This window comes from Manis pentadactyla, unplaced genomic scaffold (genome assembly GCF_030020395.1).
Source record: "Manis pentadactyla isolate mManPen7 unplaced genomic scaffold, mManPen7.hap1 scaffold_164, whole genome shotgun sequence".
Classification (NCBI taxonomy): domain Eukaryota; kingdom Metazoa; phylum Chordata; class Mammalia; order Pholidota; family Manidae; genus Manis; species Manis pentadactyla.
In genome coordinates this window covers 371024-515202 of record NW_026644630.1, presented here as the reverse complement: position 1 = coordinate 515202, position 144179 = coordinate 371024, and the positions used below count along the sequence as shown (strand labels likewise).

General features: G+C 47.2%; 1 protein-coding gene across 1 annotated transcript; it reads left to right on the top strand.

Annotated features, from left to right (window-relative positions):
- The first annotated feature begins 74422 nt into the window (after positions 1-74422).
- Positions 74423-136811, top strand: LOC130682325 (actin-binding LIM protein 3-like). The gene is made up of 15 exons (XM_057496707.1): positions 74423-74441; positions 76743-76951; positions 84045-84132; positions 95086-95144; positions 97864-97935; positions 101963-102118; positions 103519-103548; positions 104067-104196; positions 111070-111117; positions 113441-113572; positions 115082-115146; positions 116003-116147; positions 117356-117385; positions 117965-118023; positions 134717-136811. The coding sequence occupies exons 1-15, from the start codon at positions 74423-74425 to the stop codon at positions 134828-134830; spliced, it is 1356 nt and encodes a 451-aa protein (XP_057352690.1). The 3' UTR covers positions 134831-136811.
- Positions 136812-144179: the final 7368 nt, after the last annotated feature.

Here is a 144179-nt window from a genome sequence, read left to right as displayed (position 1 = left end):
CTCTGCCTACAATCTCAGTCCTCCACATCCTGCTTTTCATTCTTCATAGTGTTTGTTACCGGCTAAGCTACCGGAAAACTTACAGATGTTCGTTGTCTCTTTCCTCCCCTCCAACTAGAACGTGGTCTCCACAGGTTAGGAATTCTGCGTGTATTGAGTCTGGTGGAGACCCTGCAGACTCTAGGGTCAGCGAGAAGTGGGCACAGTTGTAACTCAGCGTGGCTTGACATGTTAGCAGTTTAGGTTAGAGTCAGGCCAGGCGGTCATTAAAGAGGACCTTTTCTGATATTACTAAGCTACTTGGTAAATTCTAAGTAAGCTTACATTTTCAATAATCACACAGCAGGCAGAAGCACTTCCTTCTGTCGTTCCTCCAGCCTCGAGGACCTGGATGCCAAATCCGTTCTCTCGTGGGGAAGTGGGAGTGTGTGAGGATGATCGGCCAAAGTCTTAAGTTACACAAGGCACACACATACAGAATTAAACATGTTTAAAAACCAAAATGATGAGAGAGGTTGCCTGTGTCACAGCAGGGATTCCCTAGCCCCCAGTGAGCTCAGAGCAGTGGGAGAGGAGAGGGAAGGGGCCACATAAGCCAACCCGGTCTCCTTCCTCTGGACTTGCCTCCCCCTGGGTTGTCATCCATTAAACGCTCAGCACGCAGACCTCGCGGTGAGCACGCACAGTCATAAGACGCGGCTACTTCCACATCCCAGTCGCTGGGGCACGGAACACGTTGCGTAGTTGAGTGTGGCTCAGAACACTATCACTCATGTATGTGTGTTCTTCCTCTGTCGCCGAGTCAAAGAGTAGACAGAGCAGAGGCATACTAGCAAGAGCAGGGTTTAGTGTGAATATATAATATACGCACATACTGTGGGAAAGATTTTGTTAAATGGATAGGAGGACATAGGCCTTGTCTGGAGCCGGGGGAGGCCTGTAGGTGCCGTTGGCAAGGGCTGTGGCGTGTCCACCGGGTCGGAGGCCGAGTTAGGGGTAGGGCCGAGGCCGTCGGCTGTGCCTCCCACGGCATCGTGTGGGTCCAGGGCTGACCGGAGGATGACCGCCCGCGCGGTGGGTGTCTGAGGTGCGCAGGAGGCCGGCGGTGGCGCCGCCCACGGCCTCGTGCGAGGCCGGTGGGGACCGGAAGATGACGGCCACCGAGGGTGGCGTCGTGTCCATCGGCTCGACCCGAGCGTCATCGTCGGCCTTCGGGCCGGCGGTGGTGCTGCCCACGGCCTCGTGTGGCGCCGGGGGAGACCGCAAGATCACGGCCAGCCAGGGTGGCGTCGTGTCCACTGGTTCGTCTTGAGCGTCAGCGTCGGCCTTAAGGCCGGCGCTTGTCCTGCCCATGGCCTTGTCTGGGGCCGGGGATCAGTTGTAGGTGCCTTTCCCGAGGGTGGTGGCGGGCCCATCGGGTCATCGTCCGACTTGGGGGTAGGGCCGAGGCCGTCGTCTGTGCCTCCCACGGCATCGTGTGGGTCCAGGGGAGACCGGACGATGACCGCCCGCGCGGTGGGTGTCTGAGGTGCGCAGGAGGCCGGCGGTGGTGATGCCCACGGCCCGGTGTGGGGCCCGGTGGGGACCGGAAGATGACGGCGAGCGACGGTGGCGTCGTGTCCATTGGCTCGCCTTGAGAGTCAGAGTGAGCCTTCGGGCCGGCGCCTGTGCTGCCCACTGCGTCGTCTGGGGCCCGGGGGGACGAGTAGGTGCCTTTCCCGATGGCGGTGGCGTGCCCATCGGGTCCTAGTCCGACTTGCGGGTACCGGTCCGAGGCCGTCGTCTGTGCCTCCCACGGCATCGTGTGGGGCCAGGGGAGGCCGGCGGTGCCGCTGCCCACGGCCTCGTGTGGGGCTGGGGGGGGGGGGGGCCGGAAGATGACGGCCATCGAGGGGGGTGTCGTGTCCCATCGGCTCGTCTTGAGCGTCAGCGTCAGCCTTCGGGCGGGCGCTTGTGCTGCCCTGGGCCTTGCCTGGGGCCGGGGGGGCAGTTGTAGGTGCCTTTCCCGAGGGCGGCGGCGTGCCCATCGGGTCCGAGGCTGACTTACGGGTAGGGCCGAGGCCGTCGTCTGTGCCTCCCACGGCATCGTATGGGGCCAGGGGAGACCAGACGACGACCGCCCGCGCGGTGGTTGTCGGAGGCACACAGGAGGCCGGCGGTGGTGCTGCCCACGGCCCCGTGCGGGGCCGGGGGCGACCGGAAGATGACGGCCATGGAGGGTGGCGTCGTGTCCATGGGCTCGTCCCCGGCGTCATCGCCGGCCCTCGGGCCGAAGGTGGAGCCGCCCACGGCCCCGTGCGCGGCCGGGGGCGACCGGAAGATGACGGCCATGGAGGGTGGCGTCGTGTCCATGGGCTCGTCCCGGGCGTCATCGCCGGCCCTCGGGCCGAAGGTGGTGCTGCCCACGGCCCCGTGCGGGGCCGGGGGCGACCGGAAGATGACGGCCATGGAGGGTGGCGTCGTGTCCATGGGCTCGTCCCGGTCGTCATCGCCGCCCCTCGGGCCGAAGGTGGAGCCGCCCACGGCCCCGTGTGCGGCCGGGGGCGACCGGAAGATGACGGCCATGGAGGGTGGTGTCGTGTCCATGGGCTCGTCGTCCTGAGCATCAGCCTTCAGGCTGGCGCCTGTGCAGCCCACGGACTTGTCCGTGGCCAGGGGGCAGTTGCGGGTGCCTTTCCCGAAGGCGGTGGCGTGCCCATCGGGTCGTCGTCCGCCTTGCGGGTAGGGCCGAGGCCGTCGTCTGTGCCTCCCACGGCATCGTATGGGGCCAGGGGAGACCAGACGACGACCGCCCGCGCGGTGGTTGTCTGAGGCGCGCAGGAGGCCGGCGGTGGCGCTGCCCATGGCCTTGTCTGTTGGCTGACTCTGGATGGCGGTTTCACAGAGGCAGGACACCTCGAGGCGGGCTGGTAGTGGTGCCCGTGTGCCCTGCAGAGGAGGAGCTCGTCTGGGTGGTCTCTCTCCAGCCGTCTGCTGGGAGCCTAGGATGGTCCAGAGGCCCAGGACTGCTCCCCGTGGAAGTGGGAACTCTGTTGGGAAAAGTGGGAAAAGCCAGCCGCTAAGGGCACAGGATCCCGGTGGAACAGCCTGTGACCAGGGCAGCGGGCAGGTGCAGGGTGCTCCCTGGCAGGAGGGGTAGGGGCCAGCGTCCCGGGGACGGGAAGGACCGGCGGGCGAAGAAGGTGGGGCTGGGGAGGCGGCGGGCGGGGTGGGGCACGAACCTTAGGAAGGAGGAAACTGTCCACACGGGAAAATGGGTTGTGGTGTGCGCCAAACGATCCGAGGAAAGGGTCTGAAGCTAGGGAGAGGGTCTCCTTTGCCACTAACTCCTTCTCAGGCCAAGCACGCACTGAGCTGCCCAGCTAGGGCGAGCCTGGTATGTATGTCAGCCAGGGGACGCATCACAAAGCGGCCTGGGCCGCTGTGACGTCACCCAGGGGCCGCATCACCAAGCCCCCCCCCCCCCCCCCCACTGCCTTAAGCACACCGGCCCCGCCCAGAGGAGACCCTGGGCCAAGGCCACGGCGCGGCCCCAAGGCCAACCCCAGTAGAATCCCTAGCCCCCGGGACTGCCCGCTGAGGGCCGTGCGGGTGTTCGGACCGACGAGGCCACCGTGCGGACCGTCGAGGGCTGCAGTGCCCGCGTCTGTCGGAGCTCAGCCCGCCCGGGTGCCGGCTCTGCATGTTCTCGGCACCCGGGGTGCGGCGGGCGGCAAGTGCCTTGCCCCCCACCCCCACCCCCCCGCCCGCCCCCCCGCGCTCCCGGAGGCCAGGGCCTGCTCACGGCCCGGCGCGGAGCCACCCAGAGGCTGCCCGGGGCACGGCCCGCCCTTTCCCGGGCGTTCCCAGCTTCTCTGGGACACCGGGAGCCAGGCATGCCTTCTCGGCCATGGCCAGCCAGGCGGCTGACTTCTGAGGAGGGCGCAGACCCCATGACTTGCCGTCCTAGCTAGCGGGCAGGTTCTTTCTTTGCTTCTCACAGAAAGCGTAGGTCGGGGACCACCGGGTCTCAGCATAGCCACATCCCGCATTCTGACTGGGCCTGGCTGCCCAGATTTTCTCTCTCTGATCTAGTTTTGGGGGCCTGTGTCTCGTACGTGAATAACACAGCAGAGTATAAACTGGGAAACACTTTTTATTTTTAAAATGCTTCTCCTTTAGACTCTCGGTCTCGATGGCGTCGCCGTTCCTGCCCGTCAGCCAAGCTGGAAGCTTGCGGGGCGACCTCGCCTCCTCTCAGCAGTCAGCCTGTCCATTCCCGATCCCGACTGTTCATCCTTTACGTTTTGTTTTGTTTTGTTTTTTTTTAAACTCTACTTTTTATTTTTATTTTTATTTTATTTATTTTTTTAGTTTATTATTTTTTATTGAAGGGTAGTTGACGCACAGTATTACATTACGTTAGTTTCAAGTGTACAACACAGTGATAAAACATTTATATACATAATTCTAGGTTCCCGCTATCGCCCTACCAAGCTGTTACAATATCTTGACTATATTCCTTACGCTATCCATTACATCCCGGTTACTTATTTATTTTACCATTGGAAGTCTTGTCCTTTTTTTTTTTTTTTTTTCTGTGAGGGCATCTCTCATATTTATTGATCAAATGGTTGTTAAGGACAATAAAATTCTGTATAGGGGAGTCAATGCTCAATGCACAATCATTAATCCACCCCAAGCCTAATTTTCGTCAGTCTCCAATCTTCTGAGGCATAACAAACAAGTTCTTACATGGAGAACAAATTCTTACATAGTGAATAAGTTACATAGTGCAGAATAAGTACAAGGGCAGTCATCACAGAAACTTTCGGTTTTGCTCATGCATTATGAACTATAAACAGTCAGTTCAAATATGAATACTCATTTGGTTTTTATACTTGATTTATATGTGGATACCACATTTCTCTCTTTATTATTATTATTTTTAGTAAAATGCTGAAGTGGAAGGTAGATACAAAATAAAGGTAGAAAACATAGTTTAGTGTTGTAAGAGGGCAAATGTAGATGATCAGGTGTGTGCCTGTAGACTATGTGTTAATCCAAGCTAGACCAGGGCAATAAAACATCCACGTATGCAGAAGATTTCTCTCAGAACGGTGGGGTGAGGTTCTAAGCCTCACCTCTGTTGATCCCCAATTTCTCACCTGATGACCCCCCTGCGACTGTGCCTGTCTTAGGTTGTTCCTCCCTTGAGGAATCTTACCCGTCTCTGGCTAACCAGTCATCTTCCGGGGCCATACAGGGAAATGTAGAGTTGGTAAGTGAGAGAGAAGCCTTATTGTTTGAAATGGTTAGCTTTCTATTTCTTTGCATGGTTATGCCCTGTAGCTTCTATGCCCAGCATCTGTCTTGAGGTATCTTTACCACTTGGAAGAATTATGATACTCGGTAAATTTGATATGAGGCACGAATTCTATTTAAGGGTTGTAATTAGGAAGGAAGAAGAAAAGCTATAGAAGTAGCAGGCGGAAGAAAACATGGGAAGATTGATTATTTCTTTGACATATCTTCTTGTAGAGTAACTTCAGCATGTATAGGTTTTAAGCTACTACTTAAATTGCGCACACACATTAACATAATAGGAGTATAGTTACATAACCAAAGCGTATCTGTAATTACCAGCCATCTCCAGTGAAACCGAGAAAACCAGTTAGGCACCTTAGGCATTTGTGAAGACTTATCTATGATGTGGTGGATATTGTCCAACTGAACTTGAACAGTCTTGAGAGAAATCAGACAAATTAAAACAATCCATTCCTGGGGAATGTTCACATCCCTTATGTTCTTTTAACAGTAAATAGTCTGTAGTTGTAAGATTTTGGAGCGCTACAATTTGCACTTCTAATTCTTGGTTGAGTTCCAACAGTATAGATCCAGTCAAATTTGTTGTTTTACCGTATGCACAGGCCAGCTTAGATGTCTCCTTCATTCCCATGGCAAGTCCAGGAACTGGTGGGATGAGTGCATCTACAGCTGTAGCAGTGCGTGGATCTTTGTTGGGGTTTTTTGATGATCATCTTTTGGCATGAGTCTTCCAGAGAGTGCTGATGTTGGAAGTTCTTTTTCATATCGTATCTTAGTTCATTTTCGGGGTAGCCCAATTAGGCTTTGATCCTCTGTATAAACACAAACAGACCCTTTGCCTACACTTTTATATGCCCTTTATACCCTTGTGTAGAACTCATTGGCGGTTACCACACAGGAACTGCCCTTTTTTTTTTGTTTTTTTGTTTTGTTTTTGGTATCACTAATCTACACTTACATGACGAATATTATGTTTACTAGGCTCTCCCCTATACCAGGTCTCCCCTATAAACCCCTTTACAGTCACTGTCCATCAGCAGAGCAAAATGTTGTAGAATCACTACTTGCCTTCTCTGTGCTGTACAGCCCTCCCTTTTCTCCTACCCCCCCCCCCCATGCATGCTAATCTTAATACCCCCCTACTCCTCCCCCCCCCCCCCTTATCCCTCCCTACCCACCCCTCCTCCCCAGTCCCTTTCCCTTTGGTACCTGTTAGTCCATTCTTGAGTTCTGTGATTCTGCTGCTGTTTTGTTCCTTCAGTTTTTCCTTTGTTCTTATATTCCACAGATAAGTGAAATCATTTGGTATTTCTCTTTCTCCACTTGGCTTGTTTCACTGAGCATAATACCCTCCAGCTCCATCCATGTTGCTGCAAATGGTTGGATTTTCCCTTTTCTTATGGCTGAGTAGTATTCCATTGTGTATATGTACCACATCTTCTTTATCCATTCATCTATCGATGGACATTCAGGTTGCTTCCAATTCTTGGCTACTGTAAATAGTGCTGTGATAAACATAGGGGTGCACTGATCTTTCTCATACTTGATTGCTGCATTCTTAGGGTAAATTCCTAGGAGTGAAATTCCTGGGTCAAATGGTAAGTCTGTTTTGAGCATTTTGATGTACCTCCATACTGCTTTCCACAATGGTTGAACTAACTTACATTCCCAGCAGCAGCGTAGGAGGGTTCCCCTTTCTCCACAGCCTCGCCAACATTTGTTGTTGTTTGTCTTTTGGATGGCAGCCATCCTTACTGGTGTGAGGTGATACCTCATTGTAGTTTTAATTTGCATTTCTCTGATAATTAGCGATGTGGAGCATCTTTTCATGTGTCTGTTGGCCATCTGTATTTCTTTTTTGGAGAACTGTCTGTTCAGTTCCTCTGCCCATTTTTTAAATTGGGTTATTTGTTTTTTGTTTGTTGAGGCGTGTGAGCTCTTTATATATTCTGGATGTCAAGCCTTTATCGGATCTGTCATTTTCAAATATATTCTCCCATACTGTAGGGTTCCTTTCTGTTTTCTATTGATGGTGTCTTTTGCTGTACAGAAGCTTTTCAGCTTAATATAGTCCCACTTACTCATTTTTGCTGTTGTTTTCCTTGCCCGGGGAGATATGTTCAAGAAGAGGTCACTCATGTTTATGTCTAAGAGGTTTTTGCCTATGTTTTCTTCCAAGAGTTTAATGGTTTCGTGACTTACACTCAGGTCTTTGATCCATTTTGAGTTTACTTTTGTATATGGGGTTAGACAATGGTCCAGTTTTGCCAGCACCACCTGTTGAAGAGACTGTCATTTTGCCACTGTATGTCCATGGCTCCTTTATCAAATATTAATTGACCATATATGTCTGGGTTAATGTCTGGATTCTCTAGTCTGTTCCATTGGTCTGTGGCTCTGCTCTTGTGCCAGTACCAAACTGTCTTGATTACTATGGCTTTATAGTAGAGCTTGAAGTTGGGGAGTGCAGATCTCAGCATTTTTTATCCCCCTAGGTTCACTTACACTTTGGAGGTCTACCTCCCATCCTGGTTACAAGGTTCCTTAATTGATAGAGGGGCTGGAAGAAGCAGAACAGCATGTAGATGAAGTTAAAGTATAAAGTGGGCTTTTTCTAGCCTGAGTATATTTCACAGTGTCATGACCCTCATCCCATTTCTGTGCTTTGTCTCACTGCAAATGCAGAGAGTGGATTGAGAAGGTGTCTCCAAAATTTGCACTTTTGTTTTGACAGTCAAAACTTCCTAGTAACATCCAGCTAGTCCTCATCTTGGTCACCAGAGGCAGCAGCGAACGGGTAACGTGGGTGCTGTCTCTCAGAAGTGGAACCTGCTGCTTAGACATTCTTTGTTCTCCAGTGTAGTCAGAGCAGCAGAAAGTCTAGTCATCATACTCAGGAAATTAAAATTCTAGATTTGGGAATTTTCCCCCTAACTACACCCTATCGTGCTGCCTTGCAAGTGCTCAGAGACAGCCAGGAAGCATCTCCAGCGGAAGTGGAGCTTGCACTGCCCCATTCGACGTGGCAACGGGGAGTCGCTGGACCACCTCATCTTCCCTGTCGGGTTTTTCCAGTCTGAACCCCGAGAGGAGTGGAACCCCTCGCATTGCAAAGCTGAGCACACACGGCAGCTGTTCAGCTGCTCTGACTCCAGGATTTTTTTCTTCGCAAGCCCCTGTGTGTCAGGCTGGGTGGTGAGGTGACAGCTGAGGCTGGGGGAGTGGAGAGCGGCTGACAGGAAAACAGACTCCTGAAGCCATTTCTCCCATCTCTCTGCCCCGTGTCCCTGGGGAGGAGGGCCTCCTTGGCCTTGGCATTATGCCGGAAGCCTTCACTTTATCCTCCTGAAAGGGATCGTCCTTGGTGCAGATCAATGTCATGACTGTGAAGGAAATTATGGTGGAAGCGGGAAAGCTCTGTGCCTCGTCTTGGGGAGAGGGAGGTCCCTGCAGGCATTATGGGTATGTGGGGACACCTGTTGTGATATGACTGATGATAAGTAAATATTTGGTAATTGAGATGACCAAAATACATTTCCTAGGTATTTTTGCTCCTCGTGCACAATTCCTGAAAATCCTTCTGAGCCATAACTGTCCAATGGGTGTCTTGTTAGGTTAATGCAGAGGCTTTGGGGCCCTATCCTAGGTTAGAGGCTGGTTGCCAGGGGCACCAAGCTTGTGATTAGAGGATTGAAATTATTAGCCCTCAGCCCCCAGGGAAGAGGAAAGGGATGAGGGCTGGAGGCTGAATCAGCAATGGCCAGTGATTTAGTCAGTCATGACTCTGCAGTGAAGCCCTCACAAAACCCTAAGAGAAGAGCACATCTCTCTCATCTCCTGTTTCTCTGTCAGAGCTTCCATGCCTGGGGAACCAGGTGGCCTGCACATGCCACCAGGCCAGGCCCCAAGCACCCCAGGAGGATAGAAGCTCTTTTATTTGGGACCTTGCCATATGTGTGTGTTCATCCGGCTGTTGTGTCCTTTATGGTACTCTTTGTTAAACGTGAGTGTTCTTCTGAGATTCTGAGGCACCTTAGCAACTTGGGCAGACCTAAAGGGGAAGTTGTTGGAACCCGCAATCTTAGCCTGCAGGTGGGAAGCACAAGCTAATTGCGTGGGGCTTGCAGCCAGGCTCTGGAGCTGGGGGAGGAGGGCAGTCTTGAGGATAGAAACCTTACCCTGTAGAATCTGGTGTTGTCTCCGGGCAGATAGCCTCAGCATTGAGTTCTCAGACACCCTGCTGGTGTTCAAGAATTGCTTGGTGGTGTATGCATTGGAAACAGGTCCGGTATCCTGAAAGGAGTTACACTGCTGTGTATGAAAAAGAACGCTGGGTCACATGAAACCGCTATTAATATATGTAGGAACCACCACGCTGTTTTCCATAGTAGCTGCACCAATTTACATGGTCACAAACAGTGCATGACGGTTCCCTTTTGTCCACATCCTCATAAATAACTTGTTATTTCTTGTTTTTTGGGGAACTAGCCATTCTGAATGCTGTGAGGTGATAGCTCGTTGTGATTTTTTTGTTGTTGCCATTAGAGTACAATTACATGAGCAACATTGTGGTTACTAGACTCCCCCCCCCATCATCAAGTCCGCTCCCCGCACCCCATTACAGTCGCTGTCCATCAATGTAGTAAGATGCTATGGAATCACTACCTGTCTTCTGTGTGTTACACTGCAATCCCTGTGGCCCCCCACCCCCTACATTATGTGTGCGGATCGTAATGCCCCCTTTACCCCCTTATCGCTCCCTCCCCACCCGTCCTCCCAGGTCCCTTTCCCTTTGGTAACTGTTAGTCCATTCTTGGGTTCTGTGAGTCTGCTGCTGTTTTGTTCCTTCCCGTTTTTGCTTTGTTCTCATACCTCACAGAGGAGTGAAATCCTTGGATACTTGTCTTTCTCCACCTGGCTTATTTCACTGAGCATAACACCCTCTAGCTCCGTCCGTGTTGTTGCAAATGGTGGTAGGATTTGTTTTCTTCCTATGGCTGAGTGATATTCCGTAGTGTGTATGTACCACCTCTTCTTTATCCCTTCATCTCCCGATGGACACTTAGGTTGCTTCCCTTTCTTGGGTATTGTAAGTAGTGCTGTGATCAACATAGGGGTGCATCTGTCTCTTTCAAACTGGGCTCCTGCACTCTTAGGGTAAATTCCTAGGAGAGGAATTCCTGGGTCAAATGGCATTTCTGTTCTTTGGTTTTTGGGGGAACCTCCATACCGCTTTCCACAATGGTTGAGCTGACTGACATTCCCACCAGCAGTGTAGGAGGGTTCCCCTTTCTCCACACCCTTGCCGACATCTGTTGTTGTCTGTCTTTTGGGTGGTGGCCATCCTAACTGGTGTGAGGTGATACCCCGTTGTGGTTTTAGTGTGCATTTCTCTGATGGTTAGCGATGTGGAGCGTCTTTTCCATGTGCCTGCCGGCCACCTGAAATTGCTTCTGTGGAGAAGTGTCTGTTGAGAGCCTCTGCCCATTTTGTAACTGGATTCATTTGCTTTTTGTGTGTTGAGGTTCGTGAGCTCTTGATACATGTTTTGGATGGCAACGCCTTATCAGATATGTCATCAGTGAGTATATTCTCCCATACTGAAGGATGTCTTTTGGTTCTACTGATGGTGGTCAAACAGAATCTTACGAAACCCCCTACCACTTCATTCCAAATCTGACTAATTTTTTTTTTTTTTTTTTTTCCCCAGAACACCAACCAGCCGAGAAAACGGGAACGAAGAGGAGAAGCTGTGATGCGGGAACATCTGGCGTAAAACTGAGAGGTGAGGCGGTGTGGAGACTGGTAGGTTGTATCTTTCCATGTGCTGCTTTCAAGGGTCATAGGGAAAAAAGATCGCCAAGGAGATGAAGCCCGGGGTGTTGACGTCACCTGGTATCGGTGGAGCCACGTAGCCTCTAGCCATTGACGGGGAGGCTAGCATGCGGCACTGTCGTCTTTCCTGCGGAGTTAAGACGAGCGGCGTCCCCCGTTTGCAGTTCAGTCAGAGCCCGTGTGGGACTGTCCTGGCACCGGCCGGGGTGGACCCGAGAGCTGTGCCGTTCCTGCTGGGCTGTCGCAGCACCCCTCTCGGAACAGGGCCTCAGCAGCGCTCCCGGAGAGAGAGAGAGAGAGAGAGAGAGAGAGAGAGAGAGAGAGAGAGAGAGAGACAGACAGAGAGAGAGAGACAGAGAGAGACAGAGAGAGACAGAGAGAGACAGAGAGAGACAGAGAGAGAGAGAATTGCGCTCGAGAGACAGGGGCAGTTATATTTTCTGTAGCTCCCTGAGCATGCTCCTGGTGTTTATTTTGAGATCTCTTTCTCAGGAAGATTGATTTGAGTCCAGTTACCAGGTTCCTTTGAAGGTTCATATTTGTAGGTGGCGCCCTCTAGCTCCCAGAAGCTTTACTCTCTGGAGATGCTCAGCCCTTGGGGTGGGTGGGGGGGTGGGGTGGCAGGGGTCCCAGGGGAGAGGTGCCGGTGCCCACCCCCGCCGGGAGGAAAGAGGTCTTTCCTGCTTCCCGACCGCAGTGCCCGTCTCCACTGCCGGGGCCAGTTTGCGGAGCACGCGGGGAGAAGCTGCCGTAGGTGGGGGCGGCCGTTTTGCAGGCCGGTGCCGGCGGGGAGGCAGGCCGTGTACCAGTCACAGCACGGTAAGGGGCCTCGGAGCTGCGAGGCCAGCCAGGGGGATGGAGCGCCCGGAGCTCCTGAAAGCTCCCCCGCCTGCCGGGCAGAGTGCACCCGGGCAGTTTGGCGCACCTGTCCTTTCTCCTGAGCGGCAAGCCCTGCGGAAGCCTTGCCCCTTTAGCAGTTCTCTCGCTGTCAGGAAGTCTCTCAGACTGTCCGCCTTTCTTTTGTCCCACAGCGGCCGGATGTGGATCCCTGTGTTGTCCCACAAGTGGCTGGAATCTCAAGTCTCTCGAAGTCTTCCGCCTGTCTCTGCTTTCCAAGCCCACCGATCCTCCAGAGCGCAGCACGTGGACGGTAGGTTCGTGCTCCCAGAGCACATCTCCGGGGCTGTACGTCACACTTCTCCTCGAGGTGACAGCCTGCCGCAGCAGCGTTCTTCCCTGCTGCTCTTCCAGGATTTGGTGTAGTTGTTCTATTTCCATATAGTACGTATGTATGTGGTTTTGGTTTTGGGAGGAGGTTTCCGCCTCCCCTCTCACGTGAGCCGCCGTCTTTAATCCCAGCAGCACATCTTTTTTCTTCTTCTTTTTTTTTTTTCTTTTCAGTTTCACTTGTCTAGGGTACCTGTCCCCACCCCCTCAACTTCTGGTTTGTCTTCGTCCTTGGATCTCAAGTGAGTCTCCTGTAAGGGAGCACGTAGGTGGTCTTGAGTTTTCATCCCTTCTTTTAACCCTGTGTCTTTTGATTGGAGCCCTCAGAGCCTGTCCTTTTATTCTGACAATTGAGAGCTGTGTCCTTATTGCACTTAAAAAATTTTTTTTGTTATCATTCATCTACAGTCACGTGAAGAACATGATGATCACCAAGTCCCCCCCGACACACCCCGTTACAGTCGCTGACCATCAGCGTGTAGTAAGATGCTGTAGAATCACTACTTGTCTTCTCTGGGTTGTACAGCCCTCCCCATGCTCCCCCCGCCCCACACGTTATACATGCGAATCCTGATGCCCCCTTTCTTTCTCCCCGCCCTTATCCCTCCCTTCCCACCCACCCTGCCCAGTCCCTTTCCCTTTGGTAACTGTGAGTCCACTCTCGGGTTCTGTGAGTCTGCTGCTGTTTTTTTCCTTCAGTTTTTCTTTGTTGTGATACTCCACACATGAGTATAAAGACGGCGTGATCGCCGCTGATCGGAGGGAGGGACAAACAAAAAGGAACACCCAATTTCTAGACAGGAGCAGTTGGGAGCAAAGAGTGTGTTGTGGACTGACGTGTTTATTTGAGTGTCCAAACTTCCCTCTTTATGTGGCTATTACTTCTTTACATTCGTGAACATCATAAAAGCCACTGATTTCAAAGGCCCAGACGCATACTGAGGTGAGAGAAGATGAGAAGGACGTTGCTGCACCACTAAATCTATGGCTGGGCACTGCTGAAACCAAACAAAAAGAATTCACGGTGGCCAGATAGGGCTATTTTCTAGTGGCTGTCTCTGGGGACTCAGACAGAATCCATTTGTTTGATTGTTTGTTTTTTCAGTTTCACTTGTGTAGGGTACCTGTCCCCACCCTGTAAGGGAGCACGTAGGTGGTCTTGAGCTTTCATCCCTTCTTTTAACCCTGTGTCTTTTGTTTGGAGCACTCAAAGCCTGTCCTTTTATTCTGATGATTCAGAGCTGTGCCCTTATTGCACTTCTTAAATTCTTTTTGTCGTCATTCATCTACCGTCACGTGAAGAACATTACGTTTACCAGGCTCCCCCCTTCACCAAGTCCCCCGCGAAAACCTCTTACAGTCACTGTCCATCAGTGTAGTTTGGATGCTGTAGACCCCTTCACCATGTCCCCCCGACACACCCCGTTACAGTCGCTGTCCATCAGCGTGTAGTAAGATGCTGTAGAATCACTACTTGTCTTCTCTGGGTTGTACAGCCCTCCCCATGCTCCCCCCGCCCCACACATTCTACATGCTAATCCTGATGCCCCCTTTCTTTCTCCCCGCCCCTATCCCTCCCTCCCCACCCACCCTCCCCAGTCCCTTTCCCTTTGGTAACTGTTAGTCCACTCTCGGGTTCTGTGAGTCTGCTGCTGTTTTTCTCCTTCAGTTTTTCTTTGTTGTTATACTCCACACACGAGTGAAATCATTTGGTACTTGTCTTTCTCCGCCTGGCTTATTTCACTGAGCATAATACCGTCTAGCTCCGTCCACATCATTGCAAATGGTAGGATTTGTTTTCTTCTTATGGCTGCTTGCTGCACTTTTTAAACTGGATTTTTCATTCTTCTTTTTTGTTTGTAGTTTCGCTATGTGCTTTCACCATTACTCTCCTGGTTTATGAGCAATAGCTTTTATTAATTGATATGTACCTACATCTCTCTGTCTCTCTATCTCTCTGTCTCTCTATCTATCTCTCTATCTGTCTGTCTATCTATCTATCTATCTATCTATCTATCTATCTATCTATCTATCTATCTATGAATCAATCATCTTTTTGTCTGCCCTTCTGTCCTTATGTACAAGAACAGTCAACAACATAGGCTATGTCACTTCCCTACATTATGCCTCCAAAAATCTTGCAAGGTAACTAGGCCGTAGGGAGAGCACTGGGTTTTCACCGAGACACTTGCAGGTCGAGTCAGCCGCGTGCACCTACAAAACCAGGAAATGGTGGTGCAGGGACTTGAACCCGTATCTCTGTCCTCTGTCCTCTTTTACCTCCTTCTCGCTTGCTGACTGTATTTAGCCACATTCACTGACTAAGTGCTCCCTGAAGACCACAAGTATCCTTCCTCTGGGCCTGTTGTCGACAGAAAAGTAAACTTGGTGCTTTGCTCACCACCATGTTTGAGGGACATCGGCGTGATCGCCGCTGATAGGAGGGAGGGACAAATAAAAAGGAACACCAGTTTCTAGACAGGAGCAGTTGGGAGCAAAGAGTGTGCTGTGGAGTGACGTGTTCGGTTAAGCATCCAAACTTCCCTCGGTATCTGGTTATTGCCTCTTTACATTCGTGAACATCATAAAAGCCACTGATTTCAAAGGCCCAGACGCATATTATTACCGCAATTCAGTTGTTGAGGTGAGAGAAGATGAGAAGGGCGTTGCTGCACCACTAAATCTATGGCTGGGCCCTGCTGAAACCAAACAAAAAGAATTCACGGTGGCCAGATAGGGCTATTTTCTAGTGACTGTCTCTGGGGACTCAGACAGAATCCGTTTGTTTGTTTGTTTGTTTGTTTGTTTGTTTGTTTGTTTGTTTGTTTCTCAGTTTCACCTGTGTAGGGTACCTGTCCCCGCCCCTTCGGCTTCTAGTCTGTCTGTGTCCTTGGATCTCAAGTGAGTCTCCTGTAAGGGAGCACGTAGATGGTCTTGAGCGAGAGATAGCTTTGTTTAGTATGATGCTCTCCTATCTACCTACCTACCTATCCCTTTATCTATCTACCTATCTATCTATCTATCTATGATCTATCATCTATCTACTCTCATCTGTGTATCTATCTAATTAATCTATCACCTATATGTATGTATATCAACCCAATCTATGTATCAATCATCTGTCTGTCTATGTATCTGTTGTCTCACTTTTGTCAACGTTCTGTCACTAGGTGCAGTTTGATTCCTCTGTGTCCTTCTCAGTCTCAATTCCTTGTGTCTGTTTATGTGAGTTAGCTGTGTGTTTGGGTCTTGAGAGGAGTGGCCTTGGGTGGGAACTTCTCCTGCGTAGGTGGCACGAGTCTGCTGGGTGTGGACGGTGTGGTTGGCGGGCTGGGCTCTTGAACCTGTGCGGGCCAGGGCCCTCCGGCTGCTCTGCCCCTGGGCCGTTCCCGCTGTGGCGGCTGCGTGAGCTGCGGGGCATATCCGAGGCCCCACGCAGGGAGCACCCTGGCTGGCCTGCGGGGTCCGAGGCAGGTGCATGCCCAGTAGTAGGTCTTTTTGCCTGTGCACCGATGTCACCTCGGCGGCCCTGCTTGCTGGCCCATCTCCAGAGAGCATGCGTGTAGTCACTGGTTAAGGGAACTGCCTTTTGGTGACACGCAGGGCTCTTGTGGGCCGGTGGCCCGTGGGCTTGCTGAGGTGGCAGGCCAGCTAGCTTGTGGGGAAACTGCTCCCCTCTGCTGTCAAGGTGGAGGTGGAGTTTCAGTGCATTTAGGCATTTAGATGTGAGTGAGGTCTCTCTGAAATGGAATAGTAGCGTTGAGAGCTATGTTTCCGTTCGTATGAAAAGGGTGCTGAGCATAAAGAGTTGGGTGATGGTGGCAGGAATTCTAGGAATGTTTATGTCCCCGCACTTACTTATTTTCTGTTAAGGGAGGTGATTCTGAAGTAACTTTTTACTCACGGATGAAGGTGGTGCATAAGGTCATCCCACGTCAGCCATGGTGAGATGAAGTGGTGTAGTAGAATTAAAGCCTGTACACCTTGGCCTGATACATAGGAGACACACCGTGGGTGCTCTTTGCTGCCCTCCTGTCCTGGCTTATTACCTTAACTAACTCGATGGTTCAGAGTGGTCCCAGCAACATTTCCGGCAAGATCTTTCTAAAATTGCATAGAATCACTTGGCAAAGATATCCCCAGAGGCTAGTGGAGAACTTTACTCTTTCTGGTCATAGTTTGCAAGATGTTTGCCCTATCCTGCGTTCCTTTGTTACTTTTGCATCTCCTGTGATTGTAGACCGATGGGGCAGTGGCGTACACACACGCACGCACACACGCACACGCACACGCGCGCGCGCACGCACACAGACACACAGACACACAGACACACACACACACACACACACACAGACACACACACACACACACACACGGCTGAGAGTTAACGGAGACCCCAGTTATAGGAAACTGCAGCCCGCACTTTAAAAAAGAAACGCGCATAAGTTGTGCTCCTGGCGTGCCCCCCATAGGGAGCGGACTTCAAAGTGCAGAGGTGGTTGGACACAGATACCTATGCAGACACCTAAGCACAGATATCTATGCGTAGGCTCTCTCCATCCATCGTCTTAAGTGCGTCTCTGTTTACCTACATATCTATGTTAGTCTACTCAAGCTGATAACCAGAGTGTCATTGAGTGGGGGCTTCATCCATAGACACTGATTTCTCACCATTCTGGAAGCAGAAGTCCAAGACCAAGGCAGGTTCAGTTCCTGGTGAGGTCCCTTCTTCTGGCTTGCATACGGCCGCATCCCTGCTGTGTCCTCACAGGGTCGAGGGAGAAAGCTCTGTCCTCTGTTCCTCTTAATAGCACTGATTGCATAATGGCAGCTCCACCCACACCCTCATGATAGCTTCCGAACCAAATTACCTCCAAAGGCCCCACCTCCCAATACCATGACAGTGGGGGTTAGGGCTTCAACCCTGACTCAATTCAAATATGAACTTGTGTGTGTGTGTGTGTGTGTGTGTGTGTGTGGTGGCGGCGGCGGGGGGTTAGGAGGAGCAGAAGATGGTGAGGTGAGGGCCCAAAAATTCAGTTCATAACTCTGTATCTATCTATCATCTATCTATTCTCTATCTAATCTATCAATATCTTATCATCTGTCTTTCTAACGTAACCTACCTATATCATCTATCCTATCTAGTCTGTCATCCGTCATCTATATATGTCTTATCTATCTGTCATCTCTGTCAATCTATTCGTCTAACCTATGAATATCTATCATCTATCTAATGTATCTATTTCTAATCTATCATCTGTCACCTATCTGTCACCTACCTGTTGTCATCTTTTTGTCTACCCATCTATCCTTATGTACAGAACAGTGTAAGATAAATTCTAGCTGAAATAAGCAGGTGAAGGGAGGCAACAAAGGGCCCGGTAGTTTATTTGAACGCAAATACCCGGGCGAGATTTCCCCGGTCTATAGAAATGGAGGCTGGGGAATTCACACTTAAGTAGACAGGCAGGCAGCGAGATTTTCAAGAAGGTAGGGGGAGGCAGAGCTTAGATTTACAGCAGCACGAGGATTGGCTAGCCCAAGGCATATTTTTCAGGTTGGGAGGGGGCAACAGCCAAGAACTTCGGCCCATCATCAGTGTCCCATGTGGGAGGGGGCAGCAGCCGGAGACATTGGCACATCATCAGTGTCCGACGTGCTCGCTCCTCCCATCAGTGCCCCCAGCCTTACAAACAGTTAACAACACGGCTATCTAACATGGCTGGCTATCTATCTGTCTGTCTGTCTGTCTGTCTGTCTGTCTGTCTGTCTGTCTGTCTGTCTGTCTGTCTATCTATCTGTCTATCTATCTGTCTATCTATCTATCAATCATATATTCAATCTATCTATACCTGTCATCTATCCTATCTAATCTATCATCTATCTATCTGTCTATCTGTCCTATCTATCTATCATCATGTTTTTGTCTACCCATCTATCTTTATGTACAGAACAGTTCACAAGATGGCTTATATGTCACTTCCCTACTTATGTTTCCAAAAGCCTGCAAGGTAACTAGGCCCTAGAGACAGACAGCACTGGGTTCACCGAGACATTTGCACATCGAGTCAACAGCGTGTGACTACAAAACTAGTCGATGGTGGTGCGGGGACTCCAACCCATATCTCTGTCCCCGGTCCTCTTTGCCCTCCTTGCTGACGGTATTCTAGCCGCATTTGTTGACTGACTGCTCCCTGAAGACCACAAGCATCCCTCCTCTTGGCTTTTTCAGTAATTTATCCCATTGTATGGAATGCTTTTCCCTCAGATACCTGGTTCTGTCACCTCCTTCTAGACTGTTCAAGTCCCACCTCCCTGGTGAGGCTTACCCTGTCCACTGTTTATTTTGAAAGCCCTGCTTCTCTCTGCCTACAATCTCAGTCCTCCACATCCTGCTTTTCATTCTTCATAGTGTTTGTTACCGGCTAAGCTACCGGAAAACTTACAGATGTTCGTTGTCTCTTTCCTCCCCTCCAACTAGAACGTGGTCTCCACAGGTTAGGAATTCTGCGTGTATTGAGTCTGGTGGAGACCCTGCAGACTCTAGGGTCAGCGAGAAGTGGGCACAGTTGTAACTCAGCGTGGCTTGACATGTTAGCAGTTTAGGTTAGAGTCAGGCCAGGCGGTCATTAAAGAGGACCTTTTCTGATATTACTAAGCTACTTGGTAAATTCTAAGTAAGCTTACATTTTCAATAATCACACAGCAGGCAGAAGCACTTCCTTCTGTCGTTCCTCCAGCCTCGAGGACCTGGATGCCAAATCCGTTCTCTCGTGGGGAAGTGGGAGTGTGTGAGGATGATCGGCCAAAGTCTTAAGTTACACAAGGCACACACATACAGAATTAAACATGTTTAAAAACCAAAATGATGAGAGAGGTTGCCTGTGTCACAGCAGGGATTCCCTAGCCCCCAGTGAGCTCAGAGCAGTGGGAGAGGAGAGGGAAGGGGCCACATAAGCCAACCCGGTCTCCTTCCTCTGGACTTGCCTCCCCCTGGGTTGTCATCCATTAAACGCTCAGCACGCAGACCTCGCGGTGAGCACGCACAGTCATAAGACGCGGCTACTTCCACATCCCAGTCGCTGGGGCACGGAACACGTTGCGTAGTTGAGTGTGGCTCAGAACACTATCACTCATGTATGTGTGTTCTTCCTCTGTCGCCGAGTCAAAGAGTAGACAGAGCAGAGGCATACTAGCAAGAGCAGGGTTTAGTGTGAATATATAATATACGCACATACTGTGGGAAAGATTTTGTTAAATGGATAGGAGGACATAGGCCTTGTCTGGAGCCGGGGGAGGCCTGTAGGTGCCGTTGGCAAGGGCTGTGGCGTGTCCACCGGGTCGGAGGCCGAGTTAGGGGTAGGGCCGAGGCCGTCGGCTGTGCCTCCCACGGCATCGTGTGGGTCCAGGGCTGACCGGAGGATGACCGCCCGCGCGGTGGGTGTCTGAGGTGCGCAGGAGGCCGGCGGTGGCGCCGCCCACGGCCTCGTGCGAGGCCGGTGGGGACCGGAAGATGACGGCCACCGAGGGTGGCGTCGTGTCCATCGGCTCGACCCGAGCGTCATCGTCGGCCTTAAGGCCGGCGCTTGTCCTGCCCATGGCCTTGTCTGGGGCCGGGGATCAGTTGTAGGTGCCTTTCCCGAGGGTGGTGGCGGGCCCATCGGGTCATCGTCCGACTTGGGGGTAGGGCCGAGGCCGTCGTCTGTGCCTCCCACGGCATCGTGTGGGTCCAGGGGAGACCGGACGATGACCGCCCGCGCGGTGGGTGTCTGAGGTGCGCAGGAGGCCGGCGGTGGTGATGCCCACGGCCCGGTGTGGGGCCCGGTGGGGACCGGAAGATGACGGCGAGCGACGGTGGCGTCGTGTCCATTGGCTCGCCTTGAGAGTCAGAGTGAGCCTTCGGGCCGGCGCCTGTGCTGCCCACTGCGTCGTCTGGGGCCCGGGGGGACGAGTAGGTGCCTTTCCCGATGGCGGTGGCGTGCCCATCGGGTCCTAGTCCGACTTGCGGGTACCGGTCCGAGGCCGTCGTCTGTGCCTCCCACGGCATCGTGTGGGGCCAGGGGAGGCCGGCGGTGCCGCTGCCCACGGCCTCGTGTGGGGCTGGGGGGGGGGGGGGCCGGAAGATGACGGCCATCGAGGGGGGTGTCGTGTCCCATCGGCTCGTCTTGAGCGTCAGCGTCAGCCTTCGGGCGGGCGCTTGTGCTGCCCTGGGCCTTGCCTGGGGCCGGGGGGGCAGTTGTAGGTGCCTTTCCCGAGGGCGGCGGCGTGCCCATCGGGTCCGAGGCTGACTTACGGGTAGGGCCGAGGCCGTCGTCTGTGCCTCCCACGGCATCGTATGGGGCCAGGGGAGACCAGACGACGACCGCCCGCGCGGTGGTTGTCGGAGGCACACAGGAGGCCGGCGGTGGTGCTGCCCACGGCCCCGTGCGGGGCCGGGGGCGACCGGAAGATGACGGCCATGGAGGGTGGCGTCGTGTCCATGGGCTCGTCCCCGGCGTCATCGCCGGCCCTCGGGCCGAAGGTGGAGCCGCCCACGGCCCCGTGCGCGGCCGGGGGCGACCGGAAGATGACGGCCATGGAGGGTGGCGTCGTGTCCATGGGCTCGTCCCGGGCGTCATCGCCGGCCCTCGGGCCGAAGGTGGTGCTGCCCACGGCCCCGTGCGGGGCCGGGGGCGACCGGAAGATGACGGCCATGGAGGGTGGCGTCGTGTCCATGGGCTCGTCCCGGTCGTCATCGCCGGCCCTCGGGCCGAAGGTGGAGCCGCCCACGGCCCCGTGCGCGGCCGGGGGCGACCGGAAGATGACGGCCATGGAGGGTGGCGTCGTGTCCATGGGCTCGTCCCGGGCGTCATCGCCGGCCCTCGGGCCGAAGGTGGTGCTGCCCACGGCCCCGTGCGGGGCCGGGGGCGACCGGAAGATGACGGCCATGGAGGGTGGCGTCGTGTCCATGGGCTCGTCCCGGTCGTCATCGCCGCCCCTCGGGCCGAAGGTGGAGCCGCCCACGGCCCCGTGTGCGGCCGGGGGCGACCGGAAGATGACGGCCATGGAGGGTGGTGTCGTGTCCATGGGCTCGTCGTCCTGAGCATCAGCCTTCAGGCTGGCGCCTGTGCAGCCCACGGACTTGTCCGTGGCCAGGGGGCAGTTGCGGGTGCCTTTCCCGAAGGCGGTGGCGTGCCCATCGGGTCGTCGTCCGCCTTGCGGGTAGGGCCGAGGCCGTCGTCTGTGCCTCCCACGGCATCGTATGGGGCCAGGGGAGACCAGACGACGACCGCCCGCGCGGTGGTTGTCTGAGGCGCGCAGGAGGCCGGCGGTGGCGCTGCCCATGGCCTTGTCTGTTGGCTGACTCTGGATGGCGGTTTCACAGAGGCAGGACACCTCGAGGCGGGCTGGTAGTGGTGCCCGTGTGCCCTGCAGAGGAGGAGCTCGTCTGGGTGGTCTCTCTCCAGCCGTCTGCTGGGAGCCTAGGATGGTCCAGAGGCCCAGGACTGCTCCCCGTGGAAGTGGGAACTCTGTTGGGAAAAGTGGGAAAAGCCAGCCGCTAAGGGCACAGGATCCCGGTGGAACAGCCTGTGACCAGGGCAGCGGGCAGGTGCAGGGTGCTCCCTGGCAGGAGGGGTAGGGGCCAGCGTCCCGGGGACGGGAAGGACCGGCGGGCGAAGAAGGTGGGGCTGGGGAGGCGGCGGGCGGGGTGGGGCACGAACCTTAGGAAGGAGGAAACTGTCCACACGGGAAAATGGGTTGTGGTGTGCGCCAAACGATCCGAGGAAAGGGTCTGAAGCTAGGGAGAGGGTCTCCTTTGCCACTAACTCCTTCTCAGGCCAAGCACGCACTGAGCTGCCCAGCTAGGGCGAGCCTGGTATGTATGTCAGCCAGGGGACGCATCACAAAGCGGCCTGGGCCGCTGTGACGTCACCCAGGGGCCGCATCACCAAGCCCCCCCCCCCCCCCCCACTGCCTTAAGCACACCGGCCCCGCCCAGAGGAGACCCTGGGCCAAGGCCACGGCGCGGCCCCAAGGCCAACCCCAGTAGAATCCCTAGCCCCCGGGACTGCCCGCTGAGGGCCGTGCGGGTGTTCGGACCGACGAGGCCACCGTGCGGACCGTCGAGGGCTGCAGTGCCCGCGTCTGTCGGAGCTCAGCCCGCCCGGGTGCCGGCTCTGCATGTTCTCGGCACCCGGGGTGCGGCGGGCGGCAAGTGCCTTGCCCCCCACCCCCACCCCCCCGCCCGCCCCCCCGCGCTCCCGGAGGCCAGGGCCTGCTCACGGCCCGGCGCGGAGCCACCCAGAGGCTGCCCGGGGCACGGCCCGCCCTTTCCCGGGCGTTCCCAGCTTCTCTGGGACACCGGGAGCCAGGCATGCCTTCTCGGCCATGGCCAGCCAGGCGGCTGACTTCTGAGGAGGGCGCAGACCCCATGACTTGCCGTCCTAGCTAGCGGGCAGGTTCTTTCTTTGCTTCTCACAGAAAGCGTAGGTCGGGGACCACCGGGTCTCAGCATAGCCACATCCCGCATTCTGACTGGGCCTGGCTGCCCAGATTTTCTCTCTCTGATCTAGTTTTGGGGGCCTGTGTCTCGTACGTGAATAACACAGCAGAGTATAAACTGGGAAACACTTTTTATTTTTAAAATGCTTCTCCTTTAGACTCTCGGTCTCGATGGCGTCGCCGTTCCTGCCCGTCAGCCAAGCTGGAAGCTTGCGGGGCGACCTCGCCTCCTCTCAGCAGTCAGCCTGTCCATTCCCGATCCCGACTGTTCATCCTTTACGTTTTGTTTTGTTTTGTTTTTTTTTAAACTCTACTTTTTATTTTTATTTTTATTTTATTTATTTTTTTAGTTTATTATTTTTTATTGAAGGGTAGTTGACGCACAGTATTACATTACGTTAGTTTCAAGTGTACAACACAGTGATAAAACATTTATATACATAATTCTAGGTTCCCGCTATCGCCCTACCAAGCTGTTACAATATCTTGACTATATTCCTTACGCTATCCATTACATCCCGGTTACTTATTTATTTTACCATTGGAAGTCTTGTCCTTTTTTTTTTTTTTTTTTCTGTGAGGGCATCTCTCATATTTATTGATCAAATGGTTGTTAAGGACAATAAAATTCTGTATAGGGGAGTCAATGCTCAATGCACAATCATTAATCCACCCCAAGCCTAATTTTCGTCAGTCTCCAATCTTCTGAGGCATAACAAACAAGTTCTTACATGGAGAACAAATTCTTACATAGTGAATAAGTTACATAGTGCAGAATAAGTACAAGGGCAGTCATCACAGAAACTTTCGGTTTTGCTCATGCATTATGAACTATAAACAGTCAGTTCAAATATGAATACTCATTTGGTTTTTATACTTGATTTATATGTGGATACCACATTTCTCTCTTTATTATTATTATTTTTAGTAAAATGCTGAAGTGGAAGGTAGATACAAAATAAAGGTAGAAAACATAGTTTAGTGTTGTAAGAGGGCAAATGTAGATGATCAGGTGTGTGCCTGTAGACTATGTGTTAATCCAAGCTAGACCAGGGCAATAAAACATCCACGTATGCAGAAGATTTCTCTCAGAACGGTGGGGTGAGGTTCTAAGCCTCACCTCTGTTGATCCCCAATTTCTCACCTGATGACCCCCCTGCGACTGTGCCTGTCTTAGGTTGTTCCTCCCTTGAGGAATCTTACCCGTCTCTGGCTAACCAGTCATCTTCCGGGGCCATACAGGGAAATGTAGAGTTGGTAAGTGAGAGAGAAGCCTTATTGTTTGAAATGGTTAGCTTTCTATTTCTTTGCATGGTTATGCCCTGTAGCTTCTATGCCCAGCATCTGTCTTGAGGTATCTTTACCACTTGGAAGAATTATGATACTCGGTAAATTTGATATGAGGCACGAATTCTATTTAAGGGTTGTAATTAGGAAGGAAGAAGAAAAGCTATAGAAGTAGCAGGCGGAAGAAAACATGGGAAGATTGATTATTTCTTTGACATATCTTCTTGTAGAGTAACTTCAGCATGTATAGGTTTTAAGCTACTACTTAAATTGCGCACACACATTAACATAATAGGAGTATAGTTACATAACCAAAGCGTATCTGTAATTACCAGCCATCTCCAGTGAAACCGAGAAAACCAGTTAGGCACCTTAGGCATTTGTGAAGACTTATCTATGATGTGGTGGATATTGTCCAACTGAACTTGAACAGTCTTGAGAGAAATCAGACAAATTAAAACAATCCATTCCTGGGGAATGTTCACATCCCTTATGTTCTTTTAACAGTAAATAGTCTGTAGTTGTAAGATTTTGGAGCGCTACAATTTGCACTTCTAATTCTTGGTTGAGTTCCAACAGTATAGATCCAGTCAAATTTGTTGTTTTACCGTATGCACAGGCCAGCTTAGATGTCTCCTTCATTCCCATGGCAAGTCCAGGAACTGGTGGGATGAGTGCATCTACAGCTGTAGCAGTGCGTGGATCTTTGTTGGGGTTTTTTGATGATCATCTTTTGGCATGAGTCTTCCAGAGAGTGCTGATGTTGGAAGTTCTTTTTCATATCGTATCTTAGTTCATTTTCGGGGTAGCCCAATTAGGCTTTGATCCTCTGTATAAACACAAACAGACCCTTTGCCTACACTTTTATATGCCCTTTATACCCTTGTGTAGAACTCATTGGCGGTTACCACACAGGAACTGCCCTTTTTTTTTTGTTTTTTTGTTTTGTTTTTGGTATCACTAATCTACACTTACATGACGAATATTATGTTTACTAGGCTCTCCCCTATACCAGGTCTCCCCTATAAACCCCTTTACAGTCACTGTCCATCAGCAGAGCAAAATGTTGTAGAATCACTACTTGCCTTCTCTGTGCTGTACAGCCCTCCCTTTTCTCCTACCCCCCCCCCCATGCATGCTAATCTTAATACCCCCCTACTCCTCCCCCCCCCCCCCTTATCCCTCCCTACCCACCCCTCCTCCCCAGTCCCTTTCCCTTTGGTACCTGTTAGTCCATTCTTGAGTTCTGTGATTCTGCTGCTGTTTTGTTCCTTCAGTTTTTCCTTTGTTCTTATATTCCACAGATAAGTGAAATCATTTGGTATTTCTCTTTCTCCACTTGGCTTGTTTCACTGAGCATAATACCCTCCAGCTCCATCCATGTTGCTGCAAATGGTTGGATTTTCCCTTTTCTTATGGCTGAGTAGTATTCCATTGTGTATATGTACCACATCTTCTTTATCCATTCATCTATCGATGGACATTCAGGTTGCTTCCAATTCTTGGCTACTGTAAATAGTGCTGTGATAAACATAGGGGTGCACTGATCTTTCTCATACTTGATTGCTGCATTCTTAGGGTAAATTCCTAGGAGTGAAATTCCTGGGTCAAATGGTAAGTCTGTTTTGAGCATTTTGATGTACCTCCATACTGCTTTCCACAATGGTTGAACTAACTTACATTCCCAGCAGCAGCGTAGGAGGGTTCCCCTTTCTCCACAGCCTCGCCAACATTTGTTGTTGTTTGTCTTTTGGATGGCAGCCATCCTTACTGGTGTGAGGTGATACCTCATTGTAGTTTTAATTTGCATTTCTCTGATAATTAGCGATGTGGAGCATCTTTTCATGTGTCTGTTGGCCATCTGTATTTCTTTTTTGGAGAACTGTCTGTTCAGTTCCTCTGCCCATTTTTTAAATTGGGTTATTTGTTTTTTGTTTGTTGAGGCGTGTGAGCTCTTTATATATTCTGGATGTCAAGCCTTTATCGGATCTGTCATTTTCAAATATATTCTCCCATACTGTAGGGTTCCTTTCTGTTTTCTATTGATGGTGTCTTTTGCTGTACAGAAGCTTTTCAGCTTAATATAGTCCCACTTACTCATTTTTGCTGTTGTTTTCCTTGCCCGGGGAGATATGTTCAAGAAGAGGTCACTCATGTTTATGTCTAAGAGGTTTTTGCCTATGTTTTCTTCCAAGAGTTTAATGGTTTCGTGACTTACACTCAGGTCTTTGATCCATTTTGAGTTTACTTTTGTATATGGGGTTAGACAATGGTCCAGTTTTGCCAGCACCACCTGTTGAAGAGACTGTCATTTTGCCACTGTATGTCCATGGCTCCTTTATCAAATATTAATTGACCATATATGTCTGGGTTAATGTCTGGATTCTCTAGTCTGTTCCATTGGTCTGTGGCTCTGCTCTTGTGCCAGTACCAAACTGTCTTGATTACTATGGCTTTATAGTAGAGCTTGAAGTTGGGGAGTGCAGATCTCAGCATTTTTTATCCCCCTAGGTTCACTTACACTTTGGAGGTCTACCTCCCATCCTGGTTACAAGGTTCCTTAATTGATAGAGGGGCTGGAAGAAGCAGAACAGCATGTAGATGAAGTTAAAGTATAAAGTGGGCTTTTTCTAGCCTGAGTATATTTCACAGTGTCATGACCCTCATCCCATTTCTGTGCTTTGTCTCACTGCAAATGCAGAGAGTGGATTGAGAAGGTGTCTCCAAAATTTGCACTTTTGTTTTGACAGTCAAAACTTCCTAGTAACATCCAGCTAGTCCTCATCTTGGTCACCAGAGGCAGCAGCGAACGGGTAACGTGGGTGCTGTCTCTCAGAAGTGGAACCTGCTGCTTAGACATTCTTTGTTCTCCAGTGTAGTCAGAGCAGCAGAAAGTCTAGTCATCATACTCAGGAAATTAAAATTCTAGATTTGGGAATTTTCCCCCTAACTACACCCTATCGTGCTGCCTTGCAAGTGCTCAGAGACAGCCAGGAAGCATCTCCAGCGGAAGTGGAGCTTGCACTGCCCCATTCGACGTGGCAACGGGGAGTCGCTGGACCACCTCATCTTCCCTGTCGGGTTTTTCCAGTCTGAACCCCGAGAGGAGTGGAACCCCTCGCATTGCAAAGCTGAGCACACACGGCAGCTGTTCAGCTGCTCTGACTCCAGGATTTTTTTCTTCGCAAGCCCCTGTGTGTCAGGCTGGGTGGTGAGGTGACAGCTGAGGCTGGGGGAGTGGAGAGCGGCTGACAGGAAAACAGACTCCTGAAGCCATTTCTCCCATCTCTCTGCCCCGTGTCCCTGGGGAGGAGGGCCTCCTTGGCCTTGGCATTATGCCGGAAGCCTTCACTTTATCCTCCTGAAAGGGATCGTCCTTGGTGCAGATCAATGTCATGACTGTGAAGGAAATTATGGTGGAAGCGGGAAAGCTCTGTGCCTCGTCTTGGGGAGAGGGAGGTCCCTGCAGGCATTATGGGTATGTGGGGACACCTGTTGTGATATGACTGATGATAAGTAAATATTTGGTAATTGAGATGACCAAAATACATTTCCTAGGTATTTTTGCTCCTCGTGCACAATTCCTGAAAATCCTTCTGAGCCATAACTGTCCAATGGGTGTCTTGTTAGGTTAATGCAGAGGCTTTGGGGCCCTATCCTAGGTTAGAGGCTGGTTGCCAGGGGCACCAAGCTTGTGATTAGAGGATTGAAATTATTAGCCCTCAGCCCCCAGGGAAGAGGAAAGGGATGAGGGCTGGAGGCTGAATCAGCAATGGCCAGTGATTTAGTCAGTCATGACTCTGCAGTGAAGCCCTCACAAAACCCTAAGAGAAGAGCACATCTCTCTCATCTCCTGTTTCTCTGTCAGAGCTTCCATGCCTGGGGAACCAGGTGGCCTGCACATGCCACCAGGCCAGGCCCCAAGCACCCCAGGAGGATAGAAGCTCTTTTATTTGGGACCTTGCCATATGTGTGTGTTCATCCGGCTGTTGTGTCCTTTATGGTACTCTTTGTTAAACGTGAGTGTTCTTCTGAGATTCTGAGGCACCTTAGCAACTTGGGCAGACCTAAAGGGGAAGTTGTTGGAACCCGCAATCTTAGCCTGCAGGTGGGAAGCACAAGCTAATTGCGTGGGGCTTGCAGCCAGGCTCTGGAGCTGGGGGAGGAGGGCAGTCTTGAGGATAGAAACCTTACCCTGTAGAATCTGGTGTTGTCTCCGGGCAGATAGCCTCAGCATTGAGTTCTCAGACACCCTGCTGGTGTTCAAGAATTGCTTGGTGGTGTATGCATTGGAAACAGGTCCGGTATCCTGAAAGGAGTTACACTGCTGTGTATGAAAAAGAACGCTGGGTCACATGAAACCGCTATTAATATATGTAGGAACCACCACGCTGTTTTCCATAGTAGCTGCACCAATTTACATGGTCACAAACAGTGCATGACGGTTCCCTTTTGTCCACATCCTCATAAATAACTTGTTATTTCTTGTTTTTTGGGGAACTAGCCATTCTGAATGCTGTGAGGTGATAGCTCGTTGTGATTTTTTTGTTGTTGCCATTAGAGTACAATTACATGAGCAACATTGTGGTTACTAGACTCCCCCCCCCATCATCAAGTCCGCTCCCCGCACCCCATTACAGTCGCTGTCCATCAATGTAGTAAGATGCTATGGAATCACTACCTGTCTTCTGTGTGTTACACTGCAATCCCTGTGGCCCCCCACCCCCTACATTATGTGTGCGGATCGTAATGCCCCCTTTACCCCCTTATCGCTCCCTCCCCACCCGTCCTCCCAGGTCCCTTTCCCTTTGGTAACTGTTAGTCCATTCTTGGGTTCTGTGAGTCTGCTGCTGTTTTGTTCCTTCCCGTTTTTGCTTTGTTCTCATACCTCACAGAGGAGTGAAATCCTTGGATACTTGTCTTTCTCCACCTGGCTTATTTCACTGAGCATAACACCCTCTAGCTCCGTCCGTGTTGTTGCAAATGGTGGTAGGATTTGTTTTCTTCCTATGGCTGAGTGATATTCCGTAGTGTGTATGTACCACCTCTTCTTTATCCCTTCATCTCCCGATGGACACTTAGGTTGCTTCCCTTTCTTGGGTATTGTAAGTAGTGCTGTGATCAACATAGGGGTGCATCTGTCTCTTTCAAACTGGGCTCCTGCACTCTTAGGGTAAATTCCTAGGAGAGGAATTCCTGGGTCAAATGGCATTTCTGTTCTTTGGTTTTTGGGGGAACCTCCATACCGCTTTCCACAATGGTTGAGCTGACTGACATTCCCACCAGCAGTGTAGGAGGGTTCCCCTTTCTCCACACCCTTGCCGACATCTGTTGTTGTCTGTCTTTTGGGTGGTGGCCATCCTAACTGGTGTGAGGTGATACCCCGTTGTGGTTTTAGTGTGCATTTCTCTGATGGTTAGCGATGTGGAGCGTCTTTTCCATGTGCCTGCCGGCCACCTGAAATTGCTTCTGTGGAGAAGTGTCTGTTGAGAGCCTCTGCCCATTTTGTAACTGGATTCATTTGCTTTTTGTGTGTTGAGGTTCGTGAGCTCTTGATACATGTTTTGGATGGCAACGCCTTATCAGATATGTCATCAGTGAGTATATTCTCCCATACTGAAGGATGTCTTTTGGTTCTACTGATGGTGGTCAAACAGAATCTTACGAAACCCCCTACCACTTCATTCCAAATCTGACTAATTTTTTTTTTTTTTTTTTTTCCCCAGAACACCAACCAGCCGAGAAAACGGGAACGAAGAGGAGAAGCTGTGATGCGGGAACATCTGGCGTAAAACTGAGAGGTGAGGCGGTGTGGAGACTGGTAGGTTGTATCTTTCCATGTGCTGCTTTCAAGGGTCATAGGGAAAAAAGATCGCCAAGGAGATGAAGCCCGGGGTGTTGACGTCACCTGGTATCGGTGGAGCCACGTAGCCTCTAGCCATTGACGGGGAGGCTAGCATGCGGCACTGTCGTCTTTCCTGCGGAGTTAAGACGAGCGGCGTCCCCCGTTTGCAGTTCAGTCAGAGCCCGTGTGGGACTGTCCTGGCACCGGCCGGGGTGGACCCGAGAGCTGTGCCGTTCCTGCTGGGCTGTCGCAGCACCCCTCTCGGAACAGGGCCTCAGCAGCGCTCCCGGGAGAGAGAGAGAGAGAGAGAGAGAGAGAGAGAGAGAGAGAGAGAGAGAGAGACAGACAGAGAGAGAGAGACAGAGAGAGACAGAGAGAGACAGAGAGAGACAGAGAGAGACAGAGAGAGAGAGAATTGCGCTCGAGAGACAGGGGCAGTTATATTTTCTGTAGCTCCCTGAGCATGCTCCTGGTGTTTATTTTGAGATCTCTTTCTCAGGAAGATTGATTTGAGTCCAGTTACCAGGTTCCTTTGAAGGTTCATATTTGTAGGTGGCGCCCTCTAGCTCCCAGAAGCTTTACTCTCTGGAGATGCTCAGCCCTTGGGGTGGGTGGGGGGGTGGGGTGGCAGGGGTCCCAGGGGAGAGGTGCCGGTGCCCACCCCCGCCGGGAGGAAAGAGGTCTTTCCTGCTTCCCGACCGCAGTGCCCGTCTCCACTGCCGGGGCCAGTTTGCGGAGCACGCGGGGAGAAGCTGCCGTAGGTGGGGGCGGCCGTTTTGCAGGCCGGTGCCGGCGGGGAGGCAGGCCGTGTACCAGTCACAGCACGGTAAGGGGCCTCGGAGCTGCGAGGCCAGCCAGGGGGATGGAGCGCCCGGAGCTCCTGAAAGCTCCCCCGCCTGCCGGGCAGAGTGCACCCGGGCAGTTTGGCGCACCTGTCCTTTCTCCTGAGCGGCAAGCCCTGCGGAAGCCTTGCCCCTTTAGCAGTTCTCTCGCTGTCAGGAAGTCTCTCAGACTGTCCGCCTTTCTTTTGTCCCACAGCGGCCGGATGTGGATCCCTGTGTTGTCCCACAAGTGGCTGGAATCTCAAGTCTCTCGAAGTCTTCCGCCTGTCTCTGCTTTCCAAGCCCACCGATCCTCCAGAGCGCAGCACGTGGACGGTAGGTTCGTGCTCCCAGAGCACATCTCCGGGGCTGTACGTCACACTTCTCCTCGAGGTGACAGCCTGCCGCAGCAGCGTTCTTCCCTGCTGCTCTTCCAGGATTTGGTGTAGTTGTTCTATTTCCATATAGTACGTATGTATGTGGTTTTGGTTTTGGGAGGAGGTTTCCGCCTCCCCTCTCACGTGAGCCGCCGTCTTTAATCCCAGCAGCACATCTTTTTTCTTCTTCTTTTTTTTTTTTCTTTTCAGTTTCACTTGTCTAGGGTACCTGTCCCCACCCCCTCAACTTCTGGTTTGTCTTCGTCCTTGGATCTCAAGTGAGTCTCCTGTAAGGGAGCACGTAGGTGGTCTTGAGTTTTCATCCCTTCTTTTAACCCTGTGTCTTTTGATTGGAGCCCTCAGAGCCTGTCCTTTTATTCTGACAATTGAGAGCTGTGTCCTTATTGCACTTAAAAAATTTTTTTTGTTATCATTCATCTACAGTCACGTGAAGAACATGATGATCACCAAGTCCCCCCCGACACACCCCGTTACAGTCGCTGACCATCAGCGTGTAGTAAGATGCTGTAGAATCACTACTTGTCTTCTCTGGGTTGTACAGCCCTCCCCATGCTCCCCCCGCCCCACACGTTATACATGCGAATCCTGATGCCCCCTTTCTTTCTCCCCGCCCTTATCCCTCCCTTCCCACCCACCCTGCCCAGTCCCTTTCCCTTTGGTAACTGTGAGTCCACTCTCGGGTTCTGTGAGTCTGCTGCTGTTTTTTTCCTTCAGTTTTTCTTTGTTGTGATACTCCACACATGAGTATAAAGACGGCGTGATCGCCGCTGATCGGAGGGAGGGACAAACAAAAAGGAACACCCAATTTCTAGACAGGAGCAGTTGGGAGCAAAGAGTGTGTTGTGGACTGACGTGTTTATTTGAGTGTCCAAACTTCCCTCTTTATGTGGCTATTACTTCTTTACATTCGTGAACATCATAAAAGCCACTGATTTCAAAGGCCCAGACGCATACTGAGGTGAGAGAAGATGAGAAGGACGTTGCTGCACCACTAAATCTATGGCTGGGCACTGCTGAAACCAAACAAAAAGAATTCACGGTGGCCAGATAGGGCTATTTTCTAGTGGCTGTCTCTGGGGACTCAGACAGAATCCATTTGTTTGATTGTTTGTTTTTTCAGTTTCACTTGTGTAGGGTACCTGTCCCCACCCTGTAAGGGAGCACGTAGGTGGTCTTGAGCTTTCATCCCTTCTTTTAACCCTGTGTCTTTTGTTTGGAGCACTCAAAGCCTGTCCTTTTATTCTGATGATTCAGAGCTGTGCCCTTATTGCACTTCTTAAATTCTTTTTGTCGTCATTCATCTACCGTCACGTGAAGAACATTACGTTTACCAGGCTCCCCCCTTCACCAAGTCCCCCGCGAAAACCTCTTACAGTCACTGTCCATCAGTGTAGTTTGGATGCTGTAGACCCCTTCACCATGTCCCCCCGACACACCCCGTTACAGTCGCTGTCCATCAGCGTGTAGTAAGATGCTGTAGAATCACTACTTGTCTTCTCTGGGTTGTACAGCCCTCCCCATGCTCCCCCCGCCCCACACATTCTACATGCTAATCCTGATGCCCCCTTTCTTTCTCCCCGCCCCTATCCCTCCCTCCCCACCCACCCTCCCCAGTCCCTTTCCCTTTGGTAACTGTTAGTCCACTCTCGGGTTCTGTGAGTCTGCTGCTGTTTTTCTCCTTCAGTTTTTCTTTGTTGTTATACTCCACACACGAGTGAAATCATTTGGTACTTGTCTTTCTCCGCCTGGCTTATTTCACTGAGCATAATACCGTCTAGCTCCGTCCACATCATTGCAAATGGTAGGATTTGTTTTCTTCTTATGGCTGCTTGCTGCACTTTTTAAACTGGATTTTTCATTCTTCTTTTTTGTTTGTAGTTTCGCTATGTGCTTTCACCATTACTCTCCTGGTTTATGAGCAATAGCTTTTATTAATTGATATGTACCTACATCTCTCTGTCTCTCTATCTCTCTGTCTCTCTATCTATCTCTCTATCTGTCTGTCTATCTATCTATCTATCTATCTATCTATCTATCTATCTATCTATCTATCTATCTATGAATCAATCATCTTTTTGTCTGCCCTTCTGTCCTTATGTACAAGAACAGTCAACAACATAGGCTATGTCACTTCCCTACATTATGCCTCCAAAAATCTTGCAAGGTAACTAGGCCGTAGGGAGAGCACTGGGTTTTCACCGAGACACTTGCAGGTCGAGTCAGCCGCGTGCACCTACAAAACCAGGAAATGGTGGTGCAGGGACTTGAACCCGTATCTCTGTCCTCTGTCCTCTTTTACCTCCTTCTCGCTTGCTGACTGTATTTAGCCACATTCACTGACTAAGTGCTCCCTGAAGACCACAAGTATCCTTCCTCTGGGCCTGTTGTCGACAGAAAAGTAAACTTGGTGCTTTGCTCACCACCATGTTTGAGGGACATCGGCGTGATCGCCGCTGATAGGAGGGAGGGACAAATAAAAAGGAACACCAGTTTCTAGACAGGAGCAGTTGGGAGCAAAGAGTGTGCTGTGGAGTGACGTGTTCGGTTAAGCATCCAAACTTCCCTCGGTATCTGGTTATTGCCTCTTTACATTCGTGAACATCATAAAAGCCACTGATTTCAAAGGCCCAGACGCATATTATTACCGCAATTCAGTTGTTGAGGTGAGAGAAGATGAGAAGGGCGTTGCTGCACCACTAAATCTATGGCTGGGCCCTGCTGAAACCAAACAAAAAGAATTCACGGTGGCCAGATAGGGCTATTTTCTAGTGACTGTCTCTGGGGACTCAGACAGAATCCGTTGTTTGTTTGTTTGTTTGTTTGTTTGTTTGTTTGTTTGTTTGTTTCTCAGTTTCACCTGTGTAGGGTACCTGTCCCCGCCCCTTCGGCTTCTAGTCTGTCTGTGTCCTTGGATCTCAAGTGAGTCTCCTGTAAGGGAGCACGTAGATGGTCTTGAGCGAGAGATAGCTTTGTTTAGTATGATGCTCTCCTATCTACCTACCTACCTATCCCTTTATCTATCTACCTATCTATCTATCTATCTATGATCTATCATCTATCTACTCTCATCTGTGTATCTATCTAATTAATCTATCACCTATATGTATGTATATCAACCCAATCTATGTATCAATCATCTGTCTGTCTATGTATCTGTTGTCTCACTTTTGTCAACGTTCTGTCACTAGGTGCAGTTTGATTCCTCTGTGTCCTTCTCAGTCTCAATTCCTTGTGTCTGTTTATGTGAGTTAGCTGTGTGTTTGGGTCTTGAGAGGAGTGGCCTTGGGTGGGAACTTCTCCTGCGTAGGTGGCACGAGTCTGCTGGGTGTGGACGGTGTGGTTGGCGGGCTGGGCTCTTGAACCTGTGCGGGCCAGGGCCCTCCGGCTGCTCTGCCCCTGGGCCGTTCCCGCTGTGGCGGCTGCGTGAGCTGCGGGGCATATCCGAGGCCCCACGCAGGGAGCACCCTGGCTGGCCTGCGGGGTCCGAGGCAGGTGCATGCCCAGTAGTAGGTCTTTTTGCCTGTGCACCGATGTCACCTCGGCGGCCCTGCTTGCTGGCCCATCTCCAGAGAGCATGCGTGTAGTCACTGGTTAAGGGAACTGCCTTTTGGTGACACGCAGGGCTCTTGTGGGCCGGTGGCCCGTGGGCTTGCTGAGGTGGCAGGCCAGCTAGCTTGTGGGGAAACTGCTCCCCTCTGCTGTCAAGGTGGAGGTGGAGTTTCAGTGCATTTAGGCATTTAGATGTGAGTGAGGTCTCTCTGAAATGGAATAGTAGCGTTGAGAGCTATGTTTCCGTTCGTATGAAAAGGGTGCTGAGCATAAAGAGTTGGGTGATGGTGGCAGGAATTCTAGGAATGTTTATGTCCCCGCACTTACTTATTTTCTGTTAAGGGAGGTGATTCTGAAGTAACTTTTTACTCACGGATGAAGGTGGTGCATAAGGTCATCCCACGTCAGCCATGGTGAGATGAAGTGGTGTAGTAGAATTAAAGCCTGTACACCTTGGCCTGATACATAGGAGACACACCGTGGGTGCTCTTTGCTGCCCTCCTGTCCTGGCTTATTACCTTAACTAACTCGATGGTTCAGAGTGGTCCCAGCAACATTTCCGGCAAGATCTTTCTAAAATTGCATAGAATCACTTGGCAAAGATATCCCCAGAGGCTAGTGGAGAACTTTACTCTTTCTGGTCATAGTTTGCAAGATGTTTGCCCTATCCTGCGTTCCTTTGTTACTTTTGCATCTCCTGTGATTGTAGACCGATGGGGCAGTGGCGTACACACACGCACGCACACACGCACACGCACACGCGCGCGCGCACGCACACAGACACACAGACACACAGACACACACACACACACACACACACAGACACACACACACACACACACACGGCTGAGAGTTAACGGAGACCCCAGTTATAGGAAACTGCAGCCCGCACTTTAAAAAAGAAACGCGCATAAGTTGTGCTCCTGGCGTGCCCCCCATAGGGAGCGGACTTCAAAGTGCAGAGGTGGTTGGACACAGATACCTATGCAGACACCTAAGCACAGATATCTATGCGTAGGCTCTCTCCATCCATCGTCTTAAGTGCGTCTCTGTTTACCTACATATCTATGTTAGTCTACTCAAGCTGATAACCAGAGTGTCATTGAGTGGGGGCTTCATCCATAGACACTGATTTCTCACCATTCTGGAAGCAGAAGTCCAAGACCAAGGCAGGTTCAGTTCCTGGTGAGGTCCCTTCTTCTGGCTTGCATACGGCCGCATCCCTGCTGTGTCCTCACAGGGTCGAGGGAGAAAGCTCTGTCCTCTGTTCCTCTTAATAGCACTGATTGCATAATGGCAGCTCCACCCACACCCTCATGATAGCTTCCGAACCAAATTACCTCCAAAGGCCCCACCTCCCAATACCATGACAGTGGGGGTTAGGGCTTCAACCCTGACTCAATTCAAATATGAACTTGTGTGTGTGTGTGTGTGTGTGTGTGTGTGTGGTGGCGGCGGCGGGGGGTTAGGAGGAGCAGAAGATGGTGAGGTGAGGGCCCAAAAATTCAGTTCATAACTCTGTATCTATCTATCATCTATCTATTCTCTATCTAATCTATCAATATCTTATCATCTGTCTTTCTAACGTAACCTACCTATATCATCTATCCTATCTAGTCTGTCATCCGTCATCTATATATGTCTTATCTATCTGTCATCTCTGTCAATCTATTCGTCTAACCTATGAATATCTATCATCTATCTAATGTATCTATTTCTAATCTATCATCTGTCACCTATCTGTCACCTACCTGTTGTCATCTTTTTGTCTACCCATCTATCCTTATGTACAGAACAGTGTAAGATAAATTCTAGCTGAAATAAGCAGGTGAAGGGAGGCAACAAAGGGCCCGGTAGTTTATTTGAACGCAAATACCCGGGCGAGATTTCCCCGGTCTATAGAAATGGAGGCTGGGGAATTCACACTTAAGTAGACAGGCAGGCAGCGAGATTTTCAAGAAGGTAGGGGGAGGCAGAGCTTAGATTTACAGCAGCACGAGGATTGGCTAGCCCAAGGCATATTTTTCAGGTTGGGAGGGGGCAACAGCCAAGAACTTCGGCCCATCATCAGTGTCCCATGTGGGAGGGGGCAGCAGCCGGAGACATTGGCACATCATCAGTGTCCGACGTGCTCGCTCCTCCCATCAGTGCCCCCAGCCTTACAAACAGTTAACAACACGGCTATCTAACATGGCTGGCTATCTATCTGTCTGTCTGTCTGTCTGTCTGTCTGTCTGTCTGTCTGTCTGTCTGTCTGTCTATCTATCTGTCTATCTATCTGTCTATCTATCTATCAATCATATATTCAATCTATCTATACCTGTCATCTATCCTATCTAATCTATCATCTATCTATCTGTCTATCTGTCCTATCTATCTATCATCATGTTTTTGTCTACCCATCTATCTTTATGTACAGAACAGTTCACAAGATGGCTTATATGTCACTTCCCTACTTATGTTTCCAAAAGCCTGCAAGGTAACTAGGCCCTAGAGACAGACAGCACTGGGTTCACCGAGACATTTGCACATCGAGTCAACAGCGTGTGACTACAAAACTAGTCGATGGTGGTGCGGGGACTCCAACCCATATCTCTGTCCCCGGTCCTCTTTGCCCTCCTTGCTGACGGTATTCTAGCCGCATTTGTTGACTGACTGCTCCCTGAAGACCACAAGCATCCCTCCTCTTGGCTTTTTCAGTAATTTATCCCATTGTATGGAATGCTTTTCCCTCAGATACCTGGTTCTGTCACCTCCTTCTAGACTGTTCAAGTCCCACCTCCCTGGTGAGGCTTACCCTGTCCACTGTTTATTTTGAAAGCCCTGCTTCTCTCTGCCTACAATCTCAGTCCTCCACATCCTGCTTTTCATTCTTCATAGTGTTTGTTACCGGCTAAGCTACCGGAAAACTTACAGATGTTCGTTGTCTCTTTCCTCCCCTCCAACTAGAACGTGGTCTCCACAGGTTAGGAATTCTGCGTGTATTGAGTCTGGTGGAGACCCTGCAGACTCTAGGGTCAGCGAGAAGTGGGCACAGTTGTAACTCAGCGTGGCTTGACATGTTAGCAGTTTAGGTTAGAGTCAGGCCAGGCGGTCATTAAAGAGGACCTTTTCTGATATTACTAAGCTACTTGGTAAATTCTAAGTAAGCTTACATTTTCAATAATCACACAGCAGGCAGAAGCACTTCCTTCTGTCGTTCCTCCAGCCTCGAGGACCTGGATGCCAAATCCGTTCTCTCGTGGGGAAGTGGGAGTGTGTGAGGATGATCGGCCAAAGTCTTAAGTTACACAAGGCACACACATACAGAATTAAACATGTTTAAAAACCAAAATGATGAGAGAGGTTGCCTGTGTCACAGCAGGGATTCCCTAGCCCCCAGTGAGCTCAGAGCAGTGGGAGAGGAGAGGGAAGGGGCCACATAAGCCAACCCGGTCTCCTTCCTCTGGACTTGCCTCCCCCTGGGTTGTCATCCATTAAACGCTCAGCACGCAGACCTCGCGGTGAGCACGCACAGTCATAAGACGCGGCTACTTCCACATCCCAGTCGCTGGGGCACGGAACACGTTGCGTAGTTGAGTGTGGCTCAGAACACTATCACTCATGTATGTGTGTTCTTCCTCTGTCGCCGAGTCAAAGAGTAGACAGAGCAGAGGCATACTAGCAAGAGCAGGGTTTAGTGTGAATATATAATATACGCACATACTGTGGGAAAGATTTTGTTAAATGGATAGGAGGACATAGGCCTTGTCTGGAGCCGGGGGAGGCCTGTAGGTGCCGTTGGCAAGGGCTGTGGCGTGTCCACCGGGTCGGAGGCCGAGTTAGGGGTAGGGCCGAGGCCGTCGGCTGTGCCTCCCACGGCATCGTGTGGGTCCAGGGCTGACCGGAGGATGACCGCCCGCGCGGTGGGTGTCTGAGGTGCGCAGGAGGCCGGCGGTGGCGCCGCCCACGGCCTCGTGCGAGGCCGGTGGGGACCGGAAGATGACGGCCACCGAGGGTGGCGTCGTGTCCATCGGCTCGACCCGAGCGTCATCGTCGGCCTTAAGGCCGGCGCTTGTCCTGCCCATGGCCTTGTCTGGGGCCGGGGATCAGTTGTAGGTGCCTTTCCCGAGGGTGGTGGCGGGCCCATCGGGTCATCGTCCGACTTGGGGGTAGGGCCGAGGCCGTCGTCTGTGCCTCCCACGGCATCGTGCTGGGGCCGGGGATCAGTTGTAGGTGCCTTTCCCGAGGGTGGTGGCGGGCCCATCGGGTCATCGTCCGACTTGGGGGTAGGGCCGAGGCCGTCGTCTGTGCCTCCCACGGCATCGTGTGGGTCCAGGGGAGACCGGACGAGGACCGCCCGCGCGGTGGGTGTCTGAGGTGCGCAGGAGGCCGGCGGTGGTGATGCCCACGGCCCGGTGTGGGGCCCGGTGGGGACCGGAAGATGACGGCGAGCGACGGTGGCGTCGTGTCCATTGGCTCGCCTTGAGAGTCAGAGTGAGCCTTCGGGCCGGCGCCTGTGCTGCCCACTGCGTCGTCTGGGGCCCGGGGGGACGAGTAGGTGCCTTTCCCGATGGCGGTGGCGTGCCCATCGGGTCCTAGTCCGACTTGCGGGTACCGGTCCGAGGCCGTCGTCTGTGCCTCCCACGGCATCGTGTGGGGCCAGGGGAGGCCGGCGGTGCCGCTGCCCACGGCCTCGTGTGGGGCTGGGGGGGGGGGGGCCGGAAGATGACGGCCATCGAGGGGGGTGTCGTGTCCCATCGGCTCGTCTTGAGCGTCAGCGTCAGCCTTCGGGCGGGCGCTTGTGCTGCCCTGGGCCTTGCCTGGGGCCGGGGGGGCAGTTGTAGGTGCCTTTCCCGAGGGCGGCGGCGTGCCCATCGGGTCCGAGGCTGACTTACGGGTAGGGCCGAGGCCGTCGTCTGTGCCTCCCACGGCATCGTATGGGGCCAGGGGAGACCAGACGACGACCGCCCGCGCGGTGGTTGTCGGAGGCACACAGGAGGCCGGCGGTGGTGCTGCCCACGGCCCCGTGCGGGGCCGGGGGCGACCGGAAGATGACGGCCATGGAGGGTGGCGTCGTGTCCATGGGCTCGTCCCCGGCGTCATCGCCGGCCCTCGGGCCGAAGGTGGAGCCGCCCACGGCCCCGTGCGCGGCCGGGGGCGACCGGAAGATGACGGCCATGGAGGGTGGCGTCGTGTCCATGGGCTCGTCCCGGGCGTCATCGCCGGCCCTCGGGCCGAAGGTGGAGCCGCCCACGGCCCCGTGCGGGGCCGGGGGCGACCGGAAGATGACGGCCATGGAGGGTGGCGTCGTGTCCATGGGCTCGTCCCGGTCGTCATCGCCGCCCTTCGGGCCGAAGGTGGAGCCGCCCACGGCCCCGTGTGCGGCCGGGGGCGACCGGAAGATGACGGCCATGGAGGGTGGCGTCGTGTCCATGGGCTCGTCCCGGTCGTCATCGCCGCCCCTCGGGCCGAAGGTGGAGCTGCCCACGGCCCCGTGTGCGGCCGGGGGCGACCGGAAGATGACGGCCATGGAGGGTGGCGTCGTGTCCATGGGCTCGTCCCGGTCGTCATCGCCGCCCCTCGGGCCGAAGGTGGAGCTGCCCACGGCCCCGTGTGCGGCCGGGGGCGACCGGAAGATGACGGCCATGGAGGGTGGTGTCGTGTCCATGGGCTCGTCGTCCTGAGCATCAGCCTTCAGGCTGGCGCCTGTGCAGCCCACGGACTTGTCCGTGGCCAGGGGGCAGTTGCGGGTGCCTTTCCCGAAGGCGGTGGCGTGCCCATCGGGTCGTCGTCCGCCTTGCGGGTAGGGCCGAGGCCGTCGTCTGTGCCTCCCACGGCATCGTATGGGGCCAGGGGAGACCAGACGACGACCGCCCGCGCGGTGGTTGTCTGAGGCGCGCAGGAGGCCGGCGGTGGCGCTGCCCATGGCCTTGTCTGTTGGCTGACTCTGGATGGCGGTTTCACAGAGGCAGGACACCTCGAGGCGGGCTATTAGTGGTGCCCGTGTGCCCTGCAGAGGAGGAGCTCGTCTGGGTGGTCTCTCTCCAGCCGTCTGCTGGGAGCCTAGGATGGTCCAGAGGCCCAGGACTGCTCCCCGTGGAAGTGGGAACTCTGTTGGGAAAAGTGGGAAAAGCCAGCCGCTAAGGGCACAGGATCCCGGTGGAACAGCCTGTGACCAGGGCAGCGGGCAGGTGCAGGGTGCTCCCTGGCAGGAGGGGTAGGGGCCAGCGTCCCGGGGACGGGAAGGACCGGCGGGCGAAGAAGGTGGGGCTGGGGAGGCGGCGGGCGGGGTGGGGCACGAACCTTAGGAAGGAGGAAACTGTCCACACGGGAAAATGGGTTGTGGTGTGCGCCAAACGATCCGAGGAAAGGGTCTGAAGCTAGGGAGAGGGTCTCCTTTGCCACTAACTCCTTCTCAGGCCAAGCACGCACTGAGCTGCCCAGCTAGGGCGAGCCTGGTATGTATGTCAGCCAGGGGACGCATCACAAAGCGGCCTGGGCCGCTGTGACGTCACCCAGGGGCCGCATCACCAAGCCCCCCCCCCCCCCCCCACTGCCTTAAGCACACCGGCCCCGCCCAGAGGAGACCCTGGGCCAAGGCCACGGCGCGGCCCCAAGGCCAACCCCAGTAGAATCCCTAGCCCCCGGGACTGCCCGCTGAGGGCCGTGCGGGTGTTCGGACCGACGAGGCCACCGTGCGGACCGTCGAGGGCTGCAGTGCCCGCGTCTGTCGGAGCTCAGCCCGCCCGGGTGCCGGCTCTGCATGTTCTCGGCACCCGGGGTGCGGCGGGCGGCAAGTGCCTTGCCCCCCACCCCCACCCCCCCGCCCGCCCCCCCGCGCTCCCGGAGGCCAGGGCCTGCTCACGGCCCGGCGCGGAGCCACCCAGAGGCTGCCCGGGGCACGGCCCGCCCTTTCCCGGGCGTTCCCAGCTTCTCTGGGACACCGGGAGCCAGGCATGCCTTCTCGGCCATGGCCAGCCAGGCGGCTGACTTCTGAGGAGGGCGCAGACCCCATGACTTGCCGTCCTAGCTAGCGGGCAGGTTCTTTCTTTGCTTCTCACAGAAAGCGTAGGTCGGGGACCACCGGGTCTCAGCATAGCCACATCCCGCATTCTGACTGGGCCTGGCTGCCCAGATTTTCTCTCTCTGATCTAGTTTTGGGGGCCTGTGTCTCGTACGTGAATAACACAGCAGAGTATAAACTGGGAAACACTTTTTATTTTTAAAATGCTTCTCCTTTAGACTCTCGGTCTCGATGGCGTCGCCGTTCCTGCCCGTCAGCCAAGCTGGAAGCTTGCGGGGCGACCTCGCCTCCTCTCAGCAGTCAGCCTGTCCATTCCCGATCCCGACTGTTCATCCTTTTCGTTTTGTTTTGTTTTTTTTTTTTTTAAACTCTACTTTTTATTTTTATTTTTATTTTATTTATTTTTTTAGTTTATTATTTTTTATTGAAGGGTAGTTGACGCACAGTATTACATTACGTTAGTTTCAAGTGTACAACACAGTGATAAAACATTTATATACATAATTCTAGGTTCCCGCTATCGCCCTACCAAGCTGTTACAATATCTTGACTATATTCCTTACGCTATCCATTACATCCCGGTTACTTATTTATTTTACCATTGGAAGTCTTGTCCTTTTTTTTTTTTTTTTTTTTTTTTTCTGTGAGGGCATCTCTCATATTTATTGATCAAATGGTTGTTAAGGACAATAAAATTCTGTATAGGGGAGTCAATGCTCAATGCACCATCATTAATCCACCCCAAGCCTAATTTTCGTCAGTCTCCAATCTTCTGAGGCATAACAAACAAGTTCTTACATGGAGAACAAATTCTTACATAGTGAATAAGTTACATAGTGCAGAATAAGTACAAGGGCAGTCATCACAGAAACTTTCGGTTTTGCTCATGCATTATGAACTATAAACAGTCAGTTCAAATATGAATACTCATTTGGTTTTTATACTTGATTTATATGTGGATACCACATTTCTCTCTTTATTATTATTATTTTTAGTAAAATGCTGAAGTGGAAGGTAGATACAAAATAAAGGTAGAAAACATAGTTTAGTGTTGTAAGAGGGCAAATGTAGATGATCAGGTGTGTGCCTGTAGACTATGTGTTAATCCAAGCTAGACCAGGGCAATAAAACATCCACGTATGCAGAAGATTTCTCTCAGAACGGTGGGGTGAGGTTCTAAGCCTCACCTCTGTTGATCCCCAATTTCTCACCTGATGACCCCCCTGCGACTGTGCCTGTCTTAGGTTGTTCCTCCCTTGAGGAATCTTACCCGTCTCTGGCTAACCAGTCATCTTCCGGGGCCATACAGGGAAATGTAGAGTTGGTAAGTGAGAGAGAAGCCTTATTGTTTGAAATGGTTAGCTTTCTATTTCTTTGCATGGTTATGCCCTGTAGCTTCTATGCCCAGCATCTGTCTTGAGGTATCTTTACCACTTGGAAGAATTATGATACTCGGTAAATTTGATATGAGGCACGAATTCTATTTAAGGGTTGTAATTAGGAAGGAAGAAGAAAAGCTATAGAAGTAGCAGGCGGAAGAAAACATGGGAAGATTGATTATTTCTTTGACATATCTTCTTGTAGAGTAACTTCAGCATGTATAGGTTTTAAGCTACTACTTAAATTGCGCACACACATTAACATAATAGGAGTATAGTTACATAACCAAAGCGTATCTGTAATTACCAGCCATCTCCAGTGAAACCGAGAAAACCAGTTAGGCACCTTAGGCATTTGTGAAGACTTATCTATGATGTGGTGGATATTGTCCAACTGAACTTGAACAGTCTTGAGAGAAATCAGACAAATTAAAACAATCCATTCCTGGGGAATGTTCACATCCCTTATGTTCTTTTAACAGTAAATAGTCTGTAGTTGTAAGATTTTGGAGCGCTACAATTTGCACTTCTAATTCTTGGTTGAGTTCCAACAGTATAGATCCAGTCAAATTTGTTGTTTTACCGTATGCACAGGCCAGCTTAGATGTCTCCTTCATTCCCATGGCAAGTCCAGGAACTGGTGGGATGAGTGCATCTACAGCTGTAGCAGTGCGTGGATCTTTGTTGGGGTTTTTTGATGATCATCTTTTGGCATGAGTCTTCCAGAGAGTGCTGATGTTGGAAGTTCTTTTTCATATCGTATCTTAGTTCATTTTCGGGGTAGCCCAATTAGGCTTTGATCCTCTGTATAAACACAAACAGACCCTTTGCCTACACTTTTATATGCCCTTTATACCCTTGTGTAGAACTCATTGGCGGTTACCACACAGGAACTGCCCTTTTTTTTTTGTTTTTTTGTTTTGTTTTTGGTATCACTAATCTACACTTACATGACGAATATTATGTTTACTAGGCTCTCCCCTATACCAGGTCTCCCCTATAAACCCCTTTACAGTCACTGTCCATCAGCAGAGCAAAATGTTGTAGAATCACTACTTGCCTTCTCTGTGCTGTACAGCCCTCCCTTTTCTCCTACCCCCCCCCCCATGCATGCTAATCTTAATACCCCCCTACTCCTCCCCCCCCCCCTTATCCCTCCCTACCCACCCCTCCTCCCCAGTCCCTTTCCCTTTGGTACCTGTTAGTCCATTCTTGAGTTCTGTGATTCTGCTGCTGTTTTGTTCCTTCAGTTTTTCCTTTGTTCTTATATTCCACAGATAAGTGAAATCATTTGGTATTTCTCTTTCTCCACTTGGCTTGTTTCACTGAGCATAATACCCTCCAGCTCCATCCATGTTGCTGCAAATGGTTGGATTTTCCCTTTTCTTATGGCTGAGTAGTATTCCATTGTGTATATGTACCACATCTTCTTTATCCATTCATCTATCGATGGACATTCAGGTTGCTTCCAATTCTTGGCTACTGTAAATAGTGCTGTGATAAACATAGGGGTGCACTGATCTTTCTCATACTTGATTGCTGCATTCTTAGGGTAAATTCCTAGGAGTGAAGTTCCTGGGTCAAATGGTAAGTCTGTTTTGAGCATTTTGATGTACCTCCATACTGCTTTCCACAATGGTTGAACTAACTTACATTCCCAGCAGCAGTGTAGGAGGGTTCCCCTTTCTCCACAGCCTCGCCAACATTTGTTGTTGTTTGTCTTTTGGATGGCAGCCATCCTTACTGGTGTGAGGTGATACCTCATTGTAGTTTTAATTTGCATTTCTCTGATAATTAGCGATGTGGAGCATCTTTTCATGTGTCTGTTGGCCATCTGTATTTCTTTTTTGGAGAACTGTCTGTTCAGTTCCTCTGCCCATTTTTTAAATTGGGTTATTTGTTTTTTGTTTGTTGAGGCGTGTGAGCTCTTTATATATTCTGGATGTCAAGCCTTTATCGGATCTGTCATTTTCAAATATATTCTCCCATACTGTAGGGTTCCTTTCTGTTTTCTATTGATGGTGTCTTTTGCTGTACAGAAGCTTTTCAGCTTAATATAGTCCCACTTACTCATTTTTGCTGTTGTTTTCCTTGCCCGGGGAGATATGTTCAAGAAGAGGTCACTCATGTTTATGTCTAAGAGGTTTTTGCCTATGTTTTCTTCCAAGAGTTTAATGGTTTCGTGACTTACACTCAGGTCTTTGATCCATTTTGAGTTTACTTTTGTATATGGGGTTAGACAATGGTCCAGTTTTGCCAGCACCACCTGTTGAAGAGACTGTCATTTTGCCACTGTATGTCCATGGCTCCTTTATCAAATATTAATTGACCATATATGTCTGGGTTAATGTCTGGATTCTCTAGTCTGTTCCATTGGTCTGTGGCTCTGCTCTTGTGCCAGTACCAAACTGTCTTGATTACTATGGCTTTATAGTAGAGCTTGAAGTTGGGGAGTGCAGATCTCAGCATTTTTTATCCCCCTAGGTTCACTTACACTTTGGAGGTCTACCTCCCATCCTGGTTACAAGGTTCCTTAATTGATAGAGGGGCTGGAAGAAGCAGAACAGCATGTAGATGAAGTTAAAGTATGAAGTGGGCTTTTTCTAGCCTGAGTATATTTCACAGTGTCATGACCCTCATCCCATTTCTGTGCTTTGTCTCACTGCAAATGCAGAGAGTGGATTGAGAAGGTGTCTCCAAAATTTGCACTTTTGTTTTGACAGTCAAAACTTCCTAGTAACATCCAGCTAGTCCTCATCTTGGTCACCAGAGGCAGCAGCGAACGGGTAACGTGGGTGCTGTCTCTCAGAAGTGGAACCTGCTGCTTAGACATTCTTTGTTCTCCAGTGTAGTCAGAGCAGCAGAAAGTCTAGTCATCATACTCAGGAAATTAAAATTCTAGATTTGGGAATTTTCCCCCTAACTACACCCTATCGTGCTGCCTTGCAAGTGCTCAGAGACAGCCAGGAAGCATCTCCAGCGGAAGTGGAGCTTGCACTGCCCCATTCGACGTGGCAACAGGGAGTCGCTGGACCACCTCATCTTCCCTGTCGGGTTTTTCCAGTCTGAACCCCGAGAGGAGTGGAACCCCTCGCATTGCAAAGCTGAGCACACACGGCAGCTGTTCAGCTGCTCTGACTCCAGGATTTTTTTCTTCGCAAGCCCCTGTGTGTCAGGCTGGGTGGTGAGGTGACAGCTGAGGCTGGGGGAGTGGAGAGCGGCTGACAGGAAAACAGACTCCTGAAGCCATTTCTCCCATCTCTCTGCCCCGTGTCCCTGGGGAGGAGGGCCTCCTTGGCCTTGGCATTATGCCGGAAGCCTTCACTTTATCCTCCTGAAAGGGATCGTCCTTGGTGCAGATCAATGTCATGACTGTGAAGGAAATTATGGTGGAAGCGGGAAAGCTCTGTGCCTCGTCTTGGGGAGAGGGAGGTCCCTGCAGGCATTATGGGTATGTGGGGACACCTGTTGTGATATGACTGATGATAAGTAAATATTTGGTAATTGAGATGACCAAAATACATTTCCTAGGTATTTTTGCTCCTCGTGCACAATTCCTGAAAATCCTTCTGAGCCATAACTGTCCAATGGGTGTCTTGTTAGGTTAATGCAGAGGCTTTGGGGCCCTATCCTAGGTTAGAGGCTGGTTGCCAGGGGCACCAAGCTTGTGATTAGAGGATTGAAATTATTAGCCCTCAGCCCCCAGGGAAGAGGAAAGGGATGAGGGCTGGAGGCTGAATCAGCAATGGCCAGTGATTTAGTCAGTCATGACTCTGCAGTGAAGCCCTCACAAAACCCTAAGAGAAGAGCACATCTCTCTCATCTCCTGTTTCTCTGTCAGAGCTTCCATGCCTGGGGAACCAGGTGGCCTGCACATGCCACCAGGCCAGGCCCCAAGCACCCCAGGAGGATAGAAGCTCTTTTATTTGGGACCTTGCCATATGTGTGTGTTCATCCGGCTGTTGTGTCCTTTATGGTACTCTTTGTTAAACGTGAGTGTTCTTCTGAGATTCTGAGGCACCTTAGCAACTTGGGCAGACCTAAAGGGGAAGTTGTTGGAACCCGCAATCTTAGCCTGCAGGTGGGAAGCACAAGCTAATTGCGTGGGGCTTGCAACCAGGCTCTGGAGCTGGGGGAGGAGGGCAGTCTTGAGGATAGAAACCTTACCCTGTAGAATCTGGTGTTGTCTCCGGGCAGATAGCCTCAGCATTGAGTTCTCAGACACCCTGCTGGTGTTCAAGAATTGCTTGGTGGTGTATGCATTGGAAACAGGTCCAGTATCCTGAAAGGAGTTACACTGCTGTGTATGAAAAAGAACGCCGGGTCACATGAAACCGCTATTAATATATGTAGGAACCACCACACTGTTTTCCATAGTAGCTGCACCAATTTACATGGTCACAAACAGTGCATGACGGTTCCCTTTTGTCCACATCCTCATAAATAACTTGTTATTTCTTGTTTTTTGGGGAACTAGCCATTCTGAATGCTGTGAGGTGATAGCTCATTGTGATTTTTTTGTTGTTGCCATTAGAGTACAATTACATGAGCAACATTGTGGTTACTAGACTCCCCCCCCATTATCAAGTCCGCTCCCCGCACCCCATTACAGTCGCTGTCCATCAATGTAGTAAGATGCTATGGAATCACTACCTGTCTTCTGTGTGTTACACTGCAATCCCTGTGGCCCCCCACCCCCTACATTATGTGTGCGGATCGTAATGCCCCCTTTACCCCCTTATCGCTCCCTCCCCACCCGTCCTCCCAGGTCCCTTTCCCTTTGGTAACTGTTAGTCCATTCTTGGGTTCTGTGAGTCTGCTGCTGTTTTGTTCCTTCCCGTTTTTGCTTTGTTCTCATACCTCACAGAGGAGTGAAATCCTTGGATACTTGTCTTTCTCCACCTGGCTTATTTCACTGAGCATAACACCCTCTAGCTCCGTCCGTGTTGTTGCAAATGGTGGTAGGATTTGTTTTCTTCCTATGGCTGAGTGATATTCCGTAGTGTGTATGTACCACCTCTTCTTTATCCCTTCATCTCCCGATGGACACTTAGGTTGCTTCCCTTTCTTGGGTATTGTAAGTAGTGCTGTGATCAACATAGGGGTGCATCTGTCTCTTTCAAACTGGGCTCCTGCACTCTTAGGGTAAATTCCTAGGAGAGGAATTCCTGGGTCAAATGGCATTTCTGTTCTTTGGTTTTTGGGGGAACCTCCATACCGCTTTCCACAATGGTTGAGCTGACTGACATTCCCACCAGCAGTGTAGGAGGGTTCCCCTTTCTCCACACCCTTGCCGACATCTGTTGTTGTCTGTCTTTTGGGTGGTGGCCATCCTAACTGGTGTGAGGTGATACCCCGTTGTGGTTTTAGTGTGCATTTCTCTGATGGTTAGCGATGTGGAGCGTCTTTTCCATGTGCCTGCCGGCCACCTGAAATTGCTTCTGTGGAGAAGTGTCTGTTGAGAGCCTCTGCCCATTTTGTAACTGGATTCATTTGCTTTTTGTGTGTTGAGGTTCGTGAGCTCTTGATACATGTTTTGGATGGCAACGCCTTATCAGATATGTCATCAGTGAGTATATTCTCCCATACTGAAGGATGTCTTTTGGTTCTACTGATGGTGGTCAAACAGAATCTTACGAAACCCCCTACCACTTCATTCCAAATCTGACTAATTTTTTTTTTTTTTTTTTTTCCCCAGAACACCAACCAGCCGAGAAAACGGGAACGAAGAGGAGAAGCTGTGATGCGGGAACATCTGGCGTAAAACTGAGAGGTGAGGCGGTGTGGAGACTGGTAGGTTGTATCTTTCCATGTGCTGCTTTCAAGGGTCATAGGGAAAAAAGATCGCCAAGGAGATGAAGCCCGGGGTGTTGACGTCACCTGGTATCGGTGGAGCCACGTAGCCTCTAGCCATTGACGGGGAGGCTAGCATGCGGCACTGTTGTCTTTCCTGCGGAGTTAAGACGAGCGGCGTCCCCCGTTTGCAGTTCAGTCAGAGCCCGTGTGGGACTGTCCTGGCACCGGCCGGGGTGGACCCGAGAGCTGTGCCGTTCCTGCTGGGCTGTCGCAGCACCCCTCTCGGAACAGGGCCTCAGCAGCGCTCCCGGAGAGAGAGAGAGAGAGAGAGAGAGAGAGAGAGAGAGAGAGAGAGAGACAGACAGACAGACAGAGAGAGAGAGACAGAGAGAGACAGAGAGAGACAGAGAGAGACAGAGAGAGAGAGAATTGCGCTCGAGAGACAGGGGCAGTTATATTTTCTGTAGCTCCCTGAGCATGCTCCTGGTGTTTATTTTGAGATCTCTTTCTCAGGAAGATTGATTTGAGTCCAGTTACCAGGTTCCTTTGAAGGTTCATATTTGTAGGTGGCGCCCTCTAGCTCCCAGAAGCTTTACTCTCTGGAGATGCTCAGCCCTTGGGGTGGGTGGGGGGTGGGGTGGCAGGGGTCCCAGGGGAGAGGTGCCGGTGCCCACCCCCGCCGGGAGGAAAGAGGTCTTTCCTGCTTCCCGACCGCAGTGCCCGTCTCCACTGCCGGGGCCAGTTTGCGGAGCACGCGGGGAGAAGCTGCCGTAGGTGGGGGCGGCCGTTTTGCAGGCCGGTGCCGGCGGGGAGGCAGGCCGTGTACCAGTCACAGCACGGTAAGGGGCCTCGGAGCTGCGAGGCCAGCCAGGGGGATGGAGCGCCCGGAGCTCCTGAAAGCTCCCCCGCCTGCCGGGCAGAGTGCACCCGGGCAGTTTGGCGCACCTGTCCTTTCTCCTGAGCGGCAAGCCCTGCGGAAGCCTTGCCCCTTTAGCAGTTCTCTCGCTGTCAGGAAGTCTCTCAGACTGTCCGCCTTTCTTTTGTCCCACAGCGGCCGGATGTGGATCCCTGTGTTGTCCCACAAGTGGCTGGAATCTCAAGTCTCTCGAAGTCTTCCGCCTGTCTCTGCTTTCCAAGCCCACCGATCCTCCAGAGCGCAGCACGTGGACGGTAGGTTCGTGCTCCCAGAGCACATCTCCGGGGCTGTACGTCACACGTCTCCTCGAGGTGACAGCCTGCCGCAGCAGCGTTCTTCCCTGCTGCTCTTCCAGGATTTGGTGTAGTTGTTCTATTTCCATATAGTACGTATGTATGTGGTTTTGGTTTTGGGAGGAGGTTTCCGCCTCCCCTCTCACGTGAGCCGCCGTCTTTAATCCCAGCAGCACATCTTTTTTCTTCTTCTTTTTTTTTTTTCTTTTCAGTTTCACTTGTCTAGGGTACCTGTCCCCACCCCCTCAACTTCTGGTTTGTCTTCGTCCTTGGATCTCAAGTGAGTCTCCTGTAAGGGAGCACGTAGGTGGTCTTGAGTTTTCATCCCTTCTTTTAACCCTGTGTCTTTTGATTGGAGCCCTCAGAGCCTGTCCTTTTATTCTGACAATTGAGAGCTGTGTCCTTATTGCACTTAAAAAATTTTTTTTGTTATCATTCATCTACAGTCACGTGAAGAACATGATGATCACCAAGTCCCCCCCGACACACCCCGTTACAGTCGCTGACCATCAGCGTGTAGTAAGATGCTGTAGAATCACTACTTGTCTTCTCTGGGTTGTACAGCCCTCCCCATGCTCCCCCCGCCCCACACGTTATACATGCGAATCCTGATGCCCCCTTTCTTTCTCCCCGCCCTTATCCCTCCCTTCCCACCCACCCTGCCCAGTCCCTTTCCCTTTGGTAACTGTGAGTCCACTCTCGGGTTCTGTGAGTCTGCTGCTGTTTTTTTCCTTCAGTTTTTCTTTGTTGTGATACTCCACACATGAGTATAAAGACGGCGTGATCGCCGCTGATCGGAGGGAGGGACAAACAAAAAGGAACACCCAATTTCTAGACAGGAGCAGTTGGGAGCAAAGAGTGTGTTGTGGACTGACGTGTTTATTTGAGTGTCCAAACTTCCCTCTTTATGTGGCTATTACTTCTTTACATTCGTGAACATCATAAAAGCCACTGATTTCAAAGGCCCAGACGCATACTGAGGTGAGAGAAGATGAGAAGGACGTTGCTGCACCACTAAATCTATGGCTGGGCACTGCTGAAACCAAACAAAAAGAATTCACGGTGGCCAGATAGGGCTATTTTCTAGTGGCTGTCTCTGGGGACTCAGACAGAATCCATTTGTTTGATTGTTTGTTTTTTCAGTTTCACTTGTGTAGGGTACCTGTCCCCACCCTGTAAGGGAGCACGTAGGTGGTCTTGAGCTTTCATCCCTTCTTTTAACCCTGTGTCTTTTGTTTGGAGCACTCAAAGCCTGTCCTTTTATTCTGATGATTCAGAGCTGTGCCCTTATTGCACTTCTTAAATTCTTTTTGTCATCATTCATCTACCGTCACGTGAAGAACATTACGTTTACCAGGCTCCCCCCTTCACCAAGTCCCCCGCGAAAACCTCTTACAGTCACTGTCCATCAGTGTAGTTTGGATGCTGTAGACCCCTTCACCATGTCCCCCCGACACACCCCGTTACAGTCGCTGTCCATCAGCGTGTAGTAAGATGCTGTAGAATCACTACTTGTCTTCTCTGGGTTGTACAGCCCTCCCCATGCTCCCCCCGCCCCACACATTCTACATGCTAATCCTGATGCCCCCTTTCTTTCTCCCCGCCCCTATCCCTCCCTCCCCACCCACCCTCCCCAGTCCCTTTCCCTTTGGTAACTGTTAGTCCACTCTCGGGTTCTGTGAGTCTGCTGCTGTTTTTCTCCTTCAGTTTTTCTTTGTTGTTATACTCCACACACGAGTGAAATCATTTGGTACTTGTCTTTCTCCGCCTGGCTTATTTCACTGAGCATAATACCGTCTAGCTCCGTCCACATCATTGCAAATGGTAGGATTTGTTTTCTTCTTATGGCTGCTTGCTGCACTTTTTAAACTGGATTTTTCATTCTTCTTTTTTGTTTGTAGTTTCGCTATGTGCTTTCACCATTACTCTCCTGGTTTATGAGCAATAGCTTTTATTAATTGATATGTACCTACATCTCTCTGTCTCTCTATCTCTCTGTCTCTCTATCTATCTGTCTATCTGTCTGTCTATCTATCTATCTATCTATCTATCTATCTATCTATCTATCTATCTATGAATCAATCATCTTTTTGTCTGCCCTTCTGTCCTTATGTACAAGAACAGTCAACAACATAGGCTATGTCACTTCCCTACATTATGCCTCCAAAAATCTTGCAAGGTAACTAGGCCGTAGGGAGAGCACTGGGTTTTCACCGAGACACTTGCAGGTCGAGTCAGCCGCGTGCACCTACAAAACCAGGAAATGGTGGTGCAGGGACTTGAACCCGTATCTCTGTCCTCTGTCCTCTTTTACCTCCTTCTCGCTTGCTGACTGTATTTAGCCACATTCACTGACTAAGTGCTCCCTGAAGACCACAAGTATCCTTCCTCTGGGCCTGTTGTCGACAGAAAAGTAAACTTGGTGCTTTGCTCACCACCATGTTTGAGGGACATCGGCGTGATCGCCGCTGATAGGAGGGAGGGACAAATAAAAAGGAACACCAGTTTCTAGACAGGAGCAGTTGGGAGCAAAGAGTGTGCTGTGGAGTGACGTGTTCGGTTAAGCATCCAAACTTCCCTCGGTATCTGGTTATTGCCTCTTTACATTCGTGAACATCATAAAAGCCACTGATTTCAAAGGCCCAGACGCATATTATTACCGCAATTCAGTTGTTGAGGTGAGAGAAGATGAGAAGGGCGTTGCTGCACCACTAAATCTATGGCTGGGCCCTGCTGAAACCAAACAAAAAGAATTCACGGTGGCCAGATAGGGCTATTTTCTAGTGACTGTCTCTGGGGACTCAGACAGAATCCGTTTGTTTGTTTGTTTGTTTGTTTGTTTGTTTGTTTGTTTGTTTGTTTGTTTGTTTCTCAGTTTCACCTGTGTAGGGTACCTGTCCCCGCCCCTTCGGCTTCTAGTCTGTCTGTGTCCTTGGATCTCAAGTGAGTCTCCTGTAAGGGAGCACGTAGATGGTCTTGAGCGAGAGATAGCTTTGTTTAGTATGATGCTCTCCTATCTACCTACCTACCTATCCCTTTATCTATCTACCTATCTATCTATCTATGATCTATCATCTATCTACTCTCATCTGTGTATCTATCTAATTAATCTATCACCTATATGTATGTATATCAACCCAATCTATGTATCAATCATCTGTCTGTCTATGTATCTGTTGTCTCACTTTTGTCAACGTTCTGTCACTAGGTGCAGTTTGATTCCTCTGTGTCCTTCTCAGTCTCAATTCCTTGTGTCTGTTTATGTGAGTTAGCTGTGTGTTTGGGTCTTGAGAGGAGTGGCCTTGGGTGGGAACTTCTCCTGCGTAGGTGGCACGAGTCTGCTGGGTGTGGACGGTGTGGTTGGCGGGCTGGGCTCTTGAACCTGTGCGGGCCAGGGCCCTCCGGCTGCTCTGCCCCTGGGCCGTTCCCGCTGTGGCGGCTGCGTGAGCTGCGGGGCATATCCGAGGCCCCACGCAGGGAGCACCCTGGCTGGCCTGCGGGGTCCGAGGCAGGTGCATGCCCAGTAGTAGGTCTTTTTGCCTGTGCACCGATGTCACCTCGGCGGCCCTGCTTGCTGGCCCATCTCCAGAGAGCATGCGTGTAGTCACTGGTTAAGGGAACTGCCTTTTGGTGACACGCAGGGCTCTTGTGGGCCGGTGGCCCGTGGGCTTGCTGAGGTGGCAGGCCAGCTAGCTTGTGGGGAAACTGCTCCCCTCTGCTGTCAAGGTGGAGGTGGAGTTTCAGTGCATTTAGGCATTTAGATGTGAGTGAGGTCTCTCTGAAATGGAATAGTAGCGTTGAGAGCTATGTTTCCGTTCGTATGAAAAGGGTGCTGAGCATAAAGAGTTGGGTGATGGTGGCAGGAATTCTAGGAATGTTTATGTCCCCGCACTTACTTATTTTCTGTTAAGGGAGGTGATTCTGAAGTAACTTTTTACTCACGGATGAAGGTGGTGCATAAGGTCATCCCACGTCAGCCATGGTGAGATGAAGTGGTGTAGTAGAATTAAAGCCTGTACACCTTGGCCTGATACATAGGAGACACACCGTGGGTGCTCTTTGCTGCCCTCCTGTCCTGGCTTATTACCTTAACTAACTCGATGGTTCAGAGTGGTCCCAGCAACATTTCCGGCAAGATCTTTCTAAAATTGCATAGAATCACTTGGCAAAGATATCCCCAGAGGCTAGTGGAGAACTTTACTCTTTCTGGTCATAGTTTGCAAGATGTTTGCCCTATCCTGCGTTCCTTTGTTACTTTTGCATCTCCTGTGATTGTAGACCGATGGGGCAGTGGCGTACACACACGCACGCACACACGCACACGCACACGCACACGCGCGCGCGCACGCACACAGACACACAGACACACAGACAGACACACACACACACACACACACACACACACACACACACACACACACACACACACGGCTGAGAGTTAACGGAGACCCCAGTTATAGGAAACTGCAGCCCGCACTTTAAAAAAGAAACGCGCATAAGTTGTGCTCCTGGCGTGCCCCCCATAGGGAGCGGACTTCAAAGTGCAGAGGTGGTTGGACACAGATACCTATGCAGACACCTAAGCACAGATATCTATGCGTAGGCTCTCTCCATCCATCGTCTTAAGTGCGTCTCTGTTTACCTACATATCTATGTTAGTCTACTCAAGCTGATAACCAGAGTGTCATTGAGTGGGGGCTTCATCCATAGACACTGATTTCTCACCATTCTGGAAGCAGAAGTCCAAGACCAAGGCAGGTTCAGTTCCTGGTGAGGTCCCTTCTTCTGGCTTGCATACGGCCGCATCCCTGCTGTGTCCTCACAGGGTCGAGGGAGAAAGCTCTGTCCTCTGTTCCTCTTAATAGCACTGATTGCATAATGGCAGCTCCACCCACACCCTCATGATAGCTTCCGAACCAAATTACCTCCAAAGGCCCCACCTCCCAATACCATGACAGTGGGGGTTAGGGCTTCAACCCTGACTCAATTCAAATATGAACTTGTGTGTGTGTGTGTGTGTGTGTGTGTGTGTGTGTGTGTGTGTGTGTGTGTGGTGGCGGCGGCGGGGGGTTAGGAGGAGCAGAAGATGGTGAGGTGAGGGCCCAAAAATTCAGTTCATAACTCTGTATCTATCTATCATCTATCTATTCTCTATCTAATCTATCAATATCTTATCATCTGTCTTTCTAACGTAACCTACCTATATCATCTATCCTATCTAGTCTGTCATCCGTCATCTATATATGTCTTATCTATCTGTCATCTCTGTCAATCTATTCGTCTAACCTATGAATATCTATCATCTATCTAATGTATCTATTTCTAATCTATCATCTGTCACCTATCTGTCACCTACCTGTTGTCATCTTTTTGTCTACCCATCTATCCTTATGTACAGAACAGTGTAAGATAAATTCTAGCTGAAATAAGCAGGTGAAGGGAGGCAACAAAGGGCCCGGTAGTTTATTTGAACGCAAATACCCGGGCGAGATTTCCCCGGTCTATAGAAATGGAGGCTGGGGAATTCACACTTAAGTAGACAGGCAGGCAGCGAGATTTTCAAGAAGGTAGGGGGAGGCAGAGCTTAGATTTACAGCAGCACGAGGATTGGCTAGCCCAAGGCATATTTTTCAGGTTGGGAGGGGGCAACAGCCAAGAACTTCGGCCCATCATCAGTGTCCCATGTGGGAGGGGGCAGCAGCCGGAGACATTGGCACATCATCAGTGTCCGACGTGCTCGCTCCTCCCATCAGTGCCCCCAGCCTTACAAACAGTTAACAACACGGCTATCTAACATGGCTGGCTATCTATCTGTCTGTCTGTCTGTCTGTCTGTCTGTCTGTCTGTCTGTCTATCTATCTGTCTATCTATCTGTCTATCTATCTATCAATCATATATTCAATCTATCTATACCTGTCATCTATCCTATCTAATCTATCATCTATCTATCTGTCTATCTGTCCTATCTATCTATCATCATGTTTTTGTCTACCCATCTATCTTTATGTACAGAACAGTTCACAAGATGGCTTATATGTCACTTCCCTACTTATGTTTCCAAAAGCCTGCAAGGTAACTAGGCCCTAGAGACAGACAGCACTGGGTTCACCGAGACATTTGCACATCGAGTCAACAGCGTGTGACTACAAAACTAGTCGATGGTGGTGCGGGGACTCCAACCCATATCTCTGTCCCCGGTCCTCTTTGCCCTCCTTGCTGACGGTATTCTAGCCGCATTTGTTGACTGACTGCTCCCTGAAGACCACAAGCATCCCTCCTCTTGGCTTTTTCAGTAATTTATCCCATTGTATGGAATGCTTTTCCCTCAGATACCTGGTTCTGTCACCTCCTTCTAGACTGTTCAAGTCCCACCTCCCTGGTGAGGCTTACCCTGTCCACTGTTTATTTTGAAAGCCCTGCTTCTCTCTGCCTACAATCTCAGTCCTCCACATCCTGCTTTTCATTCTTCATAGTGTTTGTTACCGGCTAAGCTACCGGAAAACTTACAGATGTTCGTTGTCTCTTTCCTCCCCTCCAACTAGAACGTGGTCTCCACAGGTTAGGAATTCTGCGTGTATTGAGTCTGGTGGAGACCCTGCAGACTCTAGGGTCAGCGAGAAGTGGGCACAGTTGTAACTCAGCGTGGCTTGACATGTTAGCAGTTTAGGTTAGAGTCAGGCCAGGCGGTCATTAAAGAGGACCTTTTCTGATATTACTAAGCTACTTGGTAAATTCTAAGTAAGCTTACATTTTCAATAATCACACAGCAGGCAGAAGCACTTCCTTCTGTCGTTCCTCCAGCCTCGAGGACCTGGATGCCAAATCCGTTCTCTCGTGGGGAAGTGGGAGTGTGTGAGGATGATCGGCCAAAGTCTTAAGTTACACAAGGCACACACATACAGAATTAAACATGTTTAAAAACCAAAATGATGAGAGAGGTTGCCTGTGTCACAGCAGGGATTCCCTAGCCCCCAGTGAGCTCAGAGCAGTGGGAGAGGAGAGGGAAGGGGCCACATAAGCCAACCCGGTCTCCTTCCTCTGGACTTGCCTCCCCCTGGGTTGTCATCCATTAAACGCTCAGCACGCAGACCTCGCGGTGAGCACGCACAGTCATAAGACGCGGCTACTTCCACATCCCAGTCGCTGGGGCACGGAACACGTTGCGTAGTTGAGTGTGGCTCAGAACACTATCACTCATGTATGTGTGTTCTTCCTCTGTCGCCGAGTCAAAGAGTAGACAGAGCAGAGGCATACTAGCAAGAGCAGGGTTTAGTGTGAATATATAATATACGCACATACTGTGGGAAAGATTTTGTTAAATGGATAGGAGGACATAGGCCTTGTCTGGAGCCGGGGGAGGCCTGTAGGTGCCGTTGGCAAGGGCTGTGGCGTGTCCACCGGGTCGGAGGCCGAGTTAGGGGTAGGGCCGAGGCCGTCGGCTGTGCCTCCCACGGCATCGTGTGGGTCCAGGGCTGACCGGAGGATGACCGCCCGCGCGGTGGGTGTCTGAGGTGCGCAGGAGGCCGGCGGTGGCGCCGCCCACGGCCTCGTGCGAGGCCGGTGGGGACCGGAAGATGACGGCCACCGAGGGTGGCGTCGTGTCCATCGGCTCGACCCGAGCGTCATCGTCGGCCTTCGGGCCGGCGGTGGTGCTGCCCAAGGGCTTGTCTGTTGGCTGACTCTCGATGGCGGTTTAGAAGAGGCAGGACACCTCTACGCGGGCTCGTAGTGGTGCCCGTGTGCCCTGCAGAGGAGGAGCTCGTCTGGGTGGTCTCTCTCCAGCCGTCTGCTGGGAGCCTAGGATGGTCCGGAGTCCCAGGACTGCTCCCCATGGAAGGGGGACCTCTGCCGGGTAATGTGGGAAAAGCCAGCTGCTAAAGGCGCAGTATCCCAGTGGAACAACCTGTGACCAGGGCAGCGGGCAGGTGTAGGGTGCTCCCTGGCAGGAGGGGTATGGGGCAGCGTCCCGGGGACGGGCTGGACCGGCGTGCGAAGTAGGTTTGGCTGGGGAGGCTGCGTTCAGGGTAGGGCAAGAACCTAAGGAAGGAGGAAACTGTCCACATGGAAAAATGGGTTGTGGTGTGTGCCAAACGATCCGAGGAAAGGGTCTGAAGCTAGGGAGAGGGTCTCCTTTGCCACTAACTCCTTCTCAGACCAGCACACACTGATCTCCCCAGCTAGGGCTAGCCTGTTAAGTATGTAACCAGGAGACACCTCACAAAGTGGCTTGGGCCATTGTGACGTCACCCAGGGGCCGCATCATCAAGCCCCCTCTGCCTTCATCACACCAGCCCCTCCCAGAAGAGACATGGGAAAATCCAATGTTTTTCTTGTTTTCTGCCCTGCCCTTGTACTCTGCTTTTGATAGAGTGACTTCCCTTCATGTGCCAAATTTTCCTGCTACCGTGTTCTTATCTAGTCAAATATATTGTAAATGTAACTTTATTTTAAGTGTATCTGTGTCTTTCAATCCCCTGTGACTTAATTTTGTACTCTCATTTTAGAAGCCCTATTCATTGCGTGAAAGTGGACCCTCATCCAGAGAACTGCTCAGTGACTCTTACTGTGTTCTCAGTTTCCATTTGTGCTTGGTTGACTAAAAGAGTGCCTTTCACTCTTGTCTAACTATTCATAAGTAAGCCCCTCAGGCCTTTCGAGAGATCATTCCCTGACTTAGGCTTCTTACATTCTCTGTTAGGCTTTGTATAAAGAGCAGGCATCCGCATTTCTTAGTAGTGTTTTATAATAAGTTTACTGACAGAGATTTAATAACTGACTGTTAGGAGGGATTCTTCTATCTGATTAAAGCTTGTGGCCACCAATTACCACTACCAAAAAGGGATTATAACAAAGGGCTATACACGCTGATGTTTAAAAAACCAAGGCAGTGGGTGGAAAAGATACAGGTCCACAGGTTTAGTGTTTAGGATACAGGCTTCCAGGGTGAATTTAAGGGGTTCTGGCAACTAAGGCAGTAGCTATAAAGAGAGAATCAGTTTTAGAATTAAAATAGATATTATTTTAACACACATTTTTTCCACCTTTAAAACATATTTGAATATTAGGAAGACATGGTGTTGAGAGGATTCGGTGGATTTTGACAAATATTCCCAGAAGATTTAGAAATACCTGTTATGTATTTTCTCCACAGGTTGAGAAACAATAACATAAGCATAGAGAGCCATTAAAAATAAGAGATATAAGGATAAAACTAACTGTAAATCAACAATTAATACATGCTTTAAATATCCTTAATTTTCATCATTTAAAGGGTGTCAGATCATCTATGGAAGTACATTTTTCTGATAATATTCCTTTCTCTTACAAAAAAAAAAGCAGTTCCTGTGTGGTGACCTCCAATAAGTTCTTCACAATGGTATAAAGGGCATATCAAAGTGTGGGCAAAGGGTCTGTTTGTGTTTATACAGAGGATCAAAGCCCAATTTGGCTACCCAGAAAACGAAATAAGATACGATATGAAGAAGAAGTTCCAACATCAACATACTCTGGAAGAGTCATTCCAGAAGATGATCATCAAAAAACGTCAACAAAGATCCTGGCACTGTTGCAGTTGTAGCTGCGTTCATCCCACTGGTTCCTGGAATTGCCATTGGAATGAAGAAGGAGATATCTAAGCTGGTCTGTGCATACAGTAAAATACCAAATTTGACTGGATCTATACTGTTGGAACTCAACCATGAATTAGGAGAAGTGCAAGTTGCATCGCTCCAAAATCTTGAGACTACAGACTATCTACTGTTAACATATGGGATGTGAACAGTTCCCAGGAATGTGTTGTTTTAAATTGTCTGATTTTTCTCAAAATATTCAAATTCAGTTAGACAATATCCATCATATCATAGATACGTTTTCACAAATGCTTAGGGTGCCTAACTGGTTTTCTTGGTTTCACTGGAGATGGCTGGTAATTACAGGTCTCCTTTGGTTATGTAACTATACTCCTATCATGTTAATGTGTGTGCGCAATTTAATTAGTAGTTTAAAACCTATACATGCTTAAGTTACTCTACAAGAAGATATGTTAAAGAAATAACCAATCTTCCCATGTTTTCTTCCGTCTGCTACTTCTATAGCTTTTCTTCTTCCTTCCTAATTACAACCCTTAAATAGAATTCGTGCCTCATATCGAATTTACCGAGTATCATAATTCTTCCAAGTGGTAAAGATACCTCAAGACAGATGCTGGGCATAGAAGCCACAGGGCATAAATCTGCAAAGAAGTAAAAAGCTAACCTTTTCAAACAATATGGCTTCTCTCTCACTTACCAACTTTACATTTCCCTGTATGGCCCTGGAAGATGACTGGTTAGCCAGAGACGGGTAAGATTCCTCAAGGGAGGAACAACCTAAGACAGGCACAGTTGCAGGGGAGCCATCAGGTGAGAAATTGGGGATCAACAGAGGTGAGGCTTAAAACCTCACCCCCCTGTTTTGAGAGAAATCTTTTGCATCCGTGGATGTTTTGTTGCCCTTGTCTAGCTTGTATTAATACTTAGCCTATAGGCACACACCTGATCATCTACATTTGCTTTCTTACAGCACTAAACTATGTTTTCTCCCTTTATCTTGAATCTACCTACCACTTCAGCATTTTTACAAAAAAAAAATAATAATGATAAGGGAGAAATGTGGGATTCACATATAAATCAAGTATAAAAATCAAACGCATATTCATATCCGACCTGATTGTTTGTAGTTTATAATGCGTGATCAAAACCGAAAGTTTCTGTGATGACTGCCCTTGTACTGTTCACCATGTAAGAACTTATTCACTATGTAAGAATTTGTTCACCATGTAAGAACTTGTTCGTTGTGCTTCAAAAGATCAGAGACTGATGAGAATTAGGCTTGTGGTGGATTAATGATAGTGCATTGAATCCCCTGTACAAAATTTTATTGTTGTTAACTATTAACCATTTGATCAATAAATATGAGAGATGCCCTCTCAAAAAAAAAAAGAGATATAAGATTCACTTACCCAAAGAGTATATAATAGCAGTGTTGTGCATGACTTCACCTTTGTAATTCCTGGGCCTAGTACAGTGCATGGCAGTACTTGGATAGTAGACTTGTATTGTTAAAAGGAATAAAAACAAGTCCAGCTCCAGAGTTCCATAATAGGTGTTATGTACCTACAAAGAATTTTGTGGTCAGATACATTTGGGAAATGCTAGATTAAATGAAGCCAGTCAAAGTCCTGAAGTCTTCTCAGAAAGATAAACATGCTTTGTAAGTTTTCAAAAGAAGGAATATGTTTCCCATACTTATAATCGCATCCCCATGGTGCCGGGGTTCTTGTTTGTGGAGTTGAAGAATGAACTTAGCAAACAGTCAAGGTAGGATAGCAAGGTATAGGCTTTTATTTAGAAATAAAGTGAGAGGAAAGAGCTCCTGGCTCAAGCCAGGAGGGGACAAGAGAGCCCAGGGTGCTGCATTGTCTAGGGGATTTATAGGCAGTTAAGGATTTGGGTTAATTGAGGGCTTAGGGTGTGGACTTGTGCCAGCTGCCCTGCCCTCAAGGTGGGCTGGGTTGCTGTCTTTTTGCCAGGGATGTTTACAGTGAAGTCACAGGTTATGCTGACATGTCCTTGGGGAACACTCAAACATTCCAGGCCAAGTTTCTCTTGGCCTTTTGACCTTTAACTGATCTCACTGAAGATGTCTATATTCCTAGTCTAGTATCTTTACCCTAGAGAATTAGTGTGACCTTGATTTTGCATAATGCTGAACCCAGAGTTTCAATATGGACTTTACATTGTTACATTGCTCTGACTAAATATCCTGCCTTGCTTTTCCTTGGAGGCCCTCACACTACTCTGTCTAAGCCCATGGTCCCTGTCTCACCCATATTTGCCCAGGGACTCTAATGGAGCTCAGGTTCCATGGACCAAAGTATTGGGAACACTGAATTAATTAAGAATAAAAAGCATTTTAATGTTTAAAAAAAATTCAGACTAATATGTTATCTGTATTATACTTTAACATTGTTTACCTGAGAATTTACCCTTATATTATTTACTTTTGGATGTTTAAAAACATAATTAAGCTGATTAAAGAAATAAAACAATATAGGATTTTCTGATGGCAATGAGTCATACCTCTTTACCAACAATCAGCTGTGGGAATGGAGATCTCCCCTATGTAAAATTCTATTTTACTTTCTGAAGGAATAAGTACATTGAATAATTTTGCTTCTGCAAGAGTTTGGATTAGAACCTGGATTCAATTCACCAAAAGGGGTACACATATCTGCTTCTTGATATCACATTTATATCTACCCAGTTGATCTTACATTTCAAAATTCTCTTCTGAGCAGACCTTTGAAATAGGGCTAGTAACATGACTCTATATCATGTAAGCCTGGCTTTAAAAATATTAATGATTATGAGATATTCCTATCAACAATTACTAAAAGAAACAATATTGCCACCTTTACTGGGCAGCCTGCATTGAATTACTGCTTCTAGGTCTGCCTTTAGATGGGAAAATTCACTCCATTAAATTACATCTATAGCTATAAAAGAGGGGAGAAAAAGAGTGATAGAAATTTTAATGCCTTGACATTTTAATAGCTTCCTATAGAAGAAACCATTGTTTTACAGTCCTAAATATTTATCAAATATTGAAATAAAAAAGTCTGCCAAAAGTCAGATCCACAATAAATAGCTACTCCAAAAATGACATATACATTTTATATGGCTTTCCAATTTTTAAAAAAACATTATGAATACATGGAATTTTTTTAAATGAAAAAAATTAAAAACATGAAAGTAAAGAATACACTTGTGATACCACAGGCCCTTTAAGAAGATTCCAGAAAGAAATGGCCTGTGCCTCTAGCTCCTGGTGAGGATGCCACCCCCCAGTGACTCAGTGGCCAGGAAGCCTATACCCTGAAACCCAGAGCCAAGGGTAAATCCCATTGCTCCACTGCTGACACTCCATGCTGTCTAACTTCTATTTAATGTCCAGCCCAAGACTGACATGATACACTTCTATTTTTCATCCAGAGAGCAAACAAATACAAGTATTTGAACAAGAGAAAACAAAAAGAGTAAAATTTGGCTATTATTCCTCATTAAAACTTATAGAGTGTCAAACTCCAAACCCCAAGGAAGATGCTGAGGCCATAGCGGGAGACTTAACCACCCAGGAAAGGCAGGGAGAGGTGGAGAGAAGCATAGAGCGATCGCCCCTGATCATCTCTGACATTTTACAGGTCTCACTGTGGGGATCCCGGGCTGCGGCAGGAGTTCGCTTCATGTGCCTGAGGCCACGTCTGTCACCCTTCAGCCTCCTCTGCTGCATCCCAAGGCCCGCGATCTCGGCTGTGTTCATGCCAGGAGGGATGACGTGGGTCCTGTCTGCGCAGCAGACCTGGGGAAACATCGCTGACTCACCACTAACAGAAACAAAAATGCCCTATCTCGTTTACTCTTCACTCCGACCCATTGTAAGGGCGTCTCCATCCTCATTTTGTACTTGAGGAAATTGAGGTTTAGAGAGATTACAGAGGTTGGAAGTGATTACAACTATTAAAAGATGTCTCAGGATGCAATCATGGTGCCTCCTGTCTGGGGTGAGGGTAGAAATGGCAAAAGCGCCCCCTTTAAAAAGACGTGTGTTTCCTACATTTTCTAGTTGCTCCTGAGTAGCAAGGGGGTAGAAACCTTGAGGAGGTGTGAGGTAGTGGATGGAGGCAGAGTGGCCCTGGGTACACCAGGTAGATGGGAGTTGCCATCAGTCCTCATGGCATCCCTGGGAGGCATCGGCGTCTTCCCAATTTTCTCACAAGGGGCTGAGGCTACTGCTCCACATGGGCCCCAGGCCACATAGGAAATGGAGTTGCTGAAAGGGGAGACCTGCGCACTCTCATCAGCTGCCCCTGAACTCTCCCTCTCCTGGGATGTGCCCCAAGCTGCACTGTGTGCCTATTACTTAATGCTCATGGCAGCCTGCCTACGTGGTGTTTCACTGTGCATTTACAGTCACCTAGTGTTAGAGCTTTGAGACTGCTGCATGAAATGCAGTCTCCTTACTTTTCAATCCTTGCATTGTTTCCAAGGTTTGGGCATTCTGAGAACAGGCAGGGGACACATTGTCCATTTTCGCAATATTTCATCTCTGGGTCTGAAAGACCTAGAGATCAGAAGAGGAGAAAAAGTCATAAAATATGCGGAGAAGATTAAAGTTCTCTTTGTTTAAAAAATGGAGAAAAGCTTATTTCTCAGTTGATTCAACTAGCCTAAGTAACAAGCAACACCTCAGGTCACCTCTTAACATCACTCCATATGACAGCAGACAGCCTCCCCGACATTACCATTACTCATTTGAGGCTGACACTGAGGTTATTCTAAATAACACTTAAATTTCTTCATCCCACCATGATAGAATTATGCGTTTGCACCTTTTATGACTTTATGTTCTTGAAATTAGCTGTGAATCAGGAATAAGCTTGCCTGGAGATGCTGCATTTACTTGATATTATAAAGTGAGAGTCACATTTGTAATACACATGTCTGAGTTGTGCTGTTCTGTGAAAGTTTGCAAATAGGTCCTTTTGAACAAAAGGGAAAATGTAGGATATTCCTTTTGTGGGGCAAGGTAATGCTCAGAGGAATGTTGGGGGCTGGGCTCTGAACTCTGCCTCTGCTCCTCACAGTGGCATTCTGAGTCCTGCTCTTGGGGAGGGTGAGGAGGTGAGCGGGGGCCTGGGAGACCCTTGGCTGATGGGCAGGGCTCTGGGTCCTGTGGGAGGTGGGGGTGTTACTGCCTAACAGTTCATTAATCTGTCCATCTGTTTTAGGCAGTGTTCTGGGTTGGTGTTATATTTAACAGTTTTAAAAAGTAGGGGCCATCATAGTCTTTGTCCACTGGTAGCTTCTTGTGCATTCCTAGGAGCTGCCCTTTCCTATTCTTCAAAATCTCTGAGGGCCATAAGGGCTCATCCTGAATACCAGGATGCTGCTTTGACCCTCAACAGTACTGTACAAGTCCTGTGTCAGTATTTAGAAGTTTCAAGTCACCAATTTAAACCAGAAGAGCAATGGATGATTAAGGAAGAAATGTAAAGGAGGTGCTCTCCAGCTGAGTAAGAAAGAACCTAGCAGAAAAGGCCTGGAAAAATTTATAAATAGATAAAGATACACCATGAAAGAGTTCTGAATTAAGTGCCATCCTTCTCCATGAAAATACAGCTAAGGAAAACTCAGAAAAAGTGGGCAATGGAAAAGTATTTTCTCTGAGCACAGACACTGATTCTTTAAGACTACACCTCAATGCATGGAACTCAGTTTAAAAGAGTTTGGAACATAATTTATACTTAAATATGAGAGAAGCTGTCTAGGAAAGAACCATTGTGAATGCAATGGGAATGCTATATTTCATCCCAGTTTGTAATCGTCTAAGCCCAGGATAACCAGTGTGAAAAATCTTTCACCATAAATTCAACTTCAGTAGATAACCTGATAATTTATATTCTAGAGAAACCATATGAATTTAGTGAATGTGGAAAAGCTTTCATCTGTGTCACATGTCAAGAAATACTAAGGATTTCTTATTAGAGAAAATATCTGCATAAGAATGTTGGAAAGCCTTCAGCCTGAAACATATCTCCTTCAGCATGATCAAATTCTTACTAGAGAGAAACCTTATGAACGTAATGAATATGGAAAAACCTTTAGTCCGAAAGAAAACCTCATGGAGCATAAGAAAATGCATACTGGAGAGAAATCACATAAATGTACTGAATGTGGTAAAGTATTCTCTCGAGTCTCATCCCTTACTCTACATTTGAGAAGTCCTACAGGAAAGAAACCATATAAATGTAATAAATGTGGAAGAGCCTTCAGCCAGAAGGGTAACTTTCTTTCTCATCAGAAACAGCATACTGGAGAGAAACCTTATGAATGTGGAAAAGTTTCTATTCAGATGCCAAGCCTCATTAAACACCAGAGAAACCGTACTGGGAAGAAACCCTATGCGTGTAAGGAATGTGGGAAAGCCTTCAATGGCAAGTCATATCTCACTGAGCGTGAGAAAATTCATACAGGAGAGAAAGCATTTGAATGTAATCAATGTGGAATAGTCTTTAGTCAAAAGCAGTACCTCATTAAACATCAGAATATCCATAGTGGGAAGAAACCCTTTTAAATGTAATGAGTGTGGGAAAGCATTTAGCCAGAAGGAAAACCTCATTATCCATCAAAGAATACATACTGGAGAGAAACCTTATGAATGTAAAGGTTGTGGGAAAGCTTTCACTCAGAAGTCAAGCCTCATTAGACACCAGAGAAGTCATACAGGAGTGAAACCCTATATATGTAAGGAGTGTGGAAAAGCCTTTAGTGGAAAATCGAATCTCACTGAGCATGAGAAAATTCATATTGGAGAGAAACCTTATAAATGTAATGAATGTGGAACAATCTTCAGGCAGAAGCAATACCTCATTAAACATCACAATATTCATACAAGGGAGAAGCCCTATGAATGTAATAAATGTGGAAAAGCCTTCTCTAGAATCACATCACTTATTGTACATGTGAGAATTCATACAGGTGATAAACCTTATGAATGTAAAATATGTGGGAAAGCCTCTGTCAAAGCTCATCTCTTACTGTTCATATGAGAAGCCATACAGGTGAGAAGCCCTATGGTTGTAATGAATGTGGAAAAGCCTTCTCTCAGTTCTCAACTCTTGCTCTACATATGAGAATCCACACTGGAGAAAAACCTTATCAGTGTAGCAAATGTGGGAAAGCTTTTAGCCAGAAGTCTCATCATATTAGACACCAGAGAATTCATACTCATTTAAGCTCTATGAATGTCTTGGAATCAGAGAAACCTCCAACATAATTCATAGTTAATAATATATGAGACAATTTGTTTGAAAGTGAAGTGACATGAATGTGGAAAGTCCTTCAGCAACAACTCAAAACTTAAAATACTGAGAATTTTAATGAGTCATAGTATGAAAACCTGAACCTCCACAACAAACGTTGTTAATGCTATATTTTAAGGAGTGATATCATTGAAGTGTCCATGAATCCAGTCATGGACACTAATCAACGTGGTTCTGGAAGGCCTACCTAATGCATTAAGACAAATATATGAGAGGTATAAATATTTGAAATTAAGAGACAAAATTGTCATTTTCTGTTAAGTTTTGCTAAATATATCATCAAAATTATTTGCTCTTGATGCAGTCATAGAAAAGAGATTGCATGTCTTTATGGGGAATTGGTAAATTGATAGAGGTGATATCACAAGTTGGAAGGGAAATCATGAGTGACTGAAAAAATGGTCTTAGGGTAATTGATTCTTCATATGGAAAAATACTAGATCTTTGCTATCATCATACATTAAAGTATTATGAAATCCAAAAGTGCTGACTAGAATTTAAAAAGCAAAACTTAGTAATATGAAAATTTTGTAAGAGAATGTTGTTAAAACCTTGACTAGGAAAGAATACCTAAAATAGATTCCAGAGTACCCACTCCTGAGTATATTATACATGTACCCAAGAAATTGATTCATGTACCTTTATTCATTGCAGCAAGAATTATGTTAACAAAATTTGGAAGTAAATGTCTGTTGCTTGTGAAAAAAAAAGTAGGTTGGCTTTAAAGAGGCCTGCTGTATAAAAGGCAGGGTACCAAGCTCCACAAGTTTATGATCCTTTGTGTATGTTTCATTCAGAGTTGAATCTTCAGCACCTAGAAAAGTTCCTGGCCTGTAGTAGCGGCCTGATAAATATTTTTTTAGAAAGATTACAACAGATGAGAAAGTCATTCATTCACTCATTCTTTCATTGAGATGGGATATTTAGTAAAATACAGATGCCAGCGAGGATTTAAGTTCATTTGGTGGGTCTGGGTTGGAGCCTAGGAATCAGAATTGCTTTTAACTTTTTATCATAAATATTTCCAAACACACATGAAAATAGAGTATAATGACTGCCTATATATCCATTACCTAGATTAATGGTTATTAACAGTTTTGCCATGTTTACATCATCAATTTTTTTAGCCAAAATATTTTAAATAAGTTAAATGGACATCATGAAAATCAGAACATTTTCCTTCTTAAAATCAATACCATTGTATCGCTAACATAAGTAATGGTAATTTTCTATTATCATCATCTAATACCTGATCCATATTCAAAATTTCCCAATATGTGACCCCCATTTTTGTCCTACCAGGATCCACTCCCCACTGTATTTGGTTGTCACATCTCTTAAGTCACTTATAATTTAGAATGGTGCTCCCCTGCCCCTTTCTCTAGCATGATATTAACTTGGTGAAGAGACCAGGCCAGCTGTCCCTCAGAATGGCCTAGTTTCTGAATTTGTCCAGCTTCTGAATTTTTGGTGGCATTTACCTTATTTCACTTACCCATGAATTCTCTGTAACCTGGAGTGTGGATACAGAGGCTGGATTACATTCAGGTTAAACATTTCAGGCAAGGCATCATCATTGATGCTGCATGATATTACATTACCTCATGAGGTACATCTAACTGACTCTTTATCAGTAGCAAAGACAGCCTCATCTCTCCCTCATAAAGTTCTATTTCTTTTTTAAACCATCAGATAATCTGTGGAGTCAGACTTGAGCAGTACTAGGGGATCCAGCTCTCCATCAGTGTATCACCTAATTAACAGCTTAATCATCCATTGATGATTCTTGCCTCCATCAGTGACTTCACCAGGGGTTGAAAAATGTTGCTCTCTATTTTTATCATTCCTTTTATGTTTATTATTTGGCAGTCTTTGTCAGAGAGAAAGAGCAAGGGAGAGATTTATCTCATCAACTGCTTCTTCTGGAAAGGCAAGGTATACAGTTATGTATTTGGATTGTCCCTTTAATAGTAAGGAGTAGACCTCAAATGTGTTTTGCCTGTTTTATCTTTGTTTTTTTTTCTCTCATGAGTATCATTTTATAGACTTACAGGTTTGCATATATTCAGTGGATTTCATTCATTTTGAAGCTGCAGTTTCCCATCTTTGGCGAGTAAGAGTCCCTTCAAACTGCCTCTTTTCCTGGCACAGGAAGGTGTCCCCAGCTCACCAAGTGCACTCCCTCTCCCAGACCCAGAACCAGCCACTTCTCTAAAGAGCCCTGTTTCCTTTCATGGGGAAACTAGTTAAAGACAAAACTCTGGCTGCTGAGGGTGCTCACTGCCACTGGGTCATCAATGCTTCTAGGCTCTTCAATGGTCAAAAATAGGGGAAAATACACATGTATATATTTTTAAATTCTTTGTTCATATTGAAGTTTTCTATACCAATGTAACAATACTGAAGTTCTACTTTAACTTAAATTTTTATACTTACATTGCTTTTCTCTTACATGGAAAACAGTTCCTAATATTAACATTTATTTCTGTATCTTTTAATACATATATTTGTTCTAAAATAACAATATCAGTACTATTGCTTTTAACTCCTGAGTTAAACTTTACATTTCTTTTAGCCTGAGAACACATCCCCCTAAACATGCTAAAATATTTGCCTTAAAGCATTGCAACAATTATTTTCTTGATATGTTACCAATTAGGGATGTAAGTGTACTTACTTTCAATTTTAGGAACTCTTGTTTTAAATATTTAAGGATTTACTTGGTCAAAAAATCAACATTAAATATAAACACATGAGTCTTGCTTCCATCTCTGTCAGCTCCATCTTCTGATTCAAAAAAAATGTGTGCGTTTCAACTTTTTGTCTTGCCCTTGTTCTTTCCCCCCTTCTCTTCTGGAAATGTGTTGTTGTAGAGCTCCTAAGGAGGTCTGAGTGAGGTAGGTGGCTGTGGAGGAGTGTAGGGATGCTGTGATGACTGAAGCAGGGCCCAGAGCCCAGGCAGGATGAAGGGGGCAGCCTCAGGAGGTGGTGGCCTGGCCTGGGATGGGTAGTCAGAGCCTGAGCAGGGTGTGGAGGGAATTCCAAGGGGGGTTACCTTGGAACCCCAGCAAGGTGTGGGCTTCCACACAGTGATTCCAACTGATGCAAGTATCAGAGTACATGTGGAGGGAGGAGAGCGTCTGCAGTGGAGAAAGGGGTAGAGACAGCTGGGGAGCTTGTGTACACACAGTGGAACACAGTCTACAAAATATATCTATGCACATAGACATAAATATATATGTGTCTGTGTACACACAGACACGTACATGTATTCCTCTGTACCCAGCACTGTCTGATAACTCAGGGTAACATTTTAAGTTTTAGATTTTTCTGTGAGGGTATATATACAAAATTTTAAAAGTAAAAATGTACACAAACCAGAAGGACTGGACTGGGTTAGGGAAACACATTCTTCCCATTTTCTGCCTGAAACCTGGAAGGAGGGGCAAGTCCCCTGTGTGCTCTGCACCCACTCACATTTCCACCCCTTCAACCATGGCTCCTATTTCATCCCGAGTCTATTCAGATGCCTTATAACCAGGCTCCCTGCACCCACACCTGGCGTCTCTCTGCCATAAGCCAGGGAGCTTCCACAATTCACAGCTCTGCCTGTCTCCTCTTGCTGGTGCCCATTAATGCATGAAGGGCACTTCCTGGCTGGCCTTTTCCATCTTCTCCAGTCTCATCAATTATCACTTCCATTTTCAGCATTCACCCTTTGCTCCAGCTCTACTTACAGACATGTGCTTCTCCCACACAACATGATATTTGATGTTTGGAGTTGTGTACTTAGTTGCTTCTGTGTGGTTTGTCTCCTTCCACTAGAATATGGGGTGATGCGAGTGGAGGCCTTGTCTGTTCTGTGTACAGCAGCATTCCCCACATTTTGAATGATTTCTGGCACTTCAAAGACACTTTTATAGGATTTGTTGTATAGATGACGGGATGAATTCTCCAGTACCTTTGCACATGCTGTTCCTTATATTTAAACTGTCTTCTCCCAATGCCCTTCATGAGTTAAATACTATTTCTCTTGTAAAACTTGGTTAAAATATCAATTATTCCATGGAGATATTGCTAAGATCTATCCCTCACCCCAGAAATACACACACACACACACACACACACACACACACGGTTGGGTTATCTCTGTCCTCTGAGCTGCCCTCACATACCACCTCCATGTGTAAGTCCCATGAACAGCTGGCTGTTCAGAAAAGACTAATTCTCCCCCTTCACCCTGTAGAATTGTTACCAGGAAGTGGCTACCCAGGTACTGCATTATGTGGGTCCAATGTGACTAACTGACAAATGGCTTGTGGGCACCACTTCCAAACCTGGCCCAAAAAATCTTCCTGTGCCACCCTACAGTTTCCTCTTTCTTCTACCTGTGACTGGATGTGAAGGATCCAAAAGAAGTCTAAGGCCACGGGAATAGTTAGAACTACATGAGGACTGCCTTGCAAACTCCTGCACTATTCTGCAGTACCAGTGGGAAATGCCATCTATTGTGGCTAGCGACAGGGCTTGGGGCCCTTTGTTACTGAGGTTACCCTTCCCAACTTACACAGCATGCCTTTCCACAGCACAGAGTGCTGTCACTGCCATGTGTCCTTGTCTGTAGTCTGAGCTACTTGGAGCAGGGAATGTGTCACATCCCACATGACCAGGGTGTAGTCCAGGGTCTGGCATATAACTTTGGGCAGTTAATCTGTCCAGCAGTGGGTTGATGACTCAGAAAAAGTAAGACAAGGCCAATTCTTGCTTTTCTCCCTAACAAAGGTTTTCCTGTGACTTCTGCTATTTCCACTATAGATGATGTTTTACATTGAGCATCACTGGGGACCCCTCCTCTCTGCTGAGACACCTCACCTGTCTTCCCAAGGCCCTGTGCTGGCAGGCTGTTCATCTCAGGCTCTACCCACAGAGCTTACTGAGGAGAACTACTTTTGGAAAAGCCATCTATGCCTGAGCTTTATTCTACCCTGCTCTGAAATGCTTTATTTGTTTTGTTTTTGCTTTAAGTGTCACTTTTTTCCCTGCTAACAATGAAATTGTGCCTAATTTTCATTCTCCTTTCCAGCCTAAACTGGTCAGTGCTGCTTCTTGCTTTGGTGACTTTATTCTGGTGAGCCCTACATTCAGTTGAGATTGTAAAACAAAATTAGGTGGGCATTAATTGTTTCTAAAACAAAGTGCAAAAACAAAGTGGACTTTTCAGTTCTAAGCTCACATCCAGCTCACCACATCAAGTAATCCACTGAGGTCTGGTGGGAGGATCACTTCAAATAATTATTAATAACAGCAGAAGTTACCATCTCAAGGAACTATGTACTGGGCACTATAGTAGATACCAAAAATGCCTCATTTTCATGGTCTGTTCAGGATACTTGAGACATTGAACAGAGGCAATATTGATGAGTATGTCAGGACACAAAGCATACACCTAGACTTGCCCAGAAATAGCAGGTCAAATGGTGACCCTGGCCACATGTCAACTGAAGAAACAGTGACAGGATGGAGCAGACAGCTTATCAGGTCACACAGCTTGGGAGGTAGGAGGATTCAAAGACAGGTGTGCCTGACGCCAAAGCTCATGTTCTATTGCCTTTGTCTAAAGTCCTGGGGACAGTGGGAGGAGGTGGGAAGGCAGAGGGTGGAAGTGAGGAGAAGGGGAGATGAGGATGATAGACTGGTTATATCAGCCTGCTCAGCTGGTCAGCCCCCAGACTGCCACTCCCACTGCCTAGGTGACCCCTTCTGGGATGCAAAGCCACATGGAGAGTATGGTGGGGAACAGTCAACACATGTTCAGTAATGATGACTTTCTAAATTTTTCTTGGAGAAAGAAAGAGAAAGTGAGAAAAAAGGAACCAAAACAGAGGCTTGGGAACCACAAGGTAATCTAAAGAGGTTTGTGTGAAATCAAACTCCTGAGGCTTCACAGAAGACCCCAGGTTTTACCAGAAAATGTAACTTATTTTTCAGCTTTAAGACTATTTCATGACTCAACGAAAGTTGTCAGGACATTGTTTACCATTGCATATGCAGGTGGGTTTACACAATAAAGCTTTACATTAGCAAATGCTTATCACAGAATAAGAAACTGCATCTGACTTGTGAATGCTATATTGTTTCAAAGCTGTTGATTTTTAAATAAATGTTTTACTTGTGCATTTTACATTAGCTAACATGCCTTGGTTGCATCTGAAGAAATATGAAATTTAAAGAAATGACAAGCACTTCAACTGAACAAAAAAGCAAGAAATCACTCCCAAGGGGTATCTTAAATGGCAGTTCATACTGAGTCACTTGATTGATGTGACTCTGCCTATTGCCCTTCAAGTGCTATAAACAGATACTTAACCACTCCACATCCAGCACATTAGTTCATGGAAAGGTACAATTATTTCTGCAAGTAAACCTACCAAATGTTAGAAATGAGTTAGGCAGCAACATGGAGATTGGGTTGTGAAAGTTTTAGGATGGAAAAAGTTGGTAAAGAAAACAGCAGAGAGAGAGAGAGAGAGAAAAGAGCATTAAAAAATCTTCAACCCAAATCATGATGGGCTGAGGGTTGGGGAGAAAAGCTGGGTTTTGCATTTGTCTGATAGCTGCTGGGTCTGATGCTGTCATTTGCATATCAGCTCACTTTTCCATTAGATCTCAGGTCCCTGACAGGTCAGCACTGACGGTACAGGAGATGCAGCTGTACAAATATCCATTTTTTAAACAAGGTAAAAAAATGTTTAAAACCGAAACTGCTGCCACTAATATCTCTAGCTGTGTTTCCACCAATCTGTGTGGTTACATCTTAATGCTTTCCTGTATTAAGAGCCTTTCCTGAAATCCCCCGATGGGCTTGTTTGGTTAATTCATTCTCCTTTGCCATCAGTGATCTAAGGAATTCCTGAAAGGTCATCTTGCCATTCAACGATGCTGTGACACAGATTGGCATAGCTTCATTTGATAAATAGGAAGAGTCTTAGCCTCCGCTGGTAGTACACCTAAGGCTGCAGTGAACCCACCATTTGCTGATGAGGCATGTTTTTGCCTCTGGTAAAATGCAGGCATCAGCTGTCAGTTCATTTTGAGTTTAAAAAATGGGCTAAGATTCAGGAAATTGCCTTATACCCTTTAAAAATAATCACAAAGGTGTTATATTTGTCTCTTACATACTCAGGCAGACTTGTAAATGTCTTCCCCATCTAATCTTGGCCATTTATGTCCCTTTATGATAACCAGTGGGAAGGAAAAGTATTGCCCATCAGCACTTGGTGCTGATATATGACTCAGCAAATCATCCTCTGTTGAATGATTCATTTCCAAGTCTCAATTCATTTGGATATTACATCATATGTGCCACAACTGCAGGGGTAAGTAGGTATTATTTATTAAGCATTTATTATGTACCATGCTCAGGACTAAACATTTTACTTTCATTGACTAATTTAAGCCTCATAAATACAATTTGAATTAAATACTATTATTATCTCACTTTATGGATATTCAAGAACAATATTAAGTAGAAGAATTAAAACATAAATTTGTCTTCCTCCAGGCAGACTTATAACTATTGCAGAATGATTCTAGGAGTGGCTAAGACTACAGATTCTAGGTCATCTCAACCACTGTAATGATGGGGTCCAGGATATGCTACCCCAAACTATGGTAACTTGGCATGTTGAATATTTTAAACTGAAGGAGTTTGGTAAAATCAAAGAGGCAGGAAGTTCACTCTGACCTTCTCCCTGTCCTTATCCCCTGAAACAGAGCATATATCCCTTATGAGACGTACCCTCCCTATACCCAGAGGAAAGGAGAATCCTTTTCTTTGAAGACATAGGGACACAAAGAAGAATCCTAATGAGCAGGCCTTGATAAGTTCCCCGTATTTATTACAGTACCTCATACTCCTTAACCTGTACTATTTTTCCACAACTGTCCACTCCTTATCAAACCCAGCACAAAAATGCTCATGGCCAACTGTTTCTCTGGGTCATCACTTCCTTGTGCAGTCTCCCATATCACACAAAACTTAGAAATAAGTGGGTGTACTTTTCTCTGGTTAGTCTGTCTTTGTCAGTTTAGTTTTCAGACCCAGTAACCCTAAGATGGTCAAGAATAATGCCCCACCTCCTGCAGTGGTCCCAGTTGATGCTAAGCACAGCACTCTACAGTGGACATCATGCTATCATTTATATAAGGAAACTGAAGCTCCAAGCATTTACATGACTGGCCTAAGTAACACAGGCTTCTCCTCAGAGCCCAGGGCTCTTTCCACCACTCCAGGGGAGGGATCTACACTCCCAACCCAGAGCTGCAAATGGACAGGTATAGAAACTCCCTCAGTCAGACCATCACATAGCCGTGGAAGCTAACATTTGTCACTACAGCCACGTCAGCTTTGTAGTTGGAATCTAATCCATACCCCTTGGGGTCAAACATTACAACTTTTTTTAATAAGTCAACTTAGTTTTTGTTGTAAATCCTCCTTCTCCTGGGATAGTGGAAACACAGCTTTCTGACCCTCTCCCTGGATGTGCCACCATGAACACAGAAATACAATAGAAAGTGTATATTGGTCTGGGCCTCATTCCTGACACTCGGTTCCTAAAGCCCTGGGAATTTCCTGGGTAATAGCAGCATCTTTTATTGTAAGTAGGTGGTTCTGGGTGGGCTCTGCTTGGGTGCCTGACAGGCAGAAAGCCCAAGCCATGACTAGAAGCTTGGAATTTTCAGCCTCACTCCTCCATGGTTGGTGAACACATCCATGTGGTGTACTGGGAGGGCGATGAGTCCCAACCCCACAGGGAAGAATGAAGCCTTCTGCTGGCCCAAGGGTGATCCCTCACAGTAACAAATAAAGTGTTAGAAACCATTTCTCACATGGGGTAGACCTTCTGTAACCTCCATTGATCATGGCACCAGCTTCACTGGGCAAATCGTACAAGTCTTCATGAAAGGTAATGGATGTACCCCAGTTTGCTAATGCATTCATCTATTAAAGCACATCCTGATTTCCTTAGGTTTTTAGCCATTATGAATAGAGGTACTGTGTAAAATTGCATGGTGGATTTTGTTGAGACATAGTTTTTCAAAGCAGTTGTCTAAATACCAGTGACACAATTCTTGGATCCTAAGGTGAGACTTATCTTTTCAATGGTAAGATAGTTTTTAATGGTTCTTTCTTGTGTTATGGATTTTTGTATATCTTGAGTACAAATATTTTATAAAATGTATTTGCCAATATTTTCTCTCAGTGTGTAATTTGTGTTTGGGTTCTTTGAACAAGGTTTTTTAGAGTAGAAATCTTAATTCTATAAAGCCCACATGATGTATTATTTTTCTTTTTGTATAGGCTTTTGGTGTTGGGGGTTAAAAGTCATCAGTAAGAGTGTATAGACTTTCTTGCTTTTACCTAGAATTTTTATAATTTTGCACCTAAAAATTGTCTATGAAGAATGTTGAGTGAATTTTTATGTAAGTTGTAAAGCTTGTGCGTACCTTAATTACATTCTGTATGTTCTCCAACAAATTATAAAGACATGGGAAATTCCTGCAAATTGGGGTTTGATTTTCCAAAATTTTGTGATTCATCAATCGAGCCACAAGGGGGCGCCACTTTCCATGAGCTGTGAGCGCTCGTCCCATATCACATAAAACTTAGAAATAAGTGGGTGTACTCCGCCCCCCGTGGCCCGCAGGCGACGCCTTTGCCCTCTCTGTGGACCTGCGTGGCGCATGCGCGGTCAGGCCCCGGGACTTCCCCTCTGACGCCGGCGGGAGCCAGGATTCCTTGGGCTCCAGTGCGGCTCTGTCCAGGACATCGCCGTCCGCGGCCGCCGTGAAAGCTCGGTTTTCTAAGGAGCCGCGGGACAGAAAGGTGAGGAGAGGCTCCCCGTGTGTCGCCTGCAGAGGGCTCCCCTTCAGGGGCCTGAGGAGGAAGGCCTGCGGCGGGGAAAGTGGTCTTCGTGGAATTTGGGGGAGCGGCTGACGCGACGGGTGGAGTTGAGGGGGCGGGTGAGTCCGGCACGCTGCTGAGTCCGGGCCGGGGCGAGTGAGCGGCGCCCCGCGCGTCCCCGGGAGCCCGTGCGTGGGTGGTTTGGCCGCACCTGCGGGATGCCCTCCAGGCTCCAGGCGTCCTTCCTGACGAGGCTCTGAGATGGTAATGGGGCAGAGGGGACTTGGTTGCTGAATGGCCCGCTTGCCCGGGGCTCAGGCCTTGTGGTGCGCTGAGCACACAGGGTAGGTTCCTGGGTCCCAGTGTGGGGGCCACTTGGGAGGCCCCTCTGGGTGCAGCGTTGCACTGACCCAGCCCAGCTTCCCAAGGGCGGCCCCCCACCCGCGTTCTGTGCCCAGGGCCTCGTGAGCCGCCTCATGAGGCAGAGCCGGTTTGGGGAGGCAGAGGGCGCCCCGTGTTCTGTTACCACACCCGCTTCTGCTTGGGCGCTACGCAGGGTCTCAGTTGCTTCAGCTCTGCAGTGTAATGGGATGAAAGGGCGCCATGCTCCTGCTCTGCTTTCCCAGGACGGCTGTGGGGATGGGGTCCCGTGCAGTTCCATCCAGCCTGTAGGGTGTTTGCTTGGTTTCTGTGAGAAGTGCGATGGAATTTTGGTGAGGGTCGCAGGGGTTGTGCAAATTGCTGTGTGCAGAGAGACTTGTAATAACCTAACTCTTCCCGTCCACGTCTGCAGGGTCCACAATTTTCAGGCCTCCCACCACCTCAGTTAAGTTTGTTCTTAGGTACCTGTAACTTCTCGAGAAAATTCCTGGACTAAATACCTTTGACCCGAAATCAGTCAAAGGGAGAAATAAAGTGGGAGAAACCTGTCTGTTACTTACTAGTAGTCATCCACTTCAGCTTGCCCGTGTCTGTCACAACCGGGCTTCAGAAGAACGGGCCCCACCGAACTTCTCCAGTCCAGATATACCCTCGCTAACCCTTATAATTACCTGTTCATAGAGAGATGGACTACTTCTCTCCACCTCTTGGAAGCAGCTACTGATGTGGAGATGCACTAAGGCCAGATGAGATATTTTGGAAATACTGCAGTTTTATCCACAGCACTTTAGTCTTATTTATTTATTTTCTTGGTATCATTAATCTACAATGACATGAGCAACATTATGATTACTAGATTCCCCACATCATCAAGTCCTCAGCACACACCCCATTACAGTCACTGACCGTCAGCGTAGTAAGATGCTGTAGAATCACTAGTCTTCTCTGTTGGACAGCCCTCCCCATGCCCCTCCCACCACATTATGTGTGCTAATCATAATGCCTTTCCCCGCTTCCCTTCCCTTCCCACCCATCCTCGCCAGTCCCTTTCCCTTTGGTAACTGTTAGTCCATTCTTGTGTTCTGTGAATATGCTGTTGGTTTGTTTCTTCCATTTTTTTCTTTATTCTTATACTCCACGTATGAGTGAAATCATTTGGTACTTGACTTTTTCCGTCTGGCTTATTTCACTGAGCATAATACCCTCTAGCTCCATCCAAGTTGTTGCAAATGGTAGGAATTGTTTTCTTCTTACACAACACTTTCTTCTTTATGATGTACTTGTAAAGGGCATTGTTTTCTTAATCTCTGATGGTTGGTTATCAGTGAATACAAGCAACCGACATTTGTAAGTTGGTTTGGTATCTTACAAGTTTATTTAATTCATTTTTAGTTCTAACAGGTCTTTGGTGAAGTATGGCAGGAAATTGGAATTCTAAAATCCCACTGTTTGTACCCCAGGTTGTCCCAATGTCCAAGGTCCAGTGGATGCAGGGGATCCTCCCACATGCCTTCTAATGAGCACTGGACCCCTGCAAGGTGCCATTTGTGTGAACTGGACGGGAAGGGCTTGGCCTCTCTTGACAGGGTATTATGTCTGCTCTGCTTTTCTTACGGTTATTTTGCAAAGTAATTTACTTTCCAGCATTTTAAAACATACAGAAAACTTGCAGTGTCAGCACAGATTCTCTTTATACTGAATTTCCTAGCATCTCACTTTACCACATTTGCCACTTCACACAAAATTCTGTGGTGTCTACCCCAAACAGGGACACGCTTTCAGGGAACCACCACCTGACTGCAAATGAAGGAAGTATTAGGGTCTCCACATGATAATTCAATGCACAGACCCACCACAGCTGTCACCAGCCACCCTACCTGTGTGCACACATCTTTCTATCCTGATGCAGTTTCCTTTTTCTGGAACTGTTCCTGAGACTTTACCTCAGTTGGGCTCTCCAGGACCTCACATAAGCGGGATCACAAATTTGTCCTTCTTGGAGGGGTGTATTTCCCTGAGCATAATGGCTTTAGGGTCCATCTGTGCAGCAGGTTCTAGGACTCCTTGTTTACTCCACTGTGTATAGACCACATTTTTTTTCATGTGTCTCTGGACACCTGGGTCATCTCCACATTTTGGCTGTTGTGAATCATGCAGATGTGAACATGGGTGTGCAAATATCTAAGTCCCTGCTTTCATGTTATTTGAGCAAATGCCCTGAAATGGAATTTCTAATCATATGTTAATTCTATGCTTGAGTTTCTGGGGATGCCCCCCACCCATTTTTTAATTAATTAATTTTTATTAAGGTATGATTGATATACACTCTTATGAAGTTTTCACATTAAAAACCAGTGTGGTTACTACATTTACCCATATTATCAAGTCCCCACCCATTCCCCAATGGAGTCACTGTCTATCAGTTTACTAACATGCCACAGATCCACTATGTGCCTTCTCTGTGCTACACTGTTCTCCCTGTGACCCCACACATCATGTCATCATGTGTACTAAACATAATACCCCTCAATTCCCTTCTCCCTCCCTCCCCACCCTCCCTCCCACACCCCTCCCCTTTGGTAACCACTAGTTCATTCTTGGAGTCTCCGAGTCTGCTGCTATTTTGTCCCTTCAGTTTTGCTTCATTGTTTGCTCCACAAATGAGGAAAATCATTTGGCAATTTGTCTTTCTCCACCTGACTTATTTCACTGAGCAAAATGTCCTCCAGCTCCATCCATGTTGTTGCAAATGGTACCCACACACTGTTTTCAAAGCAGCCTTGGACCATTTTTCTTTATTTCTATATTCGACAGAATAATGCAGTTTATGGGTCAACCCTATTTTGTTCATCCTTTCACCCCTTGAATGGCATTTGAGTTGTTTCTACCTTTTTGCTGTGGTGAGCAGTGCTGCCAAGAACTCCTGGGCCAGCTTCTGTTTGAACAGCTTTTTCATGTCTTTGGGATATTTATCGAGGAGTTGGTGTTTACCCACAATTAGGTAATTGTATTATATATTATGAGGAAATGCCAAGCTGTTGTACACAAGCTGCATATTTCATATTTTCACAAGCAAAGGTTAGGGGCTCCAATTCTTCCACATCCTTGGCAACATGTGATTTTGAATTTTCCTGAGTACGGCCATTGCTGTGTGCTTGCAGGGGATGTTCACTGTGATTTAATTTGCATTTCCATAGCAACTGATGCTGTGTGAGACCTGTTCTTGTGCTTGTTGAATGTTTGTATATCTTCCTTGGAATCTTTTATCCACTTTAAACATTTGGGTGTTGTCTTGTGCCTTGTACAAGTTTGTCGTGTTTTCTGGATTACAGACTCTTGTCAGATGTACAATGTGGAGATATTTTCTTCCATTCTGTGGCTGTTTTTTACTTTCTTGTTTGTGACTTTTGATGCAGAAAAGTTTTTAATTTAGGGGAACTCTAATTTATGCTTTCTTCTGTTGCTTGTCCTTTGGTGTCAGATCAGAGAAACCATAGCTAAATCCAAGGTCATGAATATTTATCCTCATGTTTTCTTCTAGAGTCTATAATTTTACCTATTATGGAAGCCCTTTGTCTGTTTTGAGTTAATTTTTGTTTGTGATATGAGTTAAAGGTTCAGTTTCATTCCTCTGCACATGGACAGCCATTTGCCCAGCACATTTGCTGAAAAGGCCATTCTTTCCCTAGTTTAATGTTGTCCACCCTTCTTAGAAAGCAATTGACTGTAGATGATTGGGGTCATTTCTGGGATTTCCACTCAGTTTTGCTGATCTATACATACAGTTGACATTTGAACAACATTGGGGTTTGTGTAGCTGACATCCCACAGAGTCAAAATCTACATAAAATATCTCACTCCCCCAAACTTAAGTATTATCCTAAGTCTGATTGCCTATTTTGAGTGAAAGACTTTCCAATAATACAAACAGTCAAGTAACACATATTTTGTACATTATACATGTTTTGTGCTGTATTCTAACAGTAAGGTAAGCTAGAAAGAAAGCAAATGTTTCAAATTGTCTTAAGTCTTTAAACATATTTTCTATATATTTGTGGGAAAAAATCCACTCAAGTGGACATGGGTAGTTCACACCCCTGCTGAACAAGGGCCAACTGTGTATGTTTATGCGAGTGTCACAGTGTTTTATTTACTGTTACTTTGTACTAAGATTTGATCTTGGGGGCCATGAGCCTCCAGCTTTGATTTTCTTTTTCAAGATTGTTTTCAAGGGCTCTTTGGGGTTCCTTGAAATTCTGTGTGTCAGGATCAGCTGGTACATTAAAGCCTGTGTGAGTTTTCAAAGGAATCATGTTGACTCTGTAGGTTGCATTTGTGTCATTGCCACCTTAACAGTATTCAAGTCTTTCCATCAACATGAGTAGACTTTACATGTATTTAGCTCTTTTTTAGTTTTTAAATTATCAATATTTTATAATTTGCAATGTACAAGATTTGCACCTTGTCTATTCTTAGTATTTTATTAATGTTCACATTATTTAATATGGAATTTAAAAAGACAGGCTTCTCCTCTGAGCACAAGGCTCTTTCCATCACCCTGCAGGAGTGGCATTCACTCCCCACCCAGAGCTACAAACAGAGAAACTGCCTGTCAAACCCTCACATAGCTGTGGAAGCTGATACATGGAGTCAGCGGCCCTCCTCCCTCCTCCTCAGTCTGTGTCCTCACCAAGGACAGCCCCAGGCCCGGTGTCCCAGGGCCACCTTTCCTAACCTCACTGTGGTCTCAGGCCCCAACAATAAGGCCCCATTTTTCTTTGCAACTTTCTTGAGTTAGGTCTGTTAACAGATGAGTGTCTCACCGTTCCTTGCTGACTCGGTGTCCGCCGGCGGGTGCCAGCTGCTCTGGCAGCCTCCCTGCCTCAGGTTGTTTTCAAGTCGTTGCTGAGATGGGTGCGCGGCCTCGTTCAGCTGGAGTGGGGCGGTGGGGTGGGACATGGAGGAAGACACCAAGCTTCAGTTTTGCCGGGGTGCTATTGCCATCCTGGAAAACAGGTCTATAATTGAAATGATAAAGAGACACAAAGTAAGAAGAGGCTACTAATTAAACTGATTATCCTTTCAGGGTATGAGCGAATCAGTCCCACACTATCTCAGCTTGGGAAAATAGCAGGCTTCTTCCAAAGTTTGCACACAGTTTGCTTTGATGACGATAAGGACATTTTATCATTGGTGGAGCCACGCAACCAAGACAGAAAAAAAGGGATATTGGATATTTTTTTCTTTTTTAAAAATCTGCCCTTTCCACATTCTTGCTAAGTTTTTATAATCTATCAACTATCCTCAGAATAGGCGAGCCCATTCTTGCCACCTTCCAAAAAGATTCTGAAATAGACCTTCAGCATTATGCAGTTATAATTTTTTATTTAGAAGGAACTCATTAGCATGAAACTGATGGTTTGGGAAGGGACCTTTTACAGTCACCAGTGTCCATCAATTCCCTCCAGGCATATCCCCTCAAAAGCCCTGCCATCACCTATAAGACATACCTTCAAAATAATCCCATCCTTCCAACCCAGTGACTGTGCCAAGCTCCTCCCACATAGAAATTCAGGTGCCACCACTGAAGGGCCAGTCCCTCTTGGCTGGGATTGTAGGGTCAGGACTGTGGGCACAGGAGTAAGTGCTGGGCTGGCGACCAGCCCTCACGGGCCCAGTTCCAGCACTGCTCCTGGATTCCAGGGAGACTGTGAGGCCTAACCTTCACTGGGGCTGTTTCAGCCACTATAAAAGTACTTGCAGCTGCAAATCATTTCCATTTTTACTTGAAATAGTTGTAGGGAAGGAAAATGGGAATAGTGAAGGGGCTCACCCAAGCCAGACTGGAGTGAGCTGGAGATGGGATGCAGGTGCCCAGGTGATGCAGTCCTGGCACTGGTCTGGGGCAGAGGCTCAGGACCTGGTTTTGTGGGTCCCATTACTTGTCCACTGAGCCCTTAAAGTCTGTCCTTCATGTGTCACTCTCACAAGTTCTGTCATGTCTGTGACCTTGTGTAGCACTCTTACCTAATACTTTAAATTTGTCTTTAAGTTCTCACATGTAAGAACATTTATATAACATAACAGGAAAACCAGGATCACTTGCCATATTGCCAGGAACAGAAAGTAAGAACAGTTCTAGCTAGGTTCCACTGCTCATGGAGGCTCCATGCCTCAGACCTGTTCTCATTCTTGAAAGGATTGAGTAGTAAGTTTTAGATATTAAAGACACACTGACATCAATCTGGTACTTTCTCCTTAAAAAACATCAGAAGAATTGATAGAGGATTGAAAGGAGATCATTTTTTTCATTGATCCAATGTTATTAAGTCCCAGGCCCATGTGCCACGAGTAGAAAGGGCCTCGTTCTTGGGGACATGCTGGGATTGTTTCCTCATCAGGAAATGCAGTGGAGCCAGTGTTCTCCAGGCCCTTCTGACACCAGAATTGAAGTGCAGGTGTCCAAGGAAGTGCCCTGAACTCGTGTCAGGGACCCACAGTGTGGAGGCACCAAGTGCCCTGAGCAGACTTTTAGATAGTTCTGGCCTCCCCCTCCCCGAGGTAGACTCCCAACCTACCTGAAGGCCATGAAGACACCAGCAACACTGTGCCCAGGAGATGTTCAAACCCAGCCCACCCCCACTGGACAGCAGCCCCGTCTCTGACCTCTCACTTCTTCTTTTTATTCCCATAGGCAGGAGGGAAGCACTACCACCCAACCTGTGTCGGGTGTGTGCGCTGTCACCAGATGTTCACCGAAGGGGAGGAGATGTACCTCACAGGTCAGCAAGTCTGAGCGTCTGTAAGGCAGTCCTATGTGGTCATGATTGTGAAGGAGAGACCGTCTCCTTCCATTTCAGCTTTGCTTTGCTTTTGGCTTGTCCTCAAAACTGCAATTAATTTGCCCTCTCTGGGTGGTTCGGGAAAGTTGCTGGTGTAGCTAATATGAAGTGACATGTAAAGTGCCTTCTGTCCCTGTGTGCCGCCACCCACTGCTTGGTTGGCCTGCTTCCCTGGCAGTGCTCTGGCAAGACTCCCCAGGCTCTGCCTGGGGGTGGGAGCTGAGGTGAATGAGGCCAAATGGTCAGAGAGCCTCAGAGGGATGCCTGGGCTGCAGAGTGTGTCTGGGTTGCAGCACAGCTGCCTCTACACAACCTCCCTCTCCCATCCCTCCCCCCACATCTCAGAGCATCACACCAGGCTGCAGCTTGGGTCTTCTCACAGGCTCTCAGGATGCACAAAAAGGGACGGAAAGGAACCAACAATCTCTGAGAAGCAGATCAGGGCTGTTTTTCCTCTGCCACTTCCTGGGGACCAGCTCTCTGGCCCCAGAATTCTTGCAACAGTGTCCTAACCAGTCTCAGTGCTGTGCTCAGTCCTCTGCCCAGGCAGCCATCCTGGGGCATCCCAGTGTTCTTGGCAGAGCCCTGTTGAGGGGTCTTCAGGGCCCTCTCCCTGCTCACCAGTTTAGGTAGGAACACTTCAGCCTAGCAGTTACGACCTTCTTACTGAAGTCTCAACCTGTGTTTCCGGGCTTGAACAAAGCCAACAGTTCAGCTGCTAAAGCCGGCTTTCAATCACTTTTTCATTCATTCAACAAATATTTCTTGAACCCCTACCATGTGCAGGCTCTCCCCAGGTGTCTACAGTGAGTCCAGCCACAGCCAGGGCCCTGCCACACAGCCCAGTGGGAGGTGGACATGGTCGGTAAGGACACAAATGACTGTCATGTGATAAGATGACACTGGGAAGGCACGGGGCTGTGCGAGCACATGGGGTGGGAGGGGTGTCAGGGGAGGCTCCCTGAGGAGGGGTGGGAGCAGAGATCCAGGAGTGAGTGGGCGTAACTGGGCAAACACAGGACGGTTGTGGTGCACCAACCTGAAGGGACAGAATCTGCTGGGCTCAGGTGGACAAAGAAATGGCATGAGCGGGAGACAGTGAGGAACAGGGATGGCCCTGTGCAGAGGTCAGGCTGGGAGGTAGGCAGGGTCAGAGCAGGCCAAGCCTTGGGCCAAGGCAGTGTTCAGCCCCTCAGAAGAACTCATGGGAAGCTCTTAGTTCATTCACTGAACAAGTACCCATCGGGCACCGCCTGTGGGCCTGGTGCTGTCCTAAGAGCTTGTGGTTGTAGCAGTGAGCAGGTCCAACAAGTTCCCTGGCCTCGCAGAGCTCACATCCTCATGTGTCTTCCACACCCTGCTTTTGACCAGAACTTCACAGAATATTGAGAGAGCTAAGCAGTGAAGTGAGTAGCTTTGTGATCATGAGCCAGAGTGCAAAATCAAACAAAATGCACAGCAGAAATGCCTCCAGGAGGTGGGAGATATTCTTGGTGATGAAGAAGGGCCTGTCACCCTCCTCCTTAATTATCCACATCCCTGCTCTCCCGGCTCCTGGGAGAGTGGGAGTAATTGCAGGGCCTTCAGGGACCTGCCTCAGAGGCTGCTGAGTGATCCTGGAGTAAAGGGACCCATGCTGGAGTCGTGCTGAGCCGGTGTGTGGGTGACTTGGGGGTGGCAGCCACCAGAGAGGTCCTGCTGCCACTGAGAGCTGGGCCTGGGATGGCCTTCCCTGGGCAGGGGTACCAGGACATGAGGTGATATTCCCCAGAAATGTAAGAAAACTCTCCTCCCATGCACAGGACTGGGAAGAACTGGCTGAGAGCCAAGACCCCTGGATTCAAGTGCCAGAACTTCCACTAATGGGCTGCGACCTTGAGAAGTGAGCTTCCTTCTCTGGGTCTCTTCCTCCACCTGTCAGAGGAGGGTAATTGCACTGTCTCTCACTCATGGACTCAAACTGAGGCCATGCTCTCTGTGATGTGCCAGGTACTCAGAGAGGAACCCTGCCGGGGTGCTTGCTTCTGTGGTGGCATTTACTGTCAGGAGGGGCAGACCCACTTTAATCAAACAGACGTGTAAACATTCAGTGATGAGCTGTGCCAAGTGCCGTGCAGGGGAAGTCTGGGGACAGTGGGAGTGTGTTACAAGGCTCCTGATCTCATCTGGGAGGCCAGGAAGACTCTGCTGAAGAAGGAAAATTTCAACCCAGGATCTTGAAAGTGAGTAGGGAGTGAGGGGTGAAGAGGAGAAAGACAAGTATGGAGACAGAGAAAACAGCAGGTTCACAGTCCCCCCGTGGGAGGAGGCATTAGATAGCAGAGAAACCGAGGCAGGCCGCCATATATACAGAGAGCAAGTGAACTCCCCAATATTAGAGGAGATAATAAATGTGAAGGTGCGAAGTGCCCCATAAAGCAACGTAAGGAAAGAGACTGTTAGAGAGCCTGCAAACCCCACCTACTCAGCTTATGGCAGGACACAGCGAGGGACTGCCAGCTGGCCCTGGGAAGTCCTTTTAGTTAGTCTGTCTGTGTTTTAATTACTATGGGATGGTTTTCCAATGGGTTGTAACTGGGAGAAGTCCAACATCTGTCTGCTTGAGAACTTCTAGGGCTCCTGGGGACAAGAGCAAGTTTTCTGTCAGTCTGTTGACTGTTTTTGTAAAGATGCCAGATTTCTAATCTGTTTGTTGTCCAAACCCTTCATTTGGTCTTCACCAGGAAATCCATGTTTCCATGTGAATTTTTGAACAATTTTTTCCAGTTCGTTGAAGAATGTTGCTGGTAATTTGATAGGGATTGCATCAAATCTGTATATTGCTTTGGGCAGGATGGCCATTTTGACGATATTAATTCTTCCTAGCCACGAGCATGGGATGAGTTTCCATTTGTTAGTGTCCTCTTTAACTTCTCTTAAGAATGTCTTATAGTTGTTAGGGTATAGGTCTTTCACTTCTTTGGTTAGGTTTATTCCTAGGTATTTTATTCTTTTTGATGCAATTGTGAATGGAGTTGTTTTCCTGATTTCTTTCTATTGGTTCATTGTTAGTGTATAGGAAAGTCACAGATTTCTGTGTGTTAACTTTGTATCCTGCAACTTTGCTGTATTCCGATATCAGTTCTAGTAGTTTTGGAGTGGAGTCTTTAGGGTTTTTTATGTACAATATCATGTCATCTGCAAATAGTGACAGTTTGACTTTTTCTTTACCAGTCTGGATTCCTTGTATTTCTTTGTTTTTTCTAATTGCTGTGGCTAGGACCTCCAGTACTATGTTAAATAACAGTGGGGAGAGTGGACATCCCTGTCTTGTTCCCGATCTCAGAGGAAAAGCTTTCAGCTTCTTGCTGTTCAGTATGATGTTGGCTGTGGGTTTATCATATATGGCCTTTATTATGTTGAGGTACTTGCCCTCTATATCCATTTTGCTGAGAGTTTTTATCATGAATGGATGTTGAATTTTGTCGAATGCTTTTTCAGCGTCTATGGAGATGATCATGTGGTTTTTGTCTTTCTTTTTGTTGATGTGGTGGATGATGTTTATGGATTTTCGAATGTTGTACCATCCTTGCATCCTGGGATGAATCCCACTTATTCATGGTGTATGATCCTTTTGATTTATTTTTGAATGCGGTTTGCTAATATTTTATTGAGTATTTTTGCATCTACGTTCATCAGGGATATTGGTCTGTGATTTTCTTTTTTGGTGGCGTCTTTGCCTGGTTTTGGTAATAGGGTGATGTTGGCTTCATAGAATGAGTTTGGGAGTATTCCCTCCTCTCCTATTTTTTGGAAAACTTTAAGGAGAATGGGTATTATATCTTCTCTGTGTGTCTGATAAAATTCTGAGGTAAATCCATCTCACCCAGGGTTTTTTTTCCTAGGTAGTTTTTTGATTACTGCTTCAATTTCTTTGCTGGTAATTGGTTTGTTTAGATTTTGTGTTTCTTCCTTGGTCAGTCTTGGAAGGTTGTATTTTTCTAGGAAGTTGTCCATTTTTTCTAGGTTTTCCAGCTTCTTAGCATAAAGGTTTCCATAGTAGTCTCTAATAATTCTTTGTGTTTCTGTTGGGTCCATTGTGATGTTTCCTTTCTCATTTCTGATTCTGTTGATGTGTGTTGATTCTCTTTTTCTCTGAATAAGTCTTTCTAGAGGCTTATCTATTTTGTTCATTTTCTCAAAGAACCAGCTCTTGGTTTCATTGATTTTTTTCTGTTTTATTCTTCTCAATTTTGTTTATTTCTTCTCAGATCACAGTGTTTTTAATTCAAAGGATACTGCGTCCTGCTACCGAAACGACATGTGTCTTTGTTAAACAGCTGGGGATGCTGGTGGGATTCAGCTAGAGCTTCATCTCCTCTGAAGAATACCTTCTAAGAGGTGCACTGAGCTGAGATATTAGAGAGGGACCAGGCCGTGTCACAGAGCCAGAAATGCCCGCCATTAGTTGTGATCTCCACATCGCAACAAACCACACTTTAAGAAGCTCTAATGTAATGCTGGCTGCTGTAATTTAGTAGTTTAGCATTGTTATTTTAATTTGTATCTACTTTCTGACAGCTAGGTTGTAGGAGTAATGCTTAAAAACTTTAGATTTCATGTGTTCCCAATCCTGCTACATAATTTTAGACTCTTCAAACATAGCCTGTTGCTGTACTAAACTGGTATTTCCTAACATCTGATTCTACTAAGCATATTTCATTTTAAATAGAGTACATTTTAATTTTTGATGAGCTGTAATTTTTCTCTTACCAAACATCTTGAATCCAATAGAAAGTATTATAGCAGAGTAGCTTGAAGTTTGTATTTAAAAGTCTGTTTCCAACTTCCTCTTCTCAGGCCACCTCAAATTCAAGATGATGTGCCATTTTCTCACCAGTTACACGTCACATCCATTTCACCAGCCAATTTGTCCATGTTGGTCAGAATTAGGTCCGGAGTAGCAATCTCCTTGGTTGCTTCCTCTATTTTCTGGGAAACAAAATTGCCTGCTGGGCAAGTCAGGAACTTGTCAGATACTCAAGTTTTAGTTCAGTGAGATATTATATTAGTCTAGATTTTTTTAGATGGCAGAAACCCAGTTGAAACAACATTAGGCAGAAGAGGATTCATCCGCTCTCAGAACTGAGGAGCGTCGGGCAGCAGCACTGCTGGGTTGAAGGGGCCCGTGGAGAGCAGCAGGTGGTTCTGCTCCCTGCTTCTTTCTGTGTGTGGCTCCACCACTTCTGCCCCAGACTGGCTGCATCCATGTTTGGGGAAGGAGGGCACGGCCAGACCCCGGCCCTCACAGGACAGAAGGGCAGCATTCCTGCAAGGGTCAGCAGAGAAGGGCTGGAGAGACTCCGAGTATCCTGGTCTGCTGACCACATCCAGGCCAGGGCAGAGAGGCAGCTCTGCTCGGCAGGCAAGGCATCTAGGCTCCCTAGACGTTCCTCGATTTTCCCACCTGAGAACAGGGATAACAATAGGCCCTCCTCACCAGGCTGGTGTGAGGATTACCATGAATGTGTGGTAGAGGCTTAGCACAGCCATGCTCTGCTAAATGCCAGCTACTTTCAATATTATCATCATTATTAACAACCCTTAGCATAGGGCTTTCCACACATGGTCATCAAATGTTGGTTTCACTATTAGTTTTTACTTAAGTATATAAAGTATATAAATATTATGAAGTGTATAGCATTAGGCCTGGCAAAGGCACTCTTATATAATAATAACAGTAAGATCATTAGTTCCTGACGCAGACTGAGCCCTCAGCACCCTTAGTTACCATCCTGTCAGCAGCCGCAGCCATCAGCCCCCATGCATCAGCCAGCACCTTACTCAGGCCCACCGTTCTCCTTTCCTCACCCTGCCTGATATCCTGCGTGGTAACCAGGTTTGTGACAGCTAAACACTTTTCTCCAGTAACCTTTTTGTTAAGCTTCAAGCCCCTTGATCACGTCAGGTCCAGACAAACTGGTCTTTTCCACTTCTCCTTCGTTGCCCTCGTCCCTGGGCACAAGCCCAACATCCCAGAAGGGCACACTGGCAGCCAAGTCAGGCTTCTGCTCAGTGGCTCCAGCTGCCTGGCCAGCCCACCACATGCTGCACAGCCCCTGCCCACTCAAGGCCAGCTCCCAGGAGTAGGAGAGAAAACAACCATTCACTTGCCCTCAAGTTTCTCCATCGCTCCTTTCCCCTTACTCAAACTAGATCCCAGCAAGTAGACTTTTTTGGTAGGGGAGGGGGTATAACAATAGCACCACCTGACAGTTACTGAGTGACTATGTTAGGCACAGCCTGTTCTGTGTGCTCTACATATATTAACTCCTTAGTCCCCACAACAAACCTAAAAACCAGATACTGTTATCATCCCCATTTTATAGGTGAGGAAACCAAAGCATAGAGTTTCTCCAGACAATGTAACTAGTAAGCAATGAACTAAGGTTCAAACCCCCTAAGAATAGTCCATCAAAGAGTGCACAGGTGGCCTGAAACCTGGTAAAGATTTACCAATGTCCAAGATTATAATGATGATGATTCTGTTGTTACTGCATGTCAGATTCAGCAGAGGGACTCACTCTTCTCTCTTCTCCAGTGTTCGGAACCCTAGTGACCAGCGAGGAGCAGAGTGTCCTGTGCTCTACAGAGCAGTCCAGCTGCTGTGGGCCAGGCTTACTGAGGTCAAATTCATGTATCATACAAGTCACCACTTTAAAGTGTACAATTCAGTAGCTTTTCATACATTCACAATATTGTGCACCCACCACCTCTATCTAGTTCCAAAACGTCATCATCCCTCCCAAAGGGAACCCATATCCACACATTTGTTCAGCCCCCCCACTGCCTCTAGCCTCTAGAAAGCATCAGTCTGCTTTCTGTCTCTATAGATTTACCCATTTTTGATATTTCATACAGATGGAATCATGCAATATGTAGGCATTTGTATCTAGCTTCTTTCACTTGACATGTTTTCTAGATTTGTCCACATTGTAACATGTAACATCATTCCTTTTTATGGCTGAATAATATTCTATTGTGTGGACACACTGCATTTGTTTATCCTTGCTGGGTTTTAAAAAGAGTCCTTCCAAGATCCTAACAAGTCCACATTACAGAGGTCATGCTGCTGACGTAAAGGCACAGCTTTAAGAAACCTCACCCTGCTACAGTCAAATGGAATCTGGAGAAGCAGTCTGCTCTGAGAGCACCCTGGCTAGGTTAAAACTCAAAGGGCTGCTTAATGAGTGAAAAGGGCTGTGAGGCAAGCAGCAGGGAGGGTCACTGGGCACCTGCAGGGTCTAAAAACATTTAAATTCAAAGATCCTTAAAAAAACGCTGTGCTGGCAAAGTAGAACCTTAGGGTGGGTCACTTTCAATCTCTGCTGTGTTTGTAACCCTGGCTGGGCATTCTTTGGGAAGACTATGGTACCAGCTCTCACTTTGGCATTAAAATCTCCACTAATACAAAAACAAAGGTCCTGGCAAGTTGAATTTCAAGGTCCAGCAGAGAGATTGGTGGACTCCCAAACACTGAATAAGCCCAAAATGTTCCATGTGTGCTGTACCCAAACAGAGGGAAGATGAATGCTGACTCTGCTAGGGATTAAAAGCAGCCTTAATACCCAGCTCCAGACAGTTTTGGAAAATTAGATCTCTACCTCCAAGTCTGCTGATACAGAAACAGCTAATCCTTCATGTCCTTACCTTTCCCTGGAGATTTTAACTGCAGAATCTGGAGAGTGGGTGACAGTCTCAGAGGACAGCAGTATCACTTGTGGAACCAGGAGCCTAGCAAGCACAAAAGGTTGAATCCTTCTAAGTTAAAGAGTTCTGTTTTATAAAATTGTTTTCTTTATCCCATTACATTCCAAAGGAACATATTTGGGACATTAACTGGTATTCAGCCCTGTGGTTCTCCAGTTTAGAGTCACAGATCACTTGGGGAGATTGTTCAAATCAGATTCTCAGTCCCCACCAGAAGGTTGACTTCAGGGGGTCTCTGGGGCTTAGGAATCTGCATTTTACCAGGCTAACAGGTGGGCCATGGGCCACACTTTGGCAAACCCCAATCTATTGAATATACTTATAAATAGTCAACCTGAAATTATAGCTGTTGAATCAGAGTCTAGATTATACCAGTTGTCCAAACCTCTGAGCCCAGATTAGGGAATTCATAGAATATCATGTCTCTTTTGTTTTCTCATGCACTCGATGAGTATTTATTGAGAATTGTACGTAAGACAGATATGAATCCTTCTCCTTAAAGAACTTACATTCTAGTCAAGATCATTGGATGGGGCAAATAGTAATACATATGGACACATTATCCAGGGGTTGAGGGATCATGAGTATGCGTTAGAGTAACTACCACACTCTGCATCTCCTCAGCAATGTCTCTGCTGAGCATGGATCCCCTCAGTGTGTTCATAAATACTCCCAGGGACAGGAGGCACACTCTAAACACGAGCCCATTCAGTCCTCGGTCGTCATGATTTTCCTTCCCTGGAGCTTCTGCTTGTTCTGTTTTATAAGACACCCCAACAAGTGAACCCCTTCTTCCCACAGAGAGTTGCTAAAATATCCAAAGGCCATTTCCACCCATCCATTAAGTTTTGTCTTCTCCTGGTGACGGCTCTGCCTTTTGGCCTAATTCTGGGTCCCTTCTCCATTGTGATGACTTCCTCCTCTGGGTGAATTCCACCCGGTGTCTTCTTTTTTTTTTTTAAATACAAAGGTGGGATCCAGCCTGTCATTCATTCATTTCTTTATTAAACACACGTGAGCCAGGTACTATTTTAGACTCTGGGGTTAAAGTCCTTAGAAGAGAATAATGCCCTTCACTCTGGATGTCTTCTTTCTGTCAGTGTCACATTGTTGAGATCCTGACTAATGGCAGAAGCTCATCCAATCATGATTTCATAGGGGGCTTCATGAGCAATCACCTTTGTTACCATTATTTACCTAAATTTATTGGTAACCACCAACCACCAATTTTTCCCTCTTGAATTTAGATTATATACCACCAACCCCCAAATTTCTGATTTTTTTCAAGTCTTATTTTCTTTCTCCCTTTCTGTTCTCCCTCCTCACTTCTCATATAAACTGCTTTCCCGTATGCATAGTTCTGAAGCTCTTTGTGGCTAAGCTTTATTTCAGAGCAGGCATGTTAATGGCACGAAGAGACTGTCTGGTCTGACTGAGCCCATCACTTTACACATCATTTCCTCCCATGAGAACTTCTGCCTGACCTTTTACCTTTCCTGTGCCTCTTTCACTCCATCTCATGTCCTTGTCAGGCATCTGTGTCCACTACATCCATGTCCTTCAGTGACCTGTACCATGTGCTTCCTGCCCGAGCCACAGTGGTAAACAGCTCCTGGTGGACGCAGCAGCTGCCCAGGAGGACCCGGAAATGCTCTCTCTAATCACTCACCAAAGCAGAGTCCCCCACCCACCACTTGGTAGTGGACACACCCTAGGATTGTGAGGATCAAGCCACAGACCCAGAGTCCCTCTACTGGGCTCTCAGAGCTACTGCACTTCCCATTAGAAGGACCTAAATTTGTGTTGAATTACTGGGAACATCCAAGAACATCAGCAAACAAGAATCAAAGATCTGTCTCACAAATGACAAAACTGACCCTATAATTAGAATTTTGGAGATGGAAATCATCTTCAAGACCATCCAGTTCCCACCTCATCATTATCGGACGCGGGAACTGGATCCTGTATGGAGGGTGTGTTAAGGACGAAGCCGAGCCGAGCACCCAGAGCTCTTCGTGCTGGGCCCATCTTCTGCCTGCCACACTCTCAAGTCTAATTTTTCAATCTCACACCATCCCCCTGCCGCCTAGCCAGCATTGCAGCCCTCGGGGTTCCAGGCAACAAACCATAATGGAAGGCATATCCTAAAAACAAAGTCAGACAAACAAATGCCATCTGGGTGCTCAGGAATCCAGTCATTTGCTGGCTCCTTTCCTTTTAAGGCTGGTTACAAGAGGAGTGGTACCAGAGGGATAATATGTTCCTATTTTTCCCTCTAATCCAGGACACCTGTCCCTTCTTTGAAGAATGTATAATATTTGGGGCTGCTTCTCAACATGTGACCAGCCACCTGCTGCTCATGCCTTTCCAAATTGGCCTCTTGAATTTGGGGCCAACCAACTGGACCCTCCAACCCACAATAAAATGTGAGCATTTGCATTATACTAAATTTGAAGAGCCTGGAGGAATGAGCACGTTGAGACAGTGCTCTGAAGCAGAATGTATGCCACGACATCCCCTCCCCCTAAATGTGATAGCTCTGGTAGACTGCCACAAGTCTTTGAAGAGAAAGGAAGGTTGAAGTTCACCACAGCCTGCCACTTCATTTCACCTCCACTACCATTCATTCATGCAACAAATATTTATTGACCACCTGCTATGTGTCACTGCCAATTATCCACTTATCTGTTAACCCCACAAATGTGTATGGGGCCTCCTCCAACAGTCAAGTCCCATGCTGGATGCTGTAGCAATGAATAAAGCTCAGCTCCTGCCCAGAGGAGCTCCTAATTTAGTTGGGGCAATAAATCCACAAGCTACTGTGATATAAGATTGTATATGTTGAGAGAAATACAAAGAATTATGGATTACAAAGGAGAGAGAAGTCACTCCCAGCTGGCAGGTAAGGAACTTTGCAAGAAGATGCCATGTGAGACCTGGACCTTACGGATGGGTAGGATTTGGACAGGAGGAAAGAGTGTGTGGATGGCTGAAACCCATACTGCAGAGAACCTGAAAATCCAGAGCTCCTCCTGGCTACTGTGTAGGGCACATATGCTGCCATGGGAGGTAGGGGACAAGGAGAAACTCTGAAAGGTGGTGGGTGTGAAGGGTCTGAGCCATTGTTATTTTCCTGACCCTTAGGTTCTAAGGTTTGGCACCCCATCTGCAAACATGCAGCCCGGGTAGAGAAGAAGTTGAAGGTAAGCAAGCTGGTAGTGATAACAGACCATCTACTTTTTGACCCAGGCTAGGGGCTACTGTGCTTCAGTAGAGAGTCATTCCTTAGTGTGCACACTCCCAAGTGTGTTCCAGTGTCCTTACATTTCCTTAATAGTAACACCTCCGTCATGGGGCTTTTGATGGGAGAAAGACATTGGATATGACCACACTTTGAAAACTATAAAGCACTGTATTAATGTGAGTTCATAGGGTCTCTGAGTGAGGTTTTACCAGTATTTACCAAGATAGCAGCCTCTCTGAGCTGTGCATGCTGATGTTTCTGTCCAGCCTAAGGTTATTTATTACTAATAATAGTTTATATTGTCATAGGAATTGACAGTTTGCAAAACATCTTCACAGCCACTGTCTGATTTGGTTTATTGGGGCAGATGGGGCAAGGAATTTTATCTTCTATTTGTGAGAAAACCAAGGTCTAAAATGGGCAGTAATTTGTCCACAATAACACAACCAGGCATGACCAGAGCCAGCGTCCCCAGGCACACGCTCGATCAGCTGCAGTCCTGTGTCCCTCTGTACTGCTGTGCTCTGACAAGTACCAGGAAGTCCTGTGACTCTGGGATCTTGATCCAAGCACTGCAGGAAGGGGCCCAGCTCCTGGTGTGTGGGGGAGACCTAGAATGTGCGCTGAGGGAACACTTGATGATGTCCAAGGTCCTGTACACCCCGGCCCCTGGGGATCAACTTGGCCCCCCGGGGCTCTATTAGAAGTTACCTGTAAGAGTCTCAACTAAAAATGTAGGTGTACAATTTCTGACCAGGTGGTTAAACCTGGTCTCCTTTACCATCTCATCCACCTAATGTAAGTTTTGCAAAAGAGCTGGCCTTTTGATATATAATTTTTTTTTGAGTCATGAGTTTTTTTCCCTGTTTCTTCCAAGGCCTCTCCCATGTAAGTTGTAAGAAGACCTAATTTTCCTTTTCTCATTCAATTTCCTTTTTGATGTCTTTTCTCAAGTTTCAGTTCTCCATCTCCAACCTCGATGATTTTGCCTTATTTGTGTACTACCTATATCGCTATATGTTTAATATTTTTCTTTAAATCAACTCACTATTTTTTACCTAACACTTTTTACTTAAAATTAATTTTCAAATAAAACTTTATATCAACAAGTCAAAAATCTATATTATTTCCTGCAAGTAGAAGGTAATCATAAAATATATTCAATGAAAGTGAATTGAGTCCCTTTTTTAAAATAAAATTTTGTATACATAAATATTTTATATATAGTTGATACACAATATCATACTGGTTTTGTATATACCATTATGAAATGCTTACCCCAACTATCTGTCAACATAGAAAGATGTTACAGAACTATGACTATGTTCTCTATGCTGTACTTTGATCCCCTTGACTACTTTATATTATGATTGAGATCTTGTGCCTCTTTATCCCCTTCACCTCTTCACCCACCCACCCTAACACCTCCCTTATTGTAACCACCAATCACTTGTCAGTGTCTGTAAGTTTATTGCTATTTTCCCCATTTTGGTTTTTTTTTGGTTTTAGATTCCACATATAAATGAAGTCATATGGTGATTGTCTTTCTGTGCTTGGCTTATTTCACTTAACATAATATCCTCTAGGTCCATCCATGTTGTCCAAAAGGGCAGGATTTATTTCCTTTTTATGGCTGAATAATTTCCATTGTGTATATGGACATCTTTTTTATCCATAGAAGAAATAATTCTTAAGAATATGTCCTAAAAATTCCAGCTAAATCATATTGCCTGCTCTCTGTTCAAAAAAAGAGGAAATTAGCAATTACTGAGAAAGTTATTGAAGTATATTAGCATCAAATTAAGACTTCTTCCTTGATCTAAACAAGAGTATTGAAATAGAATCTTACATTATACTCTCCCACTCTATGACTCAGTATTATCAAATGTTCCACCTAAATGCATCTCCTGAGAGCCACCACTAGTCCATGATCCACAGTTTGGGAAACATTTCTATATAGCCTCACTTAGCATGATTGTAGGATGAGAGATCTGGAAGGGAATTTAGCAATCCCTATGACCAGCCCCTTCGTTTTCATCAGGAATCTAAGGTCCCCCAAATCACATAGTTCACTAGTGGTCCTTACTTCCCAGTCTGTTTACTTTTTAACCACAACAGGCTGCCACTCTGTTAAATGGCACTAAGACTGATACAGTGTTTTCTGTTAAGGGTGCCACTTATTCATCATTACTGTTGTTCAGAGAAAATTTTTTAAGTTTATCACTTAAGTCACTGTTGGTTTGCAATGCATATACTATAAAGAATTAGTATATTATGCAATTATGTGAAGTTTAACATACTTCTACATTTTGCATAAACAAATGCTAAGGAATGAGTATTAACCTACTTTATTCATTTACACTAAATATATTACTGACTGGGATAACCCAAAGTGAAAAGTTCTATGAGTAGCTTCTTATCTAAGAAGACAGTTAAAAATATGTGAAGCACAAATCCACATTCTGTCCAACAGCCAAATCCAACAGTGTTTCTCTTTCATTCACACTTGGAAACTGATTAAAAAGGCAGAAAATAAAGAGAAAGTGGATGAATAATCAGAGAGTACTTCTACCAGAATTGGTAGTGTTCCTGGAGAGCTGTGTTGCTGGGCCCCCGCCTCGCCCTCCCCACCAAATGGAAGGTGCAGCTTCTCACTTCTCTCTTCCTCTCTCCCACAGCACAGGTGGATGTCAGAAACTTCCATCTCACCGCCTGGGTCCAGCATTGGGTCACCCAACCGAGTCATCTGTGTATGTATCACTTTTTGGCCCCTGAAATGCCTTTTTTCAGTCGCAGGTCTGGCATCTAAAGGTTTTCTAAGAACAGCTGGAGACAGCCATTTGGTTTTTATCCAGCTGATATGTAGTGTATGCCTGTCATGTGCTGGGCTCTGTGCTAGGTGCTGAGAATACAGTGGGGTGCAGAGAGCCTGGATTCTTTCCTCATGGAGCACGCAGCCTGATAAACAGTTCAGTGGGAGCAAGAAAAAGAAAGTGCAAAGATAGCAGTGGCCCATGAAAGGCTCAAACCAGTGCAAGATGCCTCCTTCTCCATTACTTAACTGAGACAAGGGAAGATCAGAGTAGGTATTGGGTGGGAAGTCAGTGTGGAGATAGTATGTGTGATAATGAGGCAGAAAGGGGGAGGAAGTCATATGCATATGGAGACATGGCCACAGTAGATTTGCACAGATAAAGAAGCACTTTCTCATTACATAAGAAATCACGGGATGGAGGAACCCCATGTGTGTGTCTGAGCACCCATCCCAGAAGCATTCAAACAGACAACTCACTATTTGCGGGGATATGGCAGAAGGGGCCACAGGTGAGTAGATGATCTCAGAAGTCCCTTGGATTGTAATTTCTTCATTCATACATTCATTCAACAAATGTGTGCTGAGAGTCTGTTGTGTGGTAAGTGCTGGGCTCTGCACTGGAAAACATTGGTGAACGGCAGCAGCCTGAACACCTAATTCCACAGTCAGTCGCAGTTCTGGCAAGTTCTAGGAAGAAAAAGTGCAGGGTGTTCTGATGATGCTACAGATGACCAGAGGGGCCTGGCAATTTAGGACCAACTGGCAGAAGAACCCCGAGGAAGAAATATATAAGGGCAAACCTGAGAGATGAACAGAAATCAGATCAAGGAGGCAGGGATACAGAGCCTGTAGGTCTGAGAGGAGCAGAGGAGGGGCCGATGACCAGCAGCTTTAGTCTGACTCCAGACTGTTCAGCCTTCCTCAAGGCAAAGTATCCAGAAACTCCAGAAATGGGGCAGAAATGGTCTGCAGCAGGAAACCCATTCTTTTAATAAGAAGTCTAGATACAGCCCCCTAACCAGCCAGCCCTGGCTGTGCCCTGCCGACCATTACTGTATCATTATTTTACCCCAAATCCAGTTTCCTCCTTGATCCCAGGATAATGCCCATGGATGGGACTGTTTCCTTTCCTTTCTTCCTCTTTTCAAATGAGAAAAAAAAGACTTAAGAGCTGTCATTGACTACACATGGATCAGTACTGCCATGTGGCTTCCATAAAAGACAAGTGACTTTGATCACAGGCTGTACTCATTGGAGAGTCCTATCCAGAAAAAGAGAAATGATCATCCCCTTGGTGCTCTGAAGAGGGCCAGACCACAGCAGGATCAATAAACTTAGCTTCAGGGCCCACACCATAAGAGTGTCATCAACAAAAGTGAGCACATCTCCAGAAGAGAGTTTCTAGGGTATTCAAGGTGAGGATCTGTATAGCTGTGCCACAATGCCTTTAATCCCTGGCTGGTCTCCCCTGATACTGAGGAGCCTCCCTGACTTTTGTGAACTAAGTCAGGTCCTGATGGTGTTCACTCTGAAGTCTGGAGAAAGCTTGCAGAGTTGCCCCAGTGAGAGGGCAGCTCAACTGCAGATGAACAGCAGCAGCTGGGGACACCTGCCATCCTGGCCTTGAGCTGGGGGCTTCTGCACTGAGACAGTTACCCCAGGGTGGGCAAGCATCCCCCCTTTGTGCTCCGCTGTCCTTGTTTCTTGGTGCTTCCCTTCAGCTGCTCTGGGGAGTGACTGCACGTGTCACACGAGCTGTGTTTTAAGTCAGGCCATTCCAAACATGGCTTCCAAATTCAGAGAAGGATCCACCCAGTCACTTTCAGGACATGCAATAACAGGCAGGCAGAGTGTTGGTTTAATTTTCACTGACACTGAGGCTTGGTACTAAAATAGAATCATCAGTGCCCCTGGAAGGGGGCGGGTCCTTTCAGACTCTGTTCCCCCCCAGCTGTTAAAATCATCATTAGGAGGTTTGATTTTGACCAGCGCACGTATTCTGTTCCTTCCTTCCTAATTATGCTAGGACGCCTCTGCTCAATGACCATGCCTCCAGATGGAAGGCTCATTTTTCACCCTGTAGACAAGGCAGCTATAGGAAGAAATACAAGCTTAGTGTTTTTGATGTTTGGAGTAAAGTGCCAGGATGGATACTGATGGGCCAAGACAAGTCTGTAAGATGCCAAGAGCTCTCGAGGTCAAGATGTACCATCCCAGGACAAAAGGGAGCAGTTACTTCAGCAAGGGGAATCTCCTAATAAGGTTCCCTTTATCCACACACCCCAAAATTGGTACAGACAGGGATGTCTGACCCAGGCTGGCCATGGCAGAAATGACATGGCACACCTCCAAGGGTTTAACTGAGGAGGGTTAATGAGGGAACCCCTTACAGAGATGTGGGAAACATTAGGGGACCCACACAACACAGTGGCATTCAGGGACTACAACAGCAGGAAGTAGCCACCACCTCAGGCCTGAAGGGAAGGGCTGGGGAGAGCTGGAGCCATGGAAGGCAGCCCCAGACCAGAGCTGTGCCTGTCATGGCCAGGTAGGGCAGGTGCAAGGGGCACAAGTACCCACCCATCTCCATTCAGTACCTAGTCTGAGGGTGACCCCCATTGGCCCACCTGGAAGCCAGGGAGCCTCTGAGACTCTCCCTGGGGCCTCAGAGCCCAGATCAGGGCATGGAGTGGTACCCAGGGCATGGAGCGATGGAGAAGGAGCAACACAGTGCCTACATGGCAGTGGGATGGGACAGGGACAGAACAGTGGAAAGGCTATAGGAAGTGTTTAGAATATCAGCACTTATAAGGTCTTTCTGAAAGCTGCTCTCTGCAGTAGTCTTGGCCCTGAAACTTACCTGTTCCCTGAGGCATTGGCAGAACATTATAAGACCCAGTCCCTTGGATTCTGTCTAGTGGCCACTCTTAATTCACCCCACCTCAGGACCTTGCAAGTCAGAGTAGTTGGGGAGGCACAGATGCTGATGGGCCACAGCAAAAAGAGGGCCACAGAGGGGACAGATGGAGGCCGCTGACATGGAGAGGCTTCAGAAGCCACAAGATGTGGACTGTCCCATACGGGGCAAAGCTGTCTCTTCATCCATGCAGTTCCACAGGACTGAACTCAGGCAAAGTCAGGTAGTGGTTAGAGGGTCACTTCACTTCAGTGTAAGAAGCGGTTTTCTCAATGCTGTCCTCCGACAGCTGTCAGACAATGAACTTCCCAACCTGTTAAGTGAGGAGAGGCCACTGGGAAGGGCAAGCTGTCAGGTTAGGCTGCCTAGGTTTGAATTCTGGTTTTTCTGCTTATTAGTTGTGCAACCTTGGGTGAGATAATTGATTTCTCTGTGCCTGTTTTCTTCTTCAAAAACAAGGGTGACAATCAGTACCTATTAAAATTGAGAGTTGCATGGATTCATGCAGATAATCCACACAAGGGACCTCAGATGGAGTCTGGTTCATAATAAGTGCTCACCAAATGTTAGTGTTTTACTATCATGATTAATTTTCTTCACTTCTTCATCATCTTCAAGGAGGCTGTGAATGAAGCTGCCCTCCCTGGGTGAGGCTGGAAGGCAGTCAGCACCCAGGCTGTATAACCCAGACTGGGTTCAAACCTACTGGCTTTGAGGGGTGCCAGCTGGGGATCTTTTGGAGACTCATTTTCCTCATAGGAAAGCAGTATTAACACTGATACCTACTTCACAGAGGCATTACGGTGTTCAGAGGAGATATTTCCTTTAAAGCATGGTGCCTCACACACAGTGTCGTCGTTAGCCCTGTGGGAATGGATGTCCTCCGAGGCCTGTCTTGTTCTAACATTCTGCGAGTCTTCCGTCCTGATACTTGGTGTTCATTGGAAACTGGAGAAGCTTGTTCCTCCTGTGGCTGGCTTTTGTTTCCTCTCTCCTTTCCCTCTTACCTTTCTGCTTCTTTCCTGTCCATTTCCCTCTGCCCTAGGCTAAAGTGGATAATGAGATCCTTAATTACAAAGACCTGGCCTCTCTCCCCAAAGTAAAGTCCATCTATGAGGTACAACACCCCTACCTCATTTCCTACGAGCCCCATTCCAGATACACTTCCGACAAGATGCTGGAGAGGTGTGGCTATGGAGAGGTATGGTGTCTTGGCCCTCCCTCGGAGGCTGTTGGAGGAGAGGAGGGCCCAGGGGTCCCCGGTCCACTCTGTCAGAGACACCTTGGCCTCTACACTGTTGTCGCCCAAACTCTTGTAAACTGGAATTTACAGCCATATGTAAAAATCAAGCAGCCTCATCTAAGTCTGACTTTTCTTGAAAAAATCAGAGCTGGTGACACGATACCAGTATTTCTACCATGTGGAGATGTGCCTCTCATTCCCCACCTGGCTCAATGGCCATGTAGGTTTTTAATGCCTGTAATCAGTTTTTCTGTTTTTTTCACATGGACTTAAGTCCCTGTGCTCAGAGCAAGAGACAATTTTATAGCCTCAGCATGAGATGACATTTGAAATAATTAAATGGTTGGTGGACATTAGGAAGTGTCCTCTGAAGGCAGGGTGGCTGTGATCTTGGTGGTCTTGGCAGTCTGCGTCTCAGGAGGTTTCTGATCCTGTCCCAGGCCCTTGAGCTGAGATTGTCTGGAGCTTAGGAGGAGCCCTGTGGCCTGGGGGACAGGACCCAGGCCCTTGTCCTGCTTCACTGCTGTCCCCTTCCTCTCTGAGGGGATAGGGGCTGCATTTGGCTTGAGAGCTCAATGCTGAGACTAGGTTCTGGCCCCTGGAATGGGCCAGAAAAAGAGACCGAGTGTCTGGTAGAAGCTAATTCCCCTGAAGTCAGAGATGGTAAACGGGCCCATGGCGAGCCCCAAATTTGTTCTGTTTCACTCACAAACTGTCTTTTTAAATGTAAGTTAGTTGTCAGTGCTAAACACTGGGAGAGCTGACGTAAGAATCTACATTTCTGGCTTGCCTTGGAAACATAAGAAACTGCGTTAACGCCGGAGGGGTGTTGCAGCCGGGCCTTGTGCTGGAGCTGAGCGGCCGCTGCCCCCTGTAGATGGGCTGTTCCTTCTCCATCTCCTGGCCCCGCCCACCGGCCCAGCTCCCACGTGGATGGCACTAGCCTGGCCCTTGCTTGGCCTTACATTTGCTCCCTTACCCTGAGCGCCCATGAACCACAGTGGGGTCATGAACTGGTAGAGGGACAGGGAAGGGTCATGACACATCGCTGAGCTTGCAGTGGACAGGCCTGGTCCAGGTGAAGAGCCTACCCCTTGTTCCTGAGGGACCCCAAGCCATCCCAGTCCCTCTCTGGGCCTTGGTTTCCCATTACGAAAGGAAAGCAGAATCTCAAGATTTCCTACCACCTGTCAGTGGTGCCATCATTTTGGAGCTCTGAGCGAGGCTGTCCCCTGGAGAGGGGCAGCTGCAGGGCCTCCCTCTGTTGGCACGTCTAACCACACGCTGTCCTGCGCTCTCTCCCTCCTCTCTTTCCTTCCGCTCCTGACACAACTGCCTTCACACTCTTCACTTCTAAGTCGCTCGGAACATTATCTCCCTACTCCCAGGTAATTAAACTGATTTTGGGAAATGTTTTATATAATCGTGTCCCTTTAGGCTGACCAAGAGACCCCCAGTTTCACCCCTCCCCAGCTGCGTAGGAGCCTGAGCCCTTGACAATGGTGCTCCCCAGCCAGGGCAGAAACGGGGGCCTTAGGACTGTGACCTGGAGGAATTGGCTGTGGCATAAAGGGCAGAAATGGCCAGGGGAGACCCTGATGTACCCTTCTACCCAGAGATAGCTTCCCTGCTTCTTCTCTGATCCTGGGCCAGGAATCCAGGGACCTGCGGCACAGGTTCCATTCAAGGGCCTCTGAGGGATGGGCGAAAGCCCTAAAAATTCTTGTGAGTTTCCTCAGTAACCCTGGGAGGGGTGGGGGGGTGTCTCTGTATTCAGAGGGGCAGCACCATGCCCCAGCCCCTAGACTTCTGGATTTGGTGCCACTCCCCCACCTGCCCACTGGGTCCTCAGTCCACAGGCCCACCTAATCACTGGTCTTGCTCACAGCCCTGCTTCCTCCCACAGGACATCTATGAGAACCTGGACCTCCAGCAGAGACGGGCCTCCAGCCCTGGATACATCGACTCCCTGACCTACAGCCTTCAGGGCATGTCTCCCACACTCTCCTGCTCGCCCCACCACTACTACCACTCTGGTAAGGAAAGGGGAGAGCCAGGGGACTGCACAGTGGCTCAATGTCCCAGCTTCAGAGACAGCACAGGGCTTCCCCAAGATCTGTGTCACAGCATGGCCCTCCTCTGGAGGCCTGTGGCCACCCAGATCTTGAGCTGGGCCTTACTGAAGCTCTGCAGATGCCCCCTGGCAGGGGCACAGCAGGGGTATGTGGTGCTGAGATGCAGCGGGAAGGTAGGTGGTGAGCTGCCAGAAGAGGAGAGGGGCAGGCAACCAGAGGGCCTGGCTGGGAGGAGACTGTGGCCTTAACCCAAGGGCCAGCCCGACCGAGTCCAGCCAGATCACCTTCAGCTGCCCCAAGGCTAGGGGCAAACAGGTGCTTGGGTGGAGGAAAGGTGGGGGGCTGAGTGGCACAGACACCTTGCTGAAGCTTGGTGGGGTTGATTCTTAGAACCTACCTAGTCTGACTCTGTGCTGAAGCAAGGAAGGAGGCTGGTGCCTGTTGCTGAGACCTGGTGCATGAGAGCACAGCCCCTCCCCACCATCACTGCTGTCATTCCCTCACTGCTGCCTCAGCTGCCGATGCCAGCGCACTAATGCCTGTTTTCTCTGTGCCTCTATTCTCTCTGGGGACCATGCCTGCGTGCTCCAGGGCCCGAGAGTGGCTGGAGCTCTCCATACCATAGCCAGTTAGAAGTGAGGTCCTCCACTCCGACCTCTTACCAGGCTCCCAAGCACTTTCACATCCCAGGTAGGCTGCCAGCCCAGGATGCCAGCATAGGTGCATACTCTGGGGGGTCATGGGAATCCTGCACTAGCACCAAGGAGAAGCCAGTTCCTGGGGAACGCTCCCTAACCAGTCACATGCACTGACCCATCCTGCAGTCCTGACATGCCCATGAATCTTAGTCCACCCCCAAGAGAACCAGCCTTGACAGGACCACCAGGGAGCAGCCTAGGGATGTGCCACGAATGTTTGAGGGACAGAATTGATGTGGCAGGAACCGTGCCAAAAGTCATGGGCTTTTGGGTCAAAACTCTTGGGACCGAATCTCAGTTCCACTGCTTATGAGCTTGTGACCTCAGGCCAGTTACTCAGCTTCCCGCAGCTTCTGCTGTTCCCCCTGTAAAGTCAGGTTCTGCTCTGGGTCTTGTGGTTGCAAATGTGCTCAAACCAGCCCAGATCCTGCCTTTCTGCTGTTTCTGTGTAATGTGGGGAAAGAGTAAACAATGACTTAAGAGGATAATCTCAGGCAATGATATGTGCAGTGACCATAATAAAAGAGGGCATGTGATCAAGTGATGGTGGCAGGAGGCTCAGAAAGGGCTTCTGGGAGGAAGTAACATTGAAGCCAAAAGATGAGAAGGAGCCAGCCACTCTAAGGTCCGAGGAAGAACATCCTGGGCAGGGGGAACAGCAGCTGAAAAGGGCCTGAGACCCTGAAGGGGCCGCAAGCCAGCATGTCTGGAGGTGGTGAGCATGAGGAAGAGTGGCAGCAGAGAAGAGGAGGCAGGGGCTAGGGACCTCTGTAGGTGGGGTCTGGGTGAGGCTCTGCCCTGTGTCATGGCGGCACCGGGCCCAGAACCCAGCCTCCCAGCTCTGAGCTCAGGTTCTCGCTCACTTCTCCCCAGGAGCTCCTCCTGCTGTTCCATCTATACCTTTTTCAGTGGACTAGAAAAGATCCTATCCTGTCTGTTTCTGATGTGCCCAAAGTTGCGAATCCCAGAAGACCACCAAGGAGCCAACACCGATGCAAAAGCAAAGAGCCTTTATTCAAGCCAGCTTGAGCTCAGTCTCTCATCTACACCAATGCAGTGGCAAGATGTCAGAGAAAGAGAGCGAGTTTCAATACCACAAAGGTTTTATGGGGTTCTAGGGCAGTTGGTGGGGTGATGGTTGTGGCTCTGGCTGATTGGCTGGATCTAGGGGTAGTTGGTGGGGTGATAGGTCATGGCTCTGGTCAATTGGCAGGGTCTAAGGGTGGTGGATGAGCCCCTTGCTGACTGGAGAGGAGAGAGACCAAGCTCTGATTGGGTGAAATAGGATCCGGGTCCCGATTGGCTGAGGTAGGATCTGGGTCCCAATTGGCTGAAATAGAATCTGGGAGCTTGCCCCTTCATTCTCCCCTTTCTCTGGATCCTAAGAAGGGACCCAATCATGGGTCTAATAAGGTTTTGCAGTTGTAAGGAGATAAAGGCTGATACTGTTGTCTTAGCACCATTAGCTGGACTCTATTAATTCTATCTTTAATTAAAGTTATCAGTTTATTGAGGATACATGGTCTAAAGGTAAGCAGGAGTAACAAGATTACTAGGGGCTTGTATTGAGCCTGGAGGACTATTAGTTGGATGGCCCCCATGTGGTCTCTGACAATCTGGACCAGCCTGTTGATGATACAGGGCCTAAGGGTTAATAAAAGGAGTAGGATGGCAAGGGGTCCTTGAATATTAAAGATAATTTCCTGCCTTGATTTCTCTCTGGGACACTGGCACCTTGGTTCGGGTGCACATCAAAAGACTGCATGCCCAGCCTCTAAGGTGGGCTGAGATATTGTCTATTTGCTAAAGAATCCTGCCTTTTACTATGCCGACTACAGCTGGGTCTGCATGCTAAGTCAATTGCTCAGCTTGCAAAATTACCTAGTCAGATCTGAAGGAGGAAAGACAGCACCTAGGCCTGGGCCTTTTAGTATGCTAAAGTGAATCTTATACATGATTACAAATGATTAGCATAATAAAACATGTGCTACTCTTCTTTATCTGGAACATTAACTGATCTCACTGAAGAATGATTCTAGAGCTTAATGTTCAACATAGTTTTAGTAGGGGGGGTTCCAGCATGTAGTTACATTGCTCTGATTGCAAATATCCTGCCCTGCCCCCTCCAGAGGCTCTCACCTTATTCTGTCTAAGCCTATGGTCCCTGTCTCATTCTCCCCTCTACAGATAGAGACCCTAGCTGCTGCTAGGGAAAAGGGGCAATGACTGCTCTGGCTGCTTCGTGCTGAGAAGGGGGCGCAGTAAAGGGTGCAGCTAGGTCTCCATCACTGGTCAGTTGAGAGGGCCTCAGAAAGTTGGCGCTTCTATTCTGAGTTTCATTTCTATTACTATTTGCAGTTTTGTGGCTTCTAGGCAAGATTAAACAAATTGTGTTATTAAGTTAAGTAGCAACATCTGGAGTTGGATTTTCTATTCTGGAAGGACAAACTTGATGAGATTAAGAATGCATGGCTGAATATGAGAACTAGAAATATGAAGACTCTAATTGAGAATCATAGTCAGGTTTTATGGGGAAACTAGAATTCTGGATATTAGGATTTAGTATAGATAAAACAGCATTATTGAAACAACACTTTTCTCTAAAATCACCCTTATTTTTATTAGAATTAGCCAGATTAAGAAAACAATTAAGAGTTGGCTTGATTATTTGCATAAGTGCAGCAAGAAGAACAATTGATTACATAGGCTCTTTTAAATATGCCTTGCTGGAACTTTTTGTAAGGAATTTCAGATTGAACTTTTAAAGGCCTCTTGAGGCCAGACAGCCAAGCCAGACTTGCCATCAGGTTTTGCCTGCAGTACCTATAGATTTGGGTGAATTCCTCTCTTCTTGAGGTTCCTCTGCCTGCCAGGAAGTGATCTTCCTTACTCACCTGGTAAGGCTGCTGGAAACTCCGTAAGCAAGGTACCAGGCCAGTTCTTCCAAGGGGCTTTGTTGCCTTTATAAAGTCAATCTTAGTTCCTTAAAGCTGTCCATATCTGAGTTTATGCATGTGTCTCTCAGGTATGACATTCCAGTCAAAGCCTTGGTAGTATAACCATTGTTTTTAATTAGTCTTCTTACAAGGAATGCAGGTTCTTTTTGAACTTATGCAAATAAACATACCGCCATGAAACATAAAAATACTGAAAGCTTTTAAATTCTCGAGGGGTCAGGTAGAGAGAAAGATAAATGTTTCAATTCTGCTTATAAAGGTATTGTCATTCATGAACCTGTTGTCAGCTTAAGAAAAAAAGCTTAAAACACTTTATTAGCAACATCTGAAACAAAAAGTCACAAAACCATCTTCCTTAGTTCACTTAATCCTATGTAACCAATACCTATTCTGCTGAAATCTAGTTCTTTACTAGTGTAGGAGTAATAAAACAGTGGCTATAAATGGCAAAAGACTTACAAATGACAATGGTTAAAGATCTGATGAGAGCTTACTGCAAGACAGTAGACATAAGGAAATTCGGATATTTCTGTAAAAAAAAAAACATTCAGTAACAAAGCTTAGCATCATTCCCTTTGACAGTGCTTTCCAGGTAATTAAGCATGTAAGTATATATCAGATAAATAAGCCAAATTAATCAAATACTTTCTCCAATGAGAAAATAAATTCCTCTGACATGTTCCAGGGGCCCTCTGGAAAATATCAGAGTTAACTAGAGGTAAAAGTACCTTTTTGCATTTGACTTTTTTTTTTGGCACTTGCTTAAATAGTATTATAGGTTGCTATGAAGCAATACTTTTCTATTTAACCAAAATGACAAAATACCTCAAAGGCAAATAAAGAAGTTTACACAGTTGTTAGCAAACTTTAGCTTTTAGTCTTTTTAATATTAAGATGTCATTTTCTTAAATACACAGACAACTCATTGAGACTTTAAGCATGAGAAACTTCTTTGATAAAACAATTAGGAAGCTTTTTGCAATCTTTCAACATTAAGAGCAGACTAACAGTTTAAGAAAACTTTGTCTTTTTAACTGAAAACAAAATTCTAATTTTGCTGTGTACTTGATACCGAGATTCATTTGCTTTAATTTTACATAGCATGACCATACTAAATTCTTCCAAAGCTTTCTACAACCTTCTTCTTATATTTAGATTTCTCTTTCTAAATAAACAGCTGTACTTTACAATAAAGTTACTTTCTTTTTATCAAAAGACACGTTCTTTAGCATGCAGAAATGTTTTCCTTATTACTTTAAGTAGTTTTAATTAGAACTTAAAACCATTAGGTACCTTGATTTCTAGTGAACACTGAGAAGCAGGCTATTGTAAACTGTTATACTAGCATTCTTTAGATTGACAAATTTATGAACATTTTATAATTTCTGTAACTATGAGCTTTGCAGCACAATCTCTCACTAAACATAAAGTATATCAACTTAGCAAAACTTTAAGATTTTAGGTTACTACAAAGATTCTCAGGCTGCAGGTAGGTATACACACTGTAACACACAATTAAAAAGGTGTTCACTTGCCACACTCATTTAGTTCACTCATTCCTAACAACTATGCTAGATTACTTACAAGACCTTTACTGAATATTAGACAAAGCCAAGCCTTTAAGCACTTTATTCTTAAAAGATTTAGCAGATAACATCGACTTAAATGACCTTAGATAAACTTAGGCAGCTGATAACTACAAGGACATGCCCGCCTCAGGCAAACCCAAATTAGCATTAATGCTTAACAATTTTTTATCAGATTTTCTGGAAGTTTTAGAATGCCCAATTTTCACAAGCGCTTGTCTTTAAATCAATTTCGTTAATACCATCCAGAGGTAGAAAGATATTTTCAGTTACACGCTTAGACACACAAACATACAGACTGAGACATAATGATAAGGTTCCCTCTGGCAGCCCGCCAACGTTAAAGGACGGCCACTCGAGGTGCAGAAAACACGAAATTTTCTCTTCCTGATGTCCGTGCTCAAATTGTAAGCTCTCTCCCTAACATCTAAGAAAAATGGTCTGTCATGAGAGACAAGGGGGTCATCTGCATCTGTCCCATTTCTTCTGTCAATAAGACTAAGACAAACACGACAAACAACAAACAGACGCCTACAGAGAAGAATCTGCTGCAGCTGCGGAGGCAAAACTGAAAGTAAGTTGAGAGCCTGTTGGACTGCAGCAGCAGCTGACTTTCCTCACAGATGAGGACCTTGTCCTTCAGACAGGCAAGGAAAGTCTCTCAAGACCCCTGGTCGGCGACCCGCCAGCGCGTCCGCATAAGTCAATGCCGACCCAGACACAGATTGGAGCTCCTACAGGCTTATACAGGCTTGTTTCATGAACAAAAACAGTGAGACACAGATAAAGACAGAGTGAGACACAGGTAGACAAGGACAGACAGATAACTGAGTGCACTCACCAGCCAGCACAGGGCCCTCCGGGTCGGGAGTCCTGGGGGTCTCTGGGATCCCAGACGAGCCCCCAAATGTTGTGCCCAAAGTTGTGAATCCCAGAAGACCACCAAGGAGCCAACACCGATGCAAAAGCAAAGAGCCTTTATTCGAGCTAGCTCGAGCTCAATCTCTCATCTACACCAATGCAATGGGAAGATGCCAGAGAAAGAGTTTCAAAACCACAAAGGTTTTATGGGGTTCTAGGGCAGTTGGTGGGGTGATGGTCGTGGCTCTGGCTGATTGGCTGGATCTAGGGGTAGTTGGTGAGCTCCTTGCTGACTGGAGAGGAGAGAGACCAAGCTCCGATTGGGTGAAATAGAATCTGGGAGCTTGCCCCTTCACTGAGGGGCTGGGAGGGCAATTATGCTGAACTGTGGCTGCAGCCTTTGGGGGCTTTCACGTGGATGGAGGCGTGGTCACTGGGTGGGGGCAGGGGACATCTTCCTGCATGCTGAGCTCACGCCTGCCTTGTGCCTGCCATTCAGGCCTCAGGCCCCATCCTCAGCACCAGCACCGTCCATTCCTCTCCATTCACCATTCTTAGAACCTAATGGGTTGAGGTTGGAAGTTCAACTTTGGAAGTGAAAGTTCACCTGGAGAAAGATGATGGGTCTTTGGGAAACGCTCGCTCTCTCCTCTGAGATCAACTGACCGACTATCTCCTTTTCTCTCTCTCTCTTTCCTCCCTCTGTCTGTCCCTACCCGGTCCATCTGGAAGCTGGAGAAAGTAATATCTACCAGACGCCCCCAATCTACAAATGGCATGGTACGGTGAGGGGCAGGGAGGGCCCAGCCAGGCAAGGGGAGGGGGCGGTTGATCACTTGTGCAGATGGCTGTACATGGGCCACCAGGAGGGACCCACGCAAGGCTGCACCTCCATCCTGCTTGTTTTTCAACCCCTGATCACTCAAGATGAATTGGGGGAGGAGCTTGGTGTCATTTGAAAACAGCAAGGAAGACTTCATGTCCCCTAAATTCCTTCCCACCTCCCTCCCAGCCTCCTTCCTGCTGCCTGGTGTCCTGAATTCTGTGGTCAGAGCGACCTTGTCATATTCACATACCCCTGGGAGAGTCACACTCCAAGGCACTGATGCGCACACTTTGAGGTCCTTAGAATCACATGGGATGCATCCAGATTCCTGGGCCCCACCCCAGACTTAAACTGAATCACTATTATTTATTTGTAACAGTTTCTCCAGGGGATTCCAAGGCCCAGTTCTGCTTGGAAGCCACTACTTTAAGCTATTCTCAGTCACAGTGTCCTAAGAGCAAATGGAGGCTTGAGGGGAAGGGGGTAGGTTAAAAAAAAGGATCAGGGCCCCAATGCAGGTACCTTCATTCATTTATTCATTTAGTGTTTCTTAAAGAATAGTCTGTGGACACCCTGCAGCTGAGAGCCTTATTAAAGGATCAGATGCCCCAGCCACTCCCCTGCCCCAGACATCCCCAGTCAGAAACACTGAGGATGTGGCCTGGGGATCTGCGCCCTAACCAGCTTCAATCATGATTCCTACCTGCACTCCACATGAGAACCACCAGGTTATTCACAACTGGACCGCCTATTCCTTGCTAAAGCACGTACTAAGCTTCAGATGGCTAAACGCATCCCTTCCACTAAGGATGTGGTAGCCTAGCTGTCACCCTGCACCATCCTCACATCAGCTAACAGAGGGGGGCACAGAACTGGAGGAGCACAGAGATGGGAGCAAACAGCCTGTACCAGGATCTGTACTCACTGAGCTGGTAGAGGGGACAGTACAGGTATAAACTAGCTCTGGGTACTTGATACCTTAGACAATTTAGACAAACGTCCTCAATTTTGAAGGGGGCTGGGCTGGGGTCCAGGTGAGTCTGTGAGCACATGTGTGTCTGTGTATGGCTGTGGAGGACATGCCATGTGCCCTGAGTGGCCGCAGAAGGCACTAACCATGAAAAAGGTAGTTGGTCCAGAAAAGGCACTGGGTCCCAAATGCCTCAAGGACTGCATGGGATTTTCCAGGTGTCCTCTCAGGGCAGTGCCAAAGCCGGTCCAGAAGGAGTTCAGGCTGGAGGTGGACTGCGTGGACAAGAAGGCATATGAACAGGCTGAACAACACTGGCTGGGGTGGGAGGACTACCCAGGACCCAAGCCAAAGAGGATTTGTGAGCTTTGGAAACAAGGGCTGTAGGGGAGGGTGCACAGCCTGGGGCTGTCTGAGGGCTGGTCCCGAGACCCTCAGCTGCTCTGGCTGCACGGAGCATAGGTCTTACTCCTATAGCTTCTCTCCTGAGGAAGGGTCAGGGGCCTGCTCATTTCCCAGCCCTCTCTCTGCCCTAGTCGGCCTCTCACCAGTCTTTGTTCTGTGCTGAAGTCACTGCCCCAGAAGGTTTTGTGCCAGTGCTGGGTTTGATGGTCCATGTTGTGGGCTCCAGGTGAAAACTTGAAGCTCGCCGGCACCTGAGCCGGCAGACCAGTTCTGATACTCACAGATGAGGAAAGTGGGGTGGAGAGGGGCAGGATCTGCCAAGTGTCATGACTAAGTTGTAAGTGGCAGAGCTGGGACCAGAACCCGGTGCTGCTGCTCCCTGTCCAGTGCTCCTTCCTTCAGGCCATACAATCTCCCCAAACAGGATTTGGCATTTCAGTCTAAGAAGGTTGACCTGACTCGATGTGTGGAATAGTCCTGCTCATCTAGTGATTCCCACTCTAGAAGCGGCTCAGATCCACAACAGGCAGGCTGGATCCTAGAGGACGAGGAAGGTGAGGGCAAGGACTCCCTGGGGACCCACCTGATCTTCATGGAGGAGCCATGGCTTTACATTCATTCAGGAGCAGACTGGGGAGTCCTAGCATGGGGTAGAAAGAGTCCTGAGCTGGGGTCTTGTCCAGTTCTGGTCTGATTTGCTGGGTGGTCTTGAACTAGCCCTTTCCTTCTCTAGTTTCAGATCCCCAACTGTAAAATGAGGGGCTTGGCCTGTTTTTCCAGCACCAGTTCTCCGTGGTCCAGATCCATGGCCTCACTCCCCTGGGCTGGAAGCTGGCTGAGATGGGAGAATGAGTGCACAGGATGCTCTGCTTTATGAATCTCTCTCCTAGGGTCCTTTATAGGCGATCTGTCAACAGCAACCAAGAGCAAAACAAGTGAAGACAGCCAGGCCTCCAAGTACAGTCCAGCCTACTCACCAGACCCCTACTATGCTGCAGAGTCTGAGTACTGGACCTACCATGGGTCCCCCAAAGGTAACGCACCCCAAGGGGACCCAGGCCCTATCACCTGTGCTAGGGACACACAGGGCCAGGACAGTCACCCACTTCTTCACATGATCTTTCATTTACTTATTTAGCAAACATGTACTGAAGGCCAGCCACAGGCCTTAGGGAGGTCCTGGGAAGTCAGACAGACCAGGTCCATGCCCCTGTGGAGGAGACATAGGTCCCAGCTGGAAAGGGAGGCGATGTACAGGTGTAGGAGAGCTGACAGCAAGAGCACGCAGTCCAGCCCCGACGATGACAGATCTCTCAGGCACAGAGACTCGACTGCCGTGAGGTGGATGAGGAGAAGCTATGCCCGCAAAGTGTAGGAAGGCGTCTGCAAAGACCCAAGATGGGAGGGCAGGTTCCACTGTGGGGAAAGGAAAGGCTGCCAGCTTGACCTGAGCTCAGACAGGGAAGGACACTGGGGGTGAGCGGCCAGACCCCACAGGGCCTTGTGGAGTGAGGCTGGAATTTTAGTCTCTATCCTGAACAGTAGAAGTGGTGACACGGTCAGGTTTGCGTTTTTAGGAGACCACTTTGGCTGTAGTGTGGAAAACGTTTTGGAGGATGGGAAAGAGAAGATGCAGGGGAACGGAAGACACTTGTAGGGCCCTTGGCAGGGTGTCCCGGGGGTCCCCAAGGCGCCATCCCATCCAGCCAGACCTCCCAAGCTGCTGCTTTCAAGGGTGGGAGGAATTTTCATCGAGTCCCTCTTTTATCCAACACACACCTCTACTGCCTGAATGTTCATTCTGAGCAGTTTCACAGGAGCTCAGAGGTAACCCCTTCTTTACCCTCAAAAGTTCTCTATTTAGGAAAGGTGATAAAACACAAGCACAAATATAACCCAAAGTGGACAGTGATCAGTGCCCATGAGAGAGAAATGTTTGGAGGCAGTGCGGGCAGGAGAGACCACTTCCACAAGCATGAGTGGAAAGGCAGGATTTTAGATGAGACCTATTCTATCACACAAAAAAAGAAAAAAGAAAACTAACTCCAGATAGCTTAAGCCAAAACATGGGTTTTCTAGGTCATATGACTGAATATTTTGAGGCACAGCTGTATCTAGAGGTGGAAGAATGTCGTCAGGACTTTCCTGTCCCCTGGGGTGGCTCTGCTCCCAGCATGGCAGGAGGAGGGGTGAGCTCCAGGAGGGGCAGGCTTACGTCCTGTCTGTGGCAGAAAGAGGACTTCTCTCTCCCATCGGCATCAGAAAAAGTTCGACCCTGAGGCCTGTTAGCTCCTTTTGGGTGGCCAGCTTCACCTGCCCCGTGTGGCCAAAGAAGGGGGAGGGATGCAGGGCCTCTCCGCACAGAGGGCCCACAGTGGGGGGCAGTTCACCCAGACGCACTGTGCAGGGCCACTTGGCTGGAAAGCTGTGGAGCCAGAAGGAAACCCTTGCCTTTCCATGCTCTTCTGCCCCTTTACGCCCCCTCCCTGGGGCGGGCCGAGTGGGGAGCACACAGGGAGCTGATCCTGCCTCTCTGTTGCCAGTGCCCCGAGCCAGGAGGTTCTCATCTGGAGGAGAGGAAGATGATTTTGACCGTAGCATGCACAAGGTGAGCAGGCCACACACTGAAGGAGATGCTTGTATACCCAGAAGAAATAAAACTGGTACTCAAACAAGTACATGTACATGCATATTAATAGCCAAAAATTGGAAGCAGCCCAAATACCCACCAACTCAAAAATGTATATCCATACAGTAGAATATTAGTCAGCCATAAAAGGGTTGACGTACTTTTATATGCCCCAATGTGGGTGAGCCTTGAAAACATCATGCTGAGTGAAAGCAGTCAGACACAAGAGCCCACATACTGCATGATTCCATTTTTATGAAATGTCCAGAATGTTAATCCATAGAGACGGAACCAGACTGGTGATCACCAGGGACAAGGAAAATAGGGAAATGGGGAGTGGCTGCCTACTGGATATAGGGCCTTCCTTTGGAGTGATGAAAATGTTTTTGAACTAGAAGTGGTAGTTGTACTAAATGCCATGGAATTGTTCACTTTAAAATAGTTGAGTTTATGTTATTCAATAATAAAAAAATTTTAAGAAAACTAAAGATGGTGCCAGCAACTCCAAAAAGAGTCCTGCAAAGACTGCCACTGGCCCAGCTGGAGCCACCTGCCCATCATGAGGCCCTGTGGCCAGGGCGGCACGATCCTGTCATTGGCCAGGCCTCCTTTTTGTGCCCACCAGAGCCCCACCCAGACCACAGGACTACTGGTGAAAGCAGGGTGAAGTCCCACAGGAAAATGTGGGGCTGTATGAGGCAGGGACACTGGGAAGGCAAAAATGACAGAGGCTTGTCCTGTCTCAGAGTCTGCTGCCTGAGCCTTTCCCAGGAATGTCCCATTGACGTGTTCTTTGCTCCCCTCTGACTTCACCTCACTCTGCCCAAACCTCCAGCTCCAGAGTGGGATCGGCCGGCTGATTCTGAAGGAGGAGATGAAAGTCCGGTCTAGCTCATACGCAGATCCCTGGACCCCACCCCGGAGCTCCACCAGCAGCCGGGAGGCCCTACACACTGGCTATGAGATGTCCCTCAATGGCTGTAAGCACTGCCCTGGAGGCTAACTGAGGCTTTTGTCCCCACTCCATCCATGAATCTTCACTACAGCCTCACCCCGGGTCTAGAATGCAGACCCAGTGAGGGGCTGTATGCGTCACTAAATAAGACGATGCTCTGCCCTGAGCCGTTACTTCTACTTCTTTGGGTCATCTGAAGCTGTGATTTCCAATCAGGTTCAAGGTAAAGAAAAATATCTTTATGTAGCCTAATGCCGCAAAGATACAAGGAACTGCCTCTTTTGGTAGTGAGCCTCCCATCACTGGAGGTTTACAAGCAGAGGCTTAGTTCAAGCACTTGGACCTAAAAGTCTCATTGTAAACTTCTCCCAGACATACACATGCTCTGTCTGCTTCATCTCTTTCTTAACCATCCTATTTCGAGTCAATACTTGATGAATAATAAAACATAACATTTATTATAATCCTGTGCACCAGGTATTCACAGATACATCATCACTCTTGGTCCTCACAAAGACTGGCAATGTAGAGGAATTATTATCACTCACTTTGTAGACGAGAGACCTGAACTTAAACCAGTTGCCCAAGGTCAGAAAGCCAGTAGGTGACAAAGCCAGGATCTTACCCAAGTCAAAGGGACTCCGAGGCCATAAGCTTTTCCCTCTTTGCCATTCTGCATCTGGGTTCTAGATGAAACTGAAGAAGATGGTGGTGGGGGTGGTAGTGATGATAAAGCCAATTTTATTGGGTGTTTTTTATGGGTCAGGCACTGTGCTAACACTTTATTGCATTATGTCATATATTCTTTACAGTAACCCTATAAAGGAGACACTATCCCTCTCCATTTTACAGATGAGAAAACTGAAGCATGATTAAATAACTCACAGAAGTTAGTTATCTACTAATGGCAGAGCCAGGATTTACTGATGAGTCTGTTTCTCTGTTTGATCACTGAGGGGCACTGTTGCCAACCGCTGGCTCTGGCTCTGTGCATTACACCAGTGCTGTTCACAATACAGTTCCATTCAATGGCATCCATGCAGTGAATATCACAGAGCCAGTGCTGGGCTAGGAGCTGGGCAGGGAAGAGAGGGCAGGGTGGAGTCCAATAGCTGGAAAATGGCCAGTGGGAAAAGAGGTAGTGATGAGGTCTGTCTTCCCCACCAGCCAGCATGGCCTGTATCGGAGCTGTGTCTGTCTGTCCCCATGAACACTGACTTTTCTCTTTTGCAGCCCCTTGGTCCCACTACCTGGCTGACAGCGGTATGTTCTACCTGCCCTTCCTTCAGCCACTGATGTCCTGTGAGGGTCAGAGCTAAGTCGGCTACAGGTTCCCTGTAGCTGTGATGACCATGCAACATGGATATCCCAGCAGAGTCCTGATCTCAAATAGTCCACCCTATTGTTTGTGAGAAATTAGGACTCAGTTTTTGATTCAGGAACCAGGGTTGCCATGCCCCATAGCTCCCAGAGAACCAACAAAGAGCTCTCAGCTCTTCCACCCACATGGCAGCCTGCCTGTCTGCGTTCTGAGCTTGACTCCAGTTCCAGGGCCTTTGTCCAGAGCCACCCTGTGGTCAGGACACAGAGGTTCACAGGGGAGGGTAGATGTGTGGGGGTAAGGTCAGAAGACTGTGAGTGTGTGCATAGGAAGGGCTTAGAATTCTTCCAGGGTGAGGCATCCCTGAGCCAGTCGGTTGCATGTCTGGAGAACAGTGGGAGGAGCTGGTATCCCACTCCTTCCCACAGGGCTGGGGATTAATATTGGCCATTTGCAGCCAGATGGCTTCAGGGAGGAGGAACCCTGGCTTGGAGCTCCTGGTCATTTGTTTTTCTTTTTAGATCCACTCATCTCCAAATCTGTCTCCCTGCCTGCCTACAGAAGAAATGGGCTGCACAGGGTAAGAGAGGCTGTGCCTGGAACATGGTCCCCAAGATGTGAACAATTCCAGCATTAGTTCTTTTGGTTAAGTGATTATTATGGGTGAAACTGGGACAAAGACCTTGGGGTTAGAGGTGGGTGTATTGAAGGAGCCCAAAGGCAGTGACTGTCTCCTCCCTGAGTGGAAGAGGCCCCAAGGGAGGGCCTGGGAACACCTAGTGTGCCTGATGGCAATTACTCCATGCAGGACACTTCATAAGCACTAACTAAGCATTATATAAGTACTTAACTCCCTCACGCTTTGCTATTTGCAAGGTAGTTTCTAGTAATAACCCTGTTTTGTAGATGAAGAATTGGAGCACGGAGAGGTGTGACTTCCTCAATCCCTCACACCCAGTAAGCGTAGAGCCAGGATCCGAGTCCAGGCCACCTGTCCCCAAGCCCACACCTGACTGCCATGCTCCACTCACCTGACATGGCTTGTAGCCTTCTGAGCTCTTTGAGGGCCTGCTTCAAGGAAGCAATGAGTTGGTTCAAGAACTGAAAGAGAAAGAACAGTATGTCTTGTTAGCACAGAGAGAAGCTGTGCAGCTGGACAAGTGGCAGGGGAAAGCAGAGCCATTCAGACACATTTATTCACAGAGCGCCCGCTATGTGCTGGGCACTGCTCTTGGAGCTGGGGCTCCTGCAGTGGGCAGAGTCACTGATCCTGTGGAGTTTGCATTTAAGCTGGCGAGACAGCTAACTAGTGAATGTGTGCTGTGGCGTCAGGTAGTGGCAGGTGCTAGGATGGCAGACAAAGCAATGGGGCAGAGACAGAAGGAGGTCAGAGAGCAGTGGCTCTAAACAAAAGCCTGAATGCACAGAGGAACTCACAGTGCAAAGACCAGCAAGAGCCACCAGATAGAGGGAAGTGCAGCGCCCCAGCTGCTGGTCAGGAGAACAGGGGTCTGGGACAGAGTGAGCGTGGACACGAAGCCAGGCAGGGATGTTGCAGGGCCCCACAGGCTGGGTAAAGACTTCAGAGCATTTCCAGAGGTGTGCTGTGTGATCCGACTGGGATTTTTAATGAGATCCCTTCAGCTGCTGAATTGAATATAGACTGCAGAGGAACAGAAGTGGAGACTGTAGGCCCGTTGGGAGACTATTTCAGTGTCGAGCACACAAAAGGGATCAGAGCTTCACAGTCGAGCCATGGCTGGTGTTAACAAACCCTCGTGTGCTGAGAAGCACACAGACCCTGCTCTCCATACACTCAGAGTCTAAACGTGTTCACACAACAGACATCTATTGAAAACCTGTTATATGTGCCAGGTACTACTCCAGGAACTTGGAATACATCAGCGACCAAGTAAGACAAAGACCCCTGCCCCTGGGAGCTTATGTTTTTGTAGGGAGAAACAGAAAGCAAGTAGTAAACAGTAAAGAAGTCAAATTATATAGAATAGAGAAGGTAATAGTTGCTACAGAAAAAAAAAAAAGGAAAAGTTGAGCAGGATGAGGGGTTTGGGGAGGTAGTGACTTGCAATTTTAAATAGGCCTGCCAGGACAGATATCATAGAAAAAGTGGCATTTGAGCAATGAAAGAAAGCATGAGAAGTAATTCACCAAAAAATGAACATTTGTTGAAAGCCTCGTCCAGGCACTAGGCATATGGCAGTGAGAGAAATCCCCCAACTTGAGACTGATGCTTCTGAGAGAGCGCCATGTCCCACCAGTCCCAGCCCCTTTCCTGGAGCTGGGTGAGCACCCCAGGGTGGCAGAGGTGTGCTTGCCTCAGGCCAGCCCTGGCTGTCTCTCCTGCAGACACCCAGTGCAGACCTCTTCCACTATGACAGCATAAATGCCATCATGCTCTTGGGCTTCGGATGCGTTGGTCAAAGCTGTGGGCTGGACTTTGACAAAAGATCTCTGCAGACTCTGGCCCCACTCTGTCCAAACCCCAAGTTCCCACTCCCTGTCCCTTCCCATTCCCTCCCTTTTCACCTCCTCCTCTCAGGCCGCTGGCCTTGGGGGATCTCCAGGCTATCTGTCCCAGCTGGGTCCCCAGAACTACCGCAGACTGCCATTGTCCTGCTGCGGCTGAGCTAGAGCCACCTGCTAGCCCCGCGGGCAGGGGAGCCAAATGCACATTGTTCCCAGCAAAAATTCCACCGGATTTTTGCTCTCTGCCAGGGATGCTCTCCCACCTGCCCCCACCAGCTCCCACGAGAAGGCTCAGGCAGGAGAAAGGGCCCACATCAGAACCCTGGAGGGAGCCCCCCAGAACAGGGGGGATCTCTCCCATGTATTTCACGATCTCAAATTCTTCTCATTTCTTTTTTTTTTTTTTAATAATTATTTTTTTATTGAAGGGTAGTTGACGCACAGTATTAGATTAGTTTCAAGTGTACAACACAGTGGTAGAACATTTATATACATAATTCGAGGTTCCAGCTATCACCCTACCAAGCTGTTACATTATCTTGACTATATTCCTTATGCTATATATTACATCCCGGTTACTTATTTATTTTACCATTGGAAGTCTGTCCTTTTTTTTTTTTTTTTTCTGTGAGGGCATCTCTCATATTTATTGATCAAATGATTGTTAACGACAATATAATTCTGTATAGGGGAGTCAATGCTCAATGCACAATCATTAATCCACCCCAAGCCTAATTTTTGTCAGTCTCCAATCTTCTGAGGCATAACAAACAAGTTCTTACATGGAGAACAAATTCTTACATAATGAATAAGTTACATAGTGAACAGTACAAGGGCAGTCATCACAGAAACTTTCAGTTTTTCTCATACATTATGAACTCTAAACAGTCAGTTCAAATATGAATACTCATTTGGTTTTTATACTTGATTTATGTGTGGATACTACATTTCTCTCTTTATTATTATTATTTTTAATAAAATGCTGAAGTGGTAGGTAGATACAAGATAAAGGTAGAAAACATAGTTTAGTGTTGTAAGAGAGCAAATGTAGATGATCAGGTGTGTGCCTGTAGACTATGTGTTAATCCAAGCTAGACCAGGGCAATAAAACATCCACATATGAAGAAGATTTCTCTCAGAACAGGGGGGGTGAGGTTCTAAGCCTCACCTCTGTTGATCCCCAATTTCTCACCTGATGGGCCTCCTGCGACTGTGCCTGTCTTAGGTTGTTCCTCCCTTGAGGAATCTTACCCGTCTCTGGCTAACCAGTCATCTTCCGGGGCCATACAGGGAAATGTGAAGTTGGTAAGTGAGAGAGAAGCCTTATTGTTTGAAAAGGTTAGCTTTTTACATCTTTGCATATTTATGCCCTGTGACTTCTATGCCCAGCATTTGTCTTGAGGTATCTTTACCACTTGGAAGAATTATGATACTCGATAAATTTGATACGAGGCACGAATTCTATTTAAGGGTTGTAATTAGGAAGGAAGAAGAAAAGCTATAGAAGTAGCAGAGGGAAGAAAACATGGGAAGATTGATTATTTCTTTGACATATCTTCTTGTAGAGTAACTTCAGCATGTATAGGTTTTAAGCTACTACTTAAATTGCGCACACACATTAACATAATAGGAGTATAGTTACATAACCAAAGCATATCTGTAATTACCAGCCATCTCCAGTAAAACCAAGAAAACCAGTTAGGCACCTTAGGCATTTGTGAAAACTTATCTATGACATGGTGGATATTGTCCAACTGAACTTGAACAGTCTGAGAGAAATCAGACAAATTAAAACAACCCATTCCTGGGGACTGTTCACATGCCATATGTTCTTTTAACAGTAAATAGTCTGTAGTTGTAAGACTTTGGAGCGCTACAATTTGCAATTCTCCAAATTCTTGGTTGAGTTCCAACAGTATAGATCCAGTCAAATTTGTTGTTTTACTGTATACACAGGCCAGTTTAGATATCTCCTTCCTCATTCCCATGGCAAGTCCAGGAACGGGTGGGATGAGTGCATCTACAGCTGTAGCAGTGCGTGGATCTTTGTTGGGGTTTTTTGATGATCATCTTCTGGCATGAGTCTTCCAGAGAGTGCTGATGTTGGAAGTTCTTTTTCATATCGTATCTTAGTTCATTTTTGGGGTAGCCCAATTAGGCTTTGATCCTCTGTATAAACACAAACAGACCCTTTGCCTACACTTTTATATGCCCTTTATACCCTTGTGTAGAACTCGTTGGAGGTTACCACACAGGAACAGCCCTTTTTTTTTTCTTTGTTTTTGGTATCACTAATCTACACTTATATGACGAATATTATGCTTACTAGGCTCTCCCCTATACCAGGTCTCCCCTATAAACCCCTTTACAGTCATTGTCCATCAGCATAGCAAAATGTTGTAGAATCACTACTTGCCTTCTCTGTCTTGTACAGCCCTCCCTTTTCTCCTACCCCCCTTGCATGTTAATCTTAATACCCCCCTACTTCTCCCCCCCTTATCCCTCCCTACCCACCCATCCTCCCCAGTCCCTTTCCCTTTGGTACCTGTTAGTCCATTCTTGAGTTCTGTGATTCTGCTGCTGTTTTGTTCCTTCAGTTTTTCCTTTGTTCTTATACTCCACAGATAAGTGAAATCATTTGGTATTTCTCTTTCTCCGCTTGGCTTGTTTCACTGAGCATAATACCCTCCAGCTCCATCCATGTTGCTGCAAATGATTGGATTTTCCCTTTTCTTATGACTGAGTAGTATCCCATTGTGTATATGTACCACATCTTCTTTATCCATTCATCTATTGATGGACATTTAGGTTGCTTCCAATTCTTGGCTATTGTAAATAGTGCTGCAGTAAACATAGGGGTGCATCTGTCTTTCTCAAACTTGATTGCTGCGTTCTTAGGGTAAATTCCTAGGAGTGCAATTCCTGGGTCAAATGGTAAGTCTGTTTTGAGCATTTTGATGTACCTCCATACTGCTTTCCACAATGGTTGAACTAACTTACATTCCCACCAGCAGTGTAGGAGGGTTCCCCTTTCTCCACAGCCTCGCCAACATTTGTTGTTGTTTGTCTTTTGGATGGCAGCCATCCTTACTGGTGTGAGGTGATACCTCATTGTAGTTTTAATTTGCATTTCTCTGATAATTAGCGATGTGGAGCATCTTTTCATGTGTCTGTTGGCCATCTGTATTTCTTTTTTGGAGAACTGTGTGTTCAGTTCCTCTGCCCATTTTTTAATTGGGTTATTTGTTTTTTGTTTGTTGAGGCGTGTGAGCTCCTTATATATTCTGGACGTCAAGCCTTTATCGGATGTGTCATTTTCAAATATATTCTCCCATACTGTAGGGATCCTTCTTGTTCTATTGACGGTGTCTTTTGCTGTACAGAAGCTTTTCAGCTTAATATAGTCCCACTTACTCATTTTTGCTGTTGTTTTCCTTGCCCGGGGAGATATGTTCAAGAAGAGGTCACTCATGTTTATGTCTAAGAGGTTTTTGCCTATGTTTTCTTCCAAGAGTTTAATGGTTTCATGGCTTATATTCAGGTCTTTGATCCATTTTGAGTTTACTTTTGTATATGGGGTTAGACAATGGTCCAGTTTCATTCTCCTACATGTAGCTGTCCAGTTTTGCCAGCAGCACCTGTTGAAGAGACTGTCATTTCGCCATTGTATGTCCATGGCTCCTTTATCAAATATTAATTGACCATATATGTCTGGGTTAATGTCTGGATTCTCTAGTCTGTTCCATTGGTCTGTGGCTCTGCTCTTGTGCCAGTACCAAATTGTCTTGATTACTATGGCTTTATAGTAGAGCTTGAAGTTGGGGAGTGAGGTCCCCCCTACTTTATTCTTCTTTCTCAGGATTGCTTTGGCTACTCGGGGTCTTTGGTGTTTCCATATGAATTTTTGAATTATTTGTTCCAGTTCATTGAAGAATGTTGCTGGTAGTTTCATAGGGATTGCATCAAATCTGTATATTGCTTTGGGCAGGATGGCCATTTTGACGATATTAATTCTTCCTAGCCACGAGCATGGGATGAGTTTCCATCTGTTAGTGTCCCCTTTAATTTCTCTTAAGAGTGACTTGTAGTTTTCAGAGTATAAGTTTTTCACTTCTTTGGTTAGGTTTATTCCTAGGTATTTTATTTTTTTTGATGCAATTGTGAATGGAGTTGTTTTCCTGATTTCTCTTTCTGTTGGTTCATTGTTAGTATACAGGAAAGCCACAGATTTCTGTGTGTTGATTTTGTATCCTGCAACTTTGCTGTATTCCGATATCAGTTCTAGTAGTTTTGGGGTGGAGTCTTTAGGGTTTTTTATGTACAGTATCATGTCATCTGCAAATAGTGACAGTTTAACTTCTTCTTTACCAATCTGGATTCCTTGTATTTCTTTATTTTGTCTGATTGCCGTGGCTAGGACCTCCAGTACTATGTTAAATAACAGTGGAGAGAGTGGGCATCCCTGTCTAGTTCCTGATCTCAGAAGAAATGCTTTCAGCTTCTCGCTGTTCAATATAATGTTGGCTGTGGGTTTATCATAGATGGCCTTTATTATGTTGAGGTACTTGCCCTCTATTCCCATTTTGCTGAGAGTTTTTAACATGAATGGATGTTGAACTTTGTCAAATGCTTTTTCAGCATCTATGGAGATGATCATGTGGTTTTTGTCTTTCTTTTTGTTGATGTGGTGGATGATGTTGATGGACTTTCGAATGTTGTACCATCCTTGCATCCCTGGGATGAATCCCACTTGGTCATGGTGTATGATCCTTTTGATGTATTTTTGAATTCGGTTTGCTAATATTTTGTTGAGTATTTTTGCATCTACGTTCATCAGGGATATTGGTCTGTAGTTTTCTTTTTTGGTGGGGTCTTTGCCTGGTTTTGGTATTAGGGTGATGTTAGCTTCATAGAATGAGTTTGGGAGTATCCCCTCCTCCTCTATTTTTTGGAAAACTTTAAGGAGAATGGGTATTATGTCTTCCCTGTATGTCTGATAAAATTCCGAGGTAAATCCATCTGGCCCGGGAGTTTTGTTCTTTGGTAGTTTTTTGATTACCGCTTCAATTTCGTTGCTGGTAATTGGTCTGTTTAGATTTTCTGTTTCTTCCTGTTTCAATCTTGGAAGGTTATATTTTTCTAGGAATTTGTCCATTTCTCCTAGGTTTCCCAGCTTATTAGCATATAGGTTTTCACAGTATTCTCCAATAATTCTTTGCATTTCTGTGGGGTCCGTCGTGATTTTTCCTTTCTCGTTTCTGATACTGTTGATTTGTGTTGACTCTCTTTTCTTCTTAATAAGTCTGGCTAGAGGCTTATATATTTTGTTTATTTTCTCAAAGAACCAGCTCTTGGTTTCATTGATTTTTGCTATTGTTTTATTCTTCTCAATTTTATTTATTTCTTCTCTGATCTTTATTATGTCCCTCCTTCTGCTGACCTTAGGCCTCATCTGTTCTTCTTTTTCCAATTTCGATAATTGTGACATTAGACCATTCATTTGGGATTGCTCTTCCTTTTTTAAATATGCTTGGATTGCTATATACTTTCCTCTTAAAACTGCTTTTGCTGCGTCCCACAGAAGTTGGGGCTTAGTGTTGTTGTTGTCATTTGTTTCCATATATTGCTGGATCTCCATTTTGATTTGGTCATTGATCCATTGATTATTTAGGAGCGTGTTGTTAAGCCTCCATGTGTTTGTGAGCCTCTTTGCTTTCTTTGTACAGTTTATTTCTAGTTTTATGCCTTTGTGGTCTGAAAAGTTGGTTGGTAGGATTTCAATCTTTTGGAATTTTCTGAGGCTCTTTTTGTGGCCTAGTATGTGGTCTATTCTGGAGAATGTTCCATGTGCACTTGAGAAGAATGTATATCCCGCTGCTTTTGGATGTAGAGTTCTATAGATGTCTATTAGGTCCATCTGCTCTACTGTGTTGTTCAGTGCTTCCGTGTCCTTACTTATTTTCTGCCCAGTGGATCTATCCTTTGGGGTGAGTGGTGTGTTGAAGTCTCCTAGAATGAATGCATTGCAGTCTATATCCCCCTTTAGTTCTGTTAGTATTTGTTTCACATATGCTGGTGCTCCTGTGTTGGGTGCATATATATTTAGAATGGTTATATCCTCTTGTTTGACTGAGCCCTTTATCATTATGTAGTGTCCTTCTTTATCTCTTGTTACTTTCTTTGTTTTGAAGTCTATTTTGTCTGATATTAGTACTGCAACCCCTGCTTTCTTCTCACTGTTGTTTGCTTGAAATATGTTTTTCCATCCCTTGACTTTTAGTCTGTACATGTCTTTGGGTTTGAGGTGAGTTTCTTGTAAGCAGCATATAGATGGGTCTTGCTTTTTTATCCATTCTGTTACTCTGTGTCTTTTGATTGGTGCATTCAACCCATTAACATTTAGGGTGACTATTGAAAGATATGTACTTATTGCCATTGCAGGCTTTAAATTCGTGGTTACCAAAGGTTCAAGGTTAGCCTCTTTAGTATCTTACTGCCTAACTTAGCTCACTTATTGAGCTGTTATATACACTGTCTGGAGATTCTTTTCTTCTCTCCCTTCTTGTTCCTCCTCCTCGATTCTTCATATGTTGGGTGTTTTGTGCTGTGCTCTTTCTAGGAGTGCTCCCATCTAGAGCAGTCCCTGTAAGATGTTCTGTAGTGGTGGTTTGTGGAAAGCAAATTCCCTCAGCTTTTGTTTGTCTGGGAATTGTTTAATCCCACCGTCATATTTGAATGATAGTCGTGCTGGATACAGTATCCTTGGTTCAAGGCCCTTCTGTTTCATTGTATTAAATATATCATGCCATTCTCTTCTGGCATGTAAAGTTTCTGTTGAGAAATCTGACGTTAGCCTGATGGGTTTCCCTTTATAGGTGACCTTTTTCTCTCTAGCTGCCTTTAACACTCTTTCCTTGTCCTTGATCTTTGCCATTTTAATTATTATGTGTCTTGGTGTTGTCCTTCTTGGATCCTTTCTGTTGGGGGTTCTGTGTATTTCCGTGGTCTGTTCGATTACTTCCTCCCCCAGTGTGGGGAAGTTTTCAGCAATAATTTCTTCTAAGATACTTTCCATCTCTTTTCCTCTCTCTTCTTCTTCTGGGACCCCTATAATACGGATATTGTTACTTTTTGATTGGTCACACAGTTCTCTTAACATTGTTTCATTCCTGGAGATCCTTTTGTCTCTCTCTATGTCAGCTTCTATTCGTTCCTGTTCTCTGATTTCAATTCCATCAATGGCCTCTTGCATTCTATCCATTCTTCTTATAAACCCTTCCAGAGTTTGTTTCATTTCTGTGATCTCCTTTCTGGCATCTGTGATCTCCCTCCGGACTTCATCCCGTCTCTCTTGCGTATTTCTCTGCATCTCTGTCAGCATGTTTATGATTCTTATTTTGAATTCTTTTTCAGGAAGACTGGTTAGGTCTGTCTCCTTCTCTGGTGTTGTCTCTGTGATCTTTGTCTGCCTGTAGCTTTGCCTTTTCATGGTGTTAGGAATAGTCTGCAGAACTGGGACGAGTGACGGCTGGAAGGACTTCCCTTCTTGTTGGTTTGTGGCCCTCCTCTCTGGGAGAACAGCGGCCTCTAGTGGCTTGTGCTGCGCAGCTGCGCGCAGACAGGGTTTCTGCTTCCTGCCCAGCTGCTATGGAGTTAATCTCCGCTGTTGCCGTCGGCGTGGCCTGGCTCGGGCCGCTGCTCCAAAGTGGTGGAGTCGCGTTGGAGCAGGAGCGGCCGGGAGGCTATTTATCTCCGTAAGGGGCCTCCCTGCTCCCTGCAGCCCAGGTGTTAGGGTGCCCAGAGATCCCGGATTCCCTACCTCTGGATTAAGTGACCCGCCCTGCCCCTTTAAGACTTCCAAAAAGCACCCGCCAAAACAAAACGACCACAAAAAAAAAAAAAAATAAGAAAAAAAAATTTTTTAATTAAAAAAAAAAAAAAGTTTTTAATAAAAAAAAAAAAAAAAAGGGGGTGGTCGTTCGTTTTTCTTTATTCTCCGGTGCCAGCCTCAGGCCTCTGCTCACCGGTCTTTCTGCCCTGTTTCCCTAGTATTGGGGTCCCTATCCCTTTAAGACTTCCAAAAAGCGCTCGCCAAAACAAAACAGCAAAAAAGCAAAAAAAAAAAAATGGTCGCGCGCTTTTCTTATGTCCTCTGTCGCCCAGCCTCCAGTGCCTGCTCACTGTTCTTGCTGCCCTGTTTCCCTAGTATTGGGGTCCCTATCCCTTTAAGACTTCCAAAAAGCGCTCGCCAAAACAAAACAGCAAAAAAGCAAAAAAAAAAAAATGGTCGCGCGCTTTTCTTATGTCCTCTGTCGCCCAGCCTCCAGTGCCTGCTCACTGCTCTTGCTGCCCTGTTTCCCTAGTATTGGGGTCCCTATCCCTTTAAGACTTCCAAAAAGCGCTCGCCAAAACAAAACAGCAAAAAAGCAAAAAAAAAAAAAATGGTCGCGCGCTTTTTTTATGCCCTCTGTCGCCCAGCCTCCAGTGCCTGCTCACTGTTCTTGCTGCCCTGTTTTCCTAGTATCGAGCGCCCTGCACTCTGGCCCGGATGGCTGGGGCTGGGTGTTCGGCAGTCCTGGGCTCCGTCTCCCTCCCGCTCTGCCTGCTCTTCTCCCGCCGGGAGCTGGGGGGAGGGGCGCTCGGCTCCCGCGGGGCCGGGGCTTGTATCTTACCCCCTTCGCGAGGCGCTGGGTTCTCTCAGGTGCGGATATGGTCTGGATATTGTCCTGTGTCCTCTGGTCTTTATTCTAGGAAGGGTTGTCTTTGTTATATTTTCATAGATATATGTTGTTTTGGGAGGAGATTTCCGCTGCTCTACTCACGCCGCCATCTTCCGCCCCTCCTCAAATTCTTCTCATTTCTATTCTAAATATCTCAAGAGTCATTTTCCCCCAAGATCCATGTCTCTGGATCAGCCCGACTCTTATCTCCAGCCATACATTGTGCTCCTACCAGCCTTGACTTGGGATCAGTTCAGCAAGGACAGGGTCTCTAAGGCAGAGGCCAGTGTAGTGATGCAAAGCAAAGACTGATGGGTTTCCATTGTGTGTTTGTATCTTTTTTCTCCACAGAGTACAAGGTAAAGCAGATACACCTGGGAGTCTCTGGGACCCTGGGAGCTGCAGGGAACTGGCAGAAAGATGACAGCACTATCCATTCAGGGAAGGTGACACCAATAAATAACTCAGTGATCTTCTTAAGACCAGCATTTCTGCTCTGTCGTGGCCCACATTCTCTGCATCCTGCCCTACATCTCTTGCCCACTGAAATCAAGACAGTTGCCCATGGACCTCAGAGACTTTCTGGAGGCTTGCCCAGCCCAGATATTAGATATTTACATTGAGGAGGCCTTGTGCCACATTTACCAAATGCTACCAAGCTTATCCCTAGCAGCATTAGGGGATGCTGAGGCTTGTCTCTTGGGAGCAGGTGCCTTGAGGCTGCCAGGCAAACCCAAGTTGGGCAGACCCAGCCTTTCCTCCAGATTTTCATCTCTGGCCCTCTCTGGGTAGATGGGTATGGGGGAGCCCAGGCACAAAATGTGGCTGAAGAGACAAGCCCACCACCCTAAGCCAACCTGGAACTGCCCCACGCCCACACTTCCTCCTTAGATCTACCCTTATGAACTGCTGCTGGTGACCACAAGAGGAAGAAGCCGTCTGCCCAAGGATGTGGACTGGACGCAGTTAGAGGCGAGTATGGAAAACCGAACAGGAGCCTCTGGATTGGAAGGGATTCCAGAAGTTGCCGGCCTAACCCAGCTTGGGAGGAGCAGGCAGAATGAATGGCTTTAAGGTCACACAGCTTATTGAACAGGCAGAGACTCCAGCCTGGCCTCCTCAGCCCATGACTGCTCCAGCGGTTCTGGGCTGCCTTCTCACTTCAGTTAGCCTCTGTGGTGCGCAGCTGCAGTGTGTCCCCACCAGGCACTGATGCTTCTGCAGATGTGAGAGGAGAGCTAGATTTTGTCCCTGCCATCAAGGGGCCTGCAGTCTGGTGGACAAACCGGAATGCAGCTATGACTTTATGCAGGATTGTACAGAGAACCAGTGCTTGTAATGGGGAAGACAGGGGAGTCAGCACTGCATGGAAGGGGACTCAGGAAGGAAGTCTTGAGCCAGCTCCCTAGGTTCCAGCTCCATACATTTATAACAAGGGCCTCCTTTTCTGCCCTCCCTTGGCAGGCAGCTTAGGGACAACCTCTCCAGACCTTAGTTTTCTCCTCTTTAAAATGGGGTGATTGTCCTGCTTCCTGCAAGCTGCCAAGTGAAGTAAATGAGGCGATGCACACACACAGAGCCCTTGGTGCAGACTCTGGTAGCACACTGAGCAGTTAAGTATTCAGTGCATCTTCTGGTGCTGTTATTCAGAGAAGACATCTAAGGCTGCACTGGTGCCAGGAAGAGGAAGGATTTGGATGGACTTTGAATGTGGGTGGGTTCAGATGGATGGAGAGAGGGAGGTGAGCCTCATGAGCAGGGAATGGCATAAACAAAGGTGCAGAGGCAGGCCTGAGTGTGGCATTGGCTGTCCAGCAGTTCAGTCCACTTGACCTGGAGTTCCAATCCCTGTCACATTCTGCCCTTACCACCCCAGTGCCACTCCCTGCCACTCCCTCTCATAGAATGCCCTTTCCATCTCGCCAGCCTCTTCACCCCTCAGGGCTCCATTCTAGTGATGCCTGTGTCCTGACATACCCCAAGCCTTCCCCAGGTTGTGTTGCTCGCTGTCCCCTCCAGCCTTCCCCAGCCCTGCAACCAGAGCACAGACCAAGCAGCTCTCCCTCCCCTTTGGTTCAGATAATCAGGCCGTGTATCCCTCTGCCTGTCATCTACCACGGGGCCTGGACTAGGGCAGGTGTCAGGAAATGTTTTCAGAATTGAATGCAGTCTTCTAAGAAAGGAGACTCAGCACTCCTTGGGATTAGCCCATCAGCTACTCCTGACCTGACTGCTGAAGCATCTGCCCTGAGCGGAGTGTGGGGGCAGAAGGAGGGGGTGCAGATGGGCCAGGAAGCTCTGCCAGTCCCAGCTCTGGCATGCTGTAAAGCAATGATTCTCCATACGTTTATAACAAGGGCCTCCTTTACTGTCTAGCAGCAAGTGTCTGCTGGTGCTGAAGGGGACAGCTCCTACCGCAGTTCCACTAGCCAGCATTGGGGATGGAAATGTCAGGGAACCTAGTTCATCGTGGAGGACCGATTGCTCTTCTACATTGCCCGGAACAACAAGAAGCTAAGACCAGGGAGCTCAACCTTCCCTAAGCATTAGAGTCACCCAGCGAGTTTCTTAAAAATACCAATATAGGGTCCCACCCTAGCCCAATAAAATTGCAACCTGGAGAGGAGTTCAGGCATCAGTATTTTCAGATGCTTCCAAGAATACTTAATGTGTAGCCTGAACTGAAGCCATAAGGCTATAGAGACACTTCCCTAGCTCTCTATACCAGTTTAAAGAGGGCCTGAAGAAGGAAACCCCTGACCCTGTCCTCAAGGAACTCAGAGTATAGATAGTCATCCAGTAAGTATTGAAAGCCTATTATATACCAGGTACTGTTCCAGGTGCTTGCAGTGTATCAGTGAATGAAATAGGGGCCCCTGCCCTCTTGGAGCTGGCATTCTCGTGTAAGGAGATAGACACTAAATGACACCAGTGATAAACAAATGACCTAACACACTGAAAGGTGACAGGGCTAAAGGGAGTAGTAGCTGAGAGCGGCGGGAGAGCGGTTGGGGTTGGAGGAGGGGCGAGCTTCAGTTTTAATAGGGTGGTCAGCGTAGACCTCACTGAAAATGTGACACCGAAGACTTGTAGGTGAGGTATGCCTAGATAAGGAGGAAGAGCATCCCAGGCAGGGGGCACAGCCACTGCAAGTTCCTCATGCCGGCGTGAGCATGGTGTGCCTGAGGACAGCAGGAGATGAAGTCAGGAAATGGGCACCAGATTGTGCTATGTGACAGACACATGGAGAGATCATTGCAATAGCGAGAATGACCGGTTGAGTGCTTCCTGCATAGCGGCCACTGTGCCAAGCACATGCCCTGTATCATTTCATTCACCCTCACAGTATCCAGGGGCAGGTACTAGGACACTCCCACTTTCTAGAAGAGGAAATGGAGGCTTAGAGAGGCAATGTACCCAGGTCATACACCCATATTTGCCTGGCCTTAAAGCCTGTGCACTTAACCTTTAAGCTTTAAAGTCTGTGGTGAATGTCAAATGGACAGGGCTGGCATTAGGCGCTCACAGGGGAAGGGAAGCTCCAGGTGGCCCTTAATAGAGGGAGAGGAGACAAGCCTGTCTCTTTCAATGTGTCCTACTGCGGACACATTTTCCTTGAGCTGAGTGTGCCATGCCTTCACATCGAGCCTCACAAAAAAGAGTTTTGTACACAACAAAGAAACCAGCTAGAGAGTCAAGAGTAACTGTCTTCCAATAACAAAAGAATAAATTAAGTGGAATTGTAGTTCCCCTCAGTCTTTTCTGTGGGTGGAGCAGAGAGGTCTCCGCATATCCAAACTACTCTTCAGCACTCACTTGAGTGAAAGTAAAGCAAATATGGACAAATTGGTAACAGAAATGGGAGAACAGGGCACCCTCGAGGCTGGCAGGGACTAAGGCAACTAACAGCCAAATACGATGTGTGGATGCTCTTTGAATCCTTATTCCAACAACCCAACTGTAAAAGTCATTTTTGAGACAATTAGGGGAATTTCACTTTGAATAGGTATTAGGTGATTCTGAGGAATTATTGTCCATTTTTCTTACCTTTGCTCATGCTCTTGTGGTTGCATAAGAAAGTAGCCACATGTTTTGAGCTGCATATTGCAGTATGTAGGAATGAATCGACATGGTGTCCAGGGTTTGCTTTTAAATATGTCAGCAAAGGAAATAGGTGACCCAATGTGGTGAATTAATAATAATTGCATCTGGGTAATGACCATGGGTGTGCATTGTGCTATTTTCTCTCTTTTGTGTAGTTTTGACATTTTTCATAGTAGGAAGATTATGAATTTTTAATGGATTGACCAAGGGGGTAGTGAGAGTGCACTGTGCTTGCGATCAGAAGGCCTGGGCTTTGTTCTCAGTTTTGCTACTTATGTACCACCTTCCATCCTCCCTCCCTCCCTCCCTCTTGGTCAAGTAAGTCATTAGCATTCTGTGACTGGGTTTTCTCATCTTTCAAGTAGATAAAAACAATTCTGGTTCTCAGAGTAGTTGGAAGGATTAAGTGAGAAAAGTGAGGATAAACATATAGTTATGAACTACTGAACATAACATAAATGCAGTGCAATTAAACACTGTTAAGTATTGAAATACCAACTCAAAGTAACCAGCAGCCATTGATGTCTATCAAGATATCAAAGTTACCTTTGCTTGAAGTTTTGGAAATGTGACCAAAATACTAGTTCACAGTGAAATAAGTCAGAGCATTGGCTGATTATTGTGTGGCTATATACATAATTTTCATCACATCTCCATCAGTACTCAATCAGCTAATATAATTGCTACGAACACATCATCTCAGTGATTCCAGTAAGCTTTCAGGTGGAAAATATGCCATATATTTCTCTCCTTAAACATAGTTTTTATTTTATTTTGAAAATTTTCAAAAATTTTGCAACTCCATAAAAGTTGCAAAAATAGTAAAATGAATATCCATTTACTCTTCACCTAAATGTACTACATTTTAAGTGACATGTATTTCTAACTCTAAAAGCTTTTGACAATGTATCAATTTTCAAGGATGCTTGAAAGGGACAGAGGGAAGGCAGAAGGGAGGACAGGCAGAAAGGAGGGGAAAACCTGACATTGAATGCAAAACAAAGTTTTATCACATGGCCTGTTTGTTTTCATATAAGAAAGAGTTGACACTAAACTATGTTTTCTACCTTTATCTTGCATCTACCTACCACTTCAGCATTTTATTAATAATAATAATAATAATAATAAGGGAGAAATGTGGGATTCACATATAAATCAAGTATAAAAATCAAATGAATATTCATATCTGACCTGGTTGTTTGTAGTTCATAATGCATGATCAAAACTGAAAGTTTCTGTGATGACTGCCCTTGTACTGTTCACCATGTAAGAACTTATTCACTATGTAAGAATTTGTTCACCATGTAAGAACTTGTTCGTTGTGCTTCAGAAGATCAGAGACTGATGAGAATTACGCTTGGGGTGGATTAATGATTGTGCATTGAGTCCCCTGTACAGAATTTTATTGTTGTTAACTGTTAACAACCATTTGGTCAATAAATATGAGAGATGCCCTCTCAAAAAAAAAGAAAGAGATGAAAGGACACTTCAGAAATACGAGCAGTAATTTTTTTCTTTGACCTGAGGAATAAGTAGCCTTGCAGATAATTTGTAGAAATATTAAGAGGAAATACACCCAAAAATCTTGGCAATGCCTCCTTTTTCTCCAAAAGTAGAGAGGAATAGCAATGACTCATACACACTCCTGGACACAGAATGCATGGAGCAGGGATGCCGAAAGGTGAGGTCAACCAGGATGCGTCTCCAGGCACTTAGATAAAGCAGAAGTCCCACCTGAGCCCTGGGTGGGGGAGACCTCTCCAGCCAGGCCAGCTGCAGACACCTCTCCGGGGAAACTTACATTCAAACATTCATCCATTCAACAGATAATCATCATACACCATCCGTGGGTCAGACACAGAGCACCCAAGGGAAATATACAGGGACGCTCCCCTCTCCACCTGGCCCCACCTACCCCTCACATCCTTAAGCTGTTTCCCCCCGTCTCCTCCCACCTTTCAGCGCCACCTGTCCCAGGAGGAGTTCTACCAAGTCTTCGGCATGACCATCTCCGAGTTTGACCGACTGGCCCTCTGGAAGAGGAATGAACTGAAGAAGCAAGCCTGGCTGTTCTAGGCAGAGGCTTTATAAATATATATCCATTTATATAAAGATATATGTAAATCTCTATATGAAGCTTGGTATAATCCTCTCTGTGTAATGGGACACACTGCCCACCATGAGACTTGCTGTTCTGCACTGTCAGGCCAGCCCACATCATAAAGATGTTTTTATGCTCCTTTCTTTCTCTCTTCTAAGTGCTGTGGGGTTTGGGAAGGGATTTGAGGGGACTCCTATCCTTTTGCTGGGGATCCTTTTTATACTGAAACATCTGTCCTAACTTGAGTCCCCCAGGGTCCAACTCTCTTTGCTAAAGGAGGTGCCTGAAGATGTTTCTCTCCTCTCTGCTTCCTGGAATTTCCCCTCAGTCTCTGGGGCAGATGCTGACCATGCAGTTTCACATCTTACTGGACCCAGAGGGGCCCCCATGGGAGGATCACAATGAGCACTGAACACCTTTGAGAGCCCATGAAGAATTTTCTCATCATCCCCAGTTAGGAGTTCAGTGCTTCTGATTGGTGACACCATCAGCAGTGTGGACCTTGGGTCTGTTCCTGATAGCAGCAAACAGAAGTGGACAGAGACTTGGCCTCTCAGCTCTCAGGCCTTGTCCTTCTGCCCTTGATCCTAACCTCTCCTTTAACCAAGCCTCATGGTGGGAAAAGAAAAGGCACTTCCCTTCCTCCACCACACCTCCAGATGGCCTCTTTGCCTGGCCCCACCTGGAGGACCAGGGAAGGAGTGGGAGCTGGGAGCAGGAGACAGAGCAGCGCACCTGTCAGAGTCAGAGCTGCAGGATGTCTTGGGACCCTCCCTTTCCCTCACTGCTCCCAGCACCTCCTGACCCTTCCCCCTTCGAAGGAGAGGCCCATTATTTCAGCCTGTACTCTTCAGCCTTACTACAATCTATGTGCCTGACTACTTAACACGCCACAGGGCTAACACTCCTACCACAGTTCCAACTGAACTAAATAGACAAACTCTAACACCCCTCTAAACATAGGCCACATCCCAAAGAAAGGTTCTTGGTCTATGCCTGCTGGTCCCTGGGCTGGCTGGGATAAACAACCAGATCCCCCACCAATCCTCAATTCCCACTGCAAAGTTGGCCACATTTCATGGGGGAAACTTTTGGGAGAATGCTTATGAAATTCCAAAATACAGCATTGACCAGCACACTCATGATCATCCTAGATTTCCCTAAAGGCTACCTTTCCTGCCTCCTTGCCTTCTGGAACAGGGGTAAAAGCTTAACCTCTCCACCCATCCCTCATCCCTCAACTATGAGTTGGTGATGTTTGGTGGGGTCTGTTCCTTCTTGGAGGTGCCTTACATCAGCCCATTTTGAAGTCATAGAGGAAGGATGAAGTGGAGATGATCATAATGACTCTCAAAAGGCTGGTGATGTGCAAAGCAGATGTAGAACTGACTTCAATTCAACAAACCTTCACTAAATACCTGCTGTTGCTGAGCACCTTCTGTATAGTAAGCACTGAATGGGGGAGGCTGATGGGAATACTGGGTGATCAACATGGGGCCTGGTCTGGGGGGCAGGCCTACTAACAATGGGTACAGTAAGGCATGTATTCAAACATGGTGGAGGTAAAGCAGAAAATGATAGGAGACAGCATGAGAAAGTATGACTATTGAAAGGCATAAATGCAGTTGGTACAGACTAAGGAAAGTTCTGAAAGAGACTGCACTTCAGCAAAGTTCAGGAAGGATCTTTGTAAACTGGGAGGAGACCGTAACTTGAAAGGGTGAGAGGATGAGAGGCTAGAAGGGAGGTCTAATATATTCTTATTTAAAATGCCAACCGCTCTGCAACTTCTCTCTTTGGCCAATGTCTTTCAACTGTCCTGACCCTTTTGAAATGTCCCTGGCCAGATATTGAAACTGCCCCATTATCACTGGTTGAGAACTTGGCAAGATTGAAGGGTTTTGTTATTGTTGTTGGATATTTTTGTTTCCCATAAAAGCACATAATTTCAACCCATACCTGTGTCCTCCTGTTGTTTCTAGTGTGAGTGGAAACATGTTACATGGGCAGAGGCTGAACCATGCATATTTTTCAGAATAAGAGAGTGGGGAGCAGCTCCACTGACCTCAGTTTCTCCTACTGTAAAATAAGTTTGATGAGGTAAGCTTTACAGATTGTTTCCTGTGGAACCTGGGGTCCTGCAAGATAGTAGAGGGTGTTCCAACTGTAAATAAGGTTCTGTGATAAAAAATTAAAAACAATAGATTATTGTATTAAACATGGTAGAATAGGAAGGCAATACAGAAACCTCCTCTCAAAAACACATAAAAGAGGAAAATACAGCTAATGCAACTAGACCTGAAAATGACCTGAAGGCTGCAGAACAGACCCCCTACACATGAGGAAGAAGAGAGGACCACACAGAAAAGGGTGAGGTAGCAAAGCCAAGATTGAGAAGAACCCAAGCCCTGTCCCCACACCAGCCTACAGACAGGAGAAAGAGAAACAGAATGGGAAGGGACTGGGAGCCCACGGGGACTGCACACCTGGCCCTGGAAGTCTGCTCTGGGAGCATGACACCACATTACATTGGGTTCTGGTGATTATTGGGGCTGGACACCAGGGGCAGACAGAACACTCTGGGAGGCTGAGGCTCCAGCCAGTGTTGAGGGCAGGCAGGCTCTGCCAGTCCTGAGACCCAAAGCAGAGGTGGCAGTTTGAAAGACTTGCTGGCAGTGGGACAGGTACCAGAAGGGATGAGGGTTGGATGGAGCCCTCTTCAGGAGAAAAGGCAGGTGGAGGATGCCTCCCTAGCCCTTCCTCAACCCAACAAATTGAGGTCTCTGGAGCTCCAGCTTCTCCATCCCCCTTGCTGGCAATGCAGCCCTGAGGCACCTCCTTGTGGGCACTGTGGGGAACTAACCCACTTGGCCCAGTGGCAGCACCAGACTTAGCTGTCTGGCAGGCAGAGGGAGACTCTTCAAACCAGGGAGAGTCTTACTTGGCTCCATTTCAGCCCACCCAGAGAGGTCCCTGCAGGAACCAGCCCCAAGAGCTCCTTCCCCACTGTGGGTGTCCAAAGATGATGCTATGTGTCTGGCTGGGGCACATTGGTCCACCTACCTATTAACCCTGCAGCCCCTCTGTTGCTGCAGGCCAGGCAGGGGCCACCCCACCACAGTGAACTCAACAGAGATTTCTAAGTTGATCACAAAGGCAGCAGCTCAAGCAAACTTCCCAACCAGACTTAGACCATTACAGAAGCCAGATAGAAAGGCACCCCACCCATGGCATGCCAACAACTGGGGACCCCAAGAAATAGAACCAGGCACCTGAGAGTAAAGAATCTTGAGCTTCTGGGCACCATAGCACAACTTCTTAATAAAGCTATTATTCTTTAGTCCAGAAAGCATAGCAGAGACATCTAATAAAAAGGAAGAAACACAGAATCCCTGACAAAATGAGCAGGCAGAGGAATTTGATCCAAAAAATCTGCAAGACAGAACCCCAGAAAGAGGTTCTAAATGAAACAGAGATCATCAATCTTGTTGATAAAGATTTCAAAATTAAAGTCATAAACATGCTCACAGATTTACAGAAAAGTATTCAAGATCTCAGGGAGGACTTCAACAATGAGATTAGAAAACCTGAAAAAGAGCCACTCAGAGCTGGGAAATACAGTATCTGAAATCAAACATACAATGGAGGGATTTAAAAGTAAATTACATCATGTAGAGGAGATGGTAAATGAAATAGAAATTAGAGAAAAGGAAAGCAAAAGCTGAGGAACAGAGAGAAAAAAGGATCTCTAGGAATGAAAGAATGATAAGAGAGCTATGTGACCAATCCAAATGAAATAATATTCACATAATAGGGGCACCAGAAGGAGAAGAGAAAGACAAAGGGATAGAAAGTCTCTTTAAGGAAATAATTGTTGAAAACTTTCCCAGTCTGGGGAAGGAAGTAGACACTCATGTCATGGAAGCACAGAGATCACCTAACAAAAGGAACCCAGCAAGACAACACCAAGACACATAATAATTAAAATGGCAAAGATCAAGAACAGGAGAGAGTGTTGAAAGCACCCAGAGAGAGAAAAAAGATTACTTATAAAGGAAATCCCATCAGTCTATCAGCAGACTTCTCAACAGAAACTCTACAGGCCAGAAGGGAGTGGCATGACATATTTAATGTGTTGAAACAGAAGGACCTCCAACCAAGAATCCTCTACCTGGAGAGATTATCATTTAAATTTGAAGCAGGGATTAAACAATTTCCAGATAAACAAAAATTGAAGGAATTTTCCACCACTTAGCCAGTCTTACACAATATGTTAAAGAAATTGCTCTAAATGAAAATAACCCTAAAGCTAAATAGCTTTCACCTGAAAATAAACCCAAAGTAAAGGTAGTAAAATAACTCTTGCCAAACAAATACAACATTAAAACAAATAAAAGAATCAAAATCAACTATACACAAAATCCATCAAGGGATACACAAAAAAACACAGATTATGATGTCTAATATGAAAAATGTGGAGAAGGAAGAAGGGAAAAAAATTACCTTTAGATTGTGTTTGAAATGGAGTAATCAGCAATCTAAGACTATTATATAGTAGAGAAGCTACCCTTGAACCTTTGTTAACCACAAAACTATGATAAATATACACAAAAATAAATAAATTTTAAAAGATAGAGAAGTCCAATTACAACACTAAAGAAAACTATCAATAACAAGAGAAGAATATAAGAGAGGAAAAAAGGAACAGAGAGGATATATTAAAAAACAGCAGAAAACATTTAATAAAATGGAAATAAGTATATATCTATCAATAGTCACCTTAAATAGAAATGGACTAAATGCACCAAGTAAAGGACAGAGAGTGGCAGAATGGATAAGGAAATGACCCATCCATATGCTGCCTACAAGAGACTCATTTCAGACCTAAAGACATACACAGACTTTTAAAAGTGAAGAGATGGAAAATGATATTACATGCAAATAATAGGGATAAAAAAGTACTTATGAGATAGGGAGGCAGCAGGGAGTAACTCCTGCCCAGTTAGAATACAGTGTTGGCCCTGGAAAAGGACAGAGTCTTACTGTATAAAGTCTATACAGAAAGAACAGGATACTTGGTATTGAAACAATGTAACAATGTACCCCCCCATACACACAGGGACTGAGTGATATGGAACAACTTGCTGACCACAGACACATAGGTCCACTAGTTTACAATAGAAGTAAGTTAAAACATAACTAGTATTCTGGCCGAACCTATAGGAAACTCCCACTGCAACAAGCATAAAACCCTAGATACTGAGACCCCAAGTGGCGGTCTTGCCCCTCCATACACTTATGGGGAGTTCTCTTATCTTGAATAAAACTTTCTCTTTAAATCTCCTACCTTGCTTGTTCATGAAGTTCAGTCTTCAATTCCGTGAACAAGAACCTCAGCATCACTTATATCAGACAAAATTGATTTCAAAACAAAGAAGGTAACAAGAGACGAAGGACATTACAAAATGATAATCATGACAGTCCAACAAGAGGATATAACCATTATAAATATCTATGCACCCAACATAGGAGAACCTAAATATGTAAAACAAATACTGACAGAATTAAAGGAGGAGGTAGATTGCAACACATTCATTTTAGGAGACTTCAATACATCAACAGACAGATCAAACAGACAGAAAATAAATAAGGTAACAGAGGCATTGAACAATACATTTGATCAAATGGACTTCACAGATATCTATAGAACACTCCACCCAAAAGCAGCAGGATACACATTTTTCTCACATGTACATGGAACACTCTCCAGAATAGATCACATACTAAGCCACAAAAAGGGCCTCAATAATCAGAAAGATTGAAATTGTATCAAGCAACTTCTCAGACAACAATGGCATGAAACTAGAAATAAATTACACAAAGAAAACAAAAAGACTTACAAACACATGGAGGCTAAACAGCATGCTTTTACATAATCAATAGATCAATGAACAAATCAAAACAGAAATCAAGCAATACATGGAGACAAATGAAAACCAACCAAACAAAAAAAACACAGAACAACCCAGAATCTGTGGGATGTAGCAAAGGCAGTTCTAAGAGGAAAGTACACAGCAATATAGGCTTACCTCAAGAAACAAGAACAATTCCAAATAAACAGTCTAAAATCAAAATTAAAGAAACTAGAAGAAGAAAATAAATGAAACCCAAAGTCAGTAGAAGGAAGGACATAATAAAGAGCAGAGCATAAATAAATAAAATAGAGAAGAATAAAACAATATGAAGAAATCAATAAAATCAGGAGCTGATTCTTTGAGAAAATAAACAAAATAAATAAACCCCTAGCCAGATTTATCAAGAAAAGGATGTACACACATAAACAGAATCAGAAATGAAGAAGGAATAATCACAGTGGATACCACAGAAACACAAATTATTAGAGAATATTTTCAAAGATTATATGCCAATAAATTGGACGACTTAGAAGAAATGGACAACTTCCTAGAAAAATACAACCTTCCAAGACTGATCCTGGAAGAAACAAAAATCTGAACGGACCAATTACCAGTGACAAAATTGAATTGGTAATCAAAAAACTTCCCCAAAACAAAATTCCAAGTCCAGGCAGCTTCACAGCTGAATTCAAGAACATTTAAAGAAAAACTAGTGCCCATTCTTAAATCATCCCAAAAAGTAGGAGGGAATACTTCTGAACTCATTGTATGAGGTCAGCATCACTCTAATACCAAAACCAAAGACACCACAGAAAAAGAAAATTACAAACCAATATCCCTGATGAACATAGATGCAAAAATACTCAACAAAGTATTAGCAAATTGAATACACAAATACATCAGAAGAATCATCCATCATGAACAAGTGGGATTTATTCCAGGGATACAAGGATGGTACAGTATTTGTAAATCCATCAGTATCATACACCACATTAACAAAAAGAAGAATTAAAATCACATGATCACTTCAATAGATGCTGAAAAAGCATTTGACAAAATTCAACATCCATTCATGATAAAAACTCTCAATAAAATGGATATAAAGGAAACATACCTCAACATACTAAAGGCCATGTATGACAAATACACAGGCAAAATCATACTTAATAGCAAAAAGCTGAAAGCTTCTTCTCTAAGATCAGGAACAGACAAGGATGTCCACTCTCACCATTTTTATTCAACATAGTACTGGAGGTCCTAGCCATGACAATCAGGTAACATAAAGAGATAAAATGCATCCATAATGGGTAAAGAAGAAGTTAAACTCTCACTATTTGCAGATGACATGATATAATTCATAGAAAATCCTAAAAAATCCAAAACTACTAGAAGTAATAACTGAATTCAACAAAGTCACAGGATACAAAATTAATACACAGAAATCTGTTACACTCCTATATACTAACAATGAACTAGCAGAAAGAAATCAGGAGAATGACTCCATTTACAATTGCATCAAGAAGAATAAAATACCTAGGAATAAACCTAACCAAGGTAAGGAAACCAGGGAATAAACCTAACTACAAGACACTCATGAGAGGAATTACTAAAAAATGGAAATCTATCCCATGCTCATGGAAAGGAAGAATTAATATTGTCAGAATGACCATCCTGCACAAAGCAATTTATAGATTCAATGCAATCCCTTTCAAACTACAACAGACACTTCTCCAAAGAAGAAATACAAATGGCCAGCAGACACATTGATAATCATCAGGGAAATGCAAATTAAAACTTCAATAAGATATCACCTCACACCGGTTAGAATGGCCACTATCCAAAAGACAAGAAATAACAAATACTGGAAAGGGTGTTGAGGAATAGGAGCCCTGCTACCCTGTTGGTGGGACTGCAAATTGGTGCAACTACTGTGGAAAGAAATATGGAGGTTCCTTGAAAAATCTAAAAATATAAATATCATTCGACCCAGTAATTCCACTCCTAGGAATTTACCCAAAGAAAACAAAATCCCTGATTCAAAAATATATAATCCCTATGTTTATCACGGCACTGTTTTGCAATAGCCAAGATATGGAAGCAATATACGTGGCCATCAATAGATGAATGGATACAGAAGAGGTGGTACATATACACAATGGAATATTATTCAGCCATAAAAAGAAAAGAAATCCTGCCATTTGCAACAACATGGATGGGTCTAGTGGGCATTATGCTCAATGAAATAAGCCAAGTGGAGGAAGACAAATACCATATGATTTCACTTATTTATGGAATATAAAAGCAATGCAAAACAGAAGGAACAAAACAGCAGTAGACTCAGACACTGAGAAGCGACTAGTGGTTACCAATGGGGAGGGGAGTAGGCAGAGACAGGGGAAGGAGGCAGGGGACTGTTGAACTACTGTGATGTACATTTGATTAAAAAATTAATAATAATAATAGTTCCTCATTATTACATGCCAAGCTCTGTGCTGGACATTATACCCATCAGCTCGTGTAAGTCTCGTAACAGCCCAAGAGATAGCCGTTATTCTTATCTCCATGTCATAGATGAGGAAACAGCCTTGAAGAAGACACAATAACCGTGGTGGAGTCACGGACCAATTCCAGCCTGATTGAGACACCAGTTTATCCACTGTTATCAGTCCAGATGCTTTCAGCCACAAGAAAAGAGCATCTTCTTGACTATGGGCTTAAACAATGAGAACACATGTTGTCTTGTACAACTGTTAAGTCCAGGGTGCAGGGCTAGTCAATTCAGCAGCTCAGCAATGCTATCAGGAGTCCAGGTCCCTTGCACCTCTTCACTCCACCAATCTCTGCATGTTCCCAGGTGAGACCCTTTCATGTTCATGAGGGGCTGCTGTGACTCCAGGCATCATGTCCTTACATTATTCCCCAGTCAGCAGTATTGGAGTCACCTGGGAGCTTATGCGAAATACTCTCTCCTGAGTGGGCCGCACTCCTTACCTACTCAATCCATGTCTGCATTTTAAGACCGCAAGGTGATTCACACACACGGTGAAGTTTGAGAAGCACTGCTCTAAATGATCTTCTTTTTGGGGATAGACACAACATTTTCTACCAGACTTCCTGAATTTCTAAAGGGAACCTTTTCGCCAATATGCACATAGCCTTTTTGGACACTGGGGGGCAGCCTTACATTAATAAAGCAGAGCATGACTTAGGTGTGGGAGAGTGTGCACAGAAACATTATAGAAGGTTAGAGCTTAAAGCCAATAACAAGGGATACACTTTACAGCCGTGGAAACAGGCCCACCGAGCGTGTGAGCAGAAAAGCATCCAGCTCCTCTGTGGCCGCAGCCCCTCATCCTCACCAAGCACCTGGTAAGGAAACATGGGAACTGGCTGTGGAAAACGTCAGCAG

Bases quoted from the DNA above. Each gene is read 5' to 3' on its own strand.
- LOC130682325 (XM_057496707.1), top strand. The intron at 111,118-113,440 runs GTACGGTGAGGG...GGTCCTTTATAG, and splicing joins CCCAATCTACAAATGGCATG to GCGATCTGTCAACAGCAACC. The intron at 113,573-115,081 runs GTAACGCACCCC...CTCTGTTGCCAG, and splicing joins CTACCATGGGTCCCCCAAAG to TGCCCCGAGCCAGGAGGTTC.